Source organism: Anomaloglossus baeobatrachus, chromosome 8, assembly GCF_048569485.1.
Source record: "Anomaloglossus baeobatrachus isolate aAnoBae1 chromosome 8, aAnoBae1.hap1, whole genome shotgun sequence".
In the NCBI taxonomy this organism is placed as follows: Eukaryota; Metazoa; Chordata; class Amphibia; order Anura; family Aromobatidae; genus Anomaloglossus; species Anomaloglossus baeobatrachus.
Window position 1 is genome coordinate 166721176 of NC_134360.1, and position 141600 is coordinate 166862775.

Sequence of the window (141600 nt, forward strand, 5' to 3'; positions counted from 1 at the left end):
TTGGTATCCTTGAGGTGTTTCTTCAGGTTTGGAAACCGATGATACTCATAGGGAGCTAGATCTGGTGAATAAGGTGGGTGGTCAACTAGCTGGAAGCCCAGCTCTGCCAGTTTTGCCATAGTCGCTTTTGCAGTGTGAATGGAGGCGTTGTCTTGCAGGAACAAGATTCCATTGGACAGCTTTGGCCTTCAGAGCTGCCTTCAATTGGTCCAAAAGTTCAATGTTATACCTTGCATTGATGGTGGAACCCTTTTGAAGGTAGTCCACTAGAAGTACACCCTCCTTATCCCAAAACACAGACACCATTACCTTAGTGGCTGATTTTTGCACCCGGAACTTCTTTGGATGAGCAGAACCACTGTGCCTCCACTCTTTTGATTGCTTTTTGTTTTCAGAGTCATACAAATAAATCCAGGTCTCATCTATAGTGATTAGTCGATCCAGGAAGTTCTTATCAGTCCAAAAATGCTGTCAAATGGACCGGGAAGTTTTCACTCGCATGCTTCTCTGATCTGTTGTCAAACATTTGGGGACCCACTTTGCAGATCGCTTCCTCATGTCCAAATGTTCATGGATAATGACACAAACACATTCACAGGAAATTCCCATGATGTCTGCTATTGCTTTAGCTGAAATTCATCGATTCTCCAGTATGAGGCTGTGCACAGGATCGACGATCTCCGGAACAACAACTACTCAGTCGTCCAGGATTTTCCTCGTTATTGGTGCTGAAGTGGTCCGTTTTACATTTGGCAACCCAGTTCTTAACTGTGGGATATGAAGGGCACTGATCCTCCACTGTCTGCGACATATTACCATTAATATCCTTCACAGACTTTCTTGCAGAAACAAGATTTTTTTTTTTAGTCCTCTGCTCTCAGTTGCTGGGACTATCGCATTAGACTTTGCCATTTTGTTTTCCCGTGTGTGTAGAACACTGTTGCCATAAGCAACAAGCACAAAATTTTGAAAACATATATTTGACACATAAGGCTTTCATGTGATGTAACATTCGTTACCATAGAAACACAAAAAAATAACAAAGCCAAAGACTTATAAGCAGCTCCTCATACACAAGTCTGGAATGATGGCCCGAAAAAAAGAAGTCTTATCTTCAATATTATCATAAGAAGCATTGGTTCGAGTTGGCAAAAAAGTCTGAAAAGTCGAAGTAAGATTACAAACCAGCAGTGATTTGGAGCAATGAGATAAAAGTCAGTAGAATAGGCTCTCATAGGTGAAAAGGGGTCTGGAAGAAACAATGGAAAAAGAGGCTAATGGATAGATAAATTGAAGAAACTGTCAAGTTTTGGGGTAGAAGTCTGATGATATGGGGTCGTTTCACAACCAAAGGTGTTGGATTTTTGACCAGGATCAATGATGGTCTCAATGCTGATGTATATGGAAGTATCCTATAAGACGAGCTATTTTGTACACTTGAGTACTATGTGTATGTGGCGCCCTGGACAAGCCAGGGGCCACAGAGAACAACACCAACACTCCCGGTCAGGCACACCAAGGTCAGACACAAAACCCTTGTTGCCTTCCTCCAGGGGCTGATGATCACACCAGGGGGTGGGTCAGGCAGTTGGCCCCGCCCACCGAGGAGTTCACAGTCCTGGAGGCGGGAAAAGAGAAGAGAGATCAGTTTTGAGAGTTGAAAGTGGAAAGAGGAAAGTGGCAGTTAAGCAGCCTGAAGTTGGTCCGGGTGTGTAGCCCGGACGGATCAGCAAGGTTGGCAGACGGTGGTGACAGTCTGCAGGAGTGGCCTATCGGAGTTTACCGTAAGGACCGTGGACGGGCGGTGGCCCGGCGGTACCGGACCGGTACACAAAGAGAAGCTAGCACCAACTGGCAGGGGATTACGGACCCCGGCAAGGCTAGGAGTCGCTGTGAATTTGCCAAATCCGTTAGCGAAGGGAACCTCCTGGGTTTCCCAGCAGCCAAGTCCCGACAGAAGGCAACAGTCCAACCGAGAGAAGGAAACACAGTCACCGCCAAGGCTAAAGTTCCCAGGGCCAGCGCCTGTGGGCAAAAGGGGCTCCTCCAGCCCATATCCAAGCTGGGGAGCGGGTTACCAGTGGGAACCCATTGGAACCGTTTACAGTACATAGGTGCAGGGAAAGGCAGTCACCATCAACCTGCCGGGAGAACCAACACCACAGCCGTCTGTGGGACCTGTCCATCCAGCCGTGTGTTTTACCGAGAACTGTGTCCTCATCATTGGCTGAGTGAGTACCACCATGCCGTACGACACAGCGCTGCCCCCCGCGACCCTGCACCTCACCAGGCCCCGCAACCCGCCTGCCATCCATCCCTACCCCATCACCGGGCCCCGGGACAACCAACCCCCCTACCCACGGAGGGAAGAACTAACATCAAAGCTGCTCCCAGTCACCGCTCCCGGGATCCCCGTCTAGAGCAGCGGTGGTGTCACCAATATCACCACAACCGTGGGTGGCGTCACGGACAATAACCAAATCCCCACAATCAATCCCCACCCTTTTCACTCACGGGCGAGGAGCGCCGCTGGAGTCCCCGGGATCCGGCCCACCGCTCGAGCCACCACCGAGCAGCAGCAGCAGCCGGACCCGAGCAGTGGGAGAGCGCAGCGTCCCCTCCTCTGCCCGCGACAACTTGGCGTCACGAACAGGATCCTACCTCTCTGCCGTTGGGTAGAGGTGCGCCATGTTATTGCCGGAGGTTTCCGGCTGAAAATTTGCCGAAGCCGCCATCTTGGGCGCGAAAAACTCCTGCTCGAGCGTCTCCTTGAGTAGTGGAGGCGCAAAGGCCAAAACCCCGCCCCTGTAGAGGAGGAGCCGGAAAGAGACTAAGGGGGACTGATGGCGTCTGGCCGCATGTAGCCCGCGGCTATACAAGCAGGGACGCCGGGACCCCACGATCCGCTGACCCCTGCAAAGAATGTCCGCTCCACCCAGCTATGTGGAGGCTACCGAGCCGGTGCCCGGATCAGCGACGTGGCTGAGGAACCGGACCGCCCCGCTGAGTAACCGTCTGCAGGCCCACATGCAGCTCCTCCTGGAGGTGTGGGAGACCGACATGGCGGACGTGGTGGCTGCTATGCGGAGACGCGAGGTGGAGGAGGATTTGGAAGGGAGGGTGAGTGACCCATGCCCCTGTACCTTTAGTGGGTCGGTCATCGCGGCCGAGGGACACGGTCCATGCAGGCTCGCCCTCCCTCCTCCCCCGCTATCCGTGTTAGCTGCTGCTGCCCCGCCACTAGGCCCGCTACCCGTCCAACCGGTAGCGATACCCTGCCAACCCGCCCCGGCGAATTAGCCGGCTGCAGATGCTCAGGACCCCCCTGAACCGCTCCTGTGGGAGCCGCTGGGACCGCGGCCCTTTAACGGAAATGTGCCAGAAGTCCCGGCAGTGATTGCGCCAGACCCCGAGCCCGGGACCGTGGCATGGATGAAGGCCCGAGTGATGGAGTTCCACCAACACTAGCAAAGTCAGATATTCCTCATGATGGAGCAGTGGACCAATGAAGTGGAAACGCTGGTTGCAACTGCCCCAATGTATGGGAAGGGAGTAGGTGTGACGGAGCCGATGGGTAGCCCACGTCCCCATGTCCTACCAGGACTGGCCACTGCGGCTGGGGGGCCCGGCCCCATCTCGGCCCTCGTATCATCCCTACCCTTATTCTTGGGGCGCCTCAGCGTTAACCAACCTGACCTACTACCCCACGCTACCGCAGAAGAATCTAATGTGCTGGATACTGGAGGTCAGGAGTCTGCGGCAGCTGGCGGTGGTATCACCAATATCACCACAACCGTGGGTGGCGTCACGGACAATAACCAAATCCCCACAATCAATCCCCACCCTTTTCACTCACGGGCGAGGAGCGCCGCTCAAGTCCCCGGGATCCGGCCCACCGCTCGAGCCACCACCGAGCAGCAGCAGCAGCCGGACCCGAGCAGTGGGAGAGCGCAGCGACCCCTCCTCCGCCCGCGACATGTATGAAAAGGACAACATAGTGTTCTAGCAGGACAATGTCCTGAAGCATTTGTCGGGATTGGCGAAGAAATGGTTCAATTACAATGAAGGAGAGATAGTGGATTAGCCCCCAAAGTCCTCAAACCTCAACCCAATATAACACTTGTGGGCAGAATTGAAGATAAAGCTGTGTACATACCCAAGTGAGTCGACCAGTATGCACCAACATTGGAAACATGTAGAAGAGATATGGGATCAGATTTCGGTCTAGACATTCTTGAGTGTGATCGACAGCATGCCCAGAAGGATTCAGGCAGTGTTGAAAGCCAAAGATGGATTTACAAAATACTATCAAAATAATAACAATTTAAATTTAGATTATTTGGAGCAAAACAGTAACAATGCAATGACATGACAGGAATCTGCATAGCTAATCATATGCTAAATAGTTGTCAGCCAAATTTATGTATGACATAGCCAAGATGATTATCTAAATAATGCAGGTAGACTCACACACAAAGCTGTAGTGGATGGTGAGATATGGAGCCTGAAAGTCAAAAGATTGAAACATTGTTACCCTTTTTCTTGTCACTTGTATATGGTTGTGCAGTTAATCCTGTCATGTACTACAATAGTTAAAACAGCTGCCATTCTATCGGAGGCTGGTAGCTAATGTCAACGTGCATTTCGCTGGCAACGCGCACTACTCGCAGGTAGCAAGAATCTTTTTTCATTGTATTTCAGTATTCATATATGGACCATGAAGGATGACATATTGGGGCCAATGTAGTGGAGTATATCGGGACCAGGATGGTTGAAATATGCAGACAAAGATGAGAGTTATAGGAATATCAGAATGGGGGATTATATAGGAACGAGGATAGATGACATATAGGGATTAAGATCGGTAATTATATGGGGACCAGGATGGTGTATTATATGATGACTAGGATGGATGACATATGAAGACCAGGATGGGGATTATTTGAGGACCAGGAAGTGGTATTATATGTAGACCAGGATAGAGAATTATATGAGGACCAGGATGGAGAAGATATGATGACCAAGATGAAGATTTATATAGGGACCAAGATGGGGGATATATGAGGACCAGGATGACGAACATTTGGGGACCAGGATGGATGACATATGGGGACCAGGATTGGGTATTATTATTGCATAAAAGGGTCAGGATGTTGGACATTACAGGAAAGGGTCCAGGATGGGGGACATTATTACATTAATTGGCAATTATGGAGGAAATTACTACAGAATGTGGACATTATTACAAGTAGGGACCAGGATAGGTGACATAATTATTTTATGGGTTCTAGAAAGAGGAACATCACTTATTATTTTATGGTGGCAATTGGAGATCATCCTTGTTGTAAGGGCCAAATAGGGAACATTATTACTGCTGTAATATATTTTACTTTTATGGATGTTTTATTCCACAGAGAGGAACAAAAGGGAAGTCCTGTTACTGTGCAGAACGACTGTTGTTTTTTTTCTTCATCTGGCTCAGTGTGAAAGTTGGGAAAAAAATGGGGATATGTTTTAGAAGCCATCACTTATAGATGACTATGTGTTATTTTCTGCAAAATGTAGTACTGACAGGAAGAAATGATAGTCGTTTGTACCAGATGAAGAGGAAAAGTGAAGATGAATGACTTTAACTAGAGGCATCACTGGTGAGTCATTGTATTACTTGTACACTTACACTATATACTGTATAGAATCTAGAGAGCTTCTGTGTATGATGTCACCAGTGATAAAAATAATATTTTTATTTATATAGCTCCAATAATATTCTGTAGCATTTTACAATTCAGAGGGGACATGTACAAACAATATGAGACATTACAGAATAACAATATTTAATAGATACCAAAAGGAGTGAGGGCCTTGATCGCAAGCTTACTGTCTATGAGGAAATAGGAGAGGCACAAAAAGGTAAATGGTAAAAAAATGCTTGTCATATATGGTCCAGCCATCAATATATTAGGGGATTCAAATACAGCTGCATGAATCTGTCACCGGACAGAATTTCTACAAGTAGAGATACAGAGTAAAAAAGTACATGGAGGGTATGCAAACTAAATGATACAGGGAACAAGAATTGGAAGAAAATTTTGTAAAGGGCAAAATGGGAATAGCTAGGTGAGGGAGGTGAGGTGATAGGCTAATCTAAAGAAATGCGCTTTTAGGATACGCTGAAAAGTGTGCATGTTGGTTGCTAATCAAATTGTGCTTGATAGTACGTTCAAGAGAATTTGTGCAGCTCGAGAAAAATCTTGGCGATGGGAGTAGTAGGTTTGGATTATTGAGGATGTCAGTCTTAGGTCATTAGCAGAATGGAGGACACGGGTAGGGTGATAGACAGAGATGAGGGAGGAGAAGAAGGGCATTTTGTGGTTGAGAGTGATAAGTTTATATTGGACTCTGTAACGGATGGGCAACCAGTGCAATGGCTGGCACAGGGTAGAGGTATCGGTGAAGCGGTTGGAGAGGACAGGGATCCTGGCTGCGGCATTTAGGATTGATTGGAAAGAGGAGAGTTTAGTAATAGGCAGACCGATTAGTAGATAATTGTAGTAATAAAAGTGAGAATGAATAAGAGCGATGGAAAGAGGTTTTGCAGAGTTAGCGGTAAGAAAAGGTCGTGTTCTAGAGAGGTTTTTGATGTGGAGGTGACATGAGCGAGTGATCAGATGTGGGGAGTCAAGGAGAGATCCGAGTCAAATATAACTTCAAGACAGCAGGTGTGCCGCTGAAGAGTAATGCTAGAACCACACACAGAAATGGCAATATTGGGTTTAGGATAGACATTTCTGCACCAAAACTGCATCTTCTGGCAAAAATACACACCAAAACCCCATCAAAATGCATGGGGTTTTGGTGTGGAATTTTGCCATACAGAAATGTCTGCAACCATATACTCAGTGTACACACACTGCCTAGTCCAGCAATCTGGCATTGAGTTTAATAACTTCACCTGAGGTGAGGTCATTAAGTTCAATGAGTTCACCTCTGGTCAGTTCACCTGAGGTCACACCTGGGGCACCGTGGCAACCTCCAACGGTGATCTTAGGTGAACTTAGTTATGTCACCGCTCAAAGCTGTGCCTCAGTCAGTATGTCCCTGAAGCTGCAGTAAGCAGTTATGTGACTGAGCACTGCAACCTGAGATGTAGCAGAGCCAGGATTATTGTGGGACCTCGTGTGGATTATGATGGACCTGCAGGGGAGTTTTTGGGTTAATAAATTGAAGAAAGGGGATTTTTTGTTTTTATTTTAAATAATGGATTTTTCTTTGTGTTTATTGTTTATTACTTAGAGTTAGTAATGGGGGTCTCACAGACCCCTCCCCATTACTAATTTTAGACTTGATGACAGATGTGGTTTCTTGACAAATCACAGCTGTCATTAACTCTCTATATTACATATGTTGCCACCACTCCAGGGTAATCAAGATGAACCTAGTAAAGCACTGGAATTGTCACATCTAATGGATGCCACAATTCCGGGTGGCTTAAGGCTGCTATTTTTAGGCTGGGGGGAGGCCCAATAACATTGGGTCTTTCCAGCCTGAGAATACCAACCTTCAGCTGTCCACTTTATCTTGGCTGTGTATCAAAAGTGGGACGGACCGCATGTCAGTTCTTTTACTTATTTCATTATTTATTTATTTAAATAATAAGAGAGTTGCATGGGGTCCCTCATATTTTGATACACAACCAAGATAACATGCACAACTGGGGTGTGCAGCCTTTAGCCATCTGCTTTATCTGTGCTGGGTATCTATATATGGGGAACTTTATATCATTTTTTCCAATTAGTTATTTATTTTTACACTCCACAACCAATCACAAATGCCACAACGCTGGCAGTCTGATTGCAAGAAATCACAGAAGCTGTCACAGAAGGTGGGCAGGGAAAGCAGTGATTATGCATGAGATCAAATGAGCAGACCCGGGAAAAGTGTGATAACTTGAGTTGAGCGCGGTTCGTGGTTCTCCAGTTCGCGGTTCGAGTGATTTTGGGGGATGTTCTAGATCAAACTAGAACTCGAGCTTTTGCTAAAAGCTCGATAGTAAAAGTTACCTTCAAGAACGGTTCTAGCAGCAAAAAGCCAAGCTAATTACTAGCTGGCATTCCGCTGTAATAGTGTAAGTCACTCTGTGACTCACACTATTATGAAATTTCAGCGTATAGTGTGCGGGAACAGCGCGTTCAGATCACTGCTGCTGGAACAATGGCGATCACCATTTTTTTTTTTTTTTCTGTTCTTCCTTCCTTCCCTAAGTGCGCGTGTAGTGGGGCAGGCCAGCATATCAGCCAATCCCAGACACACACACAGCTAAGTGGACTTTTAGCCAGAGAAGCAACGGCATGTGTGATGGCATGTCCATGTCACATGTCCCTGCATTATAAAAACGGACATTTTGTTCCAGCACGGCATTATCTGCCTTCTGCGTCTGGGTGTCAGTCACCTCTCACGCAGCTCCTGTCGCCGATACTGCTGTGTACGCTCTACACACAGCGCTAAACAGAATAGGGTTAGAAGTTTCTTTCAGCCCTTGTAAGGGCTAATTACAGCAGGCTCAGAGCCATAGGTGACAGACAGGTCCGTGGAAACCGTTGTTTAACAGCTACAGATAAGAGCGTCTGTGTAGCTAAGGTCAGGGAGTTCCTTGCTGCATTTTACCATTAGGAGGGATAGAAAGTGAGGCTTCCTTTCCTCTACACTGACCAACAACCCGGCCACTGTACCCTCCTGCCTTTTGCACACTCAAGCTCATTGTTACTAAGCCATTATACTAGCAAACACTGAGGAAACTTAGTGGCATCCTAAAAGTGGCTGTTGGACTTCATTAGTGTCCCACTGGTGCAAATCTATTTGCAGCACCTCTGCATTGCACACTGAAGCTCATTGTTACAAAGCCATTATAATACCAAACACTGAGGAAACTTAGTGGCATCCTAAAAGTGGCTGTTGGACTTCATTAGTGTCCCACTAGTGCAAAGATATTTGCAGCACCTCTGCATTGCACACTCAAGCTCATTGTTACAAAGCCATTATAATACCAAACACTGAGGAAACTTAGTGGCATCCTAAAAGTGGCTGTTGGACTTCACTAGTGTCCCACTGGTGCAAATCTATTTGCAGCACCTCTGCATTGCACACTCAATCTCATTGTTACAAAGCCATTATAATACCAAACACTGAGGAAACTTAGTGGCATCCTAAAAGTGGCTGTTGGACTTCATTAGTGTCCCACTGGTGCAAATCTATTTGCAGCACCTCTGCATTGCACACTGAAGCTCATTGTTACAAAGCCATTATAATACCAAGCACTGAGGAAACTTAGTGGCATCCAAAAAGTGGCTGTTGGACTTCATTACTGTCCCACTAGTGCAAAGATATTTGTAGCACCTCTGCATTGCACACTCAAGCTCATTGTTACAAAGCCTTTATAATACCAAACACTGAGGAAACTTAGTGGCATCCTAAAAGTGGCTTTTGGACTTCATTAGTGTCCCACTAGTGCAAAGATATTTGCAGCACCTCTACATTGCACACTGAAGCTCATTGTTACAAAGCCATTATAATACCAAACACTGAAGATACTTAGTGGCATCCTAAAAGTGGCTGTTGGAATTCATTAGTGTCCCACTAGTGCAAAGATATTTGCAGCACCTCTGCATTGCACACTCAAGCTCTTTGTTACAAAGCCATTATAATACCAAACACTGAGGAAACTTAGTGGCATCCTAAAAGTGGCTGTTGGACTTCATTAGTCTCCAACTGGTGCAAATCTTTTTGCAGCACCTCTGCATTGCACACTGAAGCTCATTGTCACAAAGCCATTATAATACCAAACACTGAGGAAACTTAGTGGCATCCTAAAAGTGGCTGTTGGACTTCATTAGTGTCCCACTAGTGCAAAGATATTTGCAGCACCTCTGCATTGCACACTCAAGCTCATTGTTACACAGCCATTATAATACCAAACACTTAGGAAACTTAGTGGCATCCTAAAAATGGCTGTTGGACTTCATTAGTGTCCCAGCAGTGCAAAGATATTTGCAGCACCTCTACATTGCACACTCAAGCTCATTGTTACAAAGCCATTATAATACCAAACACTGAGGAAACTTAGTGGCATCCTAAAAGTGGCTGTTGGACTTCATTAGTGTCCCACTAGTGCAAAGATATTTGCAGCACCTCTGCATTGCACACTCAATCTCATTGTTACAAAGCCATTATAATACCAAACACCGAGGAAACTTAGTGGCATCCTAAAAGTGGCTGTTGGACTTCATTAGTGTCCCACTAGGGCAAAGATATTTGCAGCACCTCTGCATTGCACACTCAAGCTCATTGTTACAAAGCCATTATAATACCAAACACTGAGGAAACTTAGTGGCATCCTAAAAGTGGCTGTTGGACTTCATTACTGTCCCACTAGTGCAAAGATATTTGCAGCACCTCTGCATTGCACACTCAAACTCATTTTTACTAAGCTATTATACTAGCAAACTGTGCTGCCATTTTAAGGGCCATAGTGTCATTGTCCGGGATAGTTATTGTTGTTTATTCTGCTGTCAATAAAGGTTGACCACTGCTGCAATCTACACCACCTCTCAATTTTTACTACTACATATTAAGTGGACAATCTTGTCGCTAGAAAAATGTATGGCAAAATTTCAGATGCTAGTGGAAAGGGGAACAGGCGTGTTGGAAAAGGAAAAAAATGTTTCTGCCCGTGGGGAAGGTGTCAAAGCTCTATTAACATCTGCTGAAGATAGGCCATCTTCCAGCAAAAGTAAGATGTCTACTACTTTCCGTGGACAAATGGGTATGCTCCCTGTTTTACGAACACGAACAACTGGAACAAAGGTAGATGTTGCCAAAAAAAAGAAAATGCTTGAATGGATCTCAAGTGGTCTAACAAGTGCCCTCTCCTCCACCTCAACTACTACATCCAAAAAACACCAGTCTTCTGAGTTGTCATCTCAATCACACTTGCTTTCTCCCAGCTCTTAAGTCTCCATCCGCCCTGCAAAGTATGGTGGAACAGAGATGGCTGAGTCTGCAGAGCTGTTCAGTCATACTATAGCCTGGGAATCAGAGGTCTGCTCCCAAGCAACAGTGAGTACAGACCAGGAAATGGTCTGCAGTGATGCCCAGAACCTTTGTTACTCAGATTCAGGCCATGATGACCAAGTTTCTGAGCATAATGTTGACCCTTATTCACAAACTGAAACACCTGTTGTAATATACAATGAGGAACATACTGATGATGATGAGACGCAGATACCAGATTGGGATGACAACTTAAATATTCGTTCAGGGCAGGAAGAGGCTCGGTCTGAGGGGGAGGGGAGCGCAAACACAACGCTTGATGAGGAACTTCTAGATCCCACCTACTGTTAACCCACAGTCAGGCACTCGAGGAGGTCAACAGAGGCGGTGGAGGATGCTACTGACGACGAAGTTACCTTGCGCCTTCCTGGACAGAGGAGGAGTACTGGTAGCACGTCTACAACTGCATCCTTAGCCACCACTCTGCCTCTGAGCACTAGTCGGGGTGGCTCAGCATGTCGCATGCCCTCTAAGCCTTGCCTAGCCTGGTCCTTTTTTGACATAGCAAAAGATCACCCAAATCATGTGATATGTAAAATTTGTCATGATACTGTTTGTAGAGGGCAAAACCTCAGCAGTTTGACAACTTCTTCCATGAATCGTCACATGAATAAATATCATATGTCCCAGTGGGAAGCTCACCATGCTGCAATGCGGCCTAGCGGAGCGGACCATCCACCGCCTGCCCCTTCCAGTGCATCCGCGCGCTCTTCATCTTCTAGGACTGTGGGGACAGCTGTCACACCTGGATTTCCACGCACAACTTCCACCACTGTAACCGCAACAGGCAGTTTGCTTGGTAGGTCATCAGTTGGTTTGGAAGGGGAAACAAGTGCGTGTGTACAGCTCTCTCAGACACCGATAGCACCAACGTTGGATGAAGGCAACATTATGTCTACGCCTGCACTTTCCTCACAGATCTGCATTTTTCCAGGGACACCCTACTCACCACCGTCTACATACAGCAGCCAGATCTCTGTCCCTCAGATGTGGACAAATAAAAGGCCATTTCCTGTGACCCATGACAAAGCTAAGAGGTTGACTTTATCCCTTTGTAAGCTCTTGGCTACCGAAATGCTGCCTTTCCGCCTGGTGGACACACAGGATTTTAGAGACCTTATGTCTGTCGCTGTGCCCCAGTACCAGATGCCCAGTCGCCACTACTTCTCTAAGAAAGGTGTGCCTGCGCTACACCAGCATATCGCACACAACGTCACCGCTTCCTTGAGAAACTCTGTGTGTAAACGGGTGCATTTCACCACCGATACTTGGACCAGTAAGCATGGACAGGGACGTTACATGTCGCTGACTGGGCACTGGGTAATTATGGTGATAGATGGTGAAGGGTCTGCTGCACAAGTGTTGCCATCCCCACGACTTATGTGTCAATCCTCTGTCTGTCCAAGTTCCTCCACTGCTTCTGCCTCCTCAATCTCGTCTGGGTCCTCCACCTCCGCCCCAAGCCTGCCTGGTCATGCCACCAGCGTTGTAAATGCGCAGAAGGAATCAAGCACCCCTCATTACTATGCTGGCAGCAGTGCGCAACGGCATCAGGCGGTATTTGTCTTGAAATGTCTTGGAAATAAGAGTCACACAGCGGCTGAGTTGTGGGCAGCTCTGGAGACTGAGTTTGGTAAATGGTTGTCTCCACTCAACCTGCAGCCTGGTAAGGCCGTGTGCGACAATGCTGCAAACCTTGGTGCGGCCCTTCGCCTGGGCAAGGTGACACATGTGCCTTGTATGGCTCACGTATAGTGATGAGCGAGTACTAAAAAGCTCGGGTGCTCGAGGCTCGGGCCGAGCATCCCAAGATACTCGTGTACTCGGCCCGAGCACCGAGCCCAATGTTATCCTATGGGAGACCCGAGTATTTTTCTGAAATGACCCCCGGCAGCATGTAGAAACCCTAAAAATGTCACAAAAGTCTCAGAAGAGTGCTCAAATGACATGGCAACAGCATGGGGAAGACCCCTTGAAGCATTTATCACTCAAACGTCACAGCTGTGAACAATTTTGTCCGCATTTTACGCCATTTTTACGGACTCACCAGAAAACCTTCAAAAATGACAACAAAATGAATTTTCATGGCGGAAATGTTAAGGGCACATACCCAATAGTGAGATAGAGCTGGTGTATGTTACTTTTGGAGATTACATGAAAGATTTTACGTGAAAACATTGTGTGGCACTCCGATGTCCCTGAGAAGAGACGTACATGAAGGCCTCTTGAGTCTAATGTGCCCATTTTGAGGAAGTGAGTCTTTGTAGTATTTTCCTTTGCCAGGGCAGTCCAAAATTGTGAGGTTCACCAATGCCCCTGCATACAGACGTGCATGAGGGCCTGTAAACCTGAAGTGCCCATTATAAAGAAGTGGGTCTATTATAGTATAGCCCTTAGGCAGGGCAGCCAAAAATTGGGAGCCTCCACATTGTCCCTGGATAGAGACGTGCATGAGGGACTGTAAACCTGAAGTGCCCATTGTAAGGAAGTGGGTCTATTGTAGTATAGCCCTTAGGCAGGGCAGCCAAAAATTGGGAGGCTCCACATTGTCCCTGGATAGAGACGTGCATGAGGGCCTGTAAACCTGAAGTGCCCATTGTAAGGAAGTGGGTCTATTGTAGTATAGCCCTTAGGCAGGGCAGCCAAAAATTGGGAGGCTCCACATTGTCCCTGGATAGGGACGTGCATGATGGCCTGTAAACCAGAAGTGCCCATTGTAAGAAAGTGGGTCTTTTGTAGTATAGCCCTTTGGCAGGGCAGCCAAAAATTGGGAGGCTCCACATTGTCCCTGGATAGAGATGTGCATGAGGGCCTGTAAACCTGAAGTGCCCATTGTAAGAAAGTGGGTCTTTTGTAGTATAGCCCTTTGGCAGGGCAGCCAAAAATTGGGAGTCTCCACATTGTCCCTGGATAGAGACGTGCATGAGGGCCTCAAAACATTGTTCCCATTGCAAAGGAGCGGGTCTCCTGTCGTTGTAATGTCCATTCTGAAAGAATGGGCGAAAAAATTTACCACTGGGGGTATACCTGAAACAACGGCCTAACTATTGTAACGGTCATCATGGTGGCGCATGAGGAGAAGGAGGAGCAGTCCAGCGATTATCCAAAGTCTAGAAGTGTGTACCCATGGGTGAGTGTAGGTACATGGCAAATTCCCGTTACAAACGTTACATTCCGCTCTCATTTGCTGGTGGTGTGGTGAAGTCTGGCCCAATCCAACCCTTGTTCATCTTGATCAGAGTCAGCCTGTCAGTATTTTCAGTTGACAGGCGGGTTCGTTTATCTGTAATGATTCCACCTGCGGCACTAAAAACACGCTCTGACAAAACGCTAGCGGCAGGGCAGGCCAGGACTTCCAAGGCGTAGAGAGCAAATTCATGCCACGTGTCCAGCTTGGATACTTAATAATTGTAAGGCACAGAGGAATGTCGGAGTACAGTTGTTCGATCTGCAAGGTACTCCTTGTGCATCTGGGCAAACTTAGGATTTCTTGTGGCACTATCCCGCACCTCAGGGGCTGTGGTACGTGAGGGGCTGAGAAAACTGTCCCACATCTTAAAGACTGTTCCCCTACCTCTGGCGGATTGGACTTGTGCCCCTCTCGGCTGTATGCCTTGGTTGTCCACTGATTCCTGACCTATGCCGCTAGCGTTTTGTGAGGTGAATGCTTTGCCTACTTCCGTGACTATGGCCTTCCGGAACTGCTGCATTTTGGCTGACCTCTCCGCCTCGGGAATAAGAGACATTAAGTTCTCCTTGTAGCGTGGGTCTAACAGTGTTACCAACCAGTAATGATTGTCGGTCAAGATGTTCTTAACGCGAGGGTCACGAGACAGGCAGCTTACCATAAAGTCAGCCATGTGCGCCAGACTCTTAACAGCCAGTACTTCAGTATCCTGACCAACACGATGACTGAACATGCTGTCCTCCTCCTCCTCCTCCTCATCTACCCTGTCCTCTGGCCAGCCACGCTGAACCGAGGATATGACTGGTGTGCATGTCATATCCTCAATTTGTCCGGAGAGTTGCTCCATGTCTTCATCCTCCTCCTCGTCATAGTCCTCCACTGAACGTTGTGATGAGATGAGGCTCGGCTGTGTGTTATCACCCACACCCACTACTGTTTCTTGCTCCAACTCATCGCGCTCCGCCTGCAATGCATCATGTTTGTTTTTGAGCAGAGACCGTTTTAGAAGGCAGAGAAGTGGTATGGTGACGCTAATAATGGCGTCATCCCCACTCACCATCTTGGTGGAGTTCTCAAAGTTTTGGAGAATGGTATATAGGTTGGACATCCATCTCCACTCCTCAGGTGTTATGTGTGGATTTTGACCCATTTCCCGACGGCTTAGGTGATGCAGGTACTCAACAACTGCCCTCTTCTGCTCACATATCCTGACCAACATGTGCAGAGTTGAATTCCAATGCGTGGGGACATCACACACCAGTCTGTGAGCCGGAAGATGCAAACGGCGCTGAAAGCCGGCAAGGCCGGCTGAAGCAGTAGGTGACTTTCGAAAATGTGCAGACAGGCGGCGAACTTTTACCAGCAGATCAGACAGCTCTGGGTATGACTTTAGAAACCAAACCACGAGGTTGAGCACATGGGCCACGCATGGAACATGTGTCAGCTGGCCTCGCCTCAAAGCCGCCACCAGGTTCTGGCCATTGTCACACATGACCTTTCCTGGCTTTAGGTTCAGAGGTGTGAGCCAGTGATCTGCCTGCTGTTTCAGAGCTGTCCACACCTCTTCTGCATTGTGGGGTTTGTCTCCTATGCAGATTAGCTTCAGCACAGCCTGTTGCCGCTTCGCCGAGGCAGTGCTGCAATGCTGCCAGCTTGGGACTGGTGTGGAGGGTAAAGTGGATGAGGATGCGCAGGAGGAGGAGGAGGCTGAGGAGCATGACATTCCGGAACTGTAGAGTGTGGGTGAAACCCTGACTGAGGTAGGGCCTGCAAACCTTGGTGTGGGAAGGACGTGTTCCGTCCCTCGCTCAGACTGGGTCCCAGCTTCCACAATATTAACCCAGTGTGCCGTCAACGAGATGTAGCGGCCTTGCCCACAAGCACTTGTCCACGTGTCTGTGGTTAGGTGGACTTTGGCTGAAACAGCGTTGTTCAGGGCACGTGTGATGTTTTGTGACACGTGGTTATGCAATGCGGGGACGGCACACCGGGAGAAATAGTGGTGGCTGGGGACCGAGTAACGTGGGACAGCTGCCGCCATCAGGTCGCGGAATGCTTCTGTCTCCACCAGCCTAAAAGGCAACATTTCCAGCGCAAGCAGTCGCGAAATGTTAGCATTTAGAACTGTGGCATGTGGGGCGTTGGCAGTGTATTTGCGCCTGCGTTCAAAGGTTTGCTGAATGGATAACTGAACGCTACGCTGGGACAAGGACGTGCTTGATGATGGTGTTATTTCTGCGTAGGCAACTGCAGGTGCAGGGCCGGAGGAGGCTTGTTCGCAGGCAGCATGGACAGGGGATTGGCTCGCATGCACAACAAGCGAAGACGTAGCAGTGACATCAGCAAGCACTGCTCCTCGACTCTGTTGTACCTCCCACAAAGTCGGGTGCTTGGCTGACATGTGCCTGATCATGCTGGTGGTGGTCAGGCTGCTAGTTTTGGTACCCCTGCTGATGCTGGCACGGCAGGTGTTGCAAATGGCCTTTTTAGAATCATCTGGAGCCAACTGAAAAAACTGCCAGACTCGGGAAGACCTAACATTTGTACAGGCACCTTTTGTCGTGTTGTTGTTCCGGGGAACGGTTGCCTGACTTCTGCCTGGGGCCACCACCCTGCTTCTTACTGCCTGTTGGGATGCTACGCCTCCCTCCCCCTGTGCACTGCTGTCCTCGCTCTGCATATCCTCCTGCCAGGTTGGGTCAGTTACTGGATCATCCACCACGTCGTCTTCCTCTTCCGCACCCTGCTCCTCCTCCTGACTTCCTGACAATTGTGTCTCATCATCGTCCACCCCTTGTTGAGACACATTGCCAACTTCGTGAGAACGTGGCTGCTCAAATATTTGGGCATCTGTACATACGATCTCCTCATGACCCACTTCAACAGGAGCTGGCAAGAGGCCAGAATGTGCGAATGGAAACGTGAACAGCTCTCCCGAGTGTCCAAGTGTGGGATCAGTAATGTCCGTGGACGTGTACTCAGCCTTGTGGTAGGAAGGAGGATCAGGTTCTGAAATGTGCGGTGCAGTATCACGGCTACTGACACTTGACCGTGTGGAAGACAGAGTGTTTGTGGTGGTGCCTATCTGACTGGAAGCATTATCCGCTATCCAACTAACAACCTGTTGACACTGGTCTTGGTTCAAGAGCGGTGTACTGCTGCGGTCCCTAAGAATTTGGGACAGGACGTGCGAGTGAGTAGATGTGGCCCTTTGTTGTGGCGAAATTAGAGCTTGCCCACGACCTCGGCCTCTGCCTGCACCACCATCACGTCCACTTCCTTGTTCGTTGCTAACGCCCTTGCGTATTTTGCAATGCTGTGATGACGTGTATTCACTAGACTTGTGCGTTATATCCAAGTTTGTGAAAAACGCACACAAGTGCACCTGTACGCTGCCACCGACAGGCACACACGTGCGGTTTTTAAATGCAAGCACGGACGCACTAAGAACCTAACAGGTTTTTAGGAGCGACAATTACTGAGAAGTTTGACACTATCAGACACTGCTGACTGACGTGTATTATTCACTAGACTTGTGCGTTATATCCAAGTTTGTGCAAAACGCACACAAGTGCACCTGTACGCTGCCACCGACAGGCACACACGTGCGTTTTTTAAATGCAAGCATGGACGCACTAAGAACCTAACAGGTTTTTAGGAGCGACAATTACTGAGAAGTCTGACACTATCAGGACTGTTTTAGACTGTGTACACCAGCCCCAGATATGGTGATGAAGGCTGGTATACGGTCACCACTAGGAATGGCTATATACCCTGCCTGCCTGTATACAGCTACAATAGTCCTGAGAAGGACTCTTCTGGTCACTAGCCTGTATTTTGACCTGACTATACCCTGCCTGCCCTGCCTGTATACAGCAACAATAGTCCTGAGAAGGACTCTGCTCCTGTACTCCGACCTGGCTATACCCTGCCTGCCTGTATACAACTACAATAGTCCTGAGAAGGACTTCTGGTCACACTGTTTGCAGCCCTGCTACGGAAATAACTATAAAGGGCCGCAAACCTTTCCCTGAAGCAGCAACACTCTCCCTGCACTGACTGTCTGGATGGCTGTGTGCAGAGCACAGCGCGCCCGCCGGTATAAAGGCTCGGTCACGCTGTACAGGCCGGCCAATCACTGCAATTCCACAACTAACAGGGCTGTGGCATTGCAGTGGTCTGCCAGCCAATCCCTGCATGAGGGCTGGCTCTCAAAAGAGCGCCAACATGCAGGGATGAAGACCACGAGTACAGCACGAGTATCGCGAGATTACTCGGTCCCCGCCGAGTAGCCCGAGTACAGTGATACTCGTGCGAGTACCGAGTAGTGACAAGCATACTCGCTCAACACTACTCACGTATTGAACCTTGTTGTTCAGCAATTTTTAACACACTATCCCGGCCTACATGGCATTCTGAACAGAGCATGAAAACTGTCTGCTCACTTCCGCCATTCAACCGCCGCAGCTGAGCGACTTGCATCGCTCCAGAAGCCTTTCGGCCTGCCGGTTCATCGCCTGAAATGCGATGTGTCGACATGCTGGAATTCGACTCTCCACATGTTACAGAGACTGTGGCAGCACCGCCGAACACTGGTGCTATACGTCATGATGTATAGCCTGGGCCAACGAAATGCAGAGGTGGAGCAGATCACCCTGATGGAGTGGTCTCAGATCAAGGACCTATGCATCCTTTTGCACAGTTTCGACATGGCGACAAATATGTTTAGCGCTGACAATACCATTATCAGCATGACAATTCCAGTCATTTACATGCTGGAGCACATGCTAAACACTATTCAGACTCAGGGGGTGGGACAACAGGAAGGGGAGGAACTACAGGAGGATTCATATGCACAAGAGACAACAACATCACCAAGGTCCAGATGTTCATCATCACCAAGGCGGCAGGCATGGGACCATGGGGGACAGGGATCAACAAGGGCGCATGGTAGCAGGCGAAATGTTGAGGAAGATGCAGGAGAACATGAAGAAATGGAGGACAAACTGTCCATGGACATGGAAGACGTAGCGGATGAGGGAGACCTCAGTCAAATTTCAGTTGAAAGAGATTGGGGGGAGATGTCAGAGGAAGAAAGAACGGTTAGCACCTCTATGCCACAAACACAGCGTGGACTTGGTCCGCATGGATGCGCCAGACACATGAGCGCCTTCTTGCTGCACTACCTCCTACATGACCCTCGTATTGTCAAAATTAGAAGTGATGATGAGTACTGGCTTGCCACACTATTAGATTCCTGGTAAAAGTCCAAATTTTGTGACATAATTCCAGCCATAGAAAGGGACGCACGTATGCAGGAGTATCAGCAAAAGCTGTTACTCGATCTTAACTCGGCTTTTCCACCAAACACCCGTGGTGCACGGAGTGAATCTCCCAGGAGTATCTCCAAATGAACATCGATGCCATGACTTTGCAACTGGAGCCTTGCTCATTTTGGGCTTCAAATCTTGAAAAATGGCCAGAGCTCTCCACTTACGCCTTGGAGATCTTGTTGTGTCCAGCTGCCAGCGTTGTCTCTGAACGTGTCTTCAGTGCTGCTGGGTGTATGCTGACAGATAAGCGCACGCGTCTGTCCAGTGACAATGTGGACAGACTAACGTTCATCAAAATGAACAAGTCATGGATCCACAAGGAATTTACAACCCCTGTAGCATCCTGGGAAGAGTAAATGCTTGTGTATGTTGAATGTGCTTGATGCAAATCTACCTGTGAAGTGTACAACTGGGGCACAAGTGCTGCCACTGAAGGGGTGGGTGTCTGTGTGGCCCAATTTTTGGAAAAAAGGGAGACTCCACTTGGAGTAACCCTTGCTTGCTTTGTTTCTAAAAATGATCCAAGATGAACAGATCTGGGATCAGTAAAAACTTTGCTACCTACCTCGGTGCCATCCTGGGGACGGTTAAGGATGGCATATTTTTGAATGTGCTGTGAAGTGTACGACTGGGGCACAAGTGCTGCCACTGAAGGGGTGTCTGTGTGGCCCAATTTTTGGAAAAAAGGGAAACTCCGCTTTGAGTCACCTTGCGGTGTTTTACATCATTTTAGAAGGGCATGCCATGCCTATATCTGTGTCTCCTCCTCTTTTTCATTGTCCAGCTCTTTTGTTTTCGCAAGAGTATATGTCCTTGTCACTTTCCCATGTGTTTGTATTGTGTTGTGAGTTGTTTGTCACCTTTTGGACACCTTTGAGGGTGTTTTCTAGGTGCTTTTATGTGTTTGTGATTGCCTCCCATTGTTTCCTATGCGGTTCGAGTGGTTCGCCGAACCGGTTCACCGAATCGAACGCGAACCAGACCTCGGTTCGGCGAACCGAACTTGAGCCGAACCACGACCGGTTCACCCATCTCTAGTGATAACCACGTGGGAGACTCGGTAAGAATAACTTTTCTCTTTTGCAGCCCCCTAGCCCATTCTACCACCATTTTACAACACAAGGTTCAGGTCCCCATAGACTTAAGGGTGCTTTACACGCTGCGACAGCGCCAACGATATATCGTCGGGGTTACGTCATTAGTGATGCACATCCGGCGCCGCCAGTGACATCGCAGCGTGTGACACCAAGGAGCGACGATCAATGATCGCAAAAACGTAAAAAATCATTGCTCGTTGACACGTCGCTCCCTTTCCAAATATCGTTGCTGCTGCAGGTACGATGTTGTTTGTCGTTCCTTCGGCACCACACATCGCTATGTGTGACACCGGAGGAACGACGAACATCTCCTTACCTGCGTCCACCGGCAATGAGGAAGGAAGGAGGTGTGCGCATTGTTCCGACTGCTCATCTCCGCCCCTCCTGTGCTATTGGATGTTCGTCATGTGACATCGCCGTGACGCCACACGAACAGCCCCCTTAAAAAGGAGGCGGTTCGCCGGCCAGAGCGACGTCGCAGGGAAGGTAAGACCGTCTGACGGGTGTTAGCGATGTTGTGCGGCCACGGGCAACGATTTGCCCGTGATGCACAACCGACAGGTAGGGTACGCTCGCTAGTGATATCGGTACCGATATCGCAGCGTGTAAAGTACCCTTTACAGTGAGGTCCAAATATATTTGGACAGAGACAACATTTTTCACATTTTCATTCTGTACATTACCACAATGGATTTTGAACAAAACAATTCAGATGCAGTTGAAGTTCAGACTTTCAGCTTTAATTCAGTGGGTTGGTCAAAATGATTGCATAACAATGTGAGGAACTAAAGCATTTTTTACACTCAATCCCTTCATTTTAGGGGCTCAAAAGAAATTGGACAACTTAAATATTTGGAAATAAAATGTTAATTTCTAATATTTAGTGGAAATCTCTTTGTTGGCATCTCTTTTGATGTCTTGAATTCATGGGCATCACCAGACACTGTTCCTCCTTTTTAATGCTCTTTCGGCCTTTATTGCAGCGGTTTTCAGTTGTTCTGTTTGAAGTTTAGTCTTTAATAAGTGAAATGCGGCTCTATTGGGTTGAGATCAGGTGACTTGGCCATTCAAGAATTTTCCACTTCTTTGCTTTAATAAACTCCTGGGTTCCTTTGGCTTAATATTTTCGGCCATTGTCCATCTGTATTATGAAACTCTGACCAATCAGTTTGGCTGCATTTGGCTGAATTTGAGCACACAGTGTGTCTCTGAAAACCCCAGAATTAAACCGGCTGCTTCTGTCCTGTGTCACATCATCAATAAACACTAGAGACCCCTTGCTATTTGAAGCCACATATGCCCAAGTCATCACATTGCCTCCACCGAGTGTTACAGATGATGTGGTATGCTTTGGATCATCAGCTGTACAATGCCTTCATCATACTTTTTTTCTTTCATTCATTGTGGTAGAGGTTGATATTGGTTTCATCTGCCCTTAAAATATTCTTCTAGAACTGTGTTGGTCAAATCTAGCCTTCTTATTCTTGAGGCTTATGAGTAGCTTGCACCATGCAGTGAACCCTCTAGATTTTCTTTCATGCAGTATTTTCTTATGGTAGATTTTAATATTTATATGACTACAACCTGTACAGTGTTGTTCACGTGGTTGGATGGGGTTTCTCTTCACAATGGTAATTGTTCTTCGATCATCCACAACTGTTGTTTTCTGTGGGCGTCCAGGCCTTTTTGCATTGCTGAGGTCACCAGTGCTTTTTGCTTTCTCAGGTTGTACCAAACGGTAGATTTAGCCACTCCTAATATTGTAGCAATTTCTCGGAAGTTATTTTTTTCTGCTTTTTTGCAGATGAAGGATGGCTTGTTTCACCTGCATGGAGAGCTCCTTTGACCGCATGTTTACTTCTCTGCAAAGACTTCAAAGTAGAAGCACCATACCTCAAATCAACTCCAGGTATATTATCTCCTTAATTGAGAATGAAATAATAAAGGAATTGCTCACACCTGCCCATGAGACAGCCTGAGAGTCAATTGTCCAATTACTTTTGGGCCCTTTAAAACCAGGCTGGCACATGTAAAGCAGCTGAAACTCCTAAACCCTTCATAAAATTTTAATGTGGATACGCTCAAATGATAGCTAAAAGTCAGGACTTTACGTCCATGTCCATTATATAACTAGAACTTGAATATGTTTCAGTAAACAGGTAAAAAATATATTTGCGTCAGTGTCCAAACATATATGGACCTAACTGTCCATGGGGTTCGGCATCTTGGTAAATGTTTGGGTTCAAGTCCAGTCCCGAACCAGACTTTTTATTAAAGTCTGGTAGGACCCGCTGAACCCGAACATCTGTGAATTCACCCATCTCTAGTAATGAGCCAGAAGGAGAGCGTATTGTAAGAATTTTCAGAGTACGAAGACCAACGCCGTCCCTTTAAGTGAGATCACTTGCTGGTGTCTGTACTCTGGATAGTCTCAAAACACACACTAACTACATGCTTTGGTGCTGATTTGTTGCTGGTGATGTGAGCTGACAACAGAGCGTGCGCTGTCATCGTGCTGCACTGTCATTGTGCACATTGCACAATGCACATCGCGTTGGGACTAGCTCAGCCATAAAATGAAAATGTCTTTGGAGGCTTTGTTTCAGGGAGGGGGGAATCTGCCCTCTGATGTTGGTTTGTTTGAGTATCCTAGAATGCACTGGTATTCTCAAATGAAGCATCATAAAAAAGGAAGTGAAAAAAAAATAGAAAAGCTGTTATATAGTGTAGTCAGGGAAAGAAAGGGAATTTGTAATTCAAGTGTATTAGATAATAGTTTAGATTATGGCACTAAATAGAAGGATTAAGGTGGAAAATTTCTTTTGATTTCAAACCACCCCTTTAACGACTTGCAAACAAATTGTCATGTGATATTTCCTCCTCCAGTTTTAACTCTTGTAGATATTTGTGACTTCAGTGATCATTGCAAATTATAATTCAGTGCAAAATGAAAACTGTAATATGCATCAAATATTTCATTATTATTGTTATTTTAATAAAAATGTGGTCCTGAATCTCTGTTGTGAGGTGACAGACTAACCGACTGCTTACTCCTACTGTCCTTCAGGGCTTACAACTACCTGGAAAATAATGGACAACTTGTGTGAGGGTTCGCTCACACTCTCTTCAGAGAAATTCAGATGCATTATGCAAATGACAGTCAGCTCAAACTGACTGTGCTCCCAGTTTAAGCCAAGTGTCATTCAAGGTGATTCGATTTTCTCACAGACAAGAATTGGAGAACAGTTGAGAAGATGGAGAACTTAAGGCCACTTTACACACAGAGATAAATCTTTGGCAGATCTGTGGTTGCAGTGAAATCATGGACATATTGTTCCATTTGTACACAGCCACAAACCTGCCACTGATTGTCCACAATTTCACTGCAACCACAGATCTGCCAAAGATTTATCTCTGTGTGTGACAGGGTCTTTAGTTTCTCCATCTTCTCCATTGTCTGTGTCGGTATATCTTGGACTGCACTTGGATGACATTAGAGTGCAGTCCGATGATTTACGCACACCCATTGAATTGTATGGGTGTGTGCTGTGCGATATAAGCTGTCAATAGCAGCAAGCAGTTAAATTTTTCTCATGCTGACTCAGCATGAGAAAAAAAGTGTTTATTGGCACAGCTACTGTACATAGTATAACATTGGCGTGAGTGATATCGGATAAAACAATGGATAGCACTCATCTGAGTTATAAGCTAGAATGAGCAAGCCCTATAAAAAGGACTTTTTATGAAGAGGTTTTTATGATTGTGTTCGTAAAGCACTGAAAATACTGCAACTGACCCTGCCGGTTGCTGTACAGAATAGAGATTTGGGTCCCACATGCCTTAGTGGTTCCTGTGTGTACTAAAATGGTCCTAACCACAGACTAAATGGTGGTAACCCAGACCTATGCTGCCTGAATGGCTATCGAGTGCTTCACCTTCCTCCTAAGAAACCAGAGAGAAGATCAGAGATAAATATGCCTACAGAAAGGAAGAAGTGCTGAGATAGAAAAAGTTCCAAGGGTAAGTAACAAAAAAACAGAATACAAAAGAAAAGCTAAAGTAAATACTGCAAGGTTCTATGCCACATACTTCCTACTAAGAAACAGAAGTTTGGTGCAGAAAGAAAGACAAAACAGCAGAGAGATAAACATTACTTGCTCTTTCACTGACTTAAAATTTAGTATAGCTGGACATCCAAATGAAAATATCACCAGCAAGGGGAAGATATTTATAGTCGCACCTGAAAGGTGACTGGACAGACAAATACGGCAATGAAAACACTTGTTTATCTAAAAGACCAAAGCAAGGATAACATATAATAAACATCAGAGAAATGGTGTATCTGCTGTGGACAAATATGCTGACCACAAAGCACAGGCTCAAAGGTTTGAACCCCGACGTTTAACAAGGTTATTGTAATTGTCATCATTTTACAGTTCTCAGAATACGTTCGACAATGATTTTTTTAATCAGTTAAAAAAAAATCGGGTTTGCAATGGAGATATGCTTGGTTTTGGGTCTAATTACATTCAGTTTTTGTATTTTTTTCATCCATGAGAGCGTTTATTCTATTCATTCTGGTAATTAACAGTGACTGTACTGATGCATTAACGTTTCTCAATCCACACAACCTTTGCTACTAAGTAAAGAGCAACATCAACTACTCATCTGACGGCTCTGAGCAGAGGTCACCTCATAGTCTCCTGCTATAAAAATGCAGCGTACAGGACACTGGCCACACGGCTGCTCAATATGACACTGCTGCTGCTACTGCTGCTGCTCGGGATCTGCACATGTCAATTCAATCCCAATGTGGCCTGTGGTAGGACATCTATTGTCCACTTATTTGAATGGCGTTGGGATGACATTGCTGAAGAATGTGAACGCTATCTTGGACCAAATGGTTTTGGGGGTGTCCAGGTGTGGTTAGTTCTCTGTACCATCTTCTACGTTACTTTTTCTGTCTTGCCAGCAGCAGTATGATAAGATTTCTAGTCTCGATTTTTGCTGATTATATGTGCCTAAAATTACATATACACATGTATACAATGTTAAGGCTATTATACAACCATCAATTCAGGCTACATTCCCTCAATGAGTTTTTGATGTTGCAGATTTTCTGCACCATTTCTGCACATATTATGTCAATTAAGTTATTTGTGAGGTTTTTTCATTGGATTTTTGAGTGCGCTTTTTACATGCAATTTTGTTGCGTTTTTTTTAGGCTGCAGCTTATTTTTGGTGTGTAAAGCTTTAAACTAATCTTTTTTATTTTTGATACTTCTATTATTAGGCTTTAACAAAACGTTATTGATACAGTCATGTGCAGATTACCTGTGTTTTTGGCGCTTTAATGCAGCGGAAACGCACGAAAAACACATGCATTTTTTACCTGCAGATTTTCCGCATTTAATTCATGTCTTTGAGGATAATCTATACTTAAAACTCATCGTACTCATGAGAGAAATTGACATATTGTGGATGTGAAACATGCACCAGATCAGTTTACGCTGTGTAAAAAAAAAAAGCAAAGTGAGCAGGATATTTCTATATATCTCATCCAGTTTGTTGGAACTGTAAAACACTGTGTTTTTGATGCAGCAAAAATGTGCAGGGTTAAAAACTCACCAAAAATTATCATGTGCATACCGCCTATAGGGGTAATAATTTATAAAGGTAAATAACTTGTAAAAATACATTATTTATCAATATATCAAATATATTGTTATTTGTTATACCAGTGCACCAAAAACTAGTTTTTCTGTCAAGGATACTCACATGGTTTCAGTTTGAGATCAGAAGTCTATTTTCTTCCATTAGTCATACTGGTATTCAGGTTTAGGAAAAACTTCACAGTTTTTTAATTCATTCTTATGGGTTACTTAGTAAACAGAAACATATCTTCAGATATATATGATATAGTTAACACTCGCCTCCAACTGTTGGCGCTAGCTCCAGAGGAAACAAGTTTAAGGCTATGTGCGCACGCTGCGGATTTACCGTGGATTTTTTTGCGGATTTGCCTCGGATTTTCTGCAGAAAATGTGTCTAACATTGGTGCAATCATTCCCCAGCAAAACCTATGGGTATAAAAAAATGCTGTGCGCACACTGCGTCTTTTTATACCTGCGGATTTACCTGCAGAATTTCCACTGCAGAATTAATGTGCATGTCACTTCTTTTCCGCAGGTACATGCAATTTTTGCCAGAGATAATGATAAAAATCCGCAGGGATCAACTTGTGGCAAATCCGCACCAAACCACGGCAAAACCGCTTGCAGATTTCGTTGCGGTTTTGGTGCGTTTTTTTACTGCAAGTGCAGGATTCTTTAAGAGGGTCCGAATTTTCCTTGAGAAAAAGTCAATTTCTAGTGTGCACATGGCCTAACTCTTAGGCTGGGGTCACACTTGCGTATGGCGTCTGATATGAGTGCTAAAGATGGAATATGCTAATAACCCTCGGCTCCATCTCTGCTGCGAGCGTGAGCAAAGTGTCATGCGACTGTGACTGGATCTTGTGTTCGGATCACAGCTGTGGAGGAAAGGGCGAGAACTGCAGAGGAGAGGGAGGGCTTAATCCCCCCATCTCCTCCATTGTCAGTCTCAGCATATATCGCACTGCACTTGAATGACATCCGAGTGCCGTCCTATGTTTTTCTCTTACCTATAGACTTGTATGGGTGCAAGTGATACGACTCTCGCAAACAATCGCAGCATACTGTGATTATTTTTCCTCGGTCCATTAAACGCAGATCTGAGCTGCAGCATTGTCTTATATGGGGCTGAGTGCAATGCGAGATTTTCTCACATTGCGCTCGTGCGAGTCATACGCTAGTGTGACTCCAGACTTAGATGCAATGGCCAGTAGATTCCTCCTCTGTAACCAACTCATGTGATACAGTGGCTTAAGGCCCACATACAGTGCCTTGCGAAAGTATTTGGCCACCTTGAATTTTTCAACCTTTTCCCACATTTCAGGCTTCAAACATAAAGATAAACATTGTAATGTTATGGTGAAGAATCAACAACAAGTGGGACACAATTGTGAAGGTGAACGATATTTATTGCTTATTTTAACCTTTTTTAAAAAATAATAAACTGAAAATTGGGGCGTGTAATATTATTAGGCCCCTTTAAGTTAATACTTTGTAGCGCCACCTTTTGCTGCGATTACAGCTGCAAGTTGCTTGAGGTATGTGTCTATCAGTTTTGCACATCGATAGACTGAAATTCTTGCCCATTCTTCCTTTGCAAACAGCTGGAGCTCAGTGAGGTTGGATGGAGAGTGTTTGTGAACAGCAGTTTTCAGCTCTTTCCACAGATTCTCGATTGGGTTCAGATCTGGACTTTGACTTGGCCATTCTAACACCTGGATATGTGGTTTTTGTGAACCATTCCATTGTAGATTTTGCTTTATGTTTGGGATCATTGTCTTGTTTGAAGACAAATCTCCGTCCCAGTCTCAGGTCTTTTGCAGACTCCAACAGGTTTTCTTCAAGAATGGTCCTGTATTTGGCTCCATCCATCTTCCCATCAATTTTTACCATCTTCCCTGTCCCTGCTGAAGAAAAACAGGCCCAAACCATGATGCTGCCACCACCGTGTTTGACAGTGGGGATGGTGTGTCCAGGGTGATGAGCTGTGTTGCTTTTATGCCAAACATATCATTTGGTACTGTGCACAAATAGTTCGATTTTGGTTTCATCTGATCAGAGCACCTTCTTCCACATGTTTGGTGTGTCTCCCAGGTGGCTTGAGGCAAACTTTAAACAACACTTTTTATGGAAATGTTTGAGAAATGGCTTTCTCCTTGCTAGTCTTCCATAAAGGCCAGATTTGTGCAGTGTACTTGTGCAGTGGACTGATTGTTGTCCTATGGACAGACTCTCCCACCTCAGCTGTAGATCTCAGCAGTTCATCCAGAGCGATCATGGGCCTCTTGGTTGCATCTCTGATCAGTCTTCTCCTTGTTTGAGATGAAAGTTTGGATGGACGGCTGGGTCCAGTGGTATGATACTCCTTCCATTTCAAAATGATTGCTTGCACAGTGTTCCTGGGGATGTTTAAAGTTTTGGAAATCTTTTTGTAGCCAAATCCTGCTTTAATCTCCACAACAGTATCACGGACCTGCCTGTTGTGTTCCTTGGTCTTCATGATGCTCTCTGTGCCTTAAACAGAACACTGAGACTATCACAGAGCAGGTGAATTTGTACGGAGACTTTATTACACACATGTGGCTTATATTTATCATTATCAGTTATTTAGGACAACATTGGATCATTCAGAGATCCTTAATGAACTTCTTGAGTGAGTTTGCTGCGCTGAAAATAAAGGGGCTGAATAATATTGCACGCCCCACTTTTCAGTTATTTATTATTTTAAAAAGTTTAAAAAAAGCAATAAATTTCGTTCAACTTCACAATGGTGTCCCACTTGTTGTTGATACTTCGCCATAACATTAACATTTTTATCTTTATGTTTGAAGCCTGAAATGTGGGAAAAGATTGAAAAATTCAAGTGGGACAAATACTTTCGCAAGGCACTGTAGCTGGTAGAGCCAGGGCTTCAAATGAGACTCTTAAAATTACAAAAAACAATAATACCGCACAATCAAGTGAACACAGGTATAAGTCTTGGAAGGGGACTGAAAAAAGTAAAAAAAATAGCTAAAAATAATTTGTTACAAATATTATTTAAAAAAAAGTTTTATTTTCCAATTTATAAATTAATCAATACAAAATAAAGAAAATATAAAAATATTTATTATTACTGCACATAATGTTACAATTATCACCTTGTTTATCTCATACAGTAAACACTATAATAAATTAAGCTAGAATTTACATTTTTCAGTGATCTTGCCTCATATAATAGTGGAAGAAAAACTAATATCTACCTCAAAATACCACAGTAGGCCAAAGTACTAATAAAGACTTGCTTCTCAAAAAAAGAAACCCTCACAGAGTTCAACAGACAAAAAAGTTATGGGTGACACAAACCAAATTTCACATTTTTCAAAAGGTAAATTTAAAATCAGTAAAACATAAAAAACTTAATGAATTACACTGACCAACAGAATAAAAAAAAATGTAATTTTTACTACCTAGTGAATGCTGTAAAAACAGAATCTGAGCAAAAATCAATTTTAATTTTTTCACCATTTCTGTCAATTCACCACTTCATCCTAAATAACGTATGGTAAATTAAATGACAGCATTCAAAACTACAACTCATCTCACAAGAAGCAAAACCTAAAATGGGGGTTAAGTTGATCGATGGTAAAATAAAATAAGTTATGGTTCTTGGGAAATGGAGAGGGGAGAAAGTTGGCCCCAGCGGGTTGAGGTTAAAATTTGGTAAAAGATCCCTTCAACAAATATCAACCTTATTGTAATGTTTTTATAGTAGCTATTTTGATGTTGTTTGGGCCATAGAGGATTTAAGCAAAACGGCAGAAATTTGTTTTTCTTGCCTCTATTTTCCTCAATTTCTGTATACATAGACAGCATTCGAATAAAGGTGTGTATAGATTAGAAGAATCCATAGAGTCACTGTGTTTTTTATCCCCATGATTGAAACTGGTACTAATCCTGGCCATTGCAGCCTGGTTTCAGCTATGCATTACAACTGACACCCAATGCAAATGGTGTTGGCATAGGTCTGACTCCTGACCAACGCCATGCACATGACAGAACTATCAATCAAACTGTTGTAATATAAATGGACTGCCGATGGACTAATGCTAGTGATCTGTGCACTGTTTGTCTATTTAATGACCTGAACAATTTTTTCCAGGACAAAAATTTGAATAACAAAAAAAAGAAATCCTTAATAGGGTTTTCCCATAAACTAAGTTAATTTTAAAGTTCATTTTTATGAATACATCTTGGAATAATAATAATATCCACAATTGGATGTGTTTATATAAAATATTCCTGTGCTGAGATAATATTATATCTATGTCCCTGCTGTGTACTGTGTAATGGGTACTGTGTAATGGCCGTGTCTGACCATACAGGGATACATGGTCTGATCATACATGCTCGCTGCCTGGGAGTAATACTAGACTCTGATCGCTCTTTCAAGCCATACATCCAAGCCCTCTTCCCCTCCTACCGCTTCCAACTCAAAAATATTTCCCGGATCCGTACATTCCTTTCCCAAGAAACTGCAAAAACCCTAGTACATGCCCTTATTATCTTTTGTCTGGATTATTGCAACCTCCTGCTCTGTGGCCTCCCTTCTAACAGTCTCGCACCCCTACAATCTATTCTAAACTATGCTGCCCGGCTAATCCACCTGTCCCCCCGCTACTCCCCAACCTCTCCTCTCTGCCAATTCCTTCACTGGCTTCCCATTGCCCAACGACTTCAGTTCAAAACCCTAACCATGCCCTACAAAGCCATCCACAACCTGTCTCCTCCCTACATCTCTGACCTAGTCTCCCGGTACTTACCTGCACGTAACCTTCGATCCTCACAAGATCTCCTTCTCTACTCCCCTCTCATCTCCTCTTCCCACCATCACATCCAAGATTTCTCCCGTGCCTCCTCCATACTCTGGAATGCTCGGCCACAACACGTCAGACTCTCGCCTATCTTCACAAGCTTCAAAAGGAATCTGAAGACCCACCTCTTCCGACAAGCCTACAACCTGCCGTAAGCCTCAGTCTGATACAGCACTGCACAATCAGCTCTACCCTAACCTACTGTATCCTCACCTATCCCTTGTAGACTGTGAGCCTTCGTGGGCAGGGACCTCTATCCTCCTGTACCTGTCTGTCTCTTGTATTGTTTATGATTATTGTACTTGGCCCTATTATGTGTACCCCTTTCACATGTAAAGCACCATGGAATTGATGGCGCTAAAACAATAAATAATAATAATAATAATAATACAACATCTCCTGGGCCGTGGAAGTAGCAGAAGAGCATAGACAAGCTGGATAGCATGGGATCACAGCTGATTTGTTCTGTAAGGTAGAACATTTCCCTGCCTTTTTTTAAGCAATGTTTTACATTAAAGAAAGAAGGAACATGGTCTGGTCATACCATATCTCCTGGACTGGGAAGACACAAAAGAGAGTATACAGCCATTACAGCAGGGGATTATACATTTTTCTGTGAGATAAAACATTTCCTGACCTGTTTTAAATAATGCTTTACCTCAAAGAAAGAATAATAAAAGAATTTCGATCCCGTACTTTAATGTCTATATACTTTTTCAATTCTTCCCCAGCACAGGAGATGTGGTATGATCAGACCATGTTCCTGTACAATCAGACACAGCCATTACACAGTGCATGGCAGGAGTACATATATAAAATTATCTTAGCACAGGAACATTTTTTTTTAAACACATCCAATTAAGGTCTATTGATTAAGATGAACTTTGCCTGTGGGAAAACCCCTATAAATCCTTGAATAATTAAACCCTTCACCCTGAGCCTGTTTTAACCTTCCTATTTAAACATGGGGGAAGGGGGGGGTAGCACACTGAGATTAATGAATACGCAAAATACTGTTATAAACATTAAAAATCATAAGGTACTTAGTTAGAGGTACTTGATCAAAGAACACAAAAGACATACAACCACGTCAAGGTGTACAGTATAATATGGATGTACACATATAGAGGTAAGACAAATAGTGGTTAAGGGCCATCCATATTATAAGGTACCCCTTGACGTGGTTTATTGGGTTTCACACTTTTTGATAAAAAATAACTAAATAATGACCTTACATTTTTAACATTTATAGTAACATTTTATGTATTCAATAATTAGGCCCCTTTCACATTGCGTTTTACCTTTTGCTCACAGGTCCCATCGGAGCATCCGTCCGAACCACCCCTCCCCCACTCTGCCAAGCATGTTCCAGACGCATGCACCCGGCAGGGCCATTCACTGTTATGGAGCGCACTGCGTTAGCGTGTGCTCTGTTTTGAGCCATTTTTTGCATATATATACGTTTCTGCAGACGCACACCCGAACGTAGGTGGTCTACGTTCGGGTGTCCGTCTGCAGAAACGTATATGTGCACAAAATGGCACAAAACAGAGCACACGCTAATGCAGTGTGTTCCATAACAGTGAATGGCCCTGCCGGGCGCATGCGTCTGGAACACGCTTGGCAGAGTGGGGGAGGGGCGGTTCGGACGGATCCTCCGACGGGACCTGTGGACGTAGAGAAAAACGCAATGTGAAAGGAGCCTTACAGTCTTCTGCCACGCCATGTTTATATATGTCTGTATATTGATTACATAGCGACTCTGTGCAGCTGTACATTTATTCAATACAAAAAGTTTGCAAATCCTATTTTTTCTTTTTTGGTTTCACCTTCCTGACGTGGCCAAATTTTTCAATTTTGATCAGTATCAGTTTCAATTTATGTGGTCATAATGCTGCAACATTTCTTTATTTCCGAGTGATTTTAAGACAGTTTCTTTTGTGACACATTGTACTTCATGGTAATTGTAAAGTTTGGTCTATATGACTTTTGTTTGTTGATGAAAACAACAAAAAATTCACAAAAAGTGAAAAAAATTATCAATTTTAGAACTTTGAATTTTTACACTCTTAAAACATATAAGTTATATCACACAAATTAATTAATAGATAATATTTTCCACGTCTACATTACATGACCATCATTTTTGAAAATGTATTTATTGTTTGTAAAAAAGTTAAAATGGTGGAATGTTTATCAGCAATTTATAATTTTTCCAACAAAATTTACAAGACCAATTTTTATAGGGTTTACACCACATTTGAAGTGACTTTGACGGTCCAATGTGACACAAAATGCCCCCAAAATGACACCATTTTAAAAATCTGCACCTCTCTAAGTGCTCAAAACCACATTCAAAAAGTTTATTCACCCTTTAGGTGCTTCAGAGGAACTAAAGCAATTTGGTAGGGAAAAATGAAAATGTTACTTTTTTCCTCAAAAATATTGTTCTTGCCCCCAATTTTTCATTTTAACATAGGTAGCAGGAGAAAATGCCCCATAAAATTTGTTGTGCAACTTCTCCTAAGTAGTCTGATGCCCCATATGTGGTGCAAATCTACTGTTTGGGTGCATGGCAGGCTCTGGAAGGGAAGGAGCAGTATTTAAATTGTGGAGTTCATAATTAAGTGAAATAGATGGTAGATGCCATGTCACGTTTACAGAACCTCTGATGTGCCTAAATAGTAAAAAAAAATACACAAATCAACCTATTTTGAAAACAAGACCCCTCAAGGAATTTATTTACAGGTGTGGTGAGCACCTTGAACCCACAGGTGCTTCACAGAATTTTATAATGTTGAGCTGGGAAAATGAAAAACTACTTTTTTACCATGAACATTTTTCTTTAACCCCAAATTTTTCATTTTCTCAACGGTTACAGGAAAAATGGACCATAAAATTTGTTGTGCAATTTCTCCTGAGTACTTTGATATCCTATGTGTGGTGGAAAACTATTGTTTAGCCACAGAACAGGGCAGCAGCGCTTGGAAGGGAAGGTGCGCTATTGGAATTTTGGAATGCAAAATTGGCTGGAATAGATAGTGGATGACATTTCGCGCTTGCAGAGCCCCTGATGTGCATAAATAGTTGATACCTCCCACAAGTCACCCCATTTTGGAAAACTAGACTCCTCAAATAAATTATCTAGAGGTATGGTGAGCACCTTGATCCCACAGATGCCTTACAGAATTTTATAAAGCTGGGATGTAAAAATGAAAAAAACTAATTTTTACCACAAAAATTATTAATTTAACCCTACATTTTTCATTTTCTTGAGGGTAACAGGAGAAATTGGACTATACAATATGTTTTGCATTTTCTCCTGAGTGCAATGGTATCCCATATGTTGTGGAAAACTACTGTTTGGGTGCACTGCAAGGAATGAGCACTATCTGAATTTTTGAAAACCATTTTGGCCTGAATAGATATGAGATGCCATGTTGCTTTTGCAAAGCCCCTGATATGCCTATGTGCTTAAACAGTGGAAACCTTTCACAAATCACCCCATTTTGGAAACTAGACCCCTCAAAGGAATGTATCTAGATGTTTGGTGAGCACCTTGAACCCACATGTATTTCATCAAATTTCATAATGTTGAGCTGTGAAAATGAAAAAATACATTTTTGCCCAAAAAATATTGCTTTTACCCCAAATCTTTCATTTTTATAAGGGAAATAGCAGAAAAAGAACCATATAGTTTGCTGTGCAATTTCTCCAGAGTACAAGGATATCCCATAGGTGTTGGAAAACTACTGTTTTGGCTCACGGCAGAGCTTAGAAGGGAAGGAGCGCTATTTGAATTTTGGAAAGCCATTTTGACTGGAATAGATATCAGAAACCATACTGCTTTTGCAGAGCCCCTGATGTGCGTAAACAGTGGAAACCTTCAATTAGTCATCCCATTTTGGAATATAGACCCCTCAAAGGAATTTATCTAAAATTCGATTGGTGAGCACCTTAAATCCACAGGTGTTTCACAGAATTTCATAATGTTGAGCCATGAAAATGAAAACATACCGTATTTTTCGGACTATAAGACACACCGGACTATAAGACGCACCCTGGTTTTAGAGGAGGAAAATAGGAAAATAAAATTTTAAGCAAAAAATGTGGTCATGACACACTGTTATGGGGCGAGGATCTGCTGCCTACACTGTTATGGGGGTAATGTCCCCAAATTCTCTACTAAGGTGCCGCATCCTGGTAATGATCCTCCTGCCTTGTATATACAGTATATGTCCCTCATCCTGCTATATACCGTCATCCTGCCATATGGCCGCATCCTGCTATATACTGGCATATGGCCGCATCCTGCTGTATAACCCATCATGGCATATGCCCCCATCCTGCTGATATGACCCCATCCTGCTGAGATGACCCCATCCTCCTCAGATGACCCCATCCTGCTCAGATGACCCCATCCTGCTCGTATGACCCCATTCTGCTCAGATGACCCCATCCTGCTCAGATGACCCCATCCTGCTCAGATGACCCCATCCTACTCGTATGACCCCATCCTGCTCGTATGACCCAATCCTGCTCAGATGACCCCATCTTCCTCAGATGACCCCATCCTGCTCGTATGACCCCATCCTGCTCAGATGACCCCATCTTCCTCAGATGACCCCATCCTGCTCGTATTACCCCATCCTGCTCGTATGACCCCATCCTGCTTGTATGACCCAATCCTGCTCAGATGACCCCATACTGCTCAGATGACCCCATCCTGCTCAGATGACCCCATCCTGCTCGTATGACCCCATCCTGCTCGTATGACCCCATCCTGCTTGTATGACCCCATCCTGTTCAGATGACCCCATCCTGCTCAGATGACCCCATCCTGCTCAGATGACCCCATCTTGCTCAGATGACCCCATCCTGCTCAGATGACCCCATCCTGCTCAGATGACCCCATCCTGCTCATAATATACCCCCATCCTGGTGTATGGCCGCATCCTGTGGCACATAAAAAAAAATAAACGTTCATACTCACCTCAGCTCACCTCACTCCCTGCAGCATCGCTCGTCTTCCGATCTGTGTCAGCGGCAGCGCCGCTGAGTGGTGCCGTCCCCGTTCTCCTGCAGCATCGCTCGTTCTCCCGTCTGTGTCAGCGGCAGCGCCGCTGAGAGGAGCCGTCCCTGTTACCCTGCTGCATCGCGATCACCTCCTGTGTCTGTGCCGGGCAGGTGGCTGCGGGTGGACACGTGCGCACAGCGATGACGTCATCGCTGTGCGCGCCGCTAGTCTCCACCCAGCCGACGGCATAGACACAGGAGATGATCGCGATACAGCAAGGTAACGGGGATGGCTCCACTCAGCGGCACTGCCGCTGACACAGACGGGAGAACGAGCGATGCTGCAGGGGAACGGTGAGTACTGTACACTGATTCACTGCTCCCCGCGCTGATGATGATGTGCGGGGAGCAGTGAATACAGCCGCACATGATCACTCCAGGCCGTAGTTGCCAGGGGTGATCATGCGGGCCAGCTGTTTATCCCCCGCCCATCATCCCGCCCACCTGTCAGTGCCTGCTTCAGCGCTGAGGGATGATGGGTGGGGGATGGGCGTGCATATTAAATGAGCGGGTCCACGTGGTCACGGCAGGCTGCTACAGCCTGCTCGTGTCTCCGATGACCCTCTGTACCGCAGCACCCTCATTCCCTGCAGCCACATTAAGACCATAAGACGCACCCCCCACTTTCCCCCAACATTTGGGGGAAAAAAAGTGCGTCTTATGGTCCGAAAAATACGGTACATTTTTTACCACAAAAATATTGCTTTAACTCCAAATCTTTCATTTTTAGAAGGTGTGAGACTGTGACCGGGGTTATCTATGACGGCCGGTATGTCTCGCCCCGGCTGTGCTCCCTCCATGATAGAAAGTAAATCCTCTCCAGGGTTAATGCTGTTTCCCTACAGGCTGAAGGAAGGGTTAAATGGAAACAGGAACGAGAGCAAGTGTGCCGGGTGTGAGGGAGTGAGCAGAACTTCCTGAGCTCTCTGCTGGAGAGGCACATGTATATTGTTGTGGACTTTTGTTTTGGACATTAAAACCATGTGCTGTGAACCTTAATGCCTGGATCCCGTGTCTTCTGCTGCGCAGCCGACCGTGCTACCTCACATATGGTGGAGAATGCGGGCATGACAGCCGGTGAGGTGTAGCATCCATCCCTGGTGACCCAGCAGCACATGTCCTGGATTCGAGCGGCTATACTACAGCCCAAACCCGGCGACGCAATGGAGGACATACTAAGACTGCAGCAACAGACTAATGCACAGCTACAAGAGACTAATGCACAGCAACAACAGGCTAATGCACAGCAGCAACAGACCAATGCACACCTGCTCCGGGCGTTGGAACGTCAGCAGCAATCCTTACAAGCGCAGGAAAAAAGGCACCAAGAACAGATGGTTCTCCTGGCCAAGTCGATCCGTGCCGGACCGGCAGCAACAACCCAGGGACCGGGTGATGACGGCAGTGTCCAGAAAGCGGTGAGACAAGCGTTGCAAAAGATGACCCCGGGGGATGATGTGGAAGCGTTCCTGGCGGTGTTTGAGCGGGTGGCCGAGCGGGAAAAGCTGCCGACCCCCCCAGTGGGCTGAGGTATTGTCACCCTATCTGACGGGGGAACCCCAAAAAGCGTACCTGGACCTCTGTACCGAGGACGCCATTGACTATGTGACCCTGAAAGCCGAAATACTGGCTCGGTTGGGAGTGAATACCTATGTACGGGCTCAGCGGGTAAATCAGTGGTTCTATGAGGAAGCCAAACCCGTACGCTCCCAGGCCTATGACTTGTTGCATCTTGTAAAAAAGTGGTTGCAGCCTGACACTCTGAGCCCGGCGCAAATGGTGGAAAGGGTAGTAGTGGATCGTTTTGTGCGCACTTTACCCGTCACCGTTCAACGGTGGGTAGGACAGGGTGACCCGAGTACCCTGGACCAATTAGTGTCCCTGGTAGAGCGGCATGTGGCTACGCAGGACTTGATACGGGACACTGAGACTTTGCGTACCGCTCGTCGGTCCGGCCCCTCCAAGCCTAGGGCCAAGGACCCACCGCTGACAACGGTGCAGGAGTCCCCTACCGTCCCGTCTGAGGCCGCGCCCACCATTCCTAAGGTCCGGAAGATTCTGTACCCTAAACGACAATCCGTCAAGGGGGTTTCCGTCCCCATTAGATGTTGGCGGTGCCAGCGGGTGGGACATATGGAAGCCCAGTGTCCACTCACCATGGAGCCCATGGATTGTGGGGTTACCCGGCGGGGTTCAATGTATGCTCAGGTGGTGTGTACCGCTGACCTGGTCTCCTCAGAGACTGAGCCCCACTTGTGCCAAATACAGGTGAATGGATGTCCGGTTACAGGATTGTTGGATTCCGGAAGCTTAGTGACCCTGGTGCGATCCACCTTGAGGGCTAAAGTAAAGGCCACAGGACGTACCGTGGGGGTGGTTTGCATACATGGGGACCGCCGAGACTATCCCACGGGGATTGTCACCATCACAGCACCTTGCGGTCAGGTGCAACATGAGGTGGGACTTCTTAACACTCTTCCCTATGACGTGATCCTAGGAAGGGATCTGCCCTATTTTTGGACTTTATGGAAGGGACCCCCTAAGTCTCCTCAGATATTGGTCAGTCCGGGACCTGAGCCCTACAATCCTGAATCCGGGACACCTGCCGTAGGGGTCCCCATGATAGGGACAGAATGTGAACCCGATAGGTCGCCCCTAGAGGTATTGGCAGGAGAGGCTGAGACGGTCGAACCTATCCCAGAGTTGGAGGTGTCCCCGGATACGTTTGGGACAGCCCAACTCCAGGACCCTACATTAATACATGCCCGGAGTCGGGTGACAGTAATTGACGGGGTGGCACAGCTGCCCGGTGCCCAGGTAAGGTACCCCCATTTCGCTCTTAAGCAGGATTTACTCTACCGGGTAGATGAAATACGGGGCGTGGGGGTAGAGCAGTTAGTAGTGCCCCAGCCGCATCGCCGGCGGGTCCTCGACTTGGCTCATAAACACCTGATGAGTGGCCACCTAGGGGTCAAGAAAACGCAGGAGCAAATATTGCAAAGGTTCTATTGGCCTGGGGTCTTTGGGGAGGTAAAACGGTTCTGCGAAACCTGCCCGGAGTGTCAGCTTACCGCACCCCTGACCCATTTTCGCAGTCCGTTGGTACCGTTACCCATTATAGAAGTCCCTTTTGAACGGATAGGGATGGATCTGGTGGGGCCCCTCGTAAAGTCCGCTCGAGGGCACCAACACATCCTAGTGATCGTTGACTATGCCACCTGGTACCCCGAGGCGATACCTCTCAGACATACTGCAGCAAAGCTTATAGCTCGGGAGTTGTTTGCTGTGTTCTGCCGGGTGGGGTTGCCCAAGGAGATCCTTACGGATCAGGGGACCCCATTCATGTCTAAAGTGACCAAAGAGCTATGCCGGCTACTCCAGATGAAGCAGTTGCGTACGTCTGTGTATTATCCTCAAACGGACGGTTTAGTCGAGCGTTTCAATATAACCCTGAAAACCATGCTCAAAAGGGTGATTTCAAAAGACGGGAAAGACTGGGATATGATGCTTCCCTATTTGATGTTTGCCATCCGTGAGATGCCACAGGCATCCACGGGGTTTTCGCCTTTTGAATTGTTATACGGGCGACATCCCCGGGGATTGTTGGACCTGGCAAAGGAAACATGGGAGCAAGAGCCCACCCCCCATAAAAGTGTGATTGAACACATTTTGGGTATGCAGAACCGCATAAGCGCGGTCATGCCAATTGTGAAGGAGCATTTACAGAAGGCTCAGGCCGCGCAAAGCGGCCGCTACAATAGACAAGCCACTGTGCGGACCTTTAAACCCGGGGATCGGGTGTTGGTATTAATCCCCACGGCGGAGAGTAAATTCCTGGCTCAGTGGCAAGGCCCCTACGAGATAAAGGAAAGAGTTGGGGTGGTTAACTATAAAGTATTGCAGCCCGGTAGGCGGAAACCTGAACAAATATACCATGTCAACCTATTAAAACCTTGGCAGGAACGGGAAAGCCTGATGGCTGTTTTTTCCCCATCTCCCTCCTCTTCGGGTCGTCCACCTCCGGCTCCAGCGACCTCCGGAGAGGATGAACCGGAAGTAGGGATTGGAGAAGCCCTCACCAAGACTCAGAGGCGAGAGGCCAGACGGTTGGTTCAGCAGAACCCCGATGTCTTCTCCGAGCTGCCCGGTAGGACCAGTCTGATACGACATGATATTGTCACCGAGCCCCACCTGAAGGTACGCCTGAAGTCATACCGGGTACCGGAGGCTCGAAGACAAGCCATATCAGACGAAGTGAAGACAATGCTACGCCTGGGGGTCATCGAAAAATCCCGGAGTGAATGGGCTAGTCCGATTGTCCTAATACCAAAACCCGATGGCTCCTTAAGGTTCTGCAATGACTTTAGGAGATTGAACGAAATATCCAAGTTCGATCTCTACCCCATGCCCCGGGTGGATGAGCTGATTGATAGGTTGGGACAGGCGCGATATTTTACCACGCTCGACCTGACCAAGGGGTACTGGCAGGTGCCACTGACGGAGTCCGCCAAGGAGAAAACCGCTTTTGTTACGCCGGAGGGTCTCTTCCACTATGTTGTCTTGCCTTTTGGATTACATGGCGCTCCGGCCACGTTCCAGAGGTTGATGGACTTAGTGCTGGAACCCCACCAGGCGTATGCATCAGCGTACCTTGATGACATCATTATTTACAGCTCCGATTGGCAGGCCCACTTGGAACAGGTACAAGCGGTGGTGGACGCGCTTCGAACAGCCGGATTGACAGCCAATCCCAAGAAATGTGCGTTGGGACTCACGGAAGCCCGCTACTTGGGCTACGTGATAGGCCAAGGAGTGATTAAGCCCCAAATTAACAAGGTTGAGGCGATCCAGAAGTGGCCTAGACCCCTGACCACGAAGCAGGTTAGGGCCTTCCTAGGTATCGTGGGGTACTACAGGAGGTTTGTAAAGTATTTTGCGGGACTATCAGCCCCCTTGACGGACCTGCTCAAAGGCAAGAAGTCCGTCATGGTGCGCTGGACTCCGCAGGCCGAGGACTCCTTCCGGGCCCTGAAGGAGGTCCTGTGCGGACAGCCCGTTCTTGTACACCCTGATTTCCGGAAGGAGTTCATAGTACAGACTGACGCCTCAGAGGTCGGCCTGGGGGCCATGCTGTCTCAGGTGGTTCAGGGGGAGGAACACCCCGTCACCTTCTTAAGTAGGAAGCTCACCCCTCCCGAGCGGAATTATAGCGTAGTGGAGAAGGAGTGCCTGGCGATCAAGTGGGCCTTGGAGTCCCTACGCTATTACCTGCTGGGACGGCAGTTTCGCTTGGTGACGGATCACTCTCCACTGGTCTGGATGAGGTCCGCCAAGGAACGGAATGCCCGGGTTACCCGGTGGTTCCTTTCTCTGCAGAACTTCCGGTTTACGGTTGAACATAGGGCCGGTGGGTTGCAGGACAACGCCGATGCCTTGTCCCGCGGCCCGTGTTTGATGGCGAGAGTTCAACCCCGCACGATTGAACTGAGGGGGGGGTATGTGAGTCTGTGACCGGGGTTATCTATGACGGCCGGTATGTCTCGCCCCGGCTGTGCTCCCTCCATGATAGAAAGTAAATCCACTCCAGGGTTAATGCTGTTTCCCTACAGGCTGAAGGAAGGGTTAAATGGAAACAGGAACGAGAGCAGGTGTGCCGGGTGTGAGGGAGTGAGCAGAACTTCCTGAGCTCTCTGCTGGAGAGGCACATGTATATTGTTGTGGACTTTTGTTTTGGACATTAAAACCGTGTGCTGTGAACCTTAATGCCTGGATCCCGTGTCTTCTGCTGCGCAGCCGACTGTGCTACCTCACAAAGGGTAATAGGAGAAAAAGAACCATATAATTTGTTGTGCAATTTCTCCTGAGCTCAGTGCTATCTCATATGTTGTGGAAAACTACTGTTTGGGTGCATGGCAGGGCTCAGAAGGGAAGGAGCACTATTTGAATTTTGGAGTGTCATTTTGGCTGGAATAGATTGTGGATTCCATGTCTCGTTTGAAGTTCCCCTGACATGCCAAAACAGCAAAAACACCCACAAATGACCCCTTGCTGGAAACTAATATCTCAAGGAATTCATCAAGGGGTCTAAGGAGCTACTTTAACCATCAGGTGATTCACAGAGTTGTATAACATTGGGCTGTGAAAATAAGAATGGCATTTTTTCCACTAAAATGTTGCTTTTGCTTAAAAGTTTTAATTTTCAAAAAGGGTAAGGGGTGAAAACAGACAATATAATTTGTTTTACAATTTCTCCTGAGCTTGTCAGTACCCAATATGTGGTCAAAAATGACTTTTGAGGTACAGTGTAAAGAAAGTTTGGAAGAGAAGTAACGCTATATTGGAGTTCAGATTTGGATTGACTGGTTTGAGGGTGCCATTTCATATTGGCAGAGACCCTTACATGTCAGAAATGCAGACTCCCCCCCCCATAAGTGACCCCATTTTAAAAAAAATACCTCTTAGTAGATTCATGTTGGGGTGCAGTTAGCATATTGAGACTACACAGGTGTGTAACTGTATTTTATACCATTAGGTGGTGAAGAAAAATAATTGCATTGTTTTCCAGTAAAATATTTTTTTGGACCCAAGTTTTTCAATTTTTATAAGTGCTAATAAGAAGAAAAGGGAACGTACAGTTTGTTGTGTAATTTTTCTTCAGTGCGCCAATAACACCCATGTAATCCAGAACTAACTTTGAGGTACAATGCAATGATAAGAAGGCAATTAGCACTATATTGGACTTCAGAATTTGCTGAAAATGTTTAAAGGTGCCATGTCACATTAGCCTATAAGGTGCCAGAACAGCAGAATTACCCCACAAGTGACCCTATTTTATAAGCCACACTGCACCCCTCAATGAATTCATCTAGGGTTGAAGTGAACATAACAACAGCACAGGTGTGCCACAAAATATTCTACTGGTGGGCAGTGAAGAAAAAATAATTACATTTTTACCACTTAAATGTTGTTTTAGTCCCAGATTTCCAATTTTAACAAAGGGAATAGATAAAACAGGCCCATGATGTGTTACACAATTTGTCCTGAAAGGGGCCATAGTCATATGTGACTGTTCAGTACTATTTGGTCTCACGGCAGAGCTCAGTAAGGAAGGAGCACCATTTGTCTTTTGAAGCACAGTTTTTTCTAGCATAGTTTGTGGACCCCCTAAGTGCCAGAAAAGCAATAACAGTAACCCCCTCAAGTGGCCACATTTTGGAAATTACACCCCTCTTGGAATTCATTTATAGGTGTAGTGATGATTTTGTATCTGGAAAATACCCATGAAGTTAAACACAGTGAATGTTGAAGAATTATAAATTGCAAATAAGCCTTGGTAGTGTCCAAAACATTGTAGTGCTCATACACTGTACCCAGCTTGTGTTATTGGAGACACACATCTTATAAATGAAGCTAGCTTTCCTTACTACAACAATACCAAACTTGTGGACCTTATCTGTGGTTTAAGCACACAGCAGGGCTCAGAAGAGAGAGGAGCATTTGAATTTTAGAGCATCATTGATTTTGCTGGTTTATTTTTTTCTTTTTTGGAGGGCTGGAGGGGGAGTAGCCATAGCATTTTTCCAAAACCTTTGTGCTACCAGTATGAGTGAGGACCTATTTTTGTGGGGTTGAATTGAATGTTATTTGTAGCAACTTGTGCAACAGAATATTCTAGGCCAGTCGACATTTAATGTATACTGTGCTCCATGCTGAGCATTTACATTGCGGTTTGCATGTACACCTCTGAAATCTGTGATTCAGGTGAAACCCCTGACAGATCCATTTACTAATTAGACAACAGAGATACTCCGTTTTGCCTCTGTTCATCAATGCCCTTATTTTCAAAGGTGCAAAAAACTGTTGATGATTGACCTTTTGTGCACACCTAAAAACACGTGCAAAAAGATGGACAGCCCCGGACCACAGGCCAAATAGGAGTTCAAAGTGACTCCATCTGCCTCATTACAGTGAATTTTTTATGGAGAATTTTGTCAGAATCATGATTTTCAGAGACTTACATGTAAACCACGATGTAAGCGCTCAGCATAGAGCACAGGATAAATATGAGCCTAGTGTAACTGCAATCTTTGGGAGTCAGAATGAACTTATTAACAGCAGTTGAAAAAATGGCTGTGCTCATTTTTATACATCGTTCACCTTGCCGTATAAGTGATAAGGTGGATTTAATAGTCAGATCAATATGATTATAGTGATGCCAGATTTATATAGTTTTGTAGGTTTGGCGGCTATCACACTAACAACTGCTTTTTAAAAAAATAAAAAAAGGGTTTTTGCATCATCAAATTTTGAAAGCTATATATTTTTTTTATTTTTCTGCCAATAGTCATGTGAGGGCTTGTTTTTTGCAGAATCAAGGTTTCATTGGTACCATTTTGGGCCACATAATAATTTTTGATCACTCTCTATTCTGCTTTTTGTGAGGTAGAATTAAGAATAAACTACTATTTTAGAATTGTTTTGCTTTTTACACTGTTCACTGTGTCATAAAATTACATTTATTCTTAGGGTCAGTATGAATACAGAGGTGATAACAAGTTTATATTGTTTTTTTATGTTTTGCCGATTTTACACAACAAAAACTATTTTATAGAGAAAAAAATATTTTTTCATTGCTGTATTCTGAGAGCTATAGATTTTATATTTTTCCACTGAGTTGTATGGCAGCTTGTTTTTTGCAGGATAAGATGACATTTTCTCCTATACCATATTTGTTTACATATGACTTTTTGATCACATTTTATTCCACTTTTTGTCCACTTTATGATGAAAAGACATAATTTTTGTTGTTTTTATTTAATTTATTTATTTATTTTTTTTACGGTGCTTACATAAGAGTTTAACTAGTGTGCCACTTTTATAGATTTTGTTTATTTTTTCATTATTATGTTCCTTATTTTCAGATTTTTTTTATATATTTTTTAGATTTCTACAATATTTTTCACTTTTTTTACTTTTTTACTTAGCTTTATATGGAACATTGAATTTTATTAGCCAGATTACTATTGTAAAGTATTGCAGTGCAACAGCATGGCAAAACATTATACCTGTCAGTTCTGCACTGACAGAAGCCTCTTAGACTTAGGTCCTAGCATGCTAATGCTGGCGGACCCTAAGGTCATCATGATGACTTTGGGTTGCCATCGCAATGATCGGGCTTCCGTGATCATGTTTCGGGGGCCTCAAACTCATGGGAGAGGGAGTACACTCATTCTCACAGTCCGCTGAATGCTGCAATCGCTATTAATTGGGACATTTAGTTAAACATCCAAGTTAAACAGCGTGACTTCTGCAGTGCGGCTATAAATTACGCTGTGCTCCCGGCGGCGATCATGAGAGCAATGCGCCTGTTCCCACATGATTGCCATGACATAAATTTACCTCATTTTGCGGGAACCACATTCAGACCATGATGCAATATTACTAGTGATGAGCGAGTACTAAAAAGCTCGGGTGCTCAAAGCTCGGGCCGAGCCTCCCAAGATACTCGTGTACTCGGGCCGAGCAACGAGCCCAATGTTATCCTATGGGAGACCCGAGTATTTTTGTGAAATGACCCCCCGGCAGCATGGAGAAACCCTAAAAATGGCACAAAAGTCTCAGAAGAGTGCTCAAATGACATGGCAACAGCATGGGGAAGACCCCTTGAAGCATTTATCACTGAAAAGTCACAGCTGTGAACAATTTTGTCCGCGTTTTACGCCATTTTTACGGACTCACCAGAAAACCTTCCAAAATGACCCCAAAATGATTTTTCATGGCGGAAATGTTAAGGGCACATACCCAATAGTGAGATAGAGCTGGTGTATGTTACTTTTTGAGATTAATACATGAAAGATTTTACGTGAAAACATTGTGTGGCACTCCGATGTCCCTGAGAAGAGACGTACATGAAGGCCTCTTGAGTCTAATGTGCCCATTTTGAGGAAGTGAGTCTTTGTAGTATTTTCCTTTGCCAGGGCAGTCCAAAATTGTGAGGTTCACCAATGCCCCTGCATACAGACGTGCATGAGGGCCTCAAAACATTAAGTGTCCATTGTCAGGAAGTGGGTGTATTATAGTATATCCCTTAGGCAGGGCAGCAAAAAATTGGGAGGCTCCACATTGTCCCTGGATAGAGACGTGCATGATGGCCTGTAAACCTGAAGTGCCCATTGTAAGGAAGTGGGTCTATTGTAGTATAGCCCTTAGGCAGGGCAGCCAAAAATTGGGAGGCTCCACGTTGTCCCTGGATAGAGACGTGCATGAGGGCCTGTAAACCTGAAGTGCCCATTGTAAGGAAGTGGGTGTATTATAGTATAGCCCTTAGGCAGGGCAGCCAAAAATTGGGAGGCTCCACATTGTCCCTGGATAGAGACGTGCATGATGGCCTGTAAACCTGAAGTGCCCATTGTAAGGAAGTGGGTCTATTGTAGTATAGCCCTTAGGCAGGGCAGCCAAAAATTGGGAGGCTCCACGTTGTCCCTGGATAGAGACGTGCATGAGGGCCTGTAAACCTGAAGTGCCCATTGTAAGGAAGTGGGTGTATTATAGTATAGCCCTTAGGCAGGGCAGCCAAAAATTGGGAGGCTCCACATTGTCCCTGGATAGAGACGTGCATGATGGCCTGTAAACCTGAAGTGCCCATTGTAAGGAAGTGGGTCTATTGTAGTATAGCCCTTAGGCAGGGCAGCCAAAAATTGGGAGGCTCCACGTTGTCCCTGGATAGAGACGTGCATGAGGGCCTGTAAACCTGAAGTGCCCATTGTAAGGAAGTGGGTGTATTATAGTATAGCCCTTAGGCAGGGCAGCCAAAAATTGGGAGGCTCCACATTGTCCCTGGATAGAGACGTGCATGATGGCCTGTAAACCTGAAGTGCCCATTGTAAGGAAGTGGGTCTATTGTAGTATAGCCCTTAGGCAGGGCAGCCAAAAATTGGGAGGCTCCACGTTGTCCCTGGATAGAGACGTGCATGAGGGCCTGTAAACCTGAAGTGCCCATTGTAAGGAAGTGGGTGTATTATAGTATAGCCCTTAGGCAGGGCAGCCAAAAATTGGGAGGCTCCACATTGTCCCTGGATAGAGACGTGCATGATGGCCTGTAAACCTGAAGTGCCCATTGTAAGGAAGTGGGTCTATTGTAGTATAGCCCTTAGGCAGGGCAGCCAAAAATTGGGAGGCTCCACGTTGTCCCTGGATAGAGACCTGTTAGGTTCTTAGTGCCTCCGTGCTTGCATTTAAAAACCGCACGTGTGTGCCTGTTGGTGGCAGCTTTCCGCTGCATTTGTGTGAGTTTTGCAAAAACTTGGATATAACGCACAAGTCTAGTGAATACACATCAGCACAGCATTGCAAAATGCGCAAGGGCGTTGTCAACGAACAAGGAAGTGGACGTGATGGTGGTGCAGGCAGAGACCGAGGTTGTGTGCAAGCTCTAATTTCGCCACAACAAAGGGCCACATCTAGTCGCTCGCACGTCCTGTCCCAAATTCTTGGGGACCGCAGCAGTACACCGCTCTTGAACCAAGACCAGTGTCAACAGGTTGTTAGTTGGATAGCGGATAATGCTTCCAGTCAGATTGGCACCACCACAAACACTCTGTCTTCCACACGGTCAAGTGTCAGTAGCCGTGATACTGCACCGCACATTTCAGAACCTGATCCTCCTTCCTACCACCAGGCCGAGTACACGTCCACGGACATTACTGATCCCACACTTGGACACTCGGAAGAGCTGTTCGTTCACGTTTCCATTCACAAATTCTGGCCTCTCGCCAGCTCCTGTTGAAGTGGGCCATGACGAGATTGTATGTACAGATGCCCAAATATTTGAGCAGCCACGTTCTCACGAAGTTGGCAACGTGTCTCAACAAGGGGTGGACGATGATGAGACACAATTGTCAGGAAGTCAGGAGGAGGAGCAAGGTGCGGAAGAGGAAGACGACGTGGTGGATGATCCAGTAACTGACCCAACCTGGCAGGAGGATATGCAGAGCGAGGACAGCAGTGCACAGGGGGAGGGAGGCGTAGCATCACAACAGGCAGTAAGAAGCAGAGTGGTGGCCCCAGGCAGACGTCAGGCAACTGTTCCCCGGAACAACACGACACAAGGTGCCTGTACAAATGTTAGGTCTTCCCGAGTCTGGCTGTAATACTATTGTATGTATTGAGGATTTCGATTGCGTTAGGGCAATGACAACCAGAGACGAGTTCTTGGTGCAAGACGTTTATAATATGCAACCAGCAAATATGTACATAAACGGAACAAAAACACAGTAGAACATAAATACAGGAAATACCTTCCAGGGACGGAGCGAAAGGGAATTCCCGGGACCGCGCACCGGACTCCCCCAGGGAGACCACCAAGAGCGAACCCCTATACAGGGACTGTCTGGCAATCACCCCAGAAGCCCTAAATGCGCAGCAGCCGGGACACAAAAGGGCAATAGGTAAGTCCAAAAATGTCCGTACGTGATGTGAGTCCAGAGTGGTATTAAACGGAAGGAACCGGGCAGAAGTGCCGACCAAAGACGGCAAACGGAGTCCGGGCACAGCTAGATGATACCAGATGAAGTCCAGAGTCGGTGTCGGTTGTTTTCCAAGAGGATCCGAATAACAATCAGGAACCAAAAGCAGCAGGGCAGGAGCACACAGGAAGCAGTATACTCAGGCACTGGACTAAGCTTTAGGGGCGGCTTTTAAACAGATGGACAGGAAGTAGGGCAACAGAACAGAAAACTCCATGTTAACAAAGGGCAAGCTCTTTCAAAAGAAAACTGGAAAACCCGGAACTCTGACACTGGCAGTTTTTTAAGTTGGCTCCAGATGATTCTAAAAAGGCCATTTGCAACACCTGCCATGCCAGCATCAGCAGGGGTACCAAAACTAGCAGCCTGACCACCACCAGCATGATCAGGCACATGTCAGCCAAGCACCCGACTTTGTGGGAAGTACAACAGAGTCGAGGAGCAGTGCTTGCTGATGTCACTGCTACGTCTTCGCTGGTTGTGCATGCGAGCCAATCCCCTGTCCATGCTGCCTGCGAACAAGCCTCCTCCACTCCTGCACCTGCAGTTGCCTACGCAGAAAGAACACCATCATCAAGCACGTCCTTGTCCCAGCGCAACGTTCAGTTATCCATTCAGCAAACCTTTGAACGCAGGCGCAAATACACTGCCAACACCCCACATGCCACAGTTCTAAATGCTAACATTTCGCGACTGCTTGCGCTGGAAATGTTGCCTTTTAGGCTGGTTGAGACAGAAGCATTCCGCGACCTGATGGTGGCAGCTGTCCCACGTTACTCGGTCCACAGCCGCCACTATTTCTCCCGGTGTGCCGTCCCCGCATTGCATAACCACGTGTCACAAAACATCACACGTGCCCTGAACAACGCTGTTTCAGCCAAAGTCCACCTAACCACAGACACGTGGACAAGTGCATGTGGGCAAGGCCGCTACATCTCGTTGACGTCACACTGGGTTAATATTGTGCAAGCTGGGACCCAGTCTGAGCGAGGGACGGAACACGTCCTTCACACACCAAGTTTTGCAGGCCCTACCTCAGTCAGGGTTTCACACACACTCTACAGCTCCGGAATGTCATGCTCCTCAGCCTCCTCCTCCTCCTGCGCATCCTGATCCACTTTACCCTCCACACCAGTCCCAAGCTGGAAGTGTCGCGGGCGGAGGAGGGGACGGTGCGCTCTCCCACTGCTCGGGTCCGGCTGACGCTGCTCTACGGCTGCTGCTGCTCGTTGGCTCGAGCGATGGCCGGATCCCGGGGACTCGAGCGGCGCTACTCGCCCGTGAGTGAAAAGGGGTGGTTTGGGTTTTGGGGATATTGTCCGTGACGCCACCCACGGTTGTGGTGATTGTGTGGACACCACCGCTGCTCTGGACGGGGATCCCGGGAGCCTGTGACAGGGAGCAGCTTTGTTGTTATTTCTCCCCTCCGTGGGTAGGGGGGTTGGTTGTCCCGGGGCCTGGTGATGGGGTAGACATGGATGACAGGCGGGTTGCGGGGCCTGATGAGGTGCAGGGTCGCAGGGGCAGCGCTGTGCCGCACGGCACGGAGGTACTCACTCAGCCCAATGATGATGACACAGTTCACGGTTAAACAAGTGGCTGGATGGACGGGTCACTCGGACGGCTGCGGTTGTTCCTCCCTGCAGGTTAGTGATGACTGTCTCTCCCTGCACCTAAGTTAAGTGTTGGTAGTGATGGTTTCCCAACGGTAACCCGCTCCCCGACCTGGATATGGGCCGGAGGAGCCCCTTTTGCCCACAGGCGCTGGCCCTGGGAGACGGTTGCCCTTGGCGGTGGCTGTGTCTCCCCTTCACGGTTGTATGGTTGCTTTCTATCTGGACTTGGCTGTTTGGAAACCCTGAGGTTCCCTTCACTAACGGATTTGGCAAATTCACGGCGACACCAAGCCTTGCCGGGATCCGAAAGTCCTCTGCCAATGGTGCTGGCTTCTCTTTGTATACCGGTCCGGTACGGCCGGGTCACCACCCGTCCACGGTCCTTACGGCAGACTCCAATCGGCCTCCACTGCAGACGGTCACCACATCCTGCCAACCTTGCTGTCCTGTCCGGGCCACACACCCGGACCAACTTCAGGCTCTTTGCTGTCACTTTTCTCCTCTCTACTACTTTCCTCCTTCCACTTCCTTAGCTTAACTCTCACTGCCTGTGTTTTCCCTCCTCCTCGGTGGGTGGAGACCAACCGCCTGGCTCCACACCCTGGTGTGGACAACAGCCCCTGGGGAAGGCAACAAGGATTTTGTGTTTTGACTATGATATGCCTGCAGGGAGTGTGGGGTGTTTAAGTGTTGTGCTCTGTGGCCCCTGGCTTGTCCAGGGCGACACAGAAGCACTGCAGCACTGCCTCGGCGAAGCGGCAACAGGCAGTGCTGAAGCTAATCTGCATAGGTGACAAACCCCACAATGCAGAAGAGGTGTGGACAGCTCTGAAACAGCAGGCAGATCACTGGCTCACAACTCTGAACCTAAAGCCAGGAAAGGTAGTGTGTGACAATGGCCGGAACCTGGTGGCGGCTTTGAGGCGAGGCCAGCTGACACATGTTCCATGCGTGGCCCATGTGCTCAACCTCGTGGTTCAGCGGTTTCTAAAGTCATACTCAGAGCTGTCTGATCTGCTGGTAAAAGTTCGCCGCCTGTCTGCACATTTTCGAAAGTCACCTACTGCTTCAGCCGGCCTTGCCGGCTTAAGACGCCGTTTGCATCTTCCGGCACACAGACTGGTGTGTGATGTCCCCACGCGTTGGAATTCAACTCTGCACAAGTTGGTCAGGATATGTGAGCAGAAGAGGGCAGTTGTTGAGTACCTGCATCACCTAAGCCGTCGGGAAATGGGTCAAACTCCACACATAACACCTGAGGAGTGGAGATGGATGTCCGACCTATGCACCATCCGCCAAAACTTTGAGGACTCCACCAAGATGGTGAGCGACGATGACGACATTATTAGCGTCACCATACCGCTTCTCTGCCTTCTAAAATGGTCTCTGCTCAAAAAACAACCATGATGCATTGCAGGCGGAGCGCGATGAGTTTGAGCAAGAAACAGTAGTGGGTGTGGGTGATGATAACACACAGCCCAGCCTCGTCTCATCACAACGTGCAGTGGAGGACTATGACGAGGAGGAGGATGAAGACATGGAGCAACTCTCTGGCCAAATTGAGGATATGACATGCAGTCATATCCTCGGTTCAGCGTGGCTGGCCAGAGGACAGGGTAGATGATGAGGAGGAGGATGAGGAGGACAGCATGTTCAGTCATCGTGTTGGTCAGGATACTGAAGTGATGGCTGTTAAGAGTCTGGCACACATGGCTGACTTTATGGTAAGCTGCCTGTCTCGTGACCCTCGCGTTAAGAACATCTTGGCCGACAATCATTACTGGTTGGTAACACTGTTAGACCCACGCTAAAAGGAGAACTTTATGTCTCTTATTCCCGAGGCGGAGAGGTCAGGCAAAATGCAGCAGTTCCAGAAGGCCATAGTCACGGAAGTAGGCAAAGCATTCCCCTCACTAAACGCTAGCGGCATAGGTCATGAATCAGTGGACAACCGAGGCGTACAGCCGAGAGAGGCACAAGTCCAATCCGCCAGAGGTAGGGGAACAGTCTTTAAGATGTGGGACAGTTTTCTCAGCCCCTCACGTACCACAGCCCCTGAGGTGCGGGGTAGTGCCACAAGAAATCCTAAGTTTGCCCAGATGCTGAAGGAGTACCTTGCAGATCGAACAACTGTACTCCGACATTCCTCTGTGCCTTACAATTATTGGGTATCCAAGCTGGACACGTGGCATGAATTGGCTCTCTACGCCTTGGAAGTCCTGGCCTGCCCTGCTGCTAGCGTTTTGTCAGAGCGTGTTTTTAGTGCCGCAGGTGGAATCATTACAGATAAACGCACCCGCCTGTCAACTGAAAATGCTGACAGGCTGACTCTGATCAAGATGAACAAGGGTTGGATTGGGCCAGACTTCACCACACCACCAGCAAATGAGAGCGGAATTTAAAGTTTGCCATGTACCTCCACTCACCCATGGGTACACACTTCTGGACTTTGGATAATCGCTGGACTGCTCCTCCTTCTCCTCATGCGCCACCATGATGATGACCGTTACAAATTGCAATACTTAGGCCTTTGTTTCAGGTATACCCCCAGTGGTAAATTTTTTCGCCCATTCTTTGCAGAATGGACATTACAACGACAGGAGACCCGCTCCTTTGCAATGGGAACAATGTTTTGAGGCCCTCATGCACGTCTCTACCCAGGGACAATGTGGAGCCTCCCAATTTTTGGCTGCCCTGCCTAAGGGCTATACTACAATAGACCCACTTCCTTCCAATGGGCACTTCAGGTTTACAGGCCCTCATGCACGTCTCTACCCAGGGACAACGTGGAGCCTCCCAATTTTTGGCTGCCCTGCCTAAGGGCTATACTACAATAGACCCACTTCCTTCCAATGGGCACTTCAGGTTTACAGGCCCTCATGCACGTCTCTATCCAGGGACAACGTGGAGCCTCCCAATTTTTGGCTGCCCTGCCTAAGGGCTATACTACAATAGACCCACTTCCTTACAATGGGCACTTCATGTTTACAGGCCATCATGCACGTCTCTATCTGTCACGCTCCCCGTGTCCCAGCACCACTCCTTACCCACTGATCCAATCCATGTGTCCACCAGTCATGGCTGCCGCTCCCGCTCCTGCTCCCCTGAGTCCTGCTCCTGGTCTCAGGAGTCTGACTTTGAGTATTGGCCCCAGGATTCTGTATAGGACCGGGCCGCGCCCACTCTCCTGGTCTTATAGGCCCAGCACACCTGCAGCAGGAAATGACATGAGGCTGTGCTGGGTATATAAGACTTGCCTTTCCATAGGGGCGGGGCCTGATCAACGTGTCCTTTAGCTTGTCTTTAGAGCTAGATGCTCAGGTCCCCTTGTGCTCTCTCCTGTGACTGTTTGTCTGTTGCTACCGGGTACCTGTGCCTGTTTCCTGCATTATCCCATAGAACTCCGTGATCCGGCTGACCCGGTTATAACCGTCCCGGCCACGTCAGTGCTCCGGCTGCCGTGTACTCTGCCACCTGGTGGCGTACTCGGTCCAGTGGATCCACCTCCTGGGCCCACCAGTCCTCCCGGCCGTGACAGATTGATCAGGCCATGGATCCCGCTGGAGCACAGACATCTGAGCTGGCCGAACTACGCCAGGAACTGGTGCAACAGCGTGACACCTTACACCGCATACTAAAGTTCCTGACGTCTGTGGACCACCGGTTGTACACATTACAGACTGCCGCCTCGTCTCGGTCCACGCAGCAAACGGTGTCCGGATCTGAACCTGCTGTCTCCGCAACCTCGCAACTTCGCCTCGCTGCTCCGCCTCGCTATGCTGGGGACCCCAAGAACTGCCGGGGGTTTTTGAACCAGTGCTCCCTGCATTTCAAGTTACTTCCTCATTTGTTTGTCTCAGACCAGGCTAAAGTGGCATTCCTGATGTCACACTTGGAAGGCGAAGCTCTAGCCTGGATTAACCCCCTGTGGGAGAATGAGGATCCAATGACCACTAACATCCGGGACTTCTTGCACGCTTTCCGAAGTACATTCGATGAACCCGGACGTACCACCACAGTGACTTCTTCGCTCCTCCGGCTACGCCAAGGGACCCTGACCGTCGGCCAATACGCCATCCAGTTCCGCACGCTCGCCTCTGAGCTGGGCTGGAACAATGAGGCCTTGACGGCGGCCTTTTGGGAAGGACTCTCTGGCCGCGTCAAAGACGAGCTTGCTGGCCGTGACGTTCCACGCACCTTGGACGCCTTAATATCTTTAGCCACCCGGATTGACCTCCGTTTCCAGGAGCGAACCAAAGAGGTATTCCGGGAGAAGCTACCACCCCGTCACGCCTTGTCCCCGCAGAGGCCTACCGCCCCTTTGCCCCTGCCCTCCTGTGACATGTTCCCGGAACCCATGCAAATAGACCGGCTGAGCCAAGCCGAGCAACGCCGCGCAGAGCGACTCGCCCGGGGCCTGTGTTTCTACTGCGGAAGCGGTTCTCATCTGCTCCGCTCTTGCCCGGAGAGACCAGGCAGACCCCAAGTCCAAGGGATGGTGGGAACCGCCACCCTTGGTACCGGAATTCCTTCAGTCCCGGTTACACAGACTGTCCAGGTCACGACCGAGAAGACCCAGTTCACGGCGGAGGCTCACATTGATTCGGGAGCAGCGGCTAATTTCATCCGACAAGCTACCGTGGATCGTTATCGGATACCGGTCATCCCGCTTGCAAAACCCCTCTGGTTCGCCTCCGTGGACGGAAAACAATTATACGAACCTGTCCGGTACACCACCGAACCCGTGAGACTTTGTATTGGTACCCAGCACACTGAGACTATTGCGTTCTACGTCATCCCGAGAATGACTCCTGCGCTCCTGCTGGGTCTGCCCTGGCTGCGACTACATGACCCTGACATCAGTTGGCGCTCTGGGGCAATCTCTCGCTGGAGTCCCTCGTGCCATGATACCTGCCTACAGCCTGTTCCTCGGTCCCTGTCACCTGACCCTATCATGGCACAAGAAGAGGAGAATCTGACGCAATCCAGCGTTGTACCACAGCCCCTGGCACCTGACCCTATCATGGCACATGAACAGGGGAATATGACGCAGTCCTGCGGTGTACCACAGCTCCTGGCACTTGTGCCTGTGGTGCCACCAGAACCGGAAGTGACGACGCTCTCCAGCGTCGTTCCACCGTCCTTGACGATTGAGACTCTGATGCCAACAGCTGCCGGGGATGAGTCCCTGTCCTGTGTCCGGTCCGAGACGCCCGGGCCGGTTGTCCACGCTGCCAGTCCTGTTTCTGACGGTCCTCCTCTTCCCGTTGCCCCCGTTGCCACTGCTGGGAGATCGGCTAAGCGCCGTGCAGCTAAGAAAGCGGTACGGGGTCAGCGGTCCTTCCCCGCCTTTGCGTTGGGTCCCGATCCGGTGTCTCGATCCGGGGTGCCCCTGGGGTTCTGTGCTCGGAGGGGGGGGCTTAGAGGGGGGGGTACTGTCACGCTCCCCGTGTCCCAGCACCACTCCTTACCCACTGATCCAATCCATGTGTCCACCAGTCATGGCTGCCGCTCCCGCTCCTGCTCCCCTGAGTCCTGCTCCTGGTCTCAGGAGTCTGACTTTGAGTATTGGCCCCAGGATTCTGTATAGGACCGGGCCGCGCCCACTCTCCTGGTCTTATAGGCCCAGCACACCTGCAGCAGGAAATGACATGAGGCTGTGCTGGGTATATAAGACTTGCCTTTCCATAGGGGCGGGGCCTGATCAACGTGTCCTTTAGCTTGTCTTTAGAGCTAGATGCTCAGGTCCCCTTGTGCTCTCTCCTGTGACTGTTTGTCTGTTGCTACCGGGTACCTGTGCCTGTTTCCTGCATTATCCCATAGAACTCCGTGATCCGGCTGACCCGGTTATAACCGTCCCGGCCACGTCAGTGCTCCGGCTGCCGTGTACTCTGCCACCTGGTGGCGTACTCGGTCCAGTGGATCCACCTCCTGGGCCCACCAGTCCTCCCGGCCGTGACACTATCCAGGGACAATATGGAGCCTGATGCTGCCACCGACTGCCACACACATGCTGTTTTTAAATGCAAGCACGGACGCAATAAGAACCTAACTGGTTTTTAGGAGCGACAATTACTGAGAAGTCTGACACTATCAGACACTGCTGACTGACGTGTATTATACACTAGACTTGTGCGTTATATAATAGTTTGTGCAAAACGCGCACCTGTACCCTGCCACCGACTGCCACACACGTGCTGTTTTTAAATGCAAGCACAGACGCAATAAGAACCTAACTGGTTTTTAGGAGCGACAATTACTGAGAAGTCTGACACTATCAGACACTGCTGACTGACGTGTATTATACACTAGACTTGTGCGTTATATAATAGTTTGTGCAAAACGCGCACCTGTACGCTGCCACTGACTGCCACACACGTGCTGTTTTTAAATGCAAGCACGGACACAATAAGAACCTAACTGGTTTTTAGGAGCGACAATTACTGAGAAGTCTGACACTATCAGACACTGCTGACTGACGTGTATTATACACTAGACTTGTGCGTTATATAATAGTTTGTGCAAAACGCGCACCTGTACGCTGCCACTGACTGCCACACACGTGCTGTTTTTAAATGCAAGCACGGACGCAATAAGAACCTAACTGGTTTTTAGGAGCGACAATTACTGAGAAGTCTGACACTATCAGACACTGCTGACTGACGTGTATTATACACTAGACTTGTGCGTTATATAATAGTTTGTGCAAAACGCGCACCTGTACGCTGCCACTGACTGCCACACACGTGCTGTTTTTAAATGCAAGCACGGACGCAATAAGAACCTAACTGGTTTTTAGGAGCGACAATTACTGAGAAGTCTGACACTATCAGACACTGCTGACTGACGTGTATTATACACTAGACTTGTGCGTTATATAATAGTTTGTGCAAAACGCGCACCTGTACCCTGCCACCGACTGCCACACACGTGCTGTTTTTAAATGCAAGCACAGACGCAATAAGAACCTAACTGGTTTTTAGGAGCGACAATTACTGAGAAGTCTGACACTATCAGACACTGCTGACTGACGTGTATTATTATACACTAGACTTGTGCGTTATATAATAGTTTGTGCAAAACGCGCACCTGTACCCTGCCACCGACTGCCACACACGTGCTGTTTTTAAATGCAACCACGGACGCAATAAGAACCTAACTGGTTTTTAGGAGCGACAATTACTGAGAAGTCTGACACTATCAGACACTGCTGACTGACGTGTATTATACACTAGACTTGTGCGTTATATAATAGTTTGTGCAAAACGCGCACCTGTACGCTGCCACCGACTGCCACACACGTGCTGTTTTTAAATGCAACCACGGACGCAATAAGAACCTAACTGGTTTTTAGGAGCGACAATTACTGAGAAGTCTGACACTATCAGACACTGCTGACTGACGTGTATTATACACTAGACTTGTGCGTTATATAATAGTTTGTGCAAAACGCGCACCTGTACGCTGCCACTGACTGCCACACACGTGCTGTTTTTAAATACAAGCACGGACGCAATAAGAACCTAACTGGTTTTTCGGAGCGACAATTACTGAGAAGTCTGACACTATCAGACACTGCTGACTGACGTGTATTATACACTAGACTTGTGCGTTATATAATAGTTTGTGCAAAACGCGCACCTGTACGCTGCCACCGACTGCCACACACGTGCTGTTTTTAAATGCAACCACGGACGCAATAAGAACGTAACTGGTTTTTAGGAGCGACAATTACTGAGAAGTCTGACACTATCTGGACTGTTTTAGACTGTGTACACCAGCCCCAGATATGATGAAGGCTGGTATACGGTCACCACTAGGAATGGCTATATACCCTGCCTGCCTGCCTGTATACTGCTACAATAGTCCTGACAAGGACTCTTCTGGTCACTAGCCTGTATTCCGACCTGGCTATACCCTGCCTGTATATAGCAACAATAGTCCTGAGAAGGACTCTGCTACTGTACTCCGACCTGGCTATACCCTGCCTGCCTGTATACAACTAGAATAGTCCTGAGAAGGACTTCTGGTCACACTGTTTGCAGCCCTGCTCCGGAACTAACTATAAAGGGCCGCAAAGCTTTCCCTGAATCAGCGACACTCTCCCTGCACTGACTGTCTGGATAGTTGTGAGCAGAGCACAGCGCGCCGGCCGATATAAAGGCTCGGTCACACTGTGCAGGCCGGCCAATCACTGCAATTCCACAACTAACAGGACTGTGGCACTGCAGTGGTCTGCCAGCCAATCCCTGCATGAGGGCTGGCTCTCAAAAGAGCGCCAACATGCAGAAATGAAGACCACGAGTACAGCACGAGTATCGCGAGATTACTCGGTCCCCGCCGAGTACAGCGATACTCGTGCGAGTACCGAGTAGTGACAAGCATGCTCGCTCATCACTAAATATTACAACAAATGTTGTGAAGTGGATAATTTATACAATACATTTGGGGAAATTGTCATTATACATTAAATAACTTTTGAATAAATTATAATGTCTCCAAAGGGTTTTTTTCATTTTCCAGCTCCAACAGATGCCTTCTGTCTTCTTGCTTGCCTCAGGGTGGTGTGTTTCTGATCAAACACTTTCTTCCACTTGCCATTTAGGGGACACAGCTAGCATTTGGAATGCGGTTCTCAGGTCACATGAGACCAAAGTAGAACTTTTTAGGTTAAATGTAAAATGCTATGTCTGTCGGAAAAGCTAACACTGAACATCACCCTGAAAACATCATCCCAATCATCAAACACAGTAGTGACAGCATCATGCTGTGGAGAGACTTTTCTTCAGCAGGGGCAGGGAAGCTGGTCAGAGTTGACAGGAAGATGGATAGAACTAAATACAGAGTAATCCTAGAGGAAACTCTGTTAGAGGCTGCAGAAGACTTGAGACTGAGGCATAGGTTCACCTTCCAGGAGAACAACAAGCCTAAACATACTGCCAGGCCTACAATTGATGGTTTAGATCAAAGCGTATTCATATGTGTGAATGGTCCAGTCACAGTCCAGACCTAAATCCCTTTGAGAATCTGTGTCAAGACTTGAATATTGCTGTTCACAGTCATCTCCATCCAATTTCACTGAGCTAAAGATTCTGTGGCGCCCCTGACCTGGTCAGGCACCACTGAGTACTGCACCCATGCTGGGGACAGTACAAAACAGGTAATCCAGAAGGCTGACCGAGGTGTGACTACACAGGCGCATAGTGATCAGGTCTCACACATTTACCTTTGAGAGGACCCCTGGGGATCCCAGGAGGGGGCGAAGCCTCCATCTCCACTCGAGGGGTGTGGTAGAGAGCCTGGTTGCTAGGTGACGTAGGCAAGAACAGGAGAGGAGGGAAGAGTGAGCCGAGGACAGTTGAGTGGTGAAGTTCAGGGAGGGCAGAAGCAGACCCTGTAGCTCTACACAAGGCTGACAACGTACGCGCAGTGACTACCGACGGGGGAGAACGGTCACCTGGTAGTGCTGCCCGAAATCCACACACGGCTAAAGAGAGAGCAACGGAGTGGAAAGTAAGGAGACTGTCAGGGAGATACCAGGCCCAAACGGGTAGCAGGTCCCAGTGCAGGGATAGATTCACCTTTCCTTTGCCAAACCTGCATGAGGGGGCACTTTACACCCCCAAGACAACACCACAGAGTCCGCAGCCACGTAGCCAAAGTGAGGGCCCATAGCTCACAGGAGGCAAGCAGCCGGAGTGACCTGGTCCAGGCTACAAGCAAACGGGCCAAAAAGAAGGGGAGAGAGGCACCAGCAACTTCCCTGGGCGACCCCAGCAGGGCTTCAAGCAGGGGTTACCCCAAAACACAACGGGCTAAGGAAGGCGAGTTGGTAGCCACCCTCATAAGTCAGCCTGAAGGACACCTGGTTCCAGCCTGGTTCATCCCAGCTACGCCCGGGTTACTCACCCTGCCACCATCAGTGAGTAAAATCCCTGAAAGACATCCTGCTTGTGCGTGTGAGTCATTCTGCGACTTGTAGTTCCACACACCTACACGGGACCCTGGGGCCTGCCTCACTCTCAGGAGGCTATTACAACTGACTGCACCTACTATCAGCCCCAGGCACCCCTAACCTGCAGTGGCGGTCCCCACTGACCGCAATTCTGAGAGTGGCGTCACGACAATCAAAATAGAGGATTTCCTACCTGTGACGAGATCCAGCCGCGTGGGGTCCCTGAAGGTAATGCCCCGCTGCACCGACACCGAACCTCGGGGCCCCACACATCTGGCGTCACGAACATGATAAGGACTAGACCTGTTCAGACAGGTGACCATGTGCCTGGGCGGTCCGCTTGGAAAATTGGAAGCCCCGCCATATTGCCACCATGAAAAGCGCGCTGAAAAACAACAGCAGCCCGCGCTGGGAGAAGTTACCGCCCACGAAGAGGTGTGGCTACCCAGAGATCCCCTGAAGGGTCCTGGCCTCGCAAGTGATGAGAGCGGAGGCGTTCAGAGACGTCGGGAAAGAAAGGGAGCCAGAAGCCTGCTACTAGAAGAAGGAGACGCAGAGGAAATGGCGTCTGAACGCAGAGACCCAGAACCAGGCTCCGCTGCCTGGTGGTATCGGGAACTTGCCCAGTTTTGCGACCAACTGGAGGCCAGGGTCGTATGGCAGATCAGCGAGGGACGTACGGAGCTTCTGGAGATGGCTGCAGCGGTTCAGGCCTATGAGAGGGGAACCGCACGACGAGTGCCAGACCGAGCGGCGACGACTCAGACCCCGATGATGTTACCGATGGGTGAGTCCTGTGTTGCCCCTGTCAGCGCGAGTGCCCCGACCCCTGCTGCCATGCCCGCGGTCCCTGGAGAGATGCCCGGCGCGGCGACGCTGAATCAGGCCGCAGCCACGCCAGGTGCGGCCCGCCGAGCCCAGGCCGCCGCATTGATGCCCAGCCCGGCCCGCAAAGATCCGGCTGCCACCGCGACCCTCCTCCACGCCGCAGGTGCGGCCCGCCAAGGACCCGCTGCAGCTGCGACGCCAATCCAGGCCGCAGAAGCGCCCAGCCCGGCCTGCACAGATCCCATCGCAGCTGCGACGCCAATCCAGGCCGCAGAAGCGCCCAGCCCGGCCCGCACAGATCCCATCGCAGCTGCGACGCCAATCCAGGCCGCAGAAGCGCCCAGCCCGGCCCGCACGGATCCCATCGCAGCTGCGACGCCAATCCAGGCCGCAGAAGCGCCCAGCCCGGCCCGCACAGATCCCATCGCAGCTGCGACGCCAATCCAGGCCGCCGCAGCGATGCCCTGCTCGGCCCGCCAAGACCAGGCCGCTGCCACGCCAGGCTCGGCCCGCCAAGACAAGACTGAACAATTGTTTACCCCGGCCTGCAAGGCCAGAGCAGACACCGCTCCCCAGCCCAAGGAAGTCCCTGCTAGGAAGTCCCTGCTGGGGGAGGACCCCGAATACTGGAAGCTGAAGACTGATCTAGAGGCCCACTTCCCAAAGGAGATGGTGGACCGGTATCTGCTCCCTCCGCATACTCACAGGAAAACTCCTGCAACATTCATGTCAAAGGGTCCCCCGCCCTGGCCTGCTGATGAAAATCCATCCCTAGCGCTGCCACAAGAGAAGTGCCCAGAAGAACTAAGGGGGAGGGGAGGCCAGGAAGCTGAGAAGCTGACCCCAGAACCATCAGCAGTGGATGCAGCACCAGTCCAAGAGCCAGAGATGCTGCCGTACTCCCGCTGGGATGAAGAGGGACCGACATCCTCCGCTGAGGAAGATTTGTCCAGATACCTCACCTGGGAGCCTGCAAGCGGTGAGGTGGCAGCCAGGCAGGACCCAGCCCGCAGGACACGGCGCCGCAGCAGGACAAGGGATCCACCTGCACAGCAGTCTCCCGAGGAGAAGGACGAGGTCACGGCCAGAGACTTAGAGGAAAAGCGGTCCTTGAGAAGAGCCAAATCGCAGGTCAGAGGCCCACTTTGTCGAGGAGTTGTAGAAGACTTCAGTCTAAGGTCTGGATATGGCTTTATAGTAGCACCTGGTGTAAAAGAGGGCATATTTGTGAACAGAAGGGATGTTAGAGCACATTTACCTAGAGGACATCCAGGAAGAAACCTACAGATAGGAGACTCAGTAGAATTTACAAAGCACCAAGGAGAACGCGGATGGTACGCACTAGATGTCACACCCTGCCCCAGAAATCCCTACAGTAAACCTGCTATCTCAACACTACAAGATAAAGAAAGAGAAAAAGAAACAGACACAGAAGAAGAGGAAAGAAAATACAAAGAACTCACTGATGAAACCACTACAGATGATGACGACAGGTGCCACAGCCCTACAGGCCCAAGCCCTGGTGAGGAGGAAGAAGGAGCAAAGTCCATGTAAAGTAAAGTAAGAAGTACAGCAAGTTAAAGTACAGTTTTGCAACGTTTACAAGTTCAAGCATGTGCCCACATGAACTTATGTGAGAAACCCTTTTGCACTTTAACCAATGAACCTTAAGGCTATGAACTGGCTATAGCCACAAACTCTCGCAGTGTTTATAGTTACCCCAGAGGTACCACCACTACCAGGGAGCACGCCTGTTTATGGGGCCTGGCTCTCCACCACAAAGAGGGTACCTGGTCAGCACCAACTGTGGAGGCCACCTCTACATCCTGCCAGAAGAGGCTGAAGGCGCGGCTCCACCAGGCCAGGTATACCCTGAAACCACCAGACCATGAAAGCCGCCTCTACATCCTGCCAGAAGTGGCTGAAGGCGCGGCCAACGGGAGAGGCAGATGGGAAGAAAGGTCTGGGGAAGCTGATGGCCCAGACCTGGTTACCAAAAGAAACCGGTGACCTGCCGCCTGAGAGGGTTTAGGGTGGGTTAACGGACTTGTGGGTGGAGGGTGGTGATGTATGGTACCTGTTGGTTTTAAAACGTTTTACCATGTTTTACTGTTTTACGCATTTTAAAATGTTGTCTTGCAGCCCGAGGACGTGCTGGTGATAACTAAGGGGGAATGTGGCGCCCCTGACCTGGTCAGGCACCACTGAGTACTGCACCCATGCTGGGGACAGTACAAAACAGGTAATCCAGAAGGCTGACCGAGGTGTGACTACACAGGCGCATAGTGATCAGGTCTCACACATTTACCTTTGAGAGGACCCCTGGGGATCCCAGGAGGGGGCGAAGCCTCCTTCTCCACTCGAGGGGTGTGGTAGAGAGCCTGGTTGCTAGGTGACGTAGGCAAGAACAGGAGAGGAGGGAAGAGTGAGCCGAGGACAGTTGAGTGGTGAAGTTCAGGGAGGGCAGAAGCAGACCCTGTAGCTCTACACAAGGCTGACAACGTACGCGCAGTGACTACCGATGGGGGAGAACGGTCACCTGGTAGTGCTGCCCGAAATCCACACACGGCTAAAGAGAGAGCAACGGAGTGGAAAGTAAGGAGACTGTCAGGGAGATACCAGGCCCAAACGGGTAGCAGGTCCCAGTGCAGGGATAGATTCACCTTTCCTTTGCCAAACCTGCATGAGGGGGCACTTTACACCCCCAAGACAACACCACAGAGTCCGCAGCCACGTAGCCAAAGTGAGGGCCCATAGCTCACAGGAGGCAAGCAGCCGGAGTGACCTGGTCCAGGCTACAAGCAAACGGGCCAAAAAGAAGGGGAGAGAGGCACCAGCAACTTCCCTGGGCGACCCCCACAAGAAGGGCTTCAAGCAGGGGTTACCCCAAAACACAACGGGCTAAGGAAGGCGAGTTGGTAGCCACCCTCATAAGTCAGCCTGAAGGACACCTGGTTCCAGCCTGGTTCATCCCAGCTACGCCCGGGTTACTCACCCTGCCACCATCAGTGAGTAAAATCCCTGAAAGACATCCTGCTTGTGCGTGTGAGTCATTCTGCGACTTGTAGTTCCACACACCTACACGGGACCCTGGGGCCTGCCTCACTCTCAGGAGGCTATTACAACTGACTGCACCTACTATCAGCCCCAGGCACCCCTAACCTGCAGTGGCGGTCCCCACTGACCGCAATTCTGAGAGTGGCGTCACGACAATCAAAATAGAGGATTTCCTACCTGTGACGAGATCCAGCCGCGTGGAGTCCCTGAAGGTAATGCCCCGCTGCACCGACACCGAACCTCGGGGCCCCACACATCTTCACAAAGAAAAATGGGCAAAACATTCAGCCCTTAGGTGTGCAAAGCTGGCAGAGACATACCCCAAAAGACTTGCAGCAGTATCTGCAGCCAAAGGTGGTGATATAAAGTATTAGTTCAGGGGGGCTGAATATAAATGTACATTACAATTTTCCAGATTTATAGTTTTTAAATATTTAAAACACCATGTATCATTTTCTTTACATTTCACAAATACTTGCTACTTAGTGTTGGTAAATCACCTAAAATCCCTCCCAAAAAATTTAAGTTTGTGGGTGTAACATGAAAAAATGTGGAAATGTTCATGGGGGCTGAATACTTTCTCAAGGCACTGTATTAAGTGTTACCATTTACAGTCAAATTTATTTTATTTTTTTTTGTTTGCAGACTAAACTTGTTTTTAATTATTATTTTTATCTTATGCAGTATTGCATAAGTTTTGAAACAACTATGAAGTGAACTGTGTACTTTTGGCAAATAATTCAGAAAGATGGTAAACAATGTATCACTAATTATATCTGAGAAACACCATTAATACAATATATTATATATTTGTTCACTATGCCTGTACAGCCAAACTTTACAGTATAAAACAAAAAAGTGATGATACTTAATGTAGACATCTAATCCATGGTCCTTCATACTGCTTTACTAAACATGGTTTAATAACGATTTATCAGAAGATTTTACAATACAAGCTGCATACATTATTAAAGAGTAGAGTTGAGCGCGGTTCGCAGTTCGAGGTTCTCCAGTTCGCGGCTCGAGTGATTTTGGGGGCTGTTCTAGATCGAACTAGAACTCGAGCTTTTTGCTAAAGCTCGATAGTTCTAGTTACGTTCGAGAATGGTTCTAGCAGCAAAAAGCAGGGCTTTTTACAGCTACAGTGTGCAGGAGCCATCGCTGGCAGCCTGCCAGAAGCTGGTAACCAAGATAAACATCGGGTATCCAAGCAAAGCGCTTTGGTTAGTAACCCGATGTTTATCCTAGTTACGTGCAGGAAGCCCACACTTCCCCGCTTAGCTCACTCCGCCCCCTCCTGCACGCGGCATGTACACACACACACACACACACACTCACACTCACCTCTCCCCAGCCAAGCAGTCCACGGCACTGACGTCCTCAGCGCCACCCACTTCGCACTCCGCCGCCAGCACACATGGCTCCGCCCACCTGCACTTTGCACACATGGTCCCGCTTGGTTTACCTGCGGTGATGAAGTCCCGACCTCAGCGCTGTCACTGTCCTCCATGGCCGCCACTTGTCACATCACCGTCTCTCGCTTCCGACCCAAGACTGACTAGCGGTGATGTCACGGGCCGCTCGTGATACTTGGCTGTGAAGGCGGCGGTCATTGAACTCAGTGACAGGTGCTGTCAGCAGTGCAAGAGATCAGCGTATGTAATTTACCTCGCTGACAGCAGCACTTGTCATCCCCTGCAGTGACCTGGGCTGACCCATTGATGTTAGCTCAGGTCACTGCACTGCTCTCCCAGCCAATGGGGAACATCCTGCTCTTCATTGACTGGGACAGTGTTGATCATCATGGCAACCCCTTGGATTACACCAGACCTGGATTTGTTTTTCTTTCTAATAAATTGGTTAAAGAGGGAATGTATTGGGGAGTGTTTTTTCAATTAAAAATGTGTTTGTCTTCTATTTTTTTTTATTACTGACTGGGTTGGTGATGTCAGGTATCTGATAGACGCCTGACCTCACCAACCCCAGGGCTTGATGCCAGGTGACATTACACATCTGGTATTAACCCCATATATTACCCCGTTTGCCACCGCACCAGGGCGCGGGATGAGCTGGGGCGAAGCACCAGGATTGGCACATCTAATGGATGCGCCACTTCTGGGGCGGCAGCGGCCTGCTATTTTTAGGCTGGGGAGAGTCCAATAACCATGGACCTCCCTAGTCTGAGAATATCAGACCCCAGCTGTCTGCTTTACCTTGGCTGGTGATCCAATTTTGGGGGGACCCCTACGTGTTTTTTTTTTAATTATTTATTATTTAATTTAAAATAACAGCGTTGGGTGCCCTCAGTTTTGGATTACCAGCCAAGGTGAGGTTGCCAGCTGTGGTCTGCAGGCTGCAGCCGTCTGCTTTACCCTAGCTGGCTACAAAAATAGGGGGAACCCTACGTCATTTTTTTTTTCATTTTTTTGGCTAAATACAAAGCTAAGCACCCCTTAGTGCCATATGAAAGGCACCAAAGGGTGCAAAATTACAAAATGCAGGAGAGTGGGACATTATGTGTCTTTCTGCCATTATTATGACAGAAAAGACTGATATGAAGTGTACAAGCACAAGAAAATCACCAGAGCGCTCTACGCTGTGAAAAGCAGTAGAAAATGGCACTGGAGTGAACATGTGACCGCCTCATGTAGGATGAAGCTATGGATCCTGGGTAAATTTATGCATTTACCCTCCTTCAGTTTTTTTGCAGTACACAAAAAAAACGGAAGGCACACGGATGACAAACAGATGACATACGGACCGTCTACGGAATGGAAACGGATGCCACACGGATGCACCCGTGAAAAAAAACGGACTGTTTTTTGCAGACCGCAAAAATGGATTGGTCGTGTTAATGTAGCCTTATTCTGATCTGCCGTTTATAAACAGCAGGCAGAAATAAGTGAATAACGCCCCGCAGCGTCAGAAAATCTCCGGGGTTTCAGGGCTAGCTGAAGATCATGATTCAGGACGTTTTTTCCGGTCCCCGCTCACGTGATCACAGGTATATACCCAGGGGCGTAACGACCGCGGTCGCAGAGGTCGCCACTGCGACCGGGCCCGCGGGGTTAAAGGGGCCCGGCAGCCGCTCTGCAGAGCCGGCTGCCGGGCCCCTATGTGTAGTGCCGCTGTGTAGTGGCCGACTGCGCGACTGTTAGGGGGCCGGCCTGTGAGTCAGGGGAGCCCGGTGTCAGCAGGGGGCATAGGGGCCCCTGACCTGGAGAGGCCACCAGGCGTTCCTGACCTGCAGCAGAGCAGGACTGCTCCTGCACGGCAGACGGAATCCATCCTGCAGGACCTGCGATGATGTCATGCCCATGTGACTGTGGGAGGAGACACAGGATTGCCGGGGAGAAAGCAGGAGACGATACTTTGGACACATGACTGGTAATGAGAAAAGAGGAAACATGAGGGGGAGGGGGGCTGCAGGGTGAGTGCAGACTGCGACAGAAGCATGTGAAGGGGTGCAGAGTGTTTGAGAGGGGTAATTTGGGGTACAGGCAGGGTGAGTTATGTGGGGCAGGGTGTGTGACATATGGGGGTGTAGTGTGTGTGTGAGTGATATGGAGGGATGCAGGCTGTATGGGGAGCAGGGTGTGTGACATATGGGGGCAGGGGCGTAACTACCGCGGTCGCAGGGGTCGGAAGGAGAAGAGAGGTATTGTACTTGTTTTTTGTTATTTTGCTGGCTCCATGACACGTAGAGGCCCCGGGGGAAGCTGGCTGCATGACACATAGAGGCCCTTGGGGGGGGGGGTGGGCGGCTGGCTGCATGACACCTGGTGGGACTGGCTGCATGACACATGGAGGCCTGGGGGGCTGGTTGCATGACACATGGAGGCCTGGGGGGCTGGCTGCATGACACCTGGTGGGGCTGGCTGCATGACACATAGAGGCCTGGGGGTCTGGCTGCATGACACCTGGTGGGGCTGGCTGCATGACACATAGAGGCCTGTGGGGCTGGCTGCATGACACATGGAGGCCTGGGGGGCTGGCTGCATGACACATGGAGGCCTGGGGGGCTGGCTGCATGACACCTGGTGGGGCTGGCTGCATGACACCTGGTGGGGCTGGGGGGCTGGCAGCATGACACGTAGAGGCCCCGGGGCAAGCTGGCTGCATGACACATAGAGGCCCTGGGGGGGCTGGCTGCATGACACCTGGTGGGACTGGCTGCATGACACATAGAGGCCTGGGGGGCTGGCTGCATGACACCTGGTGGGGCTGGCTGCATGACATATAGAGGCCTGGGGGTCTGGCTGCATGACACCTGGTGGGGCTGGCTGCATGACACATAGAGGCCTGGGGGTCTGGCTGCATGACACCTGGTGGGGCTGGCTGCATGACACATAGAGGCCTGTGGGGCTGGCTGCATGACACATGGAGGCCTGGGGGGCTGGCTGCATGACACCTGGTGGGGCTGGCTGCATGACACATGGAGGCCTGGTGGGGCTGGCTGCATGACACATAGAGGCCCTGGGGGGGCTGGCTGCATGACACCTGGTGGGGCTGGCTGCATGACACATAGAGGCCTGTGGGGCTGGCTGCATGACACCTGGTGGGGCTGGCTGCATGACACCTGGTGGGGCTGGGGGGCTGGGCTAGCAGCATGACACGTAGAGGCCCCGGGGGAAGCTGGCTGCATGACACGTGGAGGCCTGGGGGGCTGGCTGCATGATACATGGAGGCCTGGGGGTGCTGGCTGCATGATACATGGAGGTCTATGGGACTGCATAATAAACATGAAGGACACCTTATACATGGACTATAGGGGTGCATTATACATGGAGGAGTATGGGGCTGCATAATACAATATGATTCATGGGGCTGCATTATAATACATATAGGACTATGGGGGCTACATTATAATATATGGAGGACTATGGAGGCTAGTTTATACATGGTCTGTGGGGGTGCATTATAAAACAGGGAGGACTATGTTGTGCAGTATAAAATATGGAGAACTATGGAAAATGTATTATAATACATGGAGGACTATGGAAGTGCATTCTAATATATGAACGGTTATGTGGGACCCTTTATACTATATGGAAGGCTATGTGGGGGCCATTATAGTATTTGGAGAACTATGTACGAGGGGGGACAAAGATACAAGTATGGGATGGGAATGTTTTGTGCTGAGGTGTGAAGGCTCTTTCCCTCAGCACCCAGCTTTCCCATGCTCTGCTATACATCTCTCAGCACCCAGCTTTCCCATGCTCTGATATGGGAAAGCTGGGTGCTGAGGGAAAGATGTGTGACAGAGCATGGGAAAGCTGGGTGCTGAGGATAAGATGGATATCAGATCATGGGAAAGCAGAGTGCTGTGGGTAAAAGCCAAGTGTCAGCATCATTATCCCGTACCCTAAGTGTCGGTGTACATGGAGGGGGGCCCTGGTCCAAATTTTGCACCAGGGCCCATCAAACTCTAGTTACGCCACTGTATATACCGTACACCGATGATCACGTTACAGTAAATGACAGCGCCAGTAAAAAATTATTTATCTCCCATCTGGCATGAACAAACATGATAAATCTCCTCCCCGGTCCCCTCCGGTCCCTCGGTGTCGACAAAGTGCCCCCCTGATGCCCTCCCAGAAATCCAAGATGGCCGCGCGCACAGCAGCGCGCCGGCCACATTCACCCTACTCCTCTGATTTCTGTCGCACGTGCCATGACACATGCCTCAGAAAACTGTTCCCCAGGCCCTGCCAGGTCACCCCCTATAACCCCACCGGTGTTCCCCGGTGTCCCACGGTACCTGTGCAGCGTTGATCCCCCCACGACCCTCTCCTTCACAATAGACGGTGCCACATGCACAGAGCGGCTGTCAGCTCAGCTTCCTGTGTTCAGACACAGTGAGTGGTGGTTATGCATCTGTAAGCTAAATGGGTGGCACGGTGGCTCAGTGGTTAGCACTGCAGTCTTGCAGCGCTGAAGTCCTGGGTTCAATTCTCACCAAGGACACCATCTGCAAGGAGTTTGTATGTTCTCCCCGTGTTTGCGTGGAGTTTCCTCCGGGTACTCCGGTTTCCTCCCACAATCCAAAGACATACAGCGCTATGGAATTAATAACGCTATATAAATGAATAAATTATTATTATTACTGCAATGCCATGCTAATGAGGTAAGTAACATAATTGATCAGGAGAACTATATACTACATTTCCAAATAGAGGGATTTGCTTTTATAGTTTCCCTGCTGAATGACTACCAAACATGAGAGTCCGTTATACGCCACAAGAAAACACATCTAAATAGCGAGCTCTGTTGTTAAATATTCATTCAGCTGGATAACTGGACTTAAAGGGGTATTCCATCTCCAAGATCCTATCCCCAATATATAGTAGGTGGAATAGCAATAATATCAGCAAATACCAATATTTGGAAATGTAGAATAGTTCTTCTGATTAGGCATGCCCTTACCTCATGAGCAGGGCATTGCAGCTTTGGTAGCAACCATTATGACATGGACTCTGCTGCTGTGGACCCGGGGAGAGTGAGTGCAGATTCATTGCACCCACACTCCTCACATGAAGGGTCTGCACTCCTAGAAAATAAATGGGGGATATGTTCCCTGAGTGTCTCCCCCCCATATTCTAGACGGTCCAGAGTCGTCGTGGGACCCCTTTATTTTTTTTCTTACAATAAATTGGTGAAAGAGGAAATGTTTTGGGGACTGTTTTTTCAAATAAATTTCTTTTGTCGATTTTTTTTTTTATTAGTACTGACAGTTTATGATGTTGGGTATCTAATAGATGCCATGACATCACAAACTGCTGGGCTTGATGTCAGGTGACCTTAAAGCTAGTATCAACTTGATTTATTACCCAGTTTTCCACTGCACCAGGGCACGGGATGAGCTGGGGTGAAGTGCCAGGATTGGCGCATCTAGTTGATGCGCCACGTCTGGGGTGCCTGCGGCCTGCTATTTTTAAGCTGTGAAGGCCCAATAACTATGGACCTTCCCACCCTGAGAATTCCAGACCACAGCTGTCCGCTTTACCTTGGCTGGTGATCCAATTTGGGGAGGACCCTACTTTTTTTGTGTAATTATTAATATTTATAAAATAATTATAAAAAAAGAGCCCGGGGGGACCTCCACATTGGATCCCCAACCACGGTAAAGCTGCCAGCTGTGGTTTTCAGGCTACAGCCGTCTGCTTTACCCTAGCTGGCTATCAAAAATGGGGGGACCCAACGTCATTTTTTTTTAACTATTTTTTAAATAGAAAAAATTAATGGGCTTCCCTGTATTTTGATTGCCAACCAAGGTAACGGCAGGCAGATGGGGGTGGCAACCCATAGCTGTCTGCTTTATCTGCGCTGAGAATCAAAAATACCGCGCAGCGCTACGTCATTTTTTTAAAGATTTATTTTTACAGCACTGTGATGTCCAGCAATCAAAATACAGGGAAGCCCATTTTGTTTTTAGTTATTTAAATAAATAATTAAAAAAAATATATATGGGCTCCCGCTGCATTTTTTGTATTGCTAGCTAAGGGTAATCCAAGCAGCTACTGGCTGCTAACCCCCACTGCTTGGTGTTACCTTCACTGGCAATGGAAAATCCAGGGAAGCATTTTTTATTTTTTTTGCCAAAAAACTACAAAAAAAGGACGTGAGCTTCGCCATATTTTTGTATGCTAGCCAGGTATAGCAGGCAGGTGCTGGAAGAGTTGGATACAGCGCCAGAAGATGGCGCTTCTATGAAAGTGCCATTTTCTGAGGCGGCAGCAGACTGCAATTCGCAGCAGTGGGGCCCAAAAAACTCAGGCCAACCTGTGCTGCGGATTCAAATCCCCAGCTGCCTAGTTGTACCTGGCTGGACACAAAAATGGGGCGAAGCCTACGTCATTTGTTTTCTAATTATTTCATGAAATTCATGAAATAATAAAAAAAGGGCTTCCCTTTATTTTTGGTTCCCAGCCGGGTACAAATAGGCAACTGGGGGTTGGGGGCAGCCGTACCTGCCTGCTGTACCTGGCTAGCATACAAAAATATGGCGAAGCCCACATAATTTTTTCAGGGGGCAAAAAACTTCTGCATACAGTCCTGGATGGAGTATGCTGAGCCTTGTAGTTTTGCAGCTGCTGTCTGTATGGAGAAGAGCAGACAGCAGCTGCAGAACTACAAGGCTCAGCATACTCCATCCAGGACTGTATGCAGAAGTTTTTTGCACACCAAAAAAATGACGTGGGCTTCGCCATATTTTTGTATGCTAGCCAGGTACAGCAGGCAGCCACGGGCTGCCTCCAACCCCCAGTTGCCTATTTGTACCCGGCTGGTAACCAAAAATATAGGGAAGCCCGTTTTTTTTAATTATTTCACTTATTTCATGAAATAATTAAAAAACAAATGACGTGGGCTTCGCCCCATTTTTGTGTCCAGCCAGGTACAACTAGGCAGCTGGGGATTGGAATCCGCAGCACAGGTTAGCCCGAGGTTTCTGGGCGCCTCTGCTGCGAATTGCAGTCCGCAGCCGCCCCAGAAAATGGCGCTTTCATAGAAGCGCCATCATCTGGCGCTGTATCCAACTCTTCCAACAGCCCTGAAGCCGGGTGGCTTGTTGGGTAATAATGAGTTAATGCTAGCTTTGTTTTACTAGCTAGTATTAAGCCAGAGATTCTTAATGTCAGGCACGTTTGACCCGGCCATTAAGAATCTCCAATAAAGGGTTAAAAAGAAGACACCACACAGAGAAAAAATACTTTAATTGAAATAACTACACAGACACATTAGAGACTCCATCTTTATTACCCCCTGTCAGCCCTCCACGATCCATGGTCTTCTGTCTTTCTCGTTCAACAAATGCAGCTCTGCTTTATCACTGCTGCATGGGGGGAAGACGCTGCTTCCCGTGCAGCCTTCACTCCATGAAGGCTGCACGGGAAGCAGCGTGCAGCCTTCACTCCGTGAGTGATCAGTGCTGTTGGCTGTCAGCGGTAACAGCGGTAACGCTGACAGACGCGTTACCATAGCAACGGTGCTACCAGAGCCGCGGTTAGCGGTGACGTTTCCGCTAACTGCGTTGCTATGGCAACGGTGATCTCCGTTAATGACCGGCTGTGTCAGCCGGTCCCTAACGGAACGGGGAGTCGACCATGGGCTAGAGCATGTCGCCGGTACACGGCGATGCACAAATGTGCACCGTGTACCGGAGAGTGCAATGACAGGTCCTACATGACGCGTCATAGTCATGTGACCAGTCTGTAGCCAATGAGATAATAGCCACGTGACTGGTCACATGGCTATTTTGACGTCACGATAGGTCCTGCATCACTGCTGGCAGTGCCTGTCGCCGGGAGGATTCAGCAATCATCGGATGGAATAGCAGCAGGAGACAGAGTGCAGATGGGATCGCGGGGACAGGTAAGTGTTATGGCAATGTTTATTAACTGTATGTGTACATTTATAATGCGTTTTTATGTGTTTGTGATTGCCTCCCATTATATCCTATTGGTTCGAGTTCGGTTCGTCGAACGTTCGCCGAACTGAACTCGAACGAGACCTCCGTTCGACGAACCGAACTCGAGCCGAACCACGGCCGGTTCGCTCATCTCTATTAAAGAGATCTTTTAGTGGATCCTAGTGTGCTTTCTTTGACTATTTATGCCAAAATGATTATACTTTTCGTAATACATTTTTTTGTATTGTATTAATATTACACCTTTATTAGTTTGGCTTCATCAAGTATGAGAGGTCTAGTTATTAATAGATGCAGTTTGTATCCTGACATTTAGTTACAACTTTTAATTTAAATATTCTGTATTGCTCATTTGTCTTTTAGTGATCTCTTGCATTGGGAATAACAGTTGAAGATTCGACATTGATATTTAGGCAGTTTATTTTGATTTGTGATTATTGTAGATGTTTTATTTGAAGCAAAGGTAAATTGCAATGTACGTGACATCATAAAATGAACCTCTTTCTTCTTCGCAGATTTCCCCTCCTAATGAGAATTTGATTGTCACAAACCCCAGCAGACCATGGTGGGAGAGGTACCAGCCAATCAGCTACAAGATCTGTACCCGATCCGGTGATGAAGAGCAATTTAGGGACATGGTGACCAGGTGTAACAATGTTGGGGTATTTATCCTTCTCTTTTCCAGTGTGTAATTGTTAAAGAGAATCTTTGAGTAAGATGTCACACCCAAACTATTTATATGTGCATATAGCTATGTCAAAGACAAGTCTAGTAGTACCTAATTTCTGTTACTGAGAAATCAGCGTTTGAATTGCTATGCAAATTAATATTGTAGTTCTGGTGCTTATGTCACTCCAGCTCTATTCCTTACCTAGCGCTACCTCCTCCTGCTTGATGGACAGCCTGTATGTTCTATTATTTTAGGAAAAGGAACTGTTAGTCAAGCAAGCTGGGCAGGAATAGAGCTGGAGTGGCAAATACATCAGATTTACAGGCTCATTTGCATATCAACATACATGCTGATTTCTCAGTAATGGAGAAATGGACTGGCCATGTAAATGCATTGTAGAACTAGTCTTTGAAAGAGCTACATGCACATACAGTATATAAAAAAAATCACCGCAGGCAAAAATGTTGGAAAAACGTTCAAGAAACAGCTGAACAAAATGCCAGAAAAAATCTCCAATTTCTTAAAGTATCTTCTGCTTGAAAAACATGTTGGGTTCACATGAGTTTAAAAGACTTTACATGCATATAGCTACTACAGGTTTTTGTCTGCTGGACAAAGTTTTCTGCTGATGGGGTAAGAGAGGTGAGCACATTGCTTCAGGTACAATCTGACACAGTGATAAAGCTACATTCCCGCCAGTAATATATGTATTCCATATCATTATTGAAGCATACGTTCATGGGGTCAAACCTATTGCCTTATGAAGATTGACCAATTTATTCACTTGTGGTTTATGACCCTTTTTGCTATGTGTACAAAAGTACATATGAAAAGAAACGGGATGTGCATGATGGAGAATACACGACACCATGATGACTTGGGTTGCCAACGGTCCAAAAAACCTCTGGCAGTCTATAAAAATAGGACACTTTTTTGCCTTGTCAGTAAAAAACTTTGAGGTATCCATGATTTTTTTGAGGCCGAGGAATCTCATATTTTGACTGTAATTATCATCATTTTACAGTTTACAATGAATACAACTGATGTCTTTGGATTAGAATTATGGACTGTAGACATGGATCACTTATAATCGTAATGAGTTATTATGTTTTTTCAATGTGTCCGTATAAAATATTGTTCGTCTGTGATTTTTTGATAAGATGTCCAAAGAAGTGAAGTTGGCATCCCTGCCCTTGACCCTCAGATTTGGAGTCTCATAGTCTACCCAAAGACCTGGTTGTCTTCGGTAGTCGTGAGATGAAGAGGTTTGCAAAACAACAGCAGCAATATGAATCTCGTGAAAAATAATTCTTACATTCACTTCCATTTAGACAACTATTAGAGATGAGTGTGCATTAAAATGCTTGAGTGCTTGTTACTCAAATCAAGCTAGTTGGATGCTTGGATAGGCTCAATTCGAGTAACAATAATAATGGAAGTCAATGGAGAACTTGAGCATTTTTCTAGAAGACCCTAACAGGTGGGCTGAGGGAGGCAGGACAATCACTTAAAGGAACTGGCAACAGCATGGGAAAGACATCTGGACTCCAAGGTCACTGCTGGAAACTGAATAAATGATTTAAAAAAAGGACATGGGCTCCCCCCAATTTTGATAACCAGCCAAGGTAAAGCAGACAGCTGGGGGCTAATATTATTAGGCTGGGAAGGTCTGTGGTTATTTGGCCTTTCCCAGACTAAAAATAACAGCCCACAGTTAACCCAGAATTGGTGCATCACATTAGATGCACCAATTCTGGCGCTTTTATTGACTCTTCCCGATTGACCTGGTGTGTTGGAAATCTGTTTAATATCTTGGGGGGTTGATGTCAGCTGTGTAATGTAAACTGAAATAAAGCACAGGGGTTAGCAATTGAGAGGTGTCTATCAGACACCATCATTACAAACCCAGTAAGTATAAGGATAATAAAACAGACAAAAATATTTTATTTTAAAAAACACTTCCCAACTTTTGCCCTGGGTGAGCAATTTCTAAAAAAGATAAAATAAATCCATACAGCTCCAAAGTAGTCCACAGAATCCAACATAGTCCACATATGGGAGCCTGAAAGACAAACAAAGAGAGGAATAAAACAAGAGACAGTCCCTCATTCAACAATTTATTATAAAAAAAATCCTTGGAGATGCAAGGAAGTTCATGTAGTTCCCACAATGTGCACCAATTCTATAATAAAACCAATGGAGCTTCGTTCTGAGAAAGAAGCTTCATAGGTCACTCTCGGTCAGGCTGTACTCTGCGATACCCAGCGACTGTGATGAGCAGTGATGATGTCATTAATGATACTACTCATCACAGCTCGTCTCAGCCACAGTAATGTTACCGCTCATCACCACTTTCGCTAGGTCACATAGTGAATATCATTGGTCCGAGTGCTATCCGACAAAACATCAGATAGCACTCGGTGGTGTGACCGAGACTTAAAACTGAGGATCCTTGGCAGAGGAGATACAAAATAAAGGAACCTGATGATAATAGTCCATATACAGTTGATTGTCATAAATTACATGTTGGCAATTAAAGGGAACCTGTCACCAGTTTTTTGCCCTATAAGCTGCAGCCACCACCAGTGGGCTCTTATATACAGCATTCTAACATTCTGTATATAAGAGCCCAGACCACTGTGTAGAACAGAAAAAAACACTTTATAATACTCACCTAAACTGGTCGCTGTGGTGGATGTAGGTCAAATTGGCATCTTTGTCCTCCGGTGCAGGCACCTCCTCTTTTGGCCATCTTTGTCCTCCATCTTCTGAAGTCGCGGTGCATGACGCGTCCGACGTCATACACATTTGCCGGCAGGGCAGATCAAAGTATTGTAGTGCGCATGCGCATGCGCAGGACCGGCAATTGTGTATGACTTAGACGCGTCATACAGACAGGCTTCAGAAGGAGGACGAAGATGGCTGAAAGAGGAGGCGCCGCACTGGAGGACGAAGACGCCCATTTGAGACACATCCACCGCAGCGACTGGTTTAGGTGAGTATTATAAAGTGTTTTTTATGTTCTACACAGCGGTCTGGGCTCTTATATACAGCATGTTAGACTGCTGTATATAAGAGCCCACTGATGGTGGCCGCAGCTTACAGGGCAAAAAACTGGTGACAGGTTCCCTTTAAGGTTAATGCAGACTTACTTTAGATTTTTATTTTGAAGATATTGGAAGTCTAAAGATTGTTGCAAAATTCCGATTTCATTCAACCTGTGTTTATCATCAGCTGTGGCCATTGTCAATTACTGGTTGCTAATATTTATTATAACGGTAGCCTGCATTCTTCTAATACAATGCTAGCCTTTCCTAAATGCAATGTTACATTAATTCTGTAATGATGACAACTTTTTTTTATATACCACAGGTTTATATTTATGTAGATGCTGTCATTAACCACATGTGTGGAGCAGGAGTGGGAAAAGGGAATTCTTCTACATGTGGCAGTCCATACAATGCGGATGAGAGGAGCTTTCCTAGTGTGCCATACTCGCTTCATGACTTTAACGAAAAGAAGTGTAAAACTGGAAGTGGCAACATTGAGAACTATGGGGATGCCGACCAGGTACAATAGTGAAAATCTGGAAACATTAAACTGTAAATTAAACTTCTTAAACTAAGCTAAATCATTTAATCAAGTAATTGCTGTGATTGGATTACTTGTGTCGGTGTGCTGTCTCCATTTTTATCCGACAGCACAGACCCACTGAATAAATCCTTCACCTGATTCACAAATTTGGATCAGGATAAGTCATGCTTTGAGCAGGGGTGTACATAGAAGTCATGGGGCCCCATAGCAGAAGTCCTACTTGGGCTCTCTTCTCCACACACACAAAGCAAAAACTGAATATTCAGCGGGGTCACAGATGAAAGAAGAGAATATCCCACAACTTTGAAGCTCTTACAAAGCAATTTTCCTCCTATAGAAGCTCCCTGGTTTTCCCACACATTGAGTTACTCTTTTCATGGACCTCAAAGTATGAGGACAACAAAAGTGCCCTCCAAACACAGTCTGATAATCTCACAGTGAATTCCTACATAGTATTCTCCAGATGCACAGTTTGATGACCCTACTTTACCCCTTACCCCACAAAGTAACATATACCAAGGTGACCCCAGCACAGTATGATTGTGTGAAGCCGAGGGGTTACCTTCAGAAAACAGCAGGCCACGAACGAGGAGCGAGACCAGACTAGGGTTAAGTGCAAGCTCTTTATAATCCACTAGGGAAAACAGGAAATGGAACTCGGGGTGAAAAGCAAGGATTAACACTAATAAATGTACATACACACGGCTCTGAACCAGGATCAATGTGCTGGTCTAGGGACTGTTATCAATAGGTCAGGAACAACCGAAATAGACTTTGCCTAGCAGAAAGACACCAGAAAGGAACTAGAAAGTGTAGATCACGGGATGCAATAAGGTCCTGTCTCTAGCCCAGCACACCAATTTCCAATCTTAGCTAAATCTCTATCCCCCTTCCTTCCTCTAATACATATGAACAAACAGGAAAGTTGCCCGGGGTTAAACACCTGCTAGAAGCAATACAAAAGTACAGTACAGACCAAAGCTTCTCATTCAAAGAGTTTTCTTTATTTTCATGACTCTGAAAATTGTAGATTCACATTGAAGGCATCCAAACTATGAATTAACACATGTGGAATGAAACACTTAACAAAAAATTGTGAAACGACAGAAAATATGTCTTATTTTCTAGGTTCTTCAAAGTAGCCACCTTTTGCTTTGATTACTGCTTTGCACACTCTTGGCATTCTCTTGATGAGCTTCAAGAGGCAGTCACTGGAAATGGTCTTCCAACAGTCTTGAAGGAGTTCCCAGAGATGCTTAGCACTTCTGCCTTCACTCTGCGGTCCAGCATACCCCAAACCATCTTGATTGGGTTCAGGTCTAGTGACTGTGGAGGCCAGGTCATCTGGCGTAGCACCCCATCATTCTCCTTCTTAGTCAAATAGCCCTTACACAGCCTGTAGGTTTGTTTGGGGTCATTGTACTGTTGAAAAATAAATGATTGTCCAACTAAATGCAAACCGGATGGAATAGCATGCCGCTGTAAGATGCTGTGGTAGCCATGCTGGTGCAGTATGCCTTCAATTATGAATAAATCTCCAACAGTGTCACCAGCAAAGCATCCCCACACCATCACACCTTCTCCTCCTTGCTTCACGGTGGGAACCAGGCATGTAAAGTCCATCCGTTCACTTTTTCTGCGTCGCACAAAGACACGGTGGTTGGATCCAAAGATCTCAAATTTGGACTCATCAGACCAAAGAACAGATTTCCACTAATCTAATGTTCATTCCTTGTGTTCTTTAGCCCAAACAAGTCTCTTCTGCTTGTTGCCTGTCCTTAGCAGTGTTTTCCTAGCAGCTATTTTACCATGATGGCCTGCTGCACAAAGTCTCCTCTTAACAGTTGTTCTAGCGATGTGTCTGCTGCTAGAACTCTGTGTGGCATTGACCTGGTCTCTAATCTGATCTGCTGTTAACCTGCGATCTCTGAGGCTGGTGACGCGGATAAACTTATTCTCCGCAGCAGAGGTGACTCTTGGTCTTCCTTTCCTGGGATGGTCCTCATGTGAGCCAGTGTTTTTGTAGCGTTTGATGGTTCTTGCCATAATATAAATTCTAACAGTCAATTCAGTAGGACTATCAGCTGTGTATCCACCAGACTTCTGCACAACACAACTGATGGTCGCAACCCCATTTAAAAGGCAAGAAATCCCACTTATTAAACCTGACAGGGCACACCTGTGAAGTGAAAACCATTTCCGGTGACTACCTCTTGAAGTTCATCACCATTTTTTGTTCAGTATTTCATTCCACAAATTTTAATTCATAGTTTTGATGCCTTCAATGTGAATCTACAATTTTCAGAGCCATGAAAATAAAGAAAACTCTTTGAATGAGAAGGTGTGTCCAAACTTTTGGTCTGTACTGTAGTTACAGTTCAGTTTGGCAGTGGTGACTGCTGCTTATTATACCCATTTTGGTGTCAAAACCACAACTGCATAAGTGTTACGAGGGGGACCCGGGGAAGCGTGCCAAGATGGGAAATGGACTGCTTCCGCCGGTCAAGGTCCACTGTGCGGTGTAAGGGACCGCCGCTATGGTGGGTGAAGAGTGAGCGGGTTGCTGCTAGCGATCGTCTGGAATGTCACAGACGATCTATGTACACCGATCTGCCCTAACCCCTGAGGGTTGTATGGCACAGATCTCACGGCTCGGTGTACCTGTTGCACGGGGAAGCACAGAGGTGCCCACGCACGTGTGCCAGTGGAAGTCACGAGAATATGGCACGAGGGTAGCACAGAGGTGCCCACGCACGTGTGCTTTCAATAACCAGGTGAGTCCAATGGAGACTTGAGGAGCTCACCTGGGACAGGAACACGGCCTGTTGACGGGGGTACTGCCGGAGCAGCAAGGCAGGAACACGGCCTGCAAACGAGGTACTGCCGGAGCAGCAAGGGCCAAGCCCACAAGAGACAGTAATGCCTGAGCAGTGGCGTGGCAGCACGCTGCCAGACATCCAAACATAGAAGGACGGTCGCGCGCCGCCATGATGGCAGGGGGAGCTTTTAAGGAGGTGCAGCTCCACCCGAGGGCGGGCGCGAGGCGGAGATGACGGACTTGACCCAATCAGGGTCCACGACATCCCAGCCTGGCCAGTCAGGATTCACCACGTCACCAGCCTTGTCATCAAGCCGTGTGACGTCAGTGAGCGAATCAGGACCCACCACGCATTGCACATGCTCACCCTCCTGCCTCTGGGAAATAGAGGCGGGATCCTCGGTCTCACAATGTGCAGAGATAACGGGAATCTCACTGCTTCCCTGAGCAGTAAACCTCTGCACATTGCGCAGCCTCGCAGACCTTCGGGGCCGCTGAGCAGGAGAGTCTGCGGCAGGCCAGGAATGGGAGACCGCTTCACTCCTTGTAACAGGAGAACCACTAGGTGTCACCCTTCTGCTGCCTCTCTGAGAAGGTCTCTCCTGCACACTGCGCAGTCTGGCAGACCTTCGGCGCTGCTGAGCAGGAGTGCTCGTGGCAGGCAAGGAATGGGAGACTGCCTCAGTCCTTGCCTCAGGAGAGCCACGAGATGTAACATAGGCCCCCCCCCCTGTCCGTGCTCGAAGGCCGCTATCAAACCCGGGGCGCGGATATGATCCTCCAACTCCCAGGATCTATGCTCCGGACCACGGCCGGCCCACTCCACGAGGTAGTACCTCTTGCCCTGTATGACTTTTGTCTCCACAAGTTTTGCCACCTCAGGGTCGTCGGACGGGGAGTCGGTTTGAGCCGGCAGGGACCCCGAGAATTTATTAAGTCGTACGGGTTTCAGGAGGGACACGTGAAAGGTGTTGGCTATAGCCCAGCGTGGAGGGAGCTGAAGTCGATATGCCACTGGGTTTACCTGCTGTAGTACTTTAAATGGACCCAGATACCTAGGGGCGAATTTGGCTGCCTGTACCCGTAGGTTAACATTCTTAGAGGACAGCCATACTAGGTCACCAGGGGCGAAGGATGGTGCAGGGCGGCGGCGAACATCAGCCGTTATCACCATCCGGTCTTTAGCCCTTTTAAGAGCCTCTTGGGTGTCATCCCAGATCTCCCGGGCCTTGGTCGCCCAATCCTCCACTCTAGTATCGGGTGATGTAATGGGCATCGGAACCGGGATTCTGGGATGTTGTCCGTTATTGAGTAGGAACGGAGTCTGGCCAGAGGATTCATGGACCGAATTGTTAATGGCAAATTCGGCCCAAGGAAGGAGGTTAGCCCAGTTGTCGTGGTGCGCGGATATAAAATGGCGGAGGTAAGTTGCCAAGGTCTGATTAGTCCTCTCCACTAGTCCATTGGTCTCGGGATGGTATGCGGAGGAGATGTTCAGCTCTATCTGCAGGAGCTTACAGAGCTCTCTCCAAAAGCGAGACGCGAACTGGGGACCCCGGTCGCTCACCACCTTGTCAGGCATGCCATGCAACCTAAATACATGCCGAATGAACAAGGTGGCGAGAGCACGTGACGTCGGGAGTCGTGGGAGAGGCACCAAGTGGACCATTTTAGAGAAGTGGTCCGTGATGACCCATACGACCCTGTGCCCTGCTGACTTGGGCAGATCTCCCAGGAAGTCCATCCCTACCACTTCCCAGGGACGATCCGACACTGGCAGTGGGTGAAGAAGACCTGCCGGTCTCTGCCGGGACGGCTTATTCCGAGCACACGACATACAGGCTCCCACATATTCCTGTATGTCCTGGGGTAGTCTCGGCCACCAATAATGCCTGGTCACCATGTCTCTGGTCCTTTTGACCCCGAAGTGACCCCCGACCTTGGAGGCATGGGCCCACGATAGCACCTCGTTCCGTAGTTCAGGGGGAACGAGGGTTTTGCCAGGTGGCACCTGGTCCAAAGAAGTGGGAGTGACCATCCTCAAGCTGTCCGGGGGTAGTATAAGACGAGGCTCCTCCTCGTCCTCCTCCAACACAACCATACAACGTGACAAGGCATCGGCCAGTACGTTCTTCTCCCCGGCCAGGTGGCGGATAATAAAGCGGAACCGGGAGAAGAATAAAGACCAATGGGCCTGCCTTGGGTTCAGGCGTTGTGCTGTCTGGAGGTATGTGAGGTTTTTGTGGTCAGAAAATACCTCAAATGGATGCTTCGCACCCTCCAGGAGATGCCGCCATTCCTGGAATGCTAGTTTCATCGCCAGTAACTCCCTATCTCCTATGGAGTAGTTCCTCTCGGCCGGAGAAAAGGTCTTGGAGAAAAAGAAACACGGATGTTTCCTTCCTCGTTCGTTTTTCTGGTACAGGACTGCACCTGCACCGACCGAAGAGGCGTCTACCTCCAGTAGGAAGGGTTTGGAGATGTCTGGACGATGAAGGATGGGAGCTCTGGAGAAGTGAGTTTTGAGAGTGTGAAATGCCTCTACCGTTTCCCGTGTCCATGCTTTGGGATTAGCGCCCTTGCGGGTAAGGGCAATGATGGGTGCTGCCACCGTCGAGAAGTTGGGAATGAACTGGCGATAATAATTGATAAACCCCAAGAATCGCTGGATCGCCTTCAGCGAGCGGGGCTCAGGCCAGTTCATCACTGTCTCCAACTTCCCCGGATCCATTGCTAACCCCTGACTGGACACTATGTACCCCAGGAACGGCAAGGATTCCTGTTCAAAAAACGCACTTTTCCAGCTTAGCATATAACGAATGGGTGCGGAGCCTCTTAAGTACTCGGATGACATCCCTCCGATGGGTGGTAAGATCGGGGGAGAAGATAAGAATGTCATCCAGGTATGCAACCACGGAAAGATACAAATCCCGGAAAATGTCATTCACAAAGTCTTGAAATACGGCGGGGGCATTGCAGAGTCCGAAGGGCATTACTAGATACTCGTAGTGACCGTCCCTGGTGTTAAAGGCGGTCTTCCACTCATCGCCCTCTCGGACTCGCACTAGATTATACGCCCCACGTAGATCCAGCTTTGTGAAGACCTTTGCCCCGCGGAATCGATCAAATAGCTCAGTAATGAGGGGCAAAGGGTATTTGTTCTTGATTGTGATTGCATTTAATCCCCTGTAATTGATACAGGGGCGCAGATCCCCTTCCTTCTTCTGCACAAAAAAGAACCCTGCACCAGCCGGTGAAATAGACTTGCGAATGAACCCCTTCGCCAGGCTGTCCTGAATATATTTGGACATAGCCTCCGTCTCTGGAGCAGAGAGTGGATACACTCTGCCCCTAGGGGGCTCGGAGCCTGGCTTCAGGTCTATTCGGCAATCATATGGCCGGTGGGGAGGAAGAGTATCTGCGGCCCTTTTGGAAAAGACATCCCTGTAGGCCTCATAAGGTGTCGGTAAACCCGGCCCCTCAGTATTCCCTGAGGACCCAACCGACCTAATGGTAGCGGGTGGTTCGGTAGTCACGAGGTGCTCTCTACAGGATCCTGCCCAGGATGAGATCTCCCCTGTTGCCCAGTTGAGTATAGGAGCATGCTGTCTCAACCAGGGAAGGCCCAGTAGGATCTCATCCGTCCCCCCTGGAAGCACCAGGAAGGACACCTGCTCATGGTGTCCCGGTGGTACATCCATCCTGAGAGGGATGGTGATCTGGGTGATAGGATCGAGTAGTATGGACCCGTCGACTACCCGGACCCTGAGTGGCTTGGGCAACAGAACCAGGGGAACTGAGTATCGGGTTGCCAGGGAGGTCGAGATGAAATTGCCTTCAGCGCCTGAGTCCAAGCAAGCCAGGGCAGAGAAGAGAGTAGTGCCGAACTGCAACTGGGCGCTGATAGTCAACCTAGAGGGAGAAGTAGCGTCTAGAGTCCCCCCTCTGATAGAAACTAGACGCTGTCTTTTCCCGACGGTTTGGGACATAGGGTAGCTATGTGTCCCCTCTGCCCACAGGAAAAGCAAATGACACAAGACCGAGAACCTGGGGCAGAGGAGACCACCTTGGACACCTCCATTGACTCCACGGAGTCGCCTACAGGACTGGCTGGGGGACCTGTCTGATGGAAGACGGGAATCAGACGCTTTTTAGGCCGAGAAGACGTGGGTGCTGAAGAGACCTCGAACCTTCGCTCCGCCTGGCGGATGTCTATGCGAGAGGCAACCTGAATCAAGGACTCTAAAGTGGCAGGCACCTCACGTGTGGCCAGTGCGTCTTTGACAAACCCTGCCAGGCCCTCCCAAAACACAGGGACAAGGACCTTATCCGGCCAGTCCAGCTCTGCGGCCAGTGTCCTAAAGTGTACAGCAAAGTCCCCGACTGAAGCAGACCCTTGCCGAAGTCGTAGGAGGCGCAGCGCGGAATCGTGGGTGACTTGAGGCCCGAGGAACACCATTCTCATGGCCCCAAGATAAGCTGCTAAGTTATTCACCACACGATCTCCGCGCTCTCACAACGGCATGGACCACTTCAGCGCTCTCCCTGTGAGCAGGGACTGGACGAAGGCTACCTTCGCCTTCTCGGTAGCGTAAAGAGTCGCGGACAGCTCTAAGTAGGTGGTAACCTGGTTTATAAACCCACGGCACTCAGAGCTGTTACCGCTAAAGCGCTCTGGAAGCGCAAGGCGAGGAGACCTTCCGCCCAATAGCACAGCCTGGGTAGCCGCTTGGGTGGCGACTGTCGTCAGAGTAGTCTTATCGGAGGAAGACTGCTCCACTGCTGCCAATCGTGACTCCAACTGCTGCACATAACGCAGCAACTGCTGCTGCTCTTCAGCCATAGCCAGACCTTTGGCGCGACTGTAATGTTACGAGGGGGACCCGGGGAAGCGTGCCAAGATGGGAAATGGACTGCTTCCGCCGGTCAAGGTCCACTGTGCGGTGTAAGGGACCGCCGCTATGGTGGGTGAAGAGTGAGCGGGTTGCTGCTAGCGATCGTCTGGAATGTCACAGACGATCTATGTACACCGATCTGCCCTAACCCGTGAGGGTTGTATGGCACAGATCTCACGGCTCGGTGTACCTGTTGCACGGGGAAGCACAGAGGTGCCCACGCACGTGTGCCAGTGGAAGTCACGAGAATATGGCACGAGGGTAGCACAGAGGTGCCCACGCACGTGTGCTTTCAATAACCAGGTGAGTCCAATGGAGACTTGAGGAGCTCACCTGGGACAGGAACACGGCCTGTTGACGGGGGTACTGCCGGAGCAGCAAGGCAGGAACACGGCCTGCAAACGAGGTACTGCCGGAGCAGCAAGGGCCAAGCCCACAAGAGACAGTAATGCCTGAGCAGTGGCGTGGCAGCACGCTGCCAGACATCCAAACATAGAAGGACGGTCGCGCGCCGCCATGATGGCAGGGGGAGCTTTTAAGGAGGTGCAGCTCCACCCGAGGGCGGGCGCGAGGTGGAGATGACGGACTTGACCCAATCAGGGTCCACGACGTCCCAGCCTGGCCAGTCAGGATTCACCACGTCACCAGCCTTGTCATCAAGCCGTGTGACGTCAGTGAGCGAATCAGGACCCACCACGCATTGCACATGCTCACCCTCCTGCCTCTGGGAAATAGAGGCGGGATCCTCGGTCTCACAATGTGCAGAGATAACGGGAATCTCACTGCTTCCCTGAGCAGTAAACCTCTGCACATTGCGCAGCCTCGCAGACCTTCGGGGCCGCTGAGCAGGAGAGTCTGCGGCAGGCCAGGAATGGGAGACCGCTTCACTCCTTGTAACAGGAGAACCACTAGGTGTCACCCTTCTGCTGCCTCTCTGAGAAGGTATCTCCTGCACGCTGCGCAGTCTGGCAGACCTTCGGCGCTGCTGAGCACGAGTGCTCGTGGCAGGCAAGGAATGGGAGACTGCCTCAGTCCTTGCCTCAGGAGAGCCACGAGATGTAACACATAAGTGGGCACTCTTGCCCGCAAAAACAGAAAGATAGACTCGGGGCCTGAGCTTTAGGGGGGCTTTGCACATTGTGACATCGCTACTGCGATCTCGTCGGGGTCAAATCAAAAGTGACGCACATCTGGCGCTGGTAACAACTTCGCAACGTCTATAGCCTAGAAGCACGATTGCAAAAGCGTCGAAAACCGGTGATCTGTGTAGTGTCAGTCATTTCCATAATTTCGCTGCAGCGACAAGTACGATGTTGTTCCTCATTTCTGCGGCAGCACACATCGCTGTGTTTGAAGCCGCAGGAGCGAGGAACATCTCTTTACCGGCGTCCCGCCTGCAATGAGGAAGGAAGGAGGTGGGCGGGATGTTTACGTCCCGCTCATCTCCGCCCCTCCACTTCTATTGGCCGCCTGCCATGTGATGTCGCTCTGACACCACACGACCCGCCCCTTTAGGAAGGAGGCGGGTCACCGTCCAAAGTGATGTCGCAGGGCAGGTAAGTGCGTGTGAAGCTGCCGTAGTGATAATGTTCACTACTGCAGCTATTGTCGCGGGCGGAGGAGGGGACGCTGCGCTCTCCCACTGCTCGGGTCCGGCCGCTGCTGCGGCTGCCACTGCTGCTCGGTGGTGGCTCGAGCGGTGGGCCGGATCCCGGGGACTCGAGCGGCGCTCCTCGCCCGTGAGTGTAAAGGGGATTTTGATTGTGGGGGTTTTTGATTATTGTCCGTGACACCACCCACATGTTTACTCATCTTCAATGGCTTTGCACGGTTGGATATTGGCAGGAACTTGAACATGCTGTTGTATACACCAATCCAGAGCATCCCAAACATGTTCAATGGTTGACATGTCCTGTGGGTATACTGGCCATGTAAAAACTGGGATGTACTCAGCTTCCAGGAATTGTATATAACATCAAGCCAAGCATTATCATGCTGAAACATGGGTCTCAAGATGCCATCACGGTATCAATGTGCTTTCAAAATGGCATCAATAAATCCATCTGTGTTCATTGTGCACAACATATGCATGTCTATACTATAACCCCGCTCACCACCATGGGACACTCGATTCACAACATTGGCCAGGCAAACCACAGACCACAGAGCCATACACACAGTCTGCCATCTTCCTTGTACAGTGAAATATGTAATGCATCTGTGAAAAGAACACCTCTCCAATGTGTCAGATGCCATCAAATGTGAACATTTGTCCACACAAGTCGATTACGACAACAAACTTTCAGCCAGCTGGAGACCCCCAAGAGAATGACGAGCATGCAGATGAGCTTCCCTGAGATGGTTTCTAATAATTTGTGCAGAAATTCTTTGGTTATGCAAACTGATTGTGTCGCGGGCGGGGTGGAGGGTGTCGGCACACTACGCTCACCCCTTCTGCTCGGGTCCGGCAGCTGCTCAGTGGTGGCTCGAGCTGTGGGCCGGATCCCGGGGTTCCTCGAGCGACACTCCTCGCCCGTGAGTGAAAGGGGTTTGTTGGGTGCGGGGATTGTTATAGTTCGTGACGCCACCCACGGTTGTGGTGATTGCACCACCGCTGCTCTGGGTGGGGATCCCGGGGATGGTGATGGGGAGCAGCCAGGTGTTGTGTTGCCCCTCCGTGGGTAGGGGTTGGTGATCCCGGGGCCCGGTGATGAGTGGTGAGGTGCGGGGCCTAGTGGGTGCAGGGACGCGGGGGCAGCGCTGTGCCTTGCGGCACTGTGGTACTCACTCAGCCTGAGACTTGGACACAGTTTGTACGGTAAACCAAACGGCTGGTAGGACGGTCCCACAGACGGCTGCACCTGCACTCCCGGTAGGTGACGGTGATGTCCCTCTTCCTTGCACCTAAGTTTGACTGATGTTAGCGGTGGATTCCCTCTGGTTACCCGCTCCCCGACTGCAATCTGGGCCGGAGGAGCTCTACATTTTGCCCGCAGGCGCTGGCCCTGAGAAACTGGTGCCTTGGCGGTGGCGGTGTCTCTCTGCTTCAGGTTGGGCTGTTGCCGTCAATCGGGACTTGGTTGTTGGGGGATCTACGTCCCCTTCACTGACGGATTCGGCAAATTTGGTGACTCCTAGCCTTGCCGGGGTCCTAGAGGCCCCTGCCCTGGTGCTGACTGTCCTTCGGAACACTGCTCCAGACCACCGGGCACACAGCCAACGGGGTCCTTCCAGGAACTTCCAAACGGTCCCCCTCCAGACAGTCACCGCCGTCGCTGACCTTGCTGTTCTGGCCCTCACAAAGCTGGACCCTTCAGGCTTTGCACACTTTCTGCTCTGTCACCACTTCTTGCTTTCCTCCTTTACTACTCTTCTTTCCTCCACTTTCACTTCTCTGTTGTTTACTTTAGCCCTGCCTGGGCTACTCCTCCACTCCTTCCACTTCCTCCTCCCTAACTGTTCTGTCTGGTACTTCCCGCCTCCAGAGCTGTGATCTCCTTGGTGGGCGGAGCCAACCGCCTGGCCCACCCCCTGGTGTGAATCATCAGCCTCTGGAAGAAGGCAACAAGGATTTCTGGTTAGCTGTGATGTGCCTACCTGGAGTGTGGGGTGTGGTGGTGTTGTGACCTGTGTCCCCTGGCTTGCCCAGGGCGACACATTCCCCCTTAGCGAAATGCAGACCGTCCGCGGGCTGCCGTCCTACACCGGTTTTATTTTTCTGTAAAAAGGGGATAACAGGTTAAGCAAACAATAATAACATTTTTAATAACTTCTTCCCAAGACGGGAGGCACATTTACTTTTAACGTTGCAACGGTTTACGGTTACGGTTTCCGCTCTCTCCCACCCAAGTAACCTGGCCCTGATGCTGCCCCTATAGCCCAGGCAGCACCCCTTGACCCACAGTCCAGCACACGGTACCCGAGCGGGATATGTCCTTCCCTCCAGAGGGTAGCCACCGGTTCCTTTGGCGGCTGGGCCCTGGCCTGCTCTGCTCAGGGCCCTCCCTCCAACCTGCCTCTCCGGAGGCGGCATTGCGGAAAACGGTAACGGTAACCAACATATTTACAAGCCACTAACGTCTGTGGTTGCCCTGCAAGTTCACGGGCTTGTCCATGGATAGTCCTCCATGCAAAAACTTTTTAACGGTCCCCACGGGGACAACGGTGCCGGCTCCAGCCGGTTGCAAATCACACGGTAAATCAGGTGAACTTCGGATCATTTTCACTTATCATTTTCAACTTTTTTCAAACAAACAGTGGTGGTCCCAACGGGGACGGTGCTGCGGGCATCCGCTGCCCTACTCCGGTTCCTCTACTAAGGCGGACCCATCCTCTGCCACCAGCACATCAAACATGCACTGACATGCCTGCTGTGACAAGGGTACCCGGTACCCATTTCCACCGGTACGCGGGGTATGATAAACCACAGGGTCCCCCACATAGCGGGAACGCTCAATTGCTTCTTCAGCCGCAACAGCAGGCCCGAAGCTGGGGCAGGAGTCGTCATTTCTTGTTCCTGCGTCAGGCGGGTTGCCGCCAGCTGCCGCAGCCTCCTGGTCTCCAGCCTCCAACACTTCATCCCCTTCCGCGGTAGCATGGAGCAGCAGAGTAGGCGAGCTTATATTGAGGCGCCCCATAAGTAACGGCAAGGGCGATGCATAGGCCGAGACTAGGCCGGGCCCCTCAGTCGCAGCGGCCGGTCCAGGTAGGACATAGGGACATGGGTCACCAGTCGGTTCTGCTACATCTATTCCCCTTTCGCACATCGGGGCAGTTGTAATCAGCTCCTCCACCTCGCTGGTCCACTGCTCCAGCAACCGGAAGATCTGATCCTGCTGACGTTGGTGGAATTGTATCACCCGGGCCTTCATCCAAGCCACGGTCCCGGGCTCAGGGTCTGGCACAGTCTCTACTGGGACTTCTGGCACCACGCTATTAAGGGGCCGCGGTTCTAGCGGTTCCCCTTGGTGCATTTCAGGGCCGTCCTGGACGTCTGCAGCCGGCTGGTCCGCCGGAGCGGCCGGGCAGGGTATCGCTACCGGTTGGGCAGGTAGCGGGCCTAATGGCGGGGCGGCAGCAACTATCGTGGGTAGCGGGGAGAGAGGCAGGGTGAGCGGAAGCCGGCCGGGCCCCTCAGCCCCAACGGCCGATCCTTCAGGAATACAGGGGCGTGGGTCGCTTACCCGCTCCTCCAAATCCTCTTCTGCCTCGCGTCTCCACATAGCAGCCACCACGTCCGCCATGTCGGTCTCCCACTCCTCCAGGAGGAGTTGCATATGAGCCTGCAGACGGTTACTAAGCGGGACGGTCCAGTCCCTCAACCACGTCGCCGTGCCGGGCGCGGGGGCTTCCTCGTTGCGAGTTGGATCTTGCATCTTGGTAACGAGGTTTTTCCAGGAACCCAATCAGTCTGCAGAGTCCTGGCGTCCCTGCTTTTATAGCCGCAGCTACATGCGGCCAACCGCCATCGCGTCCCCCTTAGCTCTTTCCGGCCCCTCCTCTCTCGGGGCGGGGTTTTGGCCTTCGCGCCTCTACTGCTCGAGAAGACGCTCGAGCGGGAACTCTTCGCGCCAAAGATGGCGGCTTCTGAAATTTTTCTGCCGGATACCTCCGGCGGTAACAAGGCGCACCTCTACCAGACGGCAGAGCGGTAAGATCCTGTTCGTGACGCCAAGTTGTCGCGGGCGGGGAGGAGGGTGTCGGCACACTACGCTCACCCCTTCTGCTCGGGTCCGGCAGCTGCTCAGTGGTGGCTCGAGCTGTGGGCCGGATCCCGGGGTTCCTCGAGCAACACTCCTCGCCCGTGAGTGAAAGGGGTTTGTTGGGTGCGGGGATTGTTATAGTTCGTGACGCCACCCACGGTTGTGGTGATTGCACCACCGCTGCTCTGGGTGGGGATCCCGGGGATGGTGATGGGGAGCAGCCAGGTGTTGTGTTGCCCCTCCGTGGGTAGGGGTTGGTGATCCCGGGGCCCGGTGATGGGTGGTGAGGTGCGGGGCCTAGTGGGCGCAGGGATGCGGGGGCAGCGCTGTGCCTTGCGGCACTGTGGTACTCACTCAGCCTGAGACTTGGACACAGTTTGTACGGTAAACCAAACGGCTGGTAGGACGGTCCCACAGACGGCTACACCTGCACTCCCGGTAGGTGACGGTGATGTCCCTCTTCCTTGCACCTAAGTTTGACTGATGGTAGCGGTGGATTCCCTCCGGTTACCCGCTCCCCGACTGCAATCTGGGCCGGAGGAGCTCTACACTTTGCCCGCAGGCGCTGGCCCTGAGAAACTGGTGCCTTGGCGGTGGCGGTGTCTCTCTGCTTCAGGTTGGGCTGTTGCCGTCAATCGGGACTTGGTTGTTGGGGGATCTACGTCCCCTTCACTGACGGATTCGGCAAATTTGGCGACACCTAGCCTTGCTGGGGTCCGAGAGGCCCCTGCCCTGGTGCTGACTGTCCTTCGGAACACTGCTCCAGACCACCGGGCACACAGCCAACGGGGTCCTTCCAGGAACTTCCAAACGGTCCCCCTCCAGACAGTCACCGCCGTCACTGACCTTGCTGTTCTGTCCCTCACAAAGCTGGACCCTTCAGGCTTTGCACACTTTCTGCTCTGTCACCATTTCTTGCTTTCCTTCTTTACTACTCTTCTTTCCTCCACTTTCACTTCTCTGTTGTTTACTTTAGCCCTGCCTGGGCTACTCCTCCACTCCTTCCACTTCCTCCTCCCTAACTGTTCTGCCTGGTACTTCCCGCCTCCAGAGCTGTGATCTCCTTGGTGGGCGGAGCCAACCGCCTGGCCCACCCCCTGGTGTGAATGATCAGCCTCTGGAGGAAGGCAACAAGGATTTCTGGTTAGCTGTGATGTGCCTACCTAGAGTGTGGGGTGTGGTGGTGTTGTGACCTGTGTCCCCTGGCTTGCCCAGGGCGACACAATTGCTGCATCAGCTGTCCAGGTGGCTGGTCTTAGATGATGTTGAAGGTCAAGATGCTGGATGTTGAGGTACTGAGCTGGTGTGGTAACATGTGGTTTGTATTTGTGAGGCCGGTTGGATATACTACCAAAATCTTTGAAACACCTTTGGGGATGGCTTATGGTAGAGAAATGAACACTCAATCATGTGCAACATTTCTGGTGGACTTTCTTGCAGTCAGCATGGCAATTGTGTGAAGCCCCACAGGTGTTGTGTCGGTGTCGGTGCATTACCTTCAGGGACTCCACGTTGCTGGATCTCCGTCACTGGTAGGAAATCTTCTTGTTTGATCGTGACGCCACTCTCAGTATTGCGGCCAGTAGGGACCGCCACTGCAGGTTGAGGGTCGCCTGGGGCAGATGGTGTGTGCAGTTAGATGTAGTAGCCTCCTGAGAGTGAGGCAAGCCCCAGGGCCCGATGTAGGTTTGTAGTACCACAAGTCGCAGAATGACCACACAGGCAGGATGTCTTTCAGGGTTTTTACTCACATTAGATGGCAGGGTGAGTAACCCGGGCGTAGCTGAGATGAACCAGGTAGGAACCAGGTATCCTTCAGGCTGACTTTATGAGGGTGACTACTGACTCGCCTTCCTTAGCCCTTGGTGGTTTGGGGTGACCCCGACTTTGAGTCCCTATGGGGGTCACCCAGGGAAGATGCTCCAAGCCTCTCTCCCCTTCTTGTTTGCCGTGTGCTTGTTCCCCGGACCAGGCCACTCCAGCCTCTTGCCTCCTGTGACCTATGGGCCCAATCTTGCGGTTACGTGGCTGCGGCTTTTGTAGTGTTGTGGTGTGGGCTTTAAGAGCCCCACACCGGCAGGTTTAGCAGGGAAAGGTGAATCTATCCTCGCTTCGGGATCTGCCGCCCGGTTGGGCCTGGTGCTCTCTAGAAGTCTCCTTACTTCCCACTCCGTGCACTCTCTAGCTGAAGCTGGCTTTCAGGCAGCACTCCTAGTTGACCGTTCTCCCCCGTCTGTAGTCACTGCGCGGGCGCTGTTAGACAGCATCAGCCCCACAGGTCTGCTCCTCACTGAGCCCTCTGGAGTTCTCTGCTCTAACTGACTCACTGCTCCTCCTCTCCTGTTCTTGCCTACGCCACCTAGCAACCAGACTCTCCACCACACCCCTTGAGAGGAGATGGAGGCTTTTAACCCCCTGCCACTATTCCAGTGGAGGTATAGGCTTTGCCCCCTCCTGGGATCCCCAGGGGTCCTCTCATGGGTACATGTGTGAGACCTGATCACTATGCGCCTGTGTTCCACACCCCAGTCAGCCATCTGGATTACCTGTATTGTACTGTCCCCAGCATGGGTGCAGTACTCAGTGGTGCCTGACCAGGTCAGGGGCGCCACATTCCCCCTTAGTTATCACCAGCACGTCCTCGGGCTGCAAGACAACATTTTAAAATGCATAAAACATTAAAACATGGAAAACATTTAAAAGCACCAGGTATCAGACATCACCACCCTCCACCCACAAGTCCGTTAACCCACCCAAAACCCTCTCAGGAGGCAGGCCACCGGTTTCTTTTTGGTAACCAGGTCTGGGCCATCCGTTTCCCCAGACCTTTCCTCCAATCTTCCTCTCCCGTTGGCCGCGACTTCAGCCACTTCTGGCAGGATGTAGAGGCGGCTTTCATGGGCTGGTGGTTTCAGGGTATACCTGGCCTGGTGGATCCGCGCCGTCAGCCTCTTCTGGCAGGATGCAGAGGCGGCCTCCACAGTTGGTGCTGACCAGGTACCCTCTTTGTGGTGGTGAGCCAAGGCCCCATAAACAGGCGTGCTCTCTGGTCGCAGGTGAGCCAAGGCCCTTTTCTACGGACGGGCCCCCCCTGGTTGCAGACGAGCCAAGCCCCTAAACAGGCTGGCCCTGGTGGTGGTGCCACTGGTGTAACTATTTACACTGCGAGAGTTTGTGGCTATAGCAAGTTCATAGCCTTAAGTTTGTTTCTCACAATAGTTTTTGTGGGCGCATTTCTTAAACGTTGCAAACAAAACTTTTCAAAACTGGTCAAAACAGTAACTTCTTACTTTCCTTTACTTTACTCCTCCTTTTCACTAGGGCGAGGGCACGTTGGGCACTGGCACCTGTGACTTTCTTGCTCTTTGCCTCTTTCTTCATCTGTGGTTGCCTCATCTGTAGGTTCTGTGTCTTTCCTTTCTTGGTCTGCATCTGATTCCTTTTCTGTATCTGTTTCTTTATCTCTGTCTTGTCTTTCTTGTCTTTCTTGTCTTTCTTGTCTTTCTTGTCTTTCTTGTCTTTCTTGTCTTTCTTGTGGCATGGGATGGCTGTAGGGTTTGCTGGTACGTAAGGCTACATCAAGTGCGTACAATCCCCTTTCACCTTGGTGCATGGTAAACTGTACCGAATCTCCCATTTTCAGATTTCTGCAAGGGTGTCCTCTTGGCAGATGAGCGTTCACATCTCTGCGGTTTACAAATATCCCTTCTTTTATTCCTGGTGCTACAATGAAGCCATAACCACTTTTCAAGTTGAAATCTTCCACTACGCCATAACACAAGGGTCCTCTAGCCTGGGCTTTGGACTCTCTCAACAAACGCTTCTCCTTTAGGTCTCTGGCGGTGACTGCTCTCTGTTCAGGAGACTGTGGTGCTGGAGCAAACTGTGTTCTTCTGCGCCGTGTCTTGCGGGCTGGATCCATGCCTGTGGGCTCCCAGGTGAAGCTCTTAGGCAGCTCTTCTTCTGCAGAGGGGGTCAGGTCCTCCTCGTCCCAGCGGGAGTATGGCAGCATTTCCGGCTCTGAATACACAACTGCTACTGGTGGCACTGGAGTCGGAGTCAACCCTTCTGCTTCCTGGCCTCCTCTCCCCCTTAGTTCTTCCTGGCACTCCAGCTGTGGCAGTGCCGGGGATGGCTGCTCTTCGGCCGGCCCAGGTGAGGGACTCCTTGGTGTAGCTGCTGCAGGAGTTAGCAGGAGACTCTTTGGGGTATGCGGAGGGGGTATGTACTGGCTCACCAACCATTGTGGAAATTTGGCCTCCAGGTCAGCCCTCATCTGCCAATATGCAGGGTCTTCACCCACCGTGGGCTGCCTATCAGGAACCTCTGTGGACCGGGGAGCGGTGTCTGCTCTGGCCTTACAGGCCGGGGTAAATGCTGAGGTAGCCTTTCCTTGGCGGGCCGCGCCTGGCATGGCGGCGGCCTGGTCTTGGCGGGCCGCGCCTGGCATGGCGGCGGCCTGGTCTTGGCGGGCCGGGCCTGGCATGGCGGCGGCCTGGATCAGTGTCGCTGTTGCAGGAGGCTCTGTGCAGGCTGGGCTGGACGTCGCTGCAGCAGTCTGGGCTTGGCGGGCCGCGCCCTGTATGGCGGCGGCCTGGTCTTGGCGGGCCGCGCCCAGGATGGCGGCGGCCCGGTCCTGGCGGGCCGGGCAGGGCATCGCTGCAGGGACTGGGTCTTGGTGGGCCGAGCAGGGCATCGCTGCAGCCGCTGGGGCTTGGAGGGCCGCACCTGGCGTGGCTGCGGCCTGCTTCAGCGTCGCCGCACCGGACGCCTCTTCAGGGACCGCGGACGTGGCAGCAGGGGTCGGGGCACTTGCGCGGGCCGGGGCATCATTCGACTCACCCGTTGTTGGTAGCACTGGGGTCTGCGTCGTCGCCGTCCCGCCTGACACCCGGCGCGCAGCTCTCCCTTCATAGGCCCGAACCGCCGCGGTCATCTCTTGCAGTTCCATCCGTTCCTCCCGAATCTGCTCCACGACCCGGGTCTCCAGCCGGTTGCAAAACTGGGCCAGCTCTCGGTACCACCAGGCAGCGGAGCCTGGTTCTGGGTTCCTGCGGTCAGACGCCATTTCTTCTGCGCCGTCTTCTGCACGGTCTCCCAGCAGTGGACTCTTCGCTGCCTCCTGTAACAAGCTGTCCAGTTTCTGCTCTGCCTCTTTCAGCAGCTCCTCTCCCAGCAGCAGGCTTGTGGCTCCCTTTCTGTTCCGCCGTTTCTCGACGCTTCCACTCTCATAGCTGGCAAGGTCAGAACTCTGCAGGGGATCTCTGGGTAGCCACACCTCTTCGTGGGCGGTAACTTCTTCCAGCGCGGGCTGCTGTTGTTTTTCAGCGCGCTTTTCATGGTGGCAATATGGCGGCGCTTCCAATTTTTCAAGCGGACCGCCTAGGCACCTGGTCACCTGTCTGAACAGGTCTAGTCCTTATCCTGTTCGTGACGCCAGATGTGAAGCCCCACAGGTGTTGTGTCGGTGTCGGTGCATTACCTTCAGGGACTCCACGTTGCTGGATCTCCGTCACTGGTAGGAAATCTTCTTGTTTGATCGTGACGCCACTCTCAGTATTGCGGCCAGTAGGGACCGCCACTGCAGGTTGAGGGTCGCCTGGGGCTGATGGTGTGTGCAGTTAGATGTAGTAGCCTCCTGAGAGTGAGGCAAGCCCCAGGGCCCGATGTAGGTTTGTAGTACCACAAGTCGCAGAATGACCACACAGGCAGGATGTCTTTCAGGGTTTTTACTCACATTAGATGGCAGGGTGAGTAACCCGGGCGTAGCTGAGATGAACCAGGTAGGAACCAGGTATCCTTCAGGCTGACTTTATGAGGGTGACTACTGACTCGCCTTCCTTAGCCCTTGGTGGTTTGGGGTGACCCCGACTTTGAGTCCCTATGGGGGTCACCCAGGGAAGATGCTCCAAGCCTCTCTCCCCTTCTTGTTTGCCGTGTGCTTGTTCCCCGGACCAGGCCACTCCAGCCTCTTGCCTCCTGTGACCTATGGGCCCAATCTTGCGGTTACGTGGCTGCGGCTTTTGTAGTGTTGTGGTGTGGGCTTTAAGAGCCCCACACCGGCAGGTTTAGCAGGGAAAGGTGAATCTATCCTCGCTTCGGGATCTGCCGCCCGGTTGGGCCTGGTGCTCTCTAGAAGTCTCCTTACTTCCCACTCCGTGCACTCTCTAGCTGAAGCTGGCTTTCAGGCAGCACTCCTAGTTGACCGTTCTCCCCCGTCTGTAGTCACTGCGCGGACGCTGTTAGACAGCATCAGCCCCACAGGTCTGCTCCTCACTGAGCCCTCTGGAGTTCTCTGCTCTAACTGACTCACTGCTCCTCCTCTCCTGTTCTTGCCTACGCCACCTAGCAACCAGACTCTCCACCACACCCCTTGAGAGGAGATGGAGGCTTTTAACCCCCTGCCACTATTCCAGTGGAGGTATAGGCTTTGCCCCCTCCTGGGATCCCCAGGGGTCCTCTCATGGGTACATGTGTGAGACCTGATCACTATGCGCCTGTGTTCCACACCCCAGTCAGCCATCTGGATTACCTGTATTGTACTGTCCCCAGCATGGGTGCAGTACTCAGTGGTGCCTGACCAGGTCAGGGGCGCCACAATTGCACGCTCCCTCAAAACCTGCAACATCTGTGGCATTTTGTTGTGTGATAAAACTGCACATTTTAGAGTGGCCTTTTTTTATTGTGGCCAGCCCAAGGCATACCTGTGCAACAATCATGTTGCCTTATCAGCATCTAGATATGAAATACCTGTGAGGTGGATGGATTTTCTCGTTAAAGGAGATGTGCTCATTAATTAACACACATTTAGACAAATTTGGGAACAATATTTGAGAGAAAAAGGCCTTTTGTGTACATAGAAAAAGTCTTAGATATTTGAGTTCAGCTCATGAAAAATGGGAGCAAAAACAAGTGTTGCTTTAATATTTTTGTTCAGTGTATAATGGCCCTTACATCCCTCCACACAGTAAGATGGCCCCTATACAATACTATATAGAATATGATGGCCCAAACACAAACCTTCACATTGTATAATGGCCCACAAACCGTATAGTGGACCCGAATAGCCCTCTAAATAGTATAATGGATCCTACATAGTCCTCAAAACTGTATAATAGCCCCCACATAGGTTTCTAAATAGTATAATGGCCCACAGATAGCTCTGCAAACTATTTTAGGCCCTCTATGTTACACTGCAAATTGTTTGAGGGCCCCCACATATTTCTGCAAACTACATCGCTCTTGCATAATTGCTTTCAACTATATTGGCATCCAGTATACCGATACAATTGAAAATGTAATGCCAATCAGGAGGGGCATGATTCGATGCCAGCACTGGCACCGGGCCCCCCCGATTCATGGGCTCCATAGTGACTGAGTGGTCTGGCTCTGTGTTTCATGTTTTTGATAAAAAAAATTGGACAGCACTAACACTTTTCAAAGGGATGTGTGGATGTATTTTAATCATTTTACACCTTAATTTCTCTACACAGGTCAGAGATTGTCGTCTTGTGAGCCTTCTGGATTTGGCATTAGAAAATGAATCCGTCCGTGCTTCTATTATAGACTATTTGAACATGCTCATTGATATCGGCGTGGCTGGATTTAGACTTGATGCTGCTAAACACATGTGGCCTGGGGATATTCAAGCCATTATAAGCAGACTAAACAATCTGAACACCCAGTGGTTTCCCAATGGAACTCGCCCATTTGTTTTCCAGGAGGTAAAATATGTTATTGTAGCCAAAGCTGTTATACAAAGTATTTCAAGTTTGGTACAGCATCTAAGGGTACTTTCACACTTGCGTTTATTTCCTTCCGTTACAATCCGCCCTTTTGGAAAACAGCGGAATCCGTTAACGGATTCCGCTGTTTCCCATAGACTTGTATGGGTGACGGATTGTACCAAAAGGACCTGCGTTGCTTCCGCTGGGCGACGCTCCGTTGCTTCCGCCCAGCGGGAGGAACGCAGCATGTAACGTTATTTTGAGCAGCGGAATCCTCTGTATTCCACTGCGCATGCTCTCTTTTTTTTTTTTTTTTAAATCAAACTTTATTTTGGCTCGCAGTGGCCGAACGTTCAGCTGAGCGCCCGGCCGTCGGCAAGCGACAGCGCTCAGCTGAGCGACCGGCCACCGGCATGCCCGGCCGCCGGCAAGTGACAGCGCTCAACTGAGCGCCCGCCCGCCGGCATGCCCGGGCGCCGGTAAGTGACAGCGCTCAGCTGAGCGCCCGCCCGCTGGCATGCCCGCCCGCCGGCATGCCCGGCCGCCGGCAAGTGACAGCGCTAAGCTGATCACCCGGCGGTCGGCTGCAGGGAGCGATCAGCTGATCACCCGGCGGCCGGCTGCAGGGAGCGATCAGCTGATCACCCGGCGGCCGGCTGCAGGGAGCGATCAGCTGATCACCCGGCGGCCGGCTGCAGGGAGCGATCAGCTGATCACCCGGCGGCCGGCTACTGGGAGCGATCAGCTGATCACCCGGCGGCCGGCTACTGGGAGCGATCAGCTGATCATTTACAATAGTCTGCCGCTGGTAAAACTGTAAAAAAAAATAAAAAAAAAAATCAAAACGAATTGCGTTGTTTTGCAGCATCCGTTGTGCCACTATATGCAACACATCCGTTGCATCCGTTACACAACGCAATGCAACGGATACCGTTCAACGCAAGTGTGAAAGTACCCTAATAATCACAATGTTTCATTAATATCAATCAAGATTATGAAAACATTTATTTCAATTTCATGCTTCAGTGCAAAAGGAGACAGTTGTACACTGCAGTGCTAAGATATGTGGAAAAATGAATATGGGGATATAGTCATGCATTACTGCTATGAAACAACATGTACAATTGAGATACTTAGCACACAAAAATGGCCAGTTTTATGTGAGCCCAACAGGCAGCAGCAATGCAACCTCATTTTTGTTGGGTACCTATCAAACTAATGCCTCTCTTTGGGTTAAAAACCCTACAATTTATGGGCAGACAGGAACCTGTAAATGGAAAATTAAAATCGCCTGAGGCTGAAGAGCAGGAGTGCTCAATCAGAAGGTATGACCCTGTAATCTAAGAAAAAGACTGATGACATATCCTACCTGTGTGTCTAATGTGAACAGGTGAAAACTGAACATGAAACATAGTAACAAAAAGGAGACAGTTGCACATATCTTAGCACTACAGAGTGCAACTGTCTCCTTTTTGTTACTCTATTTCATTTTCAGTTTGCCCGTGTTCACATTAGAAAGGTATAATGTGCCATCAGTCTTTTTCTTAGATTTCAGTGCAAAAAGAAACATCATCTTGACCACTCGCTTTCCAGTCGGTTGTGCTATATTCAACGGTGGTATACATAGAGGCTTCCCACACTTGGGTTCAACCTTTCTGGGTCTTTACTGGAGTCTTCCAAAATGGGAATAGGTCCAAAAATATATAACTGTAATATGAATAAAATTAGAGGATCTTATATATTTTATCCAAATGGCTACAGGGTAATACAGGGTAATCATTTTAGAAAAGTGTAGTACCCCAGAGTTTGGTGCTATCAAAGTGATTTAAAGTCATTACCAGTAGTTTACATTGTATATATTAGGTATGCAGCTTATACGTTTACATCCAGAGTTAAGCTCCCCACGAGCCTAGTTACCAGGTAGAATAGCCTGGTGGGTGGAGTATTAGTGCACCTAACTGCCATTACCTCAGGTTTTAGTCAGAGTACAGATGCCAGAAACATGTAGAGGAACGCTAACTCATGCTCCATAGGGCTGTATGGGAAAAAAATTACCCGAAACCACAAGCAGAACCTGATCTGCACAGTGCCTTAGCCTACCCGAAACACAAAGCTGTCGATGGAGAAGGAGTACGGGCCTGGAGGTGGGTCCTCTATAAAGAAGATACACAGGACAGCTTACTGTATATGAAGGTCAGAGAGAGCAGGAACTCTGGGGAACACCACCCCGATGGGATAGAGGAAGCCACCTCTGTTGTGTCAGTTTGGTTGACAAAATAGGCTCTGTTCACACTGGCTGTTATTATGCCTCATATGTGACTGTATCCTTGCATACGTTTGCTATCTGCCTGTCTGGGGAGCCGTGTCATCTGGGTATGTTATCACCATCATGGCTGTGCCTTGAATGCTGAATAAGTAAAAAGTCCATCTGCGTTACTGTTGAACATTCCTTCTGACTCTCCTGTTTTTCCTGTACCAACATCAAGGGGCACACCAATAACCACCTATCTGCCAGGGAAAACAGTAACACCGGCGTAAACCTCCACACGCCCACAGCCACATACTTTTCACTGTCACCGGACCGCCAGGACATGGGAACAGCCACCAATACCTGTGATACATGTTAGAGGATCAGCATCTGTGTCACACAAGTACTTCCTGTGAAGACACAGCCCTGTAAAATGTCTGTCAGGGGTTAATATTCTTAATTTGGCCAGACATGAGTCCCTTTTGTGTGTTAACTAGTGTTTGTTGTGTCATTGTTTTCCCCAGGACTATTGAAGCCTCCCATTGTCTGATAATGTGGGTTGCTAAATTAATGTAACTTCCCTCAGCCTCTCTGTCTACCTAACTCAGATGAGAATTACCTATGCGGATTGAAATGCCACCCAATCAGAGCACAACAAAGTCCGGAGCCAGATAACCAAATCATCCCCATCCTGGGTTTGTTCCAGCCGAATCCTAGGATCCTTGGCGAAGCTCCTGTACAATGTAATCCAATTTCAGATTCCCTAATTGGCCCTGAAGTGCCTAGGCTGGGTAATGGACTTCCAACCAGGTTCAAAATCCCTAGATTGCAGCCATGTAGCAAAAGAAGAACCTAGTGACTCCAACAGTCCCTTTTTATATCTCCTGGTCACTCATTCCAGGGAATGTGGTCTCACCAGATTGGTGGAATATGGCTGTGCTCTGATTGGGTGGCATTTAAAACAAGCTGATAAGTGCTAGTATTAAAGGCCTCTTTCACACATCAGTTTTTTTTTTCCATCAGGCACAATCCGGCGAATTGTGGATAAAATGTATCTGGTGTATGATGCTGCCAGTTTTTTCCTTATAGACTTGTATTAGCACCGGATGGAGCCCAAGGCCTCGCGTTTCATTTGGCGTGCGCCAGAATTTCTTTGTCCAGCTGCCGGAAATTATGCACAATGGAATTTTTTTGGCAACAGATCCGGAGCTGTGCGGCGTGTTGTAGTCGGCATTGAGATACTGCACAGGCGCACTTTAATCTGCCCTGAGCAGGCAGATCAAAGTATTGTAGTGCGCCTGCACAGGACCTCAATGCCAGCTAGTGTGCATGACGTAGGATGCGTCATGCACCCAGGCTTCAGAAGAAGGAGGACAAAGATGGCCAAAAGAGGAGGCGCCTGTCTCGGGGAATGGAGACACCCATCCAAACAGTCTGCACTGCACCGCCCCTTAGACGAGTATTCTAAAGTGATTTTTACGTTCCATACAGCGGCCTTGGCTCTTATATACATCACGTTAGAACACTGTATATAAGAGCCCAGTGGTGGTGGCCCAGCTTATAGTCGCCAAATCTGGTGACAGGTTCTCTTTAAATCAGGCAGAAAAATGTTTTACCAACAAAATGAATCAGATACGATCCCATGTTGTGTTATCTGTATACTCTCTTTTGCATCCTCTTGTGCCCAACAGCTGTGGTATGACCAGACCATGTCCCTGTACGGTCAGACACGGCGATTACACAGTACATAGCAGGGGACACATAGATAAGATTATCTCAGCACAGGAACATTTTTTTTAATTGCATCCAATTTTGGAATTTATATTTATTCCAAGAGCTATTTATTAAAATTAACTTTGTTAATGGGAAAACTCCTCTAAGAACAAGAGAACTGTGCTTAGAGAGCTGTTGAGGAGAACCTGTAATAATCCTAACATAAAGGTGTAAATAGAGGCTGGACTAATAATGTCATTCATGTCAGTACCAAAATCGATTGTTTTCTTTTAGGTTATTGATCTGGGTGGAGAAGGAATCTCAGTTAAAGAGTATCTTAGCATTGGTCGAGTAACAGAATTTAAATATGGAGCCAAACTTGGAAAAGTAATTCGTAAGTGGGAAGGAGAAAAGATGGCATATCTCAAGTAAGCTTAAAAGGTAGTATTAATGGATACCTTCAGAGAAAAGTTTAAGACTGCATTTACCACTGCTTTGTTATTCAGAAATTGGGGAGAAGGATGGAGTTTCATACCGACTGACAGGGCCGTCGTTTTTATTGATAACCATGATAACCAAAGAGGCCATGGTGCTGGTGGAGCCTCCATCCTCACTTTTTCGGATGCCCGGTAAGGATTGATATTTCTGATAAAGTTTTTGATGGTTCACTCAGGACTTTTTCAATATCCCTAAAATAATCTTTACAGCTTGTACAAAATGGCAGTGGGCTTCATGTTGGCACATCCATATGGATTTACCCGTGTCATGTCCAGTTTTAGTTGGCCAAGGAACTATGTAAACGGAAAGGTAAGATACAAATTTAATAGATAACAAAGAGGAACAATACCTCATTCGAATGTAATTTGTGGCAGAACTGGTTGAAAACGCAGGTTTTAGTGAATGTTTTAATTATAACAAAAACTGAAAGGTATTTACAAGCCAATATCACCGAAAAAATGGATCATTCACTTGCCTTACTGCACTTGCACTTTCTATTCACTTTTATATATTAATTCTATTTCCATTTTTAACTAAACTTTTTGACCCATTGTGTCACTAATAACTAACTTTTTAGCACCTTTTAATATTTTGTATTCATATGTGCGCACCATCTTTTCCATTTAATTCATTTCATTGCCTGTCACTTTATTTTAACTATTCAAGATACATATTTGATGTGTCTAAATATATGTGTTATTGCTTCACTATTCATACAGTATATCACAGCAGTGAGTACCCCTCACCTTTTTATAAATAATTTATTATATCTTTTCATGGGACAGGATCGAAGATATGACACTGTGATACAATGTGTAGCAGTCAGTGTGCAGCTTGTATAACTAAATTTAATGTGCCCTCTAAATAACTCAACACACAGCCATTAATGTCTAAACTACTGGCAACAATATTGAAAACACCATAAGTGAAAATTGACAAATTGTGCCTAAAGTGTCAATCTTTTGTGTGGCCGCCATTATTTTCAAGTACTGGCTTAACTCTCTTGGGCATAGAGTTCACTAATGCTTCACAGCAGCTGCTGGATCCTCTTAACTACTTTATGATGGCATCACTGAGTTGGTGAATGTTTAAGACCTCGCACTCCTCCATCATCCATTTGAGGATGCTGTACAAATGCTCAATAGGGTTTAGGTCTGGAGATATGCTTGGCCAGTCCAGCACCTCTACCCTCAGCTTCTTTAGCAAGGCTGTCATCATCTTGGAGGTGTGTTTGCCATTATTATCTTGTTGGAATACTGCCTGCGCCCCAGCTTCCGATGGAAGTGGATCATGATCTGCTTCAGTATGTCACAGTACATGTTGACATTCATGGTTTCCTCAGTGAACTGTAGCTTCCCACAGCCAGCAGCACTAATGCATCCCCAAACCATGAAACTCCCACCACCATGCTCAACGGTAGGCAAGGCACACTTGTCTTATTACTCCTCACCTTGCTGCCTCCCCACATGCTTGACACCATCTGAACCAAATAACTTTATCTTGGTCTCATCAGACCACAGGAAATGGTTCCAATCATCCATTTTCTTAGTCTACTTGTCTTCAGCAAAATGTTTGCTGGCTTTCTTGTGCATCATCTTTAGAATAGACTTCCTTCTGGGAAGACAGCCATGCAACCAATATGATGCAGTGTGTAGTGTATGGTCTGAGCACTTATACGTCTATTTTGAAAATCCAGCTACTGGATATAATGGATGAGCATGTACACTCAGCCTCTGTGGTCGACCATGGCAAGGTGTATTCTAAGTGGAACCTTTCTTGTTAAACCACTGTATGGTCTTTGGACCTCATGCAGCAGCATAGTTTCAGGGTGTTGGCAACTTTCTTATAGCCTAGGCCATCTTTATGTAGAGCAACAATTCTCTTTTCCAGATTCTTAGGGAGTTCTTTGCGATGAGGAGCCATGTTGAACGTCCAGTGATAGACAGTGAGAGAATGCGTGAGGGATAACACCAAATTTAACATACCTGCTCTCCCTTCACACCTGAGACCTTGTAACACTAATAATTCACATGACACCAGGGAGGGAAAATGGCTAATTGGCCAAAATTTGGCCATTTTCACTTAGGGGTGTACTCGCTTATGTTGCCAGCGGCTTACACATTAATGGGTGTATGTTGAGTTATAGAGAGGGCATACAAAATTTATACATATTATACAAGCAGTACACTGACACTTTACATTGTATCAAAGTGTCATATCTTCAGTGTTTCAGTGAAGCAAGACAGAGGGATTGTAATGCCACACTGCCGGATAGAAAGAATTATCATTAAAGTCAGCAGGTTATTTTGTTCATAGTTCTACGAGTTTCAGAGGTAGCATGCTCCTTCTTCAGGAACCAACAATAGCAATGTTTTGTTCCTGAAGAAGGAGCATGCTAGCTCCGAAACGCATAGAACTATGAGCAAAATAACCTATTCATTTTAATGAAAATTCTTATGAGTCTATCCAGCAGTGCGGCATTACAATCCCTCTCTCCTGCTTCACTGAATTACGTCTCCCCGTGGGGCTACAGCAGCCAGTTTTGCACGCTAACAAGTGATCTACAGGAATTGTGACTTGCACAACTTACCCAGGTGAGTGATTCCCTGCACGCTCTTACACTGGTTTCACCAGGATAAGATGCCTTTGTTCTGAATATCTTCACTGTTGTCTAATGAAAATATACAATAATATGTTTACAAAAATGTGAGGGGTATATTCACTTTTGAGATATACTGTATGCCATCTTAAATCCATCCTTAGCACCTTCTTTGTCACCTCCTTCATGTAGATTATGTATATACCAAGGGTCTTGACTCTGATGCATAGTGTATCTAAAGTCCATATAATTATCTCCAGGCTCTCATACTTTATTCACATTAAATACAGCTACATCTGTTTCATTTGCGGTCTCACTAAGCCATTATGATGGTGTGCATGCTCTGTCTGCTAGCCCTTCATAACTCCGCCAGCGTGTAACTTAGCAATCACACATTCGGTCCATCTCGCGTAAGGGAAGGTGGATTTCATGGAAGTGCAGCTAACGGAGCATGCAACATATGATCCGTCCTTGGCGCTGGCATAGCACCACCAGGCCCACTGCTATTGCATTGGCTCATCAACTAATATGTCACAGTATTGCACCGCCCATTGTTAATATATTGGTCCATCACACTACCTCATGGAGCACAGATCTGATGGTTTGGTTCCATCCCTAGACATGTCCCCAGAACTAGAATACAGGCGAAACACTCGTCGGGGTCAAGGGAAACGGATGCTGATATACCTTTCTCAGCAAATCTTCAATATTAAGGTATCCTCTCCTTTTGACATCATGTCTTTGCACTTTTACATGCTGTTTGAGGGTTAGCATTATTCTGGTAGGGCTTTCTATTCAATATATACTAGGTGTAATTGAAAGTTTTTGGCCTTAGCTACAATATACAGTATATAGTTCCCCTGTTGGATACCTGAGAACATCAAAATTTTATAAATGTATTGTCCTTCCCCAAGGCTTCCAGATTGTGACTCAATTTTGAGGTTTTATCTGTCTTGAAAATATAATTTAATAATGTGAAATAAATTAGTATACTTTATGACTATACTTGATCAAAGTTCTCTACTTTTCTGGGATAATCACAACATGGATTTTTGTTGTTTATATGGGTATTTGAAGTGCTATGAAGTGCTACTTTTAGGACATCCCCTCGATTAATTGTATAACAAAATATGTATAACGGCAATCATTTTCTGGAAGAAAGAATTATTTTCTGGAACAGTTTTAAGGGCGCCAACACTTTCAGCCTTGACAGTTTCAAGGGTGCCACACTATCCGAGAACAACATAATGTAGAATATATTATATATTATATGTATACTGTTCCCAGCGATGTCACTTATTGGGCTGCTTATTGTTGTTTTCATAAAATCACTGTATTATAAGCAGTAAATTACCAATAGAGGACTAGTAAACCTGCTGCCATGTAGTCCTCCATGTGCATGAGCTCTGTATAATCCCACCCCCTCCACTGATTGGCAGTTCTCTGTATACACTGAACATGGGAAGAAAGCAGTCAATCAGTGGTGTGGGCAGAGTTATAAAGAGCTCAACATTCAGAGAACTAGTAGATCTGCAGCAGAGAGAACAGGGATTTTATCAAAATGACAACAAGCAGCCCAGTAAATGACACATCGCTGGAATCAGGGCAGGGTCTCTGCTCCTGCATTATGCTTCTCTCAGATGGAGTTATAAAATCCTGGTGCCACTTTCCTGGTTGCACTTGGTGGCCATAATACCCTTGCATCATGTACCTGTGTCAGACAATTGCTGGCCATGTTAGTGATGCCATGTTAAAGAGGTGGTTCACCCCTTTTCATTACTGGCCACATTGATATTATGTTGAGAAACAAGGTTTCTCTCAAATACCTTATGTTGCCAATAGTGTCTGTGAGCGACGCTATTGCGGTCCACTCACTCCCTTTGTGTGACCCCCGGACCTCGTGACCTCTGATGTATGGTGATGTCAAGACAATTTCCAGTTGACCTGACATCAAAGGCTGGCCCCACTCTTCATGAGTCACTAGGCTGTGGGTAGCATTTCACCGCTTGTCACAGCCCAGCGTCACTCGTGCTTGCACGCTCTGCATTGATGGAGGGAGCAAGGAGATGCTGGGCTGTGATTCAGGAAGACTGCGGCCCACCTCAGTTGACATGACATCATAGAACATCAAAGATCACGGAACCAGGGAGTCACACGAAGGAGATGAGCGGAGCATGATCGCGCCGCTCACAATCACTATTGGCAACACAAGGAATTTAAGGGAAGCCTTGTTTCTCAACATAATATCGATGTGGCCACCCCTTTAAAACTGAAAAATGCATCCTTAAGGGTCAGAAACCAGAATTAATGTCTGTATAATACATTTACATAAAAAAATCAGTCCTAATATGAAAGTATGCAAAGAATGTCGCCAGCAGTGAATTCATCCATTATATACTCTTATTCCAGGATATCAATGACTGGATTGGACCTCCAAGCTACAATAATGGCTCCATAAAGATTGTCACTATCAATGAAGACACCACTTGTGGAAATGGCTGGGTTTGTGAACACAGGTGGAGACAGATAAAGTAAGCTAGGATTCACAGACAGTGTGATAATTTTTTTTAGTTATCTATATGTCATCAATGTGAGATTAGTGGAGGACTGTCTAAATGTGGCTTTACACGCTATGAGATCGCTAAAGCGATCTCGTTGGGGTCATGGATTTTGTGACGCACATCCGGCCGCTTTAGCGATGTCATTGTGTGTGACACCTAGGGGTGATTTTGAATCGTCGCAAAAACGTTCAAAATCGCTCATCGGTGACATGCCCTCCTCTTCCCAAATATCGTTGCTGCTGCAGTAACAATGTCGCTATGTGTGACACCGCAGGAACGACAAACATCTCCTTACCTGCGTCCACCAGAAAAGGAGGAAGGAAGGAGGTGGGCGGCATGTTCCGCTCATCGCCTCCCCTCCTTTTCTATTGGGCGGCTGCTTAGTGACGCTGCTGTGACGCTGAACGAACCACCCCCTTAGAAAGGAGGCGGATCGCCGGTCACAGCGACGTCGCAGAGCAAGTACGTGCGTGTGACGCTGCCGTAGCGAAAATATTCGCTACGGCAGTGATCACCACATATCGTGCCACCGACGGGGGCGGGTGCTATCGCACGCTACATCGCTAGCTGATGCTAGCGATCTCATAGCGTGTAAAGCACCCTTTAGTCAACTTTAGAAACACCATGTAGATTAGTGGAGCTTCAATACAGTGCCTTGAAAAAGTATTCATACCCTGTGAACTTTTCCACATTTTTTTACATTAAACCCATAAACTTAACAGAGTACCCATTGTTTTTATTTTTATTTCATACATCAATAGAAAATCAGTAGTGCATATGAAAATAAGAAACTTTGTAATATATTTTATTAGACAAATCTTTTTCTGCCAGAATTGATCAGTCATTATCAAAATTTTCAATTCTGAGGTAAAATCTGTATTCAGTGAAGACTTTCCCATTACTGAGAGGAGATGGCAGATGTGACTGATGAGATTCTATGTAGATAGAAGAGGAAGAAGGGGGTGGGGCTCTTCCTCTAGCTCCCCCTCTACCTCTTGCTCCTCCTGCTGCCTCTAGCTCCTCCCTCTAACTCCTCCCACTGCCTCTAGCTCCTCCCTCCTCCCATCATCATAGAATCTCATCAGTAAGTGAAATCAACTATCTCATTAATGGGAAAGTCTTTACTGAATACAGATATTACTTCAGAATTGAGAACTTTGAAAATGGAGTGCTATACTCCTTCCATTTTCTATGTTGAATTGAACACTGCTCAATGAGATATTCAGAGCTTTGGCTATGTGTCATGATTCCTGTATATATCCAGTATGTCTGGATGCAGTGAGTGACAGTTCAGCCATCCAACTGTTGGCAGGGGCGTGCAAGTTGTCCTCCATGTGTCTCCTATTTGAAGTGATTACTTTGCTATTTAGCTGCCTCTCTGCCTTCAATTACTGCCAGTCAAAGCTTTAGCTTGGTGTTGTCTGCGTACCTGTTGTTTCTGTACTCGGTGTGATCTATTGTTTACCCAACCTTGGACCTTGCTTATGATCCACTTGCCAAGCCCCTTTGTCTTGATCCACTACCTACCTAGAATTTTGACCTCAGATCATGACCTAACTATGCCTTTGTCTTACCCCTTTATTTGTTGTTGGCCCTTCTGGTATCTGACTCTGGATCTCTTCACTACCTGAAAGCCTGTGATTAGTGACTAGTTGAAAGAAAAGGTTTTGGTACCGTGTTAGCCAGTTAAAAAATAAACAATTGATTGCTCTCAGTGAGAGAAACAAAATTAAAATGTTGTAGTTGTGATACCTTTTAATGGCTAACTAAAATAAAATAGTGTCACACTATGTATTTATAACCTAATCCTTCTTTATTCTTCTCCACAACTTTATCCCTGACCTGTGTGCTGTGTTCCTTGACTTTCATGATTTTAGTTAACTCGTGATATTCTCAAACAAACCTCTGATGCTTTTGCAGAACAGCTATAGTTATATTGAGAATACATTACACACCAGTTGGTCACTTTTTTTTGGGGGGGGGGTGTCAGACTACAGGGGACTGAATACAAATGTGTATCACAATTTTCAGATTTATAAACAACCCTTTATCATTTTCTTTAAGCTCCAGAAATAATTGCTACTGAGTAATGGTATATCACGTAACAAATACATTTAAGTTTTTGGGTGTAATGTGAAAAAATGTGTTAAAGTTAATGGGGTATGAATACTTTTTCAATGATGTGGTAAATTCAACTAATTTGTCCCCTAATGTCTTGATTATGAGGAGTTTCCAGCAATCCCAAACTTCCAAAAATGTTGAAGTTACGTGTTCCCAGATCTATCAATGCAAAGAGAGACATAAAACCCACAATAGTGAAGCATTACTATACAGGCAAGCAATTTGCCTCAAAGCATTTAGCATTTATTTTACTGACAAACTTCTGATAAAAATAGGTATGGGAGGGTAATCTTTGCCAAAGTTGAGTTTCTCCTGCTAAGCTTCTTCAGCGTTATTGAAATTTAGAGATTCCTGTCTACTATGTTTAACGTCTAGCTAAGCTCCATCAATCTGCCCAATGTAAATTTTTCTATCTGTTCATTGATGTCAAATACCTAAAAGAATATTATATATTCATAATTTGACATTTGTCTTTGTTATTTTGTAGGAATATGGTCATCTTCCGGAATGTGGCTAATGGCCAAGCTCTCACAAACTGGTGGGACAATGGAGAAAATCAAGTCGCTTTTGGGAGAGGAAACATTGGTTTTATTGTGTTTAATAATGATAACTGGTAAGTGAAATAGTCAAGCAGCCTTAGATCTGTTTAATGCACACTATGGCTATGCTCATCCACTGGTGAATGGCTTCAACTGAAAACTGTCAGTTCCCAGACTGTCCCTAATCACTACTATAGCAGCATGCATGATTTCGGTTTTCTGATCTGGACTGTTTTGTGCCTTGACAATGTTTCTATCTTCTAAAAATATATTTTTATTCTGCTCAGATATATGTTTATGTCAGAACTATGCTAGTAAAGAGTCTGTTCCGCCAAATTAGTCCTACCTCAGTTCCTATATTCATGCTCAAGAAGCATCTCTTATTCATGTCCTAGAAGGACTTCTGAAAATCTTGTTCATATGTAAGAAGATGGTCTTACTGTGCACTTTCCCCTTTGAAGACACTATTCACACTATCGTTGTGTAATGCAATGTAAAGTGTACATTGTGTCTTGCATTATTCTGTTATATGTTGTTGTGTGACAGTAGCACGAGCTAGAGTTAACAATTAGGACTATCCTATAGTGGGAGGGGCTGGGATAGAGAGACAGTGATGGTTTCCTGTGAGAACATCAGTTAGAACCCAGCGTATGACAGAGACAGACCAAAGGGCCATTTAGTTGGCAAGCAGTAATATGTGGGTGTCCATGTAAGGGGAGAGAGAAGGTCAAGATGAAGATAGTGAGAATCCAAGTAATGGAGATCGAGGACAGAGTAATCGTGTGGAGATAAGTCAATAGAGTGATGGAAGGACTAAGGGGCCAAGTGCAGTTGGGTTCAAAGAGAGGACATCTAGCAATGTGGCCCAGAGGAATTTAAAATTCTCAGAAGTAACAGGTTAAAATAGAGCATGAGATGAAGTGAGAACTCTGGGCAGATGTTCCTAAGCAGTTTCCATTAAGAAGGAAAATAAGGCGCTGAAACATGGGAAGAAAATATGACTTTCATGGAATTTAATGTAGTGTGGGTTGGGGAGGAGCAGATTAGACTGGTTGAGGTTGGGACCGGTCAATTGGAGGCAGTGAAAAGAGTTTGTCTAGACATGTTCTGTGCCAATGAAACAAACAAGAAGACATGTGCCTGCTATCTCATGAACACAGTTGTTACAAAATACTGTTGAGTAAAATCACATTGATAATGAACTGGTGGTCTCTCTTGATTAAATACTTAACATCTGGTTCTGGCCAGCTGGAGTCAAAGGCAACATGTGGCCTGGAAATGGAAAGAAAAAGGAGGAGTCCAGATTAATAAAATTCTTCAAGTTTTATTAGTGAAAAATATTTTGAATTCATAGGTGGCAGATTACATCGTATAACAAACGTGTTTTAGGCGTTAAGCCCTTGTTCACTGAATAATATTACATCATTACAGAAATATTTCCATAATGGTGTAATATTATTCAGTGAAGAAGGGCTTAACGCCTAAAATGAGTTTCAATATACGATGTAATCTGCCACCTATTTATTTTAAAATATTTTTCACTAATAAAAGTTGACTTTTATTCATCTGGAATCCTCCTATGTCCTTCCATTGATTACCACAGGCTAGCGGTGCAGGATGGTTATCCAGTTTTTGTTAACCACACTGACTGTTTTCTTAGTGCAGTAACATGGTGAGCATACAACTTTTTATGTGGCTTGGAAAGACATATCACCTTTTTAACGCTAGAATACAAACTCATCCAGGACTGCCTGCCGAAGACGTAGACCATGCCCACCACTACCACCTCACGCAATGCTATACATACCCCACTGGGGACCAACCATAATGGAGAATTTATGTAAACTGTCAATCTCAGTTGGAAGATTAGTGAATACGATGCAGGAGAACCCAGGGAAATAGACGCCTTGCTGGGACTAGTCCTGCCTCATTAACATACAGTATACTCAAGTAGAAGAATAAAACTATATATCAAACAGATAGAAACATTAATAAGTCACATAACGAACATGATCAGAATACAGAAATGGGTATGCATTCCATTAAAGTATTAGTTATGGGCAGCCAGGGATCTATTAAATGTGCAGCAATATCAATCATGCAACGCAGCAATGTATTGACATTACCCCCTTTACTTTCTTTTAAAAAAATTGCAAAAAAAATTGTCAGAATTCTGTCAATGAAATGTAGTAGATAGCATGCACCAAATTTATTGTGTGTTTAATAAATTTGTCCTATATCCATTTATTAGATGTACCGTATTTTTTGTTTTAAATACTCACCGTATTATAAGTCGCACCCCAAATTTAAAGGAATAGAATAGGAAAAAATAGTTTTAAATGTTAAAATGAGGGTCAGTCTTCCAATCCTAGTGCATCTTATAATATCTCACGGGGGGAGCGACGGTGGTGGAGTGGCTCAGGAGGGTCATAGGAGGCAGTGTCGCCGATGCTGCGGTCTCGGAGGAGGGGGTGTCACAGCCCAGGAGGGTCAGTCGATAGAGGGTCAGCAATACTATAGGCTCAGGGGTGTCATGGCGGGCTGACTGCGGGCTCCATTGAATCGCTCGTGGTTGATGAGATTTACTTCAAGAAAATGGCCGTGGAGGGTGGCGCATGCGCAGATAGGACTCTGAGGCCATTTTCTTAAAGTCTATCACATCAATCTGTAACTGTTCCGCCATCTCCATTTTCTTGATGTCCAGTCCGTCATCCATGGGTGATTCAATTGAGCCGGCTGCCCGTTGTCAGATCAATGGCGCTCGCCGCATCACCCACCCTCCGTCCTGTGACCCTCCTGAGCCGCTCCACTGCAGTGACACCCCCTCCTCCAAGCCCTTAGTATTGACAACCCTGATTCCTGTGACCCCGATCCATCACCACCGCTACAGTAAACCATATCCGGATTATAAGACGCACCCCTATTTTACCCCCATTTTTGGGGAAAAAAGTGCGTCCTAAAATCCGGAAAAATACTAATTCCTGACAGAATTCTGACATCAATATTTCTAAAGACTAGACAAAACATGTCAGGAAATATTGATTGTTGGGAGTAAAGCAGAGAAGTGTGCGTAACATGCTAAAGTTTATACATTTATCAAGTCAGTTACAACTTTTTGATAAATTTGAGAATTCTATTGACTTGTAAATGCATATAATCTATTCTGCTATTAATCTAATAAATTACCCCTTTGTATCCTAAGTGAGAGAAATCTTGCACAAATATGATATTATTGTTTTCCTAAAGAAAAAAATAAAACAAAGAAAAATCTTTCAGGACCATGGATGTCACCTTGAACACTGGACTCCCTGCTGGCACTTACTGTGATGTCATTTCTGGAGAGAAGAAAGACGCCCAATGTACTGGCAGACAGATCACCGTGAGCAGTAACGGCAAAGCTAATTTCAAAATCAGCAATTCAGCTGAAGACCCATTTGTTGCCATTCATATCAATGCCAAACTGTAAAAATGTACTATTTCTAATACTAAATAAACAAATATATTTAATTATTTTAGAAGCTTTTTCTGTGTAGTAAAATACTTACTAAGAAACAAATCGATTAAAGGTTTATTTTGCTTCTAATAATGATTACATTTTTAATTATTAAAAAAAATATTATTTTTAATCCCAGTATATGCAGAATTGTAGTACTGCTGTAGTATGCACAAGAAAGTCGGAGCGGTTATATATTTGGCCATTACATATACTCATGCCCACTATTATTCCCTCCTCCACAGTTTCTAACCTGAGACCATAAAGGCCTACCAAGTATATCCCCTATGTTATTCCCCTCTTCCATTGATGTACTACAGAACCTCTACTCCCATCTTTGTTCAGATTACTCTTCCCTATGTTTCTGATGCTCTACTTTTCTCAGCAACATTCCAGATCCTCTCTGCTTGCTTTCTTCTGTATTATGGCTCAAGTTTCACATTTATCGTGATGCAAAATATCACTAGAGTACTTTGAATATGGTTAGCTCTGAAATACTTGCCTCGCCACTGAAGGGATTTATATTTTTTACAACCTTGTATATCTGTATGTATGTAAATAGTACACCAGTGCCACACTGTACAAATTATTCACGTTGTTTGAACCTGTTTTTCTTGTACTGTATATATTGTAATCCCATTTTTATCTTCTTCCATAGAGCGACTGTATGAGTAAGACCATATACTGGTTGAATGTGACAGTTAAAGTCGCCTTTGTATGCCATTAAAGCACTGTATGTATAAACATTCACACCATTTTGAATCTGAGTGTGCGGCAATTTATAAAGTTATGCACCACTTCTTGGGCAGCTGCGGGCTCCTATTTGAAGCTGAGAAGGACCAAATAACATTGGACCTTCCCAGCCTGATAATATCAGCTCACAGCTGTCTGCTTTACCTTTGCTGGTTATCAAAAATAGGGGGCACCCCATGCCGTTTTTATGTGTTTGTGTTTATTTCTATTTCTCTCTATCTATTATCTATCTCTCTCTATCTATTATCTATTTCTATAGTATTCTTTGTTGTCCAAAAACACTAGAAAACACGGGAGAAACCACTTGCAAAAACACACCAAAAACATTGTAAAAATGCAACAAAGCATGCTTTTTAGCCGTTGAGAAACAGAAAGGGTGCAAACATTTCTGCATTCAACTATTCAACATGCGCACATACCTGGAATAAAATAATCGCTGTCAGCAGCACATCACTAGGGATACCCACAACATGTGCTGTCAATAACATGATATTGTATGGTGAAAGAATGATTTCTTTGTGATTAAGGCTAGTAAAAAATTACTAAAACTTATGCAAAGTAGTCTTGTGCTCGTTTAATAGTCTGAACAGTCTCATGTAAAAGCACCCTAAATGTTTCTGTGCGATGTTACACTGTTAATCTTTGCCTAGGGCCCCGCTTTGTCTAAAATCAGCACTGGACATACTGTAACAACAAAATTTAACTCCTTCGTGACCAAATAATTTTTTTAAAATCTGACGTATCACTTCATATGGCAATAACTTTGTAATATTTCAATATATCCCAGTGATTTTGAGATTGCCTTTTTATGACATTTTATACTTTATAATAGTGGTAAATAAAGTTGGGTATTTTTTGCATTTACTTATGAAATTATCAGAAATTCAATAAAAAAATGGCTGTTTTCAAATGTTTAATGTTTATACCTTTTAACCTAGATCCACAAAATAGTTAATAATTAACAATTATTGTTTCTTTATGTTACATAAACACCAATTGCCAAATATCCTTTTATTTTGTTAGGAATGGATGTCACAAGGTTCAACAATTTAGCAGCAATTTTTATTTTTCTTTTCAAGGAAATTTTCAAAATTTAGTTTTGCAGAGACCTATCCAGTTTTAAAGTGATTTTGGAGGATTTAAGTAATAGAAACCCCCCAAAAGTGCTATTATTTAAAACAAATCCCAAAACATATATTTAATATTGAAATTAGTCTGTTTATTAACATTTCAGCTACTTTTTAGGAATCAATACAAAACAAAATGTCAGGAATAAAAAAATATATTTTTACCACTGGAATGTTGCTAACATCTGAACAGTAGTATAGGTACATCTCAATAAATTAGAATATCATAATAAAGTTAATTTATTTAAGTAATTCAATGCAAAAAAGAGAAACACATACTATAGAGTCATTACACACAAAGGGATCTATTTCAAGTGTTTATTTCTGTTAATGTTGATGATTATGGCTTAAAGCCAATGAAAACCCAAAAGTCATTATATCAGAAAATTAGAATATTATATAAGACCAACTGAAAAAGTGATTTTGAGCTCAGAAATGTTTGCGCCTACTGAAAAGTCTGTACAGTAAATGCACTCAATACTTGATCGGAGCGCCGTTTGCATGAATTACTGCATTAATGCGACGTGGCATGGAGGCGATCAGCCTGTGGCACTGCCGAGGTGTTATGGAAGCCCAGGTTGCTTTATAGTAGCCTTCAGCTTGTCTGCATTGTTGGGTCTGGTGTCTCTCATCTTCCTCTTGACAATACCCGATAGATAATCTATGGGGTTTAGATCAGGCGAGTTTGATGGCAAATGAAGCACAGTGATACTGTGGTTTTTAAACCATGTATTGATTCTTTTCTCAGTGTGGACAGGTGCCACGTCCTGCTGGAAAATGAAATGTCCATCTCCACAAAGCCTGTTAAAACACAGAAGCATGAGATGCTCTAAATTTTTCTGGTAGATGGCTGGGCTGACTTTGGTCTTGATAAAACACAGTGGACCTATACGAGCAGATGATATGGCACCCCAAACATCACTGATTGTGGAAACTTCACACTAGACTTCAAGCAGCTTGGATTATGGCCTCTCCACTCTTCCTCCAGTCTCTGGGACCTTGATTTACAAATGAAATGCAAAATTTACTTCCATCTGAAAACAACACCTTGGATCACTGAGCAACAGTCCAGTTCTTTTTCTCCTTGGCCCAGGTAAGACACTTCTGGCGTCTATTAGTCATGAGTGTCTTGAGACAAGGAATGCAACAGTTGTAGCCCATGTCCTGGATACATCTGTGGGTGGTGGCTCTTGGAAGCACTGACTCCAGCAGCAGTCCACTCCTTGTAAATATCCCCAAAATTTTTGAATGGCATTTTATTAACAATCCTATCAAGGCTGCGGTTATCCCGGTTTCTTGGGCACCTTTTTTTACCACACTTTTTCCTTCCACTCAACTTTCTATTAATATGCTTGGATACAGCACTCTGTGAACAGTCAGCTTCTTTAGCAAAGACCTTTTGTGGCTTACCCTCCTTGTGGAGTGTATCAATGACTGCCTTTTGGACATCTGTCATTTCAGCAGTCTTCCCCATGACTGTGTAGCCTACTGAACCAAACTAAGGCTGGCTTTACACGCTACGAGATCGCTACAGCGACCTCGTTGGGGTCACGGATTTTGTGACGCACATCCGGCCGCTGTAGCGATCTCGTTGTGTGTGACTCCTAGGAGCGATTTTGGATCATTGCAAAAACGTCCAAAATCTCTCCTCGTTGACATGGGGGTCCTCTCCCAATTATCGCTGCTGTCGCTTGGGCGAAGTTGATCCTCGTCCCTGCAGCAGCACACATCGATCGCTACATGTGACGCCGCAGGAACGAGGAACCTCTCCTTTACCTGCCACACGCCAGCAATGCGGAAGGAAGGAGGCGGGCGGGATGTTACGTCCCGCTCATCTCCACCCCTCCGCTTTGATTGGGCGGCTGCTTAGTGATGTCGCTGTCACGCCAAGCGAACCGCCCCCTTGGCAAGGAGGCGGTTGGCAGGTCACAGCGACATCGCCGAGCCGGTAAGTACGTGTGACGCTGCCGTAGCGATAATGTTTGCTACGGCAGTGATCTACACATATCGGCATAACAATAGGGTCGGGTGCTGTCACGCTCTGAATCGCTAGCATCGGCTAGCGATGTTGCAGCGTGTAAAGCCCGCTTAAGGGACTATTTAAATGCTTAGGAAGCTTTTGTAGTTGTTTTGTGGTAATTATTATAATTTTTTGAGATAATGACTTTTGGGTTTTCATTGGCTGTAAGCCATAATCATCAACATTAACAGAAATAAACACTTGAAATAGATCCCTCTGTTTGTAATGACTCTATATAATATAAGCGTTTCCTTTTTGTATTGAATTACTGACTTAAATGAACTTTTTGATGATATTCTAATTTATTGAGATGCACTTGTATATAGTATTATACCCTAGTTAGTGTAGTGTATTGTCCTGCCTCTTTATATAAGGTTATTTATGTAAAGCTACATAAACCAGTCACCAGCCAGTATCTGTATATTGCCAGATACAAAGTGTAATTGAGTCATGAATTGATAGTATAAATACGAAAAGATGAACTACTCCGTCACATCATAGCATCAGTATAATCAAAACCCTTATAAATGTGCCTTTTTGTGGACTTTTTTGGCATAAATAAACATATTCCAGCAACTCCATGACATCAGTTTGCTGTACCTCTAACCTAGACAGTTGAACCAATATCAATATAGTCAATGATTAAGACATAAAATGTGCCGCTGCTTGCATAACATGTTTAGCTTGGTTGAACTAAAATTAACATTCTGTAATGTTTGCTTTCCCTATTAGCACATACTTTATTTGCAGCAAAATTATTAGGTTCAAAAAGAGAATTTACAATACCTGAGAACTGTATGCAGACTAAAACAAGGTTTGAGTACATACTGTATAAGGAGAGCCCAACAATGTAACACACAAATAATAACCAAAATAATAATAAACTTAATTAAACTATTTCAAATGTACAGTATATGCTATTGTTGAAAAAAGTATCAAAATTCATAGGTTTTTCACATTACAGTGCTGTCTGGCTTAAAAGAAAGTAGAAAAAAATGAAGGGACTTGGCCCTTCATTTTCTTCTATTTTCTTCAAAGCCAGACAATACTTTAATATGAAAAATGTATGTGTTAAGTAGGTTAAAAATGAGTCATCCAGTCTGTTACAAATTTTAGAGCTTAAAACACTCTAATGATCTGAACTATCCAGAAATGTCCTAATTTGCTTTATTATGTTAAGGTTACCATTTGCTATCTGCTGACAGGTTGCAAATGCTATTTTAGACAGGGTACATACTGTATATATGTACAGGTATGTGCTTTTTCAATGTGGCATGTGGGTCCTGTAATGGATGTGGACAAAATTGTTTCACAGAATTGGGAAACAACGGTAAAGAAATGTGAATTAATAACATTTATTTGAGAAAAACCCAAGTCAAATTATGCCACAGAATTTCACTGGTAGTGGTTAAAGATCTGAAGTGCCACTTATTAGAAACAAGGGTTGTGCTGTGTCATTAAATTAATAATGCCCAACAATGAGTTTCTAGTGTTGAGACTGAGTGGGAGACCATACTTGGATTCGCAACATAAGTGCATAGACGGCCGCTAGCAAAATGTCTGGGATCAGAAGAGTTTTTTGTTTCAGACCATTAGAGAACACGAAAATATGTACAAATATGGCTCCCAGCAGAAGAGTTTTTTGTTTCAGACCATTAGAGAACACGAAAATATGTACAAATATGGCTTCCAGGCAGAAAAAAGTGAAGTTGTGCAGCCCATCATGTTGTGTCTACATTATGGCTAGATATCAAGAGGGAAAAGGTAGCACTATATTATTCCAGGCCCATGGACTATGCAAAAAGCTTCAGCAAATGGATGTGCCAATTCTGGGCTGGCTGCGGGCTGCTATTTTTAGGCTGGGGAGGGACTATAAAGGACTATATGCCTTCCCAGCATGAGAATACCAGCCCCCAGCAGTCTGCTTTATCTTGGTTGGGTATCAAAATTGGGTGGGGGCCCCATGCTATTTTTAATAATAATTTAAAAAAAGCCAGTTGGGGTCCCTCATATTTGGATTCACAGCCAAGATAAGGCACACAGCTGATGACTGCAGACTCCAGTTGTCTGTTTTATCTGCACTGGGTTTTAAAATACAAGGGACCCTACATCAATTTTTACAATTATTTATTTATTTTTACACTCCACTTCAGGGACACAGCTATTGTGATGGCAACCAATCCCAGACTTCAGCACAGAGGGTGGAGGCGCAGTCTGCATGCAACCAATCACAGATTCTGTCACAGAGGGTGGGCTTTTGAAGCAGTATTCATGGGATCTAATGAGCAAACCTGAAAACATTGTGAATGTCATACTTATTTTACTCATAATCTTTTATTCCTACACAAGGAAACACATGTAGTGATATTATGTGCCAACACTTCCATTTTACAATCCCCCTGTTGTTGAGAGCACAACAATGAAACTTAAGGGAATTTTGTGCTGAGATATGTGACTGCTCAACCCTATAACTGGTAATAGTTCAGAATGGAATGAAGTATAATACTGTAATTAGGTATCTAAACATCACTCATCGTGATACCTCTTCCTTGCCATACCTTAACCCCTAACGACTCCTTTCACAAAATACACTATCTTCATCCTGACATCCTGGAGGGATGGAACTGCCCGGCATCACAACCTGTAGTTGGGCATTTCAATATGGATTCTATGAGCACCTCCTTTTGTTGGGGTACCATCAATCATGGCTTGTCCACACCCGTTACCCTGCCACTCTTTATGTCTTGGCATGATAGGGTACCAACAACATAGTTGCCAATCTTATGGTATCCATCTACCCAAAGTCTGTTTTACTGGTCAGACTGTAGAATCAATAAACCCTCAAAATCCATAGGTCAGGCCACGTCATTATACTGTGTACATGTGTGATGCCCCAGGGGTGATGATCCTCTTCAGGGATGCCACAGGTCTTGTTCGATATGGCAACAGGTAGTTTTTATACTTTATGTGTTGTGACGCCACTCACAGTTTGCGGTCAGGAATGTGGATTACCGCCGCTGCAGGTTTTACAAGCATCTGGGGCTAATGAGGTCTGCAGCCAGGTGATGCAGCCTCCCGTGAGTGAGGCAGGCCCCAGGGGCAAGGGTGAGTAGGATAGGGGGTCCCAGAAAAACACAGGCTGAGTCCAAAAGTCTTTTAACTGGTTTTTACTCACTCTGATGTTGCTGTGAGCTGACCCGGGCATTGCTGTGATTCACCAGGTAAGATCAGGGTTCCTTCGGGCCAGTCTGAGGGTAACCTGTTAGCTTGCCTTCCTAGCACTCTGTGTTCGGATAACCCCTGACTTGAAGTAGCAAGGGGTCTATCCAGGGAGTCGCAACTGCCTTTTCTCCCCTGTGTTTGGCCCGTTTGCCGGCAGCATGGACCAAGTGAGATGGCTTCTGGCTCTGTCCCCTTATGGGTCCCTGCATGCTGTGGCTCGGACTCTGTGTGGTTTGTGAGGTACCTGTAGTTCCCCTCACCGGCAGGTTTAGCAGGTAGTTAAAACTGATGTCTCCTCTAGGGACCTGTTTCCCGTGCATTCCTAGTCACCGGAAACCTCGTACTGACTCTCTGTCTGACTGACTGACCAGGTGACCGTTCTTGCCCGCCAACGGTTACTACTCACGGGCAGGGTCTGACTAGTGACCGCGCGCGTAACCCCTAGCGACCGCCGCTCACCACTACCAGACTGGCTCGCTCTACTCCTTTCCTGAAAACCTCTGCACTTTAGCTCCCAGCCCCTCCACTACACCCCTTGAAAAGATTTGAAAGCTAGCCCACTCTGGAGACTACCCAAGGGTCCCCTCTAAAGGTGTGGGAGACCTGGTTGCTATGTGTCTGTACATACACATCTCGTTCTGGCCCCTAGGATTACCTGGAAGTACTTTCTCAGCATGGGTGCAGTACTCAGTGGTGCCTGACCGGGTCAGGGGCGCCACATATGCCTTACATTGCCAGTCTTATGATTGATAAGGTTCATCCATGCATGAACCTAGATTTATGCTCAGAAGGTCAGAATATCTAGGGTAGGGCATTATGTCACCATACCTAAGTTTACTGCAGGATAGAAACACCGTCTAACTAACTGATCTTCAATCCATCCCTTATGAACATCAGCAACTGCTATGGTTAAAGTAAAAAATACCTTATGAAATGAGGGTAGCTATCCCTAAGGAAACTTACACTTTTTCCCCATTCGCACAACATGACACATAAACAACTTTCTTACAAAAAATACCTGATCCAAAAAAAAGCACATGCAGATCACTGACCCAATTGGATTACCTCCAGGCCATAAATTAACCCCTTAACGACCCATGATGTACTGGGTACGTCATGGATCGTGTGCCGGTAAGCCCCGCTCCCTGCCGCCGGCAGGCGGCGGTGTTCCGCGCACATATCAGCTATTTTCAACAGCTGACATGTGTGCCTGCTAGCCGCGGGTGGAATCGCTTCCACCCGCGGCCATTAACCCCTTACATTTCGCTGCCAAAATCTTGGCAACGATATGTATATGGGCGCCGCCATGACAGTCACTTACCCCGCCCCCACCGGAAGTCACGTGACATGATCACGTGACTTTCGGCGGTTGCCATGTTAGCACAGGGTCATGTGATGACGCCTGTAGCTAACATGACTCACTTCCTCTCAATGCCGGAATACAGCCGGCATTGAAAGTGAAGCAGCAAATCTGCAGTTCTCAGCTCTGTAGCTGAGATCTGCAGATAGTGCAAAGCGATCGGATTGCTGATCGCTATAGCCCCCTAGGGGGACTAGTGAAATAAAAAAAAAAGTAAAAAAAAAAGTTTTAAAAAATTAAAAAAAATAAAAAAACCTAAAAGTTCAAATCACCCCCCTTTCACCCCATTGAAAATTAAAGGGTTAAAAAATAAAAAATACACACATATTCAGAACGTTCAGAAATGCCCGATCTATCAAAATATAAAATCAATGAATCTGATCAGTAAACGGCGTAGCGACAAAAAAATTCCAAATGCCAAAATTACGTTTTTTGGTCGCCGCAAATTTTGCGCAAAACGCAATAACAGGCGATCAAAACGTAGCATCTGCTCAAAAATGGTACCATTAAAAACGTCAGGTCGAGACGCAAAAAATAAGCCATCACTGAGCCTCAGATCCTGAAAAATGAGAACGCTACGGGTTTTGGAAAATGGCAGAAAACGTGCGCCCCCTTAGATACAAGTAAACCTATACATGTTTGGTGTCTACAAACTCGCACCGACCTGAGGCATCACATAGATACCTCAGTTTTACCATATAGTGAACACAGTGAATAAAATATCCCAAAAACTATTGTATGATCACACTTTTTTTGCAATTTTTCCGCACTTGGAATTTTTTTTTGCTGTTTTCCAGTACACTATATGGTAAAACATATGGCTTCATTTAAAAGTACAACTCGTTCCGCAAAAACAAGCCCTCATATGGCAAGATTGATGGAAAAATAAAAAAGTTACGCCTCTCGGAAGAAGGGGAGCAAAAAACAAAAACGCAAAAACGGAAAGTGCCCGGGGACTGAAGGGGTTAATGAACATCTTCACATGAACACACTCGCAGTGGGCTGTGAATCTGAGTATGTCCATTTATTAGCAGACCTGCACTTATACCTAGAGTGTCTAAATACACACTTATGAAATTTCAGTAGGGGAGGTATACCCAGAAATTTACAACAAATACAACATTTTCATATATTTATGCACATTTTCATATGTTTATCTACAATATATATTGGAGCCAAGGAAAGGGACTGGATTTGTCCTTAAACCCTTTCTCTGGTTAAGTGTATGATGCTCATCATGATCTATGTGCTGTTGGATTGTCAGTGTTTTGGTCCTTCTGAAAATTCAAGACTGTTCAATATACGTATAATATTGTGATTCAAGCTTCTCTCTATCAGCATTGCATTGATCATTTTCCGCCTGTTGTCTCTGTAAGGTGCAAACTCTCTGCAAATTGATTACACAGCAATAGCTGTGGAAATTTGGTAAATCGGAAAACAATGATTCCTGATACACACAAACTAGTTTAGTACGCATGTGGAGACGTTTGCTTATTTTATCCAAGACTGAGCATTTTTCTATACACAAACTATCATTATTACACGCTTGCTTCAACAGAGCAAAACAAAGCAATTCTGCAGATTTGAGGTGGTTCTAGGTTGAATGTACTGTTTTTAAATAAGTGTTTCAGGGTTAATAAAAAAATTGTTTAAAAGAACTGAAGTCCTCTGTGGTTGAAACCTTTTAATGGCTATCTGAAAAGATGATAATAATAGCAAGCTTTGAAGACTACGCAGGTCTCTTCATCAGGCTCAGTATAACACAAAATATGAAGAGTCACATATTTATACACAACAGGACATAGAATGGAGCAGTAAAGAAGACAAGTTATGTGAAGCAGAACCATCAGTATGGCAAGGGGACAAGCAGTTGTGGCACAATTATTTTATCTCTACTGGCTGACACGGTACAAAGATATATTTTACCTGTGTCAGGGTTAATAAATCCATTCTCACTGTTCCTGGAGCCATCTTGGTGTTGTCCTTCTTGCCCCTGGAGAAAAATTTACTGTGACTTTTTATAGATCGCCCCAAACTCTGCTTGAAAATCAAACAGGAAAAACATTAATACCCTTTAAAGGGAACCTGTCACCAGTTTTTTGCCCTTTAAGCTGCGGCCACCACCACTGGGCTTTTATATCCAGCATTCCCTGCCCTGAGTAGGGCAGATCAAAGTGCGCCTGCGCAGGACCTCAATGCCGACACATGTGTATGACATAGCTGCGTTATGCACCGCGGCTTCAGAATAAAGAAGACCAAGATGGCCGAAAGGGAAGGCGCCAGTCCTGGACAACGGCGCCACCCATCCAACTGTTGTGCACTGGAATGACCTTCTAGGCGAGTATTATAAAGTGTTTTTTATGTTCTACACAGCAGCCTGGGCTCTTATATACAGCATGTTAGAATGCTGTATATAGGAGCTCACTGGTGGTAGCCGCAGCTTATAGGGCAAAAAACTGGTGACAGGTTCCCTTTAAACACAAAACACATTGATTAATATGTTCTCTGATTTTAATTTAATTTTATGTTACATTTAATTGCCTGAACTTCAAAGCATAGGTGCACAATATAACATCACACTTCACCATGTATCAATGTTATCTGTCTGCAACCCTCTACATATCTTAGTTCACAATAAATGCACACAAACACAGAAAAACAAATCACAAACAGTCTGAGCCTGAGCTCACCATTATACAAGGCTGGAATACAATAACTTATACTAATTTCAATTATATTCCTTCATTCCCTACACAAGGATATATATGTATTTATATTATCTACCAACACTTCCCTTATAAACCTATTTTGCAAACTGCTCCAGATCTCTCATATTTGAAGGTGAATTCTCCAAACAGCAATTTTAAGATGTCTCCACAGGTGTTCAATGGAATGTAGATCCGCACTCATTGCTGCCACTTCAGAACTCTCCAGAACTTTGTTTCCATCCATTTCTGCATGTTTCCTGAAGTAAATATGGGGCCATTGTCCTGCTGGAAGACCCATGACCTAGGATGCAATCCTAGATTTCTGAAACTGGGCATTACATTGTGGCCCAAAATCCTTTGGTAATCTTCATATATCATAATGCCTTGCACACAGTCATGGCACCCAGTATCAAAGACAGCAAAACAGCCCCAAAACATCTTTGAACTAAATTTGGCTGTAGGTACTGATTTTTTTCTTTGTAGGGCTTATTCCATTTTCGGTGTACAGTAAAATGATGTGTTTTAATAATATGCTTTAGATGGATGGTTTTTATCTTTCTCAAGTACATTTTGGCAATCTACAGTTTAGCTTCTTTTTATGTCTCTGTGTCAGCAGTGGAGTCCTCTTGGGTCTCCTGTCACAGTGTATCATTTGATTCAAATGTCAACAGATAGTACCTGCTGACCCTGATGAAGCCTGAGCTTGTGGGGCTGCATGAATTTCTTTAGAACTTGATTATGGCTGCATATCTGTGCCGCCCCCGTTCCAGCAGCCGGGCGCTGCTCAGATCCGGATCCACGGTGGCTCGAGGGGTCCTCCAGACTCAGGATCTTGCGGCTACTCAAAACAAAAAGGGGGTATTTACAGGGGGCTGTGTGTTGAAAGTTCGTGACACCACCCACGGTCTGTGGTACGGTGGAGTACAACCACTGCCGTTGGGAGCACCCGGTGGCGATGGGATGGCAGCTAGGTGTTTAATCCCTCCGTGGGAAGGGAATGCCCCAGGGCTCGGTGATGGCAATAAGGGGATTCCGTTGGGGAGGAAAGGGTCACTGCGTACTCACTCAGTCCAATAACGCTGACACCGACAACTTGCAAACCACTGCTGCAGCAGGGAGGGAGAATTCTTGGATTCGTGCCAGATGGTGTTGCTTGTTAGCCTGTGACCTTTCCCTTGGCACCCTCTTTACTGGTTGGACCCTGTAGTGTAGAACTAGTCAGGTCCCGCTCACCTGTATGACTAACAGAGCGAGCTTGCTCTCAGGGTTCACGCTTGGGATTTTCTGGACTGTGTATTGGAAAAGTCCTTTCCCCCTTGTTGTGCTAGTACCCCGATTTGGAGCGAGTGGAGAACGGATCTTGAAGACTCCGTCCTCGTCCGGTGAATAACCAGGACGCGTAAAGCTACTTCCCGGCCTAGGGTCCACATACCCCATCGTGCTCTGGCCCCTGCCCGGAGATGGCACAAGGCCACCAGCTGCCCTCCTCGGCAGTTCCGTGCCCCTTGTCACGATCCCGTGTGACCGGGGTTCCAGCTCCTACCAGGCCCAGACCAACGTCTGCCACCTAGTAGCTTCCAGGAGCCCTGCTCCCAAATTTGTGACCTCTCACTTCAAGAGTCACCACTCCACGACTTGTGACCTCTCACTTTGAGAGTCACCACTCCACGACTGCTCTTAACACTCCTGACTCTCCCCAACCAACCACCTAGTGGCCAGCCCTATTCCTTTCAGGCCATCCACTGGTGTGTCTGGTGGGTGTAGTGCAGAGTGTTTCTAGGATTTTGATTAGCTTGTTCTGAGCAACACCAAAGGTCAGAGACCCGTAATCAAGGAGGATATGGATACTGTACAGAAGGGCAGATTGCACAATACCCTGTGACGACTTGATAAGCCAGGGCGTCACATATCCACCATTTGGACTATCCTGCGTGGCAACCTTTCATCAATATTTTGCTGCTGTCCATGTCCAGGGAAAATATCTACAGTGTCATGGATTGTAAACTACTGGATTATGTTGTGCATTGTCGAAAAAAGAACACCAAAATCAATGTCAATTGACTTGTAACCTTGGGATTGTTGTTCTGAAATCCTCACACAGTTCTCTTCTCCTCTTTCTGTTCTCTATGCTTAGTGTGGCACAGACAGCCAGACAGTGCAAAGACTGAGTCAACTTTTTTCCCTTTATCTGCTTTGAGATGTGATTTTCATATTGCCCACACCTGTTACTTGCCACAGGTGAGTTTGAACGAGCATCACATACTTGAAACAAATTTGTATACATTCAATTTTGGAAGCTTGTCAACAATTTTTTCCTGCCCATTTTGGGGGTTTTGTGTAAAATGATGTCCAATTTGCCTTTTTTTCTCAGTAATTTTTGTGTTGTTTCAATACACAAAAAGGAAATAAATATGTGTATAACAAAACATATTGTCACGAGGTGTAAAGGGATAACAGGGGACTGGGACTCCTAGACTGTCTCTCAGGCTAGATGGCCCTAGCTGTTCGTAATCCCAGGGATACTTATAATGGAGAAGATGTCTGGGCCGCCTTCCTTGCCCTGCTCCTGGCTAGCCTTGATCTTATACCTCCACTGCCCCACCCCAGGGGAAGACCGAGAGAGGAGTGGTTGAACTCACAGATATAGACAAACTGGGAAACCAAAAACTCTATCCCACAGCAAGCACACACGGAGGTATAACACATTACGTGATAAGGAGGAAATAAAGAGCTGGGATGAAATAACCAGACAAGGAGATAATTTCCACAGCAAACCAAACCGCAAACAATAAATCACCAGCAACTGGAAGACAGCACACTGACGGGTTCAGCAAAAGCTATAGTCGGCATGGGAAGACAGGCTCCATCATCTTAAAAAGGTGGGGAGTAAATGTCTCCCACAACATGTAATACAAAAGGTAACCAGCAGGCTAGCAATTATTAACTTCTGCAAGCCTGATCACTAAAAAGCACATAACTGGTCAATGCACAAGCCTATATGTGCAAATCAGAAGGCATAGTGTGAAGTGCAGTGTGAACAGTGTCAGATGTTGCCATGAGTTTAGAGCGGAACACTGCATGACACGTGCTATTCCAATTATTTTCTGGGAGAAATACTCCATTTTCTGCAGCAATTTCAAAGGTGGTAACACTTTCGGCCATGACTGTATGTAACTAATTAAATGGAAAAGAAGGTATTAATAAATATGCAAAATATTCATGTAGCCCTGCATCAGAGGACAAAGTGTAAATGACAGTGAATGTCCAAAATATACAAATCATGCACAAATTTATAAAAAAAAACCACACAATTTGAGAAATTATAAATTAAATAACAGTGAGATGAGAAAGTACAAAAACTGACAGTACCTAACAGAGACAATGTGGATCAAAAAAGAAAAATTCTGAATGATACCTTAAATTAAAATGCATCCAATACACACACTAATATGCAAGAAATTTCAGTCAAATCCTTGTAAATTAATTAAAATCTTCCATCTTTATTATCAAATAGCATATTATAATTCCTAACATTTCTATTAAACTTCATTCAATACTCTGTAGGACCACCAGCCAACAGAAGAGGCTTTTATGCAAAACACGCATAAGGTGTTGGGGGCTGCCTAGACTAGATTCATTGTTAAGTAATAATATTTCTGTGTTCTTAAATACCTAGAGATAAATTTTGGTATTTATAGCACTATACACTAAAGGCTGCTTTACACGGTACGACCGATTGTGCGATTTCACAATCGATCGTAACCGCCCCCGTCCTTTTTGCGTCACGGGCAAATCGCTGCCTGTGTCGCACAAAGTCAGTAACCCCCGTCACACATACTTACCTCTCGTGCGACCACGCTGTGGGCGGTGAATGTCCGCTTCCTGGAGTGGGAGGGACGTTCGGCGTCACAGCGACGTCACACGGCCGCCGGCCAATGGAAGCGGAGGGGCGGAGATGAGCGGGACGTAAATATCCCGCCCACCTCCTTCCTTCACATAGCCGGCGGCGGCCGCGTGACGCAGGTGAGCTGCTGTTCATCGTTCCCGGGGTGTCACACGGAGAGGCGTGTGCTACCCCGGGAACGATTAACTACTAAATTAAACGATATTATGGAACCTAACGAGCAGTACACGACTCACGATTTGTGAGCGATACTGCGTCGCTAGGAGGTGTCACACAGGCCGGCATCACCAGCGATGCCGGATGTGCGTCACAAAAACCATGACCCCGACGATCTATCGCACGATAGATTGTCTGGTGTAAAGCAGCCTTTACTCTTGTTTAAATATGTTAAACTATTAACATTTTTCTATGCCCTGGATTGTGAGTACTGTACCACCCCGGGGCTCGGCCAGCTGCCGAGCCACTCGGATCCGTGCTCGTCGGTGGGTGGCTCGAGCTCTCCACGGACCCGGGGGTCACGTCGCTCTGAAAAGGGGTTTGGTGCTACACGTAGGGACTTCGGTGGGGAGGTCCACGGCCGGAGCCTCGGTGGTTTGCAGGGGATTTAAGTTTGTGACGCCACCCACGGGTTATGGTGAATGGATGGACACCACCGCTGCCGTTGACTAGGCTCCCGGGGATGGTGTTGCGCAGCTTGGTGTTGACCCCTCCGTGGGTAGGAGGAATGATGGTACTGGGGGCCCGAGGGAAGTGCTGAGGCGAGGGAATGGATGCGTGCTGGGGTGCTGGTGCGGTGCAGCGCGGTGCGTGACCCGAAGGCGCTGGTGTACTCACTATGATACAACACACTGAAGTCTCTGGTAAACCAAACAAGATGATGAATGGTGCCCACAGCCGGCTGCAGTTTCCCCTTAACAGGTTGGTGGTTTCCGCCTTTTTCCTGCACCTCTTTAGTGTAAATGTTATGACTCTTATGCCTAATCAACGGTAGTCCGCTCCCCATCTTGCTGTGTGTCGGGAGAGCCCTGCTTGCCCGCAGACGCTGGCCTCTTGGGTCTCTATGCCTTGGCGGTGGCTTTACCCTAATGGTTGGGCTGTTGTCTTTCTTCAGTCGGGTCTTGTGTGGGAAAGGTCCTAAATTCCAGTCCTCAATCAGTTGATTTGACTTAGTCTAGTTGTTTCTAGGCCTCGTACTGGGTCTGAGTACCCCTCCTGGTGCTCCGGTTTCTAATAGGTTCCCCGGTTCAGTACCGGCGGGCCACTGCCCGTCCCCGGTCCCTACGGTTCCACCAGCTGTAATCCCAGCTCCTGCAGGCGGCCACCACCATCTGCCTCTTTGCCAAAGGTGCCTGGGCTCCAACCCAGACACCTGGTGTAGACTTTGGCAGGCCTGAGCACAGCACTGCCCTTGAACTTAACTCTCCTCCTGCACTGTCAAAGCTAATCTCCTCGACTCCTGTTTTTCCCGCCTCCGGGCCTGTGAACTCCTTGGTGGGTGGAGCCAACTGCCTGGCTCCGCCCCCCTGATGTGAACATCAAACCCGGAGGGTGATGGCAAAGGTTTGTAGTTTGGCTGCTGTCACCTTTCTAAGGGGAGGGGTGTGTGTGCATGGGACTACCTGGGACGACCTGACTTGTCTAGGGCGTCACATTCCCCCTTGGTTTAATTCAAACCAGCGGGTTGCCCGTCCATCACCGGTTTTTTTTTTCTTTATAAACTGCAAAAGATTTGAACAGGTTCCAAGTATACTAACATTCGTATAAACTTCAAAAATTTGTCTTAATTCTTCCCTTGCGGGAGGCACATACTTAAACGTTGCAAACTGTAAAACTTTATTAATGCGGGAATGTGACCGGGTCCTTCAGTCACCCACCCAAACAAACCTAGCCTTGATGCTGCCCCTAAGAAATGGGCAGCACCCCTTTTCCCCAGTCTAGGAATGGGCCCAGGTATTGTTTAGCGGGACGGGTGCAGGTTTCACATCTGCTTGTCTCTCGGAGGCCCCACGTCCAGGGGGTCCCTGACCCGGAAAATGGCCACCGGTTGCAATGGTGGCGGGCCTCGGCCATCTTTTTCCCGCAGGCCCAGCCTCCAGTCTGCCTCTCCGGAAATTGTGAAACGGGAAAGGCCGGTTACGGGACTATTTACAAACCCAAAAGTTTTTGGGTGGCCTGCAAGTTCTCGGCCTTGTCTCTATGAACGGGGAAAAAAACAAAGTCCCAACGGGGACAGGCAGTAGGGTCCCAACGGGGACTGTTCAACTTGGCAGCCGGGATCCGCTGCCTTTAACCTTCATGTTAATCAGGTGAAAGTCTCGGATAATTGGTGCTCATTCATTCAGCTATTTACACAATCAACATATTGCACCCCTAGATGGCAGTCTCCCTGTACCTAAGCGGGAGCCTACCTAGGTTGGGGCGTGTGGACCTCCTGGGCCCAGTGCTGTCAGGGGGATGCAATGGGATAGAGGGGACAACCGGTCCCTCTTCCCGTATGTCAGGTATAGCTGGTAGAGACCTACGGGGGCGTGGTCTAAGTGCATCCCTGGGCGCTTGTTCAGGTGGCTCGCTGGTGGGCGTCTCTGTCTCTATTTCTTCCACGGGTTGTGGGAGCATTATCACGGGAACAATCACCATTCTGCATAGGTCAGTGTGCTGGGAAGTCACCAATCACGGTATGAATCACCTCTTTCTTCTGTTCCCTGCTCGGCACGGGACCTGGAGCCTCATCTACCAGTCTCAAGGGATCCGAGCATCTCTTCAGGTGGTCCCCGGAAACAGTAGCCGTGGTCTTCCCCTGGTCGCGACTGATCAAGTAGGTCTTTTCGTTTTCCCATTCAGTAGGCTGTATGATGTATGGGGTCCTTTCCCACTGGTCGTCGAGCTTATGCATCCTTCTCTTACGTTTCAGCACCACATCCACGGGTTCAAAGGGGGTAACCGGAGCCCGCTTGCTGAAGTGCTGCTCTTGCTTTTCTCGGTTCTGGCGCAGATTCCTCTCCACATACTCCTGGATCTGTCAATACTGTGCCTGTCGCTTGGCATCCCAGTTGTTAGTGGAGGGAAGGGCTTCAGGTGCTTCTATGTCCATTTCCAGGTCCACTGATAGCCGCCCCGGTCGGGCTCTTATCAGGTACGCAGGCGTACACTTGGTGGAACTGCAGGGTATGTTATTGTACATGTCCACCAGGTCAGGTAGCTTTTCCGGCCATAGGTTCCTTTCCTCCAATAGTAGTGTCTTGAGGAGGTTCAGGACCAGGTGGTTCATCTTCTCACACATTCCATTAGTTTGGGCATGGTGTGGCGTGGTACGGATCTTCTTGCACCTGTACAAGTGTCAAAACTCCTGGAACACTTCTGCTTCAAAGGCCGGGCCCTGGTCCGTGAGCACCCTCTCCGGGTAGCCGTGCGGTCAGCAAAAGAAGGCCTGGAAGGCCCTAGCTGCGGTACGGCCCGTCAAGTCTTTAACGGGGACAACCACCATGAACCTTGAGTAGTGGTCCACAATGGTCAGGGCATAGATATACCCGCTTCGGCTGGGTGTGAGCTTGACATGGTCCAAGGCGACCAACTCGAGCGGCTGGTGAGTGATGATCGGCTGCAGAGGGGCCTTCTGGCTGGCCTCATCCCGCCTTCTCAGTGTACACGGGCCACATTCTCGACACCAGGCCTCCACAGACTCCCGCATCCCACTCCAGTAGAACCGCTCCCTCAGCAACATTTCCAGCTTTTTACAACCGAAGTGCCCTGTACCATTATGGTAGGCCTGCAGGACCTTGGGCACGCTGGCCTGGGGGACCACCAGCTGACGAACCTTCTCATGGGTTTTCGGGTTGATCAGCTCCCTATACAGCTTCCCTTGATGTAAGTACAGCCGGTCTCTCTCCTTCCACAACCGCTGAGCTTCTGAGGGGGCTGCGGGCTCCATCCTGGAAGAGCCCTGCGCAATCATGGTTTTGACCAGTTGGACTGCAGGTTCTTGGTCCTGGGCTTCTTGCCACCCTTGGCTGGGCAGGGGATCAAGGTTCACCTGCTGTTGGTTAACGCAGGGCTTCTCATCCCTTGGCAGATGGAACGCGGGTAGCTCAATTTCTTCAAGGTCATCGGCCTCCACCCATTCATCGGGTAGGTGCGGCATCCGAGACAGTGCATCCGCGTTGGTGTTCTTGCGGCCAGCCCTATACTTGATGGTGAAATAGTAGTTGGACAGTCGAGCCATCTACCATTGCTCTAGGGCGCCCAGCTTAGCTGTATCCAGATGTGTCAATGGATTATTGTCCGTGTAGGCCGTAAACTTTGCCGCCGCGAGGTAGTGCTTGAACCTTTCGGTTATTGCCCACACGAGGGCTAGGAACTCAAGTTTGAAGGAGCTGTAATTTTTGGGTTTTCTTTCCGTTGGCCAGAGTTTTCTGCTAGCGTATGCAATCACTTTCTCCTTCCCGTCCTGCACTTGGGACAGGACCGCACCCAGACCCACATTGCTAGCGTCGGTGTAGAGGACGAACAGGAGGCCATAATCGGGGTAGGCCAAGATTTCTTCCCCTGTCAGGGCTGACTTCATCTGGTGAAAAGACTCTTCGTGCTTCTCGCCACAGATAAACGGGGGCCCAGGGACTCTCCCATTCTTGGTTTGTCTCACGAGGAGGTCTTGCATAGGCACGGCCATCTTCGTGTACCCCTTGATGAAACGGCGGTTGTAGCCCACCAGGCCCAGGAACTGCCTCACCTCCCTCACCATGGTCGGTCATGGCCAGCTCTGGATAGCAGCAACCTTTCCAGGATCCGGGGCTACACCTTCTGCGCTCACTACGTGTCAGAGGTACTGCACCTTGGGCTTCAGCAGGTGGCACTTGGAGGGCTTCAGCTTCATCCCGTACTTGGAGAGGGCCTCGAACACTTCTGCCAGGTGTTCCAGATGGGCCTCGCACGTCTTGGAATACACGATCACGTCATCCAAATATAATAGCACGGTCTCGAAGTTGAAATGCCCCAAGCAGCACTCCATGAGCCGTTGGAAGGTTCCGGGGGCATCGCACAGCCCGAACGGCATACTGTTGAACTCGCAGAGCCCCATAAGGGTAGCAAACGCAGTCTTCTCATGATCTTCCGGTGCAACCGCCACCTGCCAGTATCCACTGGTAAGGCCAGGGGTAGAGAAATAATTAGCAGTTTTTAGTGCAGCCAGCGACTCTTCAATGCGGGGGAGAGGGTAGGCATCTTTATGCATTATCTGATTGATCTTCCGGTAATCCACACACATTCTCATAGTGCCATCCTTCTTCTTTACCAGCACCAATGGAGCTGCCCAGGGACTACAACTATCCCGGATGAACCCTGCTTCCTTCATGTTCCTTATCATGTCTTTGGCGCATTGATAGTGTGCTGGTGGGATCGGCCTATACCTTTCTTTAATGGGTGGATTTGTGCCTGTGGGGATATGATGTTGAACCCCCTTAATCCTCCCGAAGTCTAGTGGGTGCTTGCTGAAAACCTGCCCATATTCCTGTACCACCCTGTATACCCTGTCTTTGTGGTGTAGTGGGGTAGACTCAGTGCCGACATGTAACTCCCGACACCATTCCTCTATCTGCATGGATGAGGTGTCACTGCTCATGTTGGGTGCAAGGGTAGTGGGGGTGGTTTCATGGATGGAGTGGGCATCTATGGTGAACAGCTTAGTTATGGTTGCGTAGATGGGGAGCCTAACCGCCTGGCTCCGCCCCCTGGTGTGAACATCAAACCCGGAGGGTGGTGGCAAAGGTTTGTAGTTTGGCTGCTGTCACCTTTCTAAGGGGAGGGGTGTGTGTGCATTGGGACTACCTGGGACGACCTGACTAGTCCAGGGCGTCACAAGTACCACCTGTTCTTGGTTTCCTTAATTTTGTTTTTAAGCCTATGTAATACTATACTAGGTGAAATAAATATTGAATAATTCACCTTTTATAAGAAATAGATTTATAAAGGTGCTCAGATAGAGGAGTGGACATAATTTTCAGAAGAGTTGTCCAAGAGCCAAGGACCACCTGTGGTAAGCTACAGAAAGACCTGGAATTGTGACGCCCTAGACTAGCCAGGTCGTCCCAGGTAGTCCCATGCACACACACCCCCCTCCCTTAGTAAGGTGACAGAAGCCAAACTTCAAAACCTTTGTCACCACCCTCCAGATTTGATGTTCACACCAGGGGGCAGAGCCAGGCGGTTGGCTCCGCCCACCGATTAGTTCACAGGCCCGCAGGAGGGAAAACAGAGTGAGAGTTGAGTTTTGACAGTGGAGTGAGGAGAGTCAAGTTCAAGGGCAGAGCTGTGCTCAGGCCCGCCAAAGACTACACCAGGTGTCTGGGTTGGAGCCCAGTCACCTCTGGCAAAGAGGCAGACGGTGGTGGCCGCCTGCAGGAGCTGGGATTACAGCCGGTGGAACCGTAGGGACTGGGGTTGGGCGGTGGCCCGTTGGTACCGAACCGGGGAACCGATTGGAAACCGGAGCACCAGGAGGGGTACTCAGACCCAGTACGAAGCCCAGAAATAACCGGGCTGAGTCAAATCAACTGATTGAGGACTGGACTTTAGGACCTTTCCCAGATAAGACCCGACTGAAGACAACAGCCTAACCATTGGGGTAAAGCCACCGCCCAGGCATAGAGACCCGAGGCGCCAGCGTCTGCGGGCAAAGAGGGCTCTCCCAACACATAGCAAGCCGGGGAGCGGACTACCGTTGCTTAGGCATAAGAGTCATAACGTTTACACTAAAGAGGTGCAGGAAAAAGGCGGAAACCACCAACCTGTTAAGGGGAAACTGCAGCCGGCTGCGGGCACCGTTCATCATCTTGTTTGGTTTACCAAAAACTCCAGTGTGTTTATCATAGTGAGTACACCAGTGCCTTTGGGCCGCACACCACGCCACACCGCACCGACACCCCAGCACGTATCCATCCCCGTGCCTCAGCACCTCCCTCGGGCCCCTGGGACCATCATCCCCCTACCTACGGAGGGGGTCAACACCAAGCTGCACAACACCATCCCCGGGAGCCTAGTCAGCGGCAGCGGTGGTGTCTCTCCTTTCACCACGACCCGTGGGTGGCGTCACGAACTTAAATCCCCTGCAAACCACTGCGGTTCCGGCCGCGACCTCCCCACCGATGTCCGTACGTGTAGCGCCAGCCCCCTTTCAGAGCGACGTGACCCCCGGGTCCGTGGAGAGCTCGAACCACCCACCGACGAGCACGGATCCGAGCGGCTCTGCAGCCGGCCGAGCCTCGGGGCGGTACAGAATCAGCAGGTACAATTTTGTAAGAAAACTATAAGTAATGCACGCAACTTCAATGGCCTGTATGCACACTCACAACACAACTCCATTGCTGAACAAAAAGCATGTCCTAGCATGTTTAAAGTTTGCTCAAAAACATTTAGACAATCCTGTGAATTACTGGGAGAATATAGTATGGTCAGATGAGGGTAAAATTAATCTCCTTGGATGCCATAAAACACACCATGTTTGGAGGCCAAAAGATACTGCACATCACCTCAAATGCACCATGCCAACAGTGAAGTTTGGAGGTTGGAACATCATTGTATGGGGCAGTTCTTCAGCATACGACATTGGAAAATATCTTAGCATTGAACACTATAGTTTACCAAGACATTCTTGATAAAAATCTGTTGTCATCTACCAGGAGGATGAAGATGAAATGAGGGTGGATTTTTCAGCAAAATAGTGATCCTAAACACACAGCCAAAGACACTCTCAACTGGTTTCAGGGAAAGAAAATAAAACTACTAGAATGGCCCAGCCAATCACCTCACCTGAATCAAAAAGAAAATGAATGGAAGGAACTAAATCTCAGAGTTCATAGAAGGAGCCCACAGAACATTCAGGATTTGAAGAGCGTTTGTGCAGAAGAATGGACCAAAATCATACCTGAGCAATGCACACCACTAGTTTCTCCATACAGGAGGCATCTTAAAGCTGTCATCTCCAACATAGGCTTCTGTATGAAATATTAAATATATTTCAGTAAAATACATTTTTTCTGAAAAAAATAGAAAAATGTTATCGAATGTAAGGCAAAAATGGGCATTTCGCTACACAAAATCAGAGAGTGTGCATGAAACAAGGCTGATACCCAAACCTCATAAACCTGGTGAAAAACTCACAGAGAAATATTAAGAGTATGGAAGATTGCTACAATTAATATCCCATGCAGAGGTGTAGCTAGGGGTTCAGCTCAGAGGGGATGAAACCTCTGTGTGGGCCCCTAACCAGGTAACCATATTTACAACTATGGTGTTGCAGGGTAATAGCTTGTGTAGACAACCATATTTTTGGTGTCCTCACACTGTCCCTCATATACTGCTCCTCTCATACTGTGCTCTCACATTGTCCCTCTTATACTGCTCCTCTCAAACTGTGCCCTCACATTGTCCCTCGTATACTGCTCCACTCATACTGTGCCCTCACATTGTCCCTCGTATACTGCTCCTCTCATACTGTGCCCTCACATTGTCCCTCGTATACTGCTCCTCTCATACTGTGCCCTCACATTGTCCCTCGTATACTGCTCCTCTCATACTGTGCCCTCACATTGTCCCTCGTATCCTGCTCCTCTCATACTGTGCCCTCACATTGTCCCTCATGTACTGTTCCTCTCGTACTGTTCCCTTCATATTGTCCCTCATATACTGCTCCTCTCATACTGTGCCCTCACATTGTCCTTACTGCCTCCCATAATGTGCTGTCACTCTGTATACTGAGTGAATGCTCTTATTCCCCCTCCCACACTTCACAGTAAAAGTTCCTCACATCTACAGCTCCATGGGGGAGCACTTACCTTGTCCCTCATCTTTACCTCCTTTGTGGTGCTCTATCTTACACACCCTGCACCCCAACATCCCACACAGCCTGCACCCCATATCCCACAAACCCTTCACCCCAGTCTGTACCCCCATATCACACACACTGCATCCCCATATTCCACAGACCCTGCACCCCATATCTCACACAGCTTGTATCCCAACTGACACCTCTCTCAAACACCCTGAACCCCCATATTCCACACACCCTGCATCCAGGGCCGGTGTCAGAATCTGGCAGACCAGGGCAAATACTGGACCCCTGGACAGCTCGGGGGTCCACTCACCATCTTCAGTCCTGTGGGCCCTGGGCTGAGTTCCAGGGACTGCAGTGCTTGGGTTGGCAGCCGCACTATCCTGCATCCTGGATAGTGCGGTTGCTGGCCCTTTAATCCACACTGGCACACAGCAGTCACTGTTGAATGCTCAGTACACCTCCTGCATTGAAGTTCATCTGTGGGCGGAGCTACCGCGCAGTGTGCTCCAGTTTCATATATGAAGAGGAGCCGCAGTGCAGCTCCAGCCAGCGTCCCCCAGTGCACTGAGCTCAGCATATGTCCTCCCACACTGTATACCCCCCTTCACCTGAGCTATAGGTTCCACCCCCGATCTGTATGGGACCCCCTCTTGAGCTGTATGTGCCCCCTCAGGCAGTAGGTGTCCCCTCTTGAGCTGTATGGGACTGCCAGAGCCGTATGCGCTGCCACTTCAGAGCCTTATGTGCTGCTACCCCAGAGCCGTATGCGCTGGCCATACAGAGCCATATGCACTGCCACCCCAGAGCCGTATGCGCTGGCCCCACAAAGCCGTATTCACTGGCACCTCAAAGCCATATGCTACCCACCCCAGTAATGTGCATGTGTCCCAGAGTTGTATGCTACCTTAGTAACATCTATGCCCCTGAGGAATATGTATGCACCTGAGTAACATGTATGCTCCCCAGTAATGTATATGCCCCCAGCCCCTCCTGTCATTTATATACTGTAGTCCCCATCGCCCCCCCTGTGATTTATATTCTGTAGCCTTAGCCCTTCGTGTGATGTATATACAGCAGTCTGTGTGCACTGTGCGTGGCCATGTCTGTTATTGATGACCATCATGCAGTGCAACACAGACACATGCCCAGGAGGAGCTGGATTTAGACAAGCGGGGGAGGTGAGAGAGGCTGTTGCTAACTTCACAAAATTAATAATATCTGTAATGCGTCTGTGTGTGTGTGTGTGTATATGATGTGTGCATGTATGATGTGTATCTATGTATGTCAGTGTATATGACTGTGTATAGATTTATGTCTCTATGTATTTTTCTTAATTTCTCTTTAAATACCGTATTTTTCATTTTATAAGACGCTCCCCAAATTTGGAGTAAAAAAAAAAATATGGGGTCCTTACCAAGGAAAGGGGGCTGGCAGAGGAGTGGGGGTTACAGGAGGAAGGAGTGGTACTGGAGTACGGCGATGCTGTGAGTGTTACAGAGGGGGGCCCAGATACTCACTGCATGGCTGCTTTGTGCTGGGCTGCTCTGTATGGGAGGCTGCTCGGTGTGGGGCTGCTCTGTGTGGGGGGCTGCTCTGTGCGGCGGGCGGTAAGGCATTCTGAAGATGCTGGCAGTGAGGGCTTCTTCAAATAATGGCAGTCAGAGTCTACGCATGTGCAGATGAGAGCTTGAGCTGAGAGCTCCATCTGCGCATGAGCCGACTCTAGGCGCCATTATGTGAAGAAGCCCTCACTGCCAACATCTTTAGAATGGCCGTTACCCTACCGCCCGCCGCACAGAACAGCCCCCGCGCCAAACAGAGCAGCCCCGCACACAGCAGAGCCGTGGCGAGCAGAACAGCAGCGCACAGAGCAAAGCCACGCTGCCTGACGCACAGAGCAGAGCCGCGCTGCAGAGCGAGCCGCACAATGCAGAACGAGCCGCACAGAGCAGAGCCGCGCTGCAGAGCGAGCTGCACAATGCAGAGCGAGCCGCACAGAGCAGAGACGTGCTGCTTGATGCACAGAGCAGCGCTTGAAGCCCACTGCATAGCATCTCTCCTGCCTCCTGTGATGCCTCTCCACCACCCCTGGTAAGCTACATTCGGATCTTACGATGCACCCCTCATTTTTCTCCCAACTTTTTGGTAGGAAAAGTGTGTCTTATAATACAAAAAATACGGTATATATATGTACATATGCCTGTATGTGTACGTATCTGAATATGTGTGTCCACGTGAGGATGGGGCCCACTGAGACTCCTTCACCCGGGGCCCACAAAATCCTAGAGCCGCCCTGCCTGCATCACTATGTGTCACCCAGCCTGTACCCCAACTTACCCCTCTCTCAAACACCCTGCATCCCTTCACACTATTTTGTCACAGTCTGCAGCCCTCATATGCCACTCACCTCGCACCCCCTCTTACCTCATTACTGCTCACACCTCCCATCTCCTTCAGGAGAATCAGTATCTCCCGATATTTGGTTTCTGACCGACAACTGTGGCTCCTCCCATTCGGTTACATGGGCACGACATCATCGCAGGTCCTGGCAGTACCACTAGCATGTATTTTTGTCATCTGGACAAGAGATTTTTGCTCTGCCCCTACAGCACTCATAGGTCGTAAGCTCCTAGTGGGCCCCCTCTGAGCACGGGGCCCAGGGCAACCTCCCCATCTGCCCCCCCGCTAGCTACCCTACTGATCCCATGGCCATCAGGAAAAAGATAAAATACCAAATGAAGTCAATATAATTGCATATTTGATGTGCTATGGATACAAACGAGATGATAGT

At 47.7% G+C, this 141600-nt stretch overlaps 1 protein-coding gene across 1 annotated transcript; it reads left to right on the top strand.

The window, feature by feature from the left end:
• Window positions 1–25475: 25475 nt before the first annotated feature.
• LOC142249347 (pancreatic alpha-amylase-like) lies at window positions 25476–114864 on the top strand. Its single transcript, XM_075320972.1, has 10 exons — window positions 25476–25643; window positions 74229–74375; window positions 77756–77953; window positions 98886–99116; window positions 103375–103508; window positions 103587–103709; window positions 103788–103887; window positions 108587–108708; window positions 111347–111472; window positions 114675–114864. Exons 1-10 carry the CDS (start codon window positions 25476–25478, stop codon window positions 114862–114864), a joined length of 1539 nt encoding a protein of 512 aa, XP_075177087.1.
• The last annotated feature ends 26736 nt before the right edge of the window (window positions 114865–141600 follow it).

Bases quoted from the DNA above. Each gene is read 5' to 3' on its own strand.
- LOC142249347 (XM_075320972.1), top strand. From the start codon at position 25,476: ATGACACTGCTGCTGCTACTGCTGCTGCTCGGGATCTGCACATGTCAA. The intron at 74,376-77,755 runs GTATTTATCCTT...TATATACCACAG, and splicing joins CCAGGTGTAACAATGTTGGG to GTTTATATTTATGTAGATGC. The intron at 103,888-108,586 runs GTAAGATACAAA...CTCTTATTCCAG, and splicing joins GGAACTATGTAAACGGAAAG to GATATCAATGACTGGATTGG.